This window comes from Parambassis ranga, chromosome 3 (genome assembly GCF_900634625.1).
Source record: "Parambassis ranga chromosome 3, fParRan2.1, whole genome shotgun sequence".
NCBI lineage: Eukaryota > Metazoa > Chordata > Actinopteri > Ambassidae > Parambassis > Parambassis ranga.
In genome coordinates, this window is record NC_041024.1 from 17,824,868 (window position 1) to 17,968,598 (window position 143,731).

The 143,731-nt window shown below is 40.6% G+C and overlaps 10 protein-coding genes and 2 pseudogenes across 16 annotated transcripts in view; 4 read left to right on the forward strand and 8 right to left on the reverse strand.

The window, feature by feature from the left end:
* Positions 1-6,348: 6,348 nt before the first annotated feature.
* hcn4 (hyperpolarization activated cyclic nucleotide-gated potassium channel 4) lies at positions 6,349-53,633 on the reverse strand. Its single transcript, XM_028401999.1, has 9 exons — positions 53,620-53,633; positions 52,725-53,396; positions 37,393-37,816; positions 28,772-28,933; positions 25,937-26,155; positions 17,523-17,669; positions 16,999-17,239; positions 10,211-10,375; positions 6,349-8,636 (listed from the first exon to the last, which is right to left on the reverse strand). Exons 1-9 carry the CDS (start codon positions 53,631-53,633, stop codon positions 6,349-6,351), a joined length of 4,332 nt encoding a protein of 1,443 aa, XP_028257800.1.
* Positions 53,634-56,198: 2,565 nt separating this feature from the next.
* On the forward strand, positions 56,199-61,244 carry rec114 (REC114 meiotic recombination protein). The gene is made up of 6 exons (XM_028402284.1): positions 56,199-56,282; positions 57,814-57,900; positions 59,228-59,311; positions 59,622-59,795; positions 60,817-60,891; positions 61,080-61,244. The coding sequence occupies exons 1-6, from the start codon at positions 56,199-56,201 to the stop codon at positions 61,242-61,244; spliced, it is 669 nt and encodes a 222-aa protein (XP_028258085.1).
* A 175-nt stretch (positions 61,245-61,419) lies between these two features.
* On the reverse strand, positions 61,420-85,632 carry nptnb (neuroplastin b). Of its 3 annotated transcripts, XM_028402564.1 has the most exons (9): positions 85,037-85,632; positions 75,138-75,485; positions 71,128-71,299; positions 70,156-70,250; positions 67,128-67,261; positions 66,608-66,881; positions 62,822-62,843; positions 62,648-62,721; positions 61,420-62,555 (listed from the first exon to the last, which is right to left on the reverse strand). In XM_028402564.1, exons 1-8 carry the CDS (start codon positions 85,110-85,112, stop codon positions 62,661-62,663), a joined length of 1,182 nt encoding a protein of 393 aa, XP_028258365.1. In that variant the 5' UTR covers positions 85,113-85,632; the 3' UTR covers positions 61,420-62,555; positions 62,648-62,660. The 3 variants fall into 3 exon arrangements, with proteins under 3 accessions (XP_028258365.1, XP_028258364.1, XP_028258363.1); XM_028402563.1 differs by lacking the exon at positions 75,138-75,485 and having other exon boundaries at positions 62,822-62,831; positions 85,037-85,626; XM_028402562.1 differs by lacking the exon at positions 75,138-75,485 and having other exon boundaries at positions 85,037-85,621.
* Positions 85,633-89,798: 4,166 nt separating this feature from the next.
* On the reverse strand, positions 89,799-94,404 carry LOC114433085 (UDP-glucuronosyltransferase 2A2 pseudogene; annotated as a pseudogene).
* A 138-nt stretch (positions 94,405-94,542) lies between these two features.
* On the reverse strand, positions 94,543-97,687 carry LOC114433083 (UDP-glucuronosyltransferase 2C1-like). Its single transcript, XM_028401389.1, has 2 exons — positions 97,244-97,687; positions 94,543-96,324 (listed from the first exon to the last, which is right to left on the reverse strand). The coding sequence occupies exons 1-2, from the start codon at positions 97,244-97,246 to the stop codon at positions 94,744-94,746; spliced, it is 1,584 nt and encodes a 527-aa protein (XP_028257190.1). The 5' UTR covers positions 97,247-97,687; the 3' UTR covers positions 94,543-94,743.
* Positions 97,688-97,817: 130 nt separating this feature from the next.
* On the reverse strand, positions 97,818-100,092 carry LOC114433084 (UDP-glucuronosyltransferase 2C1-like). Its single transcript, XM_028401391.1, has 2 exons — positions 99,972-100,092; positions 97,818-99,615 (listed from the first exon to the last, which is right to left on the reverse strand). Exons 1-2 carry the CDS (start codon positions 99,972-99,974, stop codon positions 98,035-98,037), a joined length of 1,584 nt encoding a protein of 527 aa, XP_028257192.1. The 5' UTR covers positions 99,975-100,092; the 3' UTR covers positions 97,818-98,034.
* Positions 98,064-107,689, forward strand: chrna5 (cholinergic receptor, nicotinic, alpha 5). Of its 3 annotated transcripts, XM_028401394.1 has the most exons (12): positions 98,064-98,193; positions 100,356-100,475; positions 101,129-101,207; positions 101,436-101,596; positions 101,857-101,997; positions 103,363-103,514; positions 103,668-103,712; positions 104,413-104,522; positions 104,788-104,965; positions 105,035-105,730; positions 105,807-105,961; positions 107,614-107,689. In XM_028401394.1, the coding sequence occupies exons 5-12, from the start codon at positions 101,907-101,909 to the stop codon at positions 107,621-107,623; spliced, it is 1,437 nt and encodes a 478-aa protein (XP_028257195.1). In that variant the 5' UTR covers positions 98,064-98,193; positions 100,356-100,475; positions 101,129-101,207; positions 101,436-101,596; positions 101,857-101,906; the 3' UTR covers positions 107,624-107,689. The 3 variants fall into 3 exon arrangements, with proteins under 3 accessions (XP_028257195.1, XP_028257193.1, XP_028257194.1); XM_028401392.1 differs by lacking the exons at positions 98,064-98,193; positions 100,356-100,475; positions 101,129-101,207; positions 101,436-101,596 and having other exon boundaries at positions 101,824-101,997; XM_028401393.1 differs by lacking the exons at positions 98,064-98,193; positions 100,356-100,475; positions 101,129-101,207; positions 101,436-101,596; positions 107,614-107,689 and having other exon boundaries at positions 101,824-101,997; positions 105,807-106,287.
* LOC114433642 (UDP-glucuronosyltransferase 2A1 pseudogene) lies at positions 107,656-109,452 on the forward strand (annotated as a pseudogene).
* Positions 109,453-110,316: 864 nt separating this feature from the next.
* Positions 110,317-112,436, reverse strand: LOC114433088 (uncharacterized). Of its 3 annotated transcripts, XM_028401397.1 has the most exons (9): positions 112,303-112,436; positions 112,186-112,221; positions 111,859-112,035; positions 111,466-111,786; positions 111,256-111,351; positions 111,134-111,158; positions 110,930-111,003; positions 110,661-110,697; positions 110,317-110,409 (listed from the first exon to the last, which is right to left on the reverse strand). In XM_028401397.1, exons 1-9 carry the CDS (start codon positions 112,328-112,330, stop codon positions 110,349-110,351), a joined length of 855 nt encoding a protein of 284 aa, XP_028257198.1. In that variant the 5' UTR covers positions 112,331-112,436; the 3' UTR covers positions 110,317-110,348. The 3 variants fall into 3 exon arrangements, with proteins under 3 accessions (XP_028257198.1, XP_028257197.1, XP_028257196.1); XM_028401396.1 differs by having other exon boundaries at positions 111,466-111,768; positions 111,859-112,221; XM_028401395.1 differs by having other exon boundaries at positions 111,859-112,221.
* Positions 112,437-114,334: 1,898 nt separating this feature from the next.
* chrna3 (cholinergic receptor, nicotinic, alpha 3) lies at positions 114,335-119,789 on the reverse strand. Its single transcript, XM_028401388.1, has 6 exons — positions 119,682-119,789; positions 119,230-119,369; positions 117,466-117,510; positions 116,177-116,286; positions 114,759-115,962; positions 114,335-114,660 (listed from the first exon to the last, which is right to left on the reverse strand). Exons 1-6 carry the CDS (start codon positions 119,731-119,733, stop codon positions 114,532-114,534), a joined length of 1,680 nt encoding a protein of 559 aa, XP_028257189.1. The 5' UTR covers positions 119,734-119,789; the 3' UTR covers positions 114,335-114,531.
* Positions 119,790-121,640: 1,851 nt separating this feature from the next.
* Positions 121,641-127,651, reverse strand: chrnb4 (cholinergic receptor, nicotinic, beta 4 (neuronal)). Its single transcript, XM_028401353.1, has 6 exons — positions 127,553-127,651; positions 125,312-125,457; positions 124,591-124,635; positions 124,305-124,414; positions 122,955-124,008; positions 121,641-122,112 (listed from the first exon to the last, which is right to left on the reverse strand). Exons 1-6 carry the CDS (start codon positions 127,599-127,601, stop codon positions 121,948-121,950), a joined length of 1,569 nt encoding a protein of 522 aa, XP_028257154.1. The 5' UTR covers positions 127,602-127,651; the 3' UTR covers positions 121,641-121,947.
* A 14,412-nt stretch (positions 127,652-142,063) lies between these two features.
* Positions 142,064-143,731, forward strand: part of ube2q1 (ubiquitin-conjugating enzyme E2Q family member 1) — an 8,181-nt gene continuing 6,513 nt past the window's right edge. Inside the window, exons 1-2 of the mRNA XM_028402056.1 lie at positions 142,064-142,776; positions 143,170-143,274. Of these exons, the coding sequence (XP_028257857.1) occupies positions 142,618-142,776; positions 143,170-143,274 (264 nt within the window). The 5' untranslated portion in view covers positions 142,064-142,617. The remainder of the gene's footprint in view (positions 142,777-143,169; positions 143,275-143,731) is intronic.

The window sequence follows — 143,731 nt, forward strand, 5'->3', positions numbered from 1 at the left end:
CACGTGGCAGCGGAGGCCATGCGTCGCTTACACCACACTCCTGTGTGCAGTTTTTTTTGTCACCGTCAAGATGCCAAGCAGGCGGCTGTAAGCCAGCTCCTCTCCTCTCTGCAGGCAGGCATGAGAGGAGGAGAATAATGTGTAATTACAATAGACAATCTAAAACAAAGCCCTTCACTTTCAATGAGTTCCTCTCGGAGAAGAGAAGGTTACCTCAAGGGGGAATTCTAATGAAGCAGATGGCTGAGTGCTCACAGGGGCAGACACAGACTGTCCTCTTTTTTACAGTCTGCCAACATTTCCAGCATTCTGAGGAGCTTCACCTGCCTCTTGACTGCAATTTGTGTGCATCTGATGAATGTGTGTTTGTGTGTGTGAAAGACATGCGTTTAAAAGCTGTAAGGGATAAGTAACAAGGGTAATCTCACACATTTGCCATTTCCTTCTAATAAATGTTCCAATGAGGAGTCCATATTGCATTATGCCCTCTCTTTGAGTCTACGATCATGCAGGTGGGGGAAACAGACACAAAAATACACTGCAGGCAGGTGTTCCTTATATTTTATTCTATACCGTTTTATTTCATCCAGTATGTGTGCTTATCGACAATTCACTCCTCTCAGTGCCACACAAACTATGAGCCACAGTTACAGGGTGTGTGTTGTCGTGTGGTTCAGCGTCTCTTATGGGTCACACCGTAAAGTCACACCATACTTGTACAGTTCCCTTATTGCTTTTTTTGCCCATAGTTCTTATGTTAAATGCAGAAAAAATAGATATCCATTGATCAATAGCAAAGCGGTCAAAATATTGTCCTCCTCAAAAGGTTGTGAGTCCTCATAAGAAGTGTTGAACCAGTCAGTGCCTTCATGAAACACAAAAAGTTGAAACCTTCAGGTATAAAGTCTTCATCTGTAGCATCATGTAATGAAAATGTCCAGCTCTGGCACCGCAGCAAAAGTTAGAGAGATTATACAATGCAAATGACAAAGTTTCCTTAAAAATCATGGACATGTTATGAACTCTGTACATACACACAGTTTTGTGAACATTGCTTATCATTATCTGGCATGGTGCACTTAATTAGACTCTAAAATAAATACAGAAATATAAATAGGTCCTATGGAAATATATAAATCTGTATAAGTACCATGTCCACATTATGTTCCCAACATCAGATTAAATGGAATTATAGTACGTACTTCAGCAAATGAAAGATAGCTTCGAGAGGCAGGATTTTTTTTATTTTATTTTTTTATGTAAACCCTCATCTCTCCAAATAGAGTATAAATGTGCCCCTCCTACCCCCCCCCACATTAATCCAGTGAAGAGCATCCCCACCTTTGGCTTCAACACAGCGGTTTCTCATCATCTGCAACCAACAGAGAATGTAACATCGGTTTTCAAAAGCAGATCTAATTTGTTAATTTGTTTAATTACAGTACCAAGGAAAAATTCTGCAAAGTAGCAAGGATTAGTGACTTTTTACATTGACAGCTACAAAGAGAGCCTCCTGCCAGATAGCTGTACAGTGCTGTTACCCTGAAGAATGTGTAGGAGTGAACTTAAATGCACTCTACTGTTGCATGGTATTTCTTAACTGGGTCATATTCAGGTTACACTGCCCAACAGCCCACTTTGTGGTCAAAATAATATTACTGTCATGTTATTCCATCTCACTGGAGCAGCAGCAAAAGAGGTCACTTTTATTATATGCTACAATAAACAGCTTTCCACCAGAGATAGCAATCTTCATATCAAATTCAATCACTCTGAGGTACACTGTCACACCAAACACCTGATTCTGGTGCTTGAGTGTGAAATAAGTTAAGCGTTTGTGGTGGGGTAAGAGGAATCTGTGATCATGAATGAGTAACAAGGGTCTTAAAAAATAAAAATAATAAACACACACACACACACACACACATTTCTCTCCTCCAAGAAATTGCAGGTTCGAGTCTGCTGCTGCTACATCTAATCCTCAATCATAGTAAATGATTTCATTAGTGTGCATCGCTGATTCACCAACCCATATTCATGGACGAGTAGGGCAGCACAAAGGCAGAGGGAGGCTAAGATTAGGCAGAGAAATTGGAAGTGCACCAAACAGAATCTGAGAATGCTGCATTACAGAAACAAGTATGAACTGGAAATGGTACAGAGGTGCCATGTGGGGCTGCACTGAAGCAAGTTACAAACCTGCTGGCTGAGTTACAATATCTCCAGCTAGCATGGGCCAAGAGCAGGGCCAGGTATGTCCTCAGGCAGGAAACGATTTGCCAGACAGTGTTAATTTAGATGATTTTTTTTCACACTGACCTAGATCTGTTTGTTAAAATAGAGCAACAAAATTTAAACTAATGCACAATGTTAACATGAAACAAGGCGCTTTCCCCCCCAAAAAAACAAGGGTGTGTTTGGACAAATTGCTGGCAGCTGTCATGATCTTTAAACTGCCCTTTGTGCTGTTTCCTGCTATCCAACAACCATTTCCCTTCCCGTGCTTAGATTGGTGACACAGGAAGACATCATGAAAATAGTTCTCTGCATGAGCAAGTGAGTCACCGTTGTTTTTCTTTATTCGCCTCTCTCCAAAGACACAAAGTTTCAAAGCCTCCTTATCTTATTCCCAGCTGATTCCTCTAAAAACACTGCCTCTACTCTACATTACGCTACAGATGTGGCTGCAGCAAATAGTCTAGAAAGATAGAAATAGCAAATCCCCTTGAAGAATAAACATCGCTGTCAGGTGAAAATCTTGTTCCTCCGATTTCAGCTATTTTCATGTCTTTACTTGGAATGAAGGATTACATGGTCTTCTATGAGTTGAAAATATTTTATGACCCTAAGGGATTATAGACTCTTTTCTCATTTCCATTACATAATTTCAGCTGCATGGTCACCAATCAAAAACTGCTTCTCATAATTTCATAAACATTGATAGTTTCCTTACATAAAAAGACAGGAGATTCAGCCAAGAGGCTGGCTGACATGAAATCAACTGGACATCATGCAGATCGTGTCAGATCTCTAACTCACACTGACAGATTCAGCTGATTCTAAGCGCTCACTCACCCACACTAAATCACTTATCTGTGATAATGGACCGGAATAAGTTCAGGCAAACTAATCAATCCCTGTCCAATGTCAATCTCTCCCTAAGCTCTGACCTTTGCCTCCCAGTCGCTCCCTCCTTCAACAGTGCCCAGCCTCAGGCATCAACCCTGCCAGGTAACACACACACGCACAAGCTACATGACAGCGCTCAAAGCTTTCTCTCGCATCCTCCTACAATCAATAACATGCTGCAAAACATCCACTAGCACTCAGAAGCAATCATAAGGAAGGGGGCAACATGCCAAAAGTATCCCATCAGCATCGGCACCCCATGGGGCGCTTGCCTTTCTTCCTGTCTTCCCCAGAGCCAACTGTCCAGCTACATCGGGCCCTCAGTGCATTAAAGTCTCCTTACATTTCCACCTTTGCCTCAGAGCCTGGCTGCAAAATGTTTTCCAGCCCATCCTGTAGTAAGGTCATATTATGAGGAAAAGAAGTGGGATTTTCTCTTGGTATCCAAGGCACAGCAGGGTGCCTGCAGTGTATCAAGTAAAGGTCAGCTGAGGTTTAAATCCCTGCACTGTGTGCAGATGATATTCCACATGTGAAACAATTAATCTTGCAGAGTTCCGTCCCTTGGTCATAGAGTTACTTCCTGCAAATTTAGCTTACTGCAGCATATAAAATAGGACTGCTGAATGGTCAGTGTGTGGTCTAGATGGTTGTGTGCATGTCGGCATATTTAAGCATTCCTGCTACTATGTGTCATGTCATGAGTATTGCTATATCTTATTACAAGGACTTAAGGGAACTGGAATGAGGGAAGAGCATAGTTACTGCACACCTCTGTGTGTGATAGCTTGTGGGGGTCAAGGGATTACAGACATGTCTTGTTAAATTAGGCTTCTGTGGCTGAGTGCTGTGACTGAACTTGGGACTCAGCTGTCTGAGTGGGACCTAGGTCTGTCGTGGTGATGAGTTACAGACAAACATGTAGAAGTATATCACTGCTCCTGTCCTTTGGGAGACTAGTAATACCTTCCTCTACTGTGTATACAGTGTTCTTGGCCATGGTAAGGCTCTCTCCATGTGTCAATATGTTCTAAAAGGATTTTATTTTGAGGGGCTTTTCTCATCTTTGTTTGGAAATATCTAAATGTCCTCTGTCCTGTACAGGTATGTAATATAAGAAGGTGCACCCGATGACAATTGGTGACGTTTTCAACATATTTGAGCAAGCAGTCTTTGAAACAGAGCCTGTTAAGAAAGGTCTTATTAAAGATCATGACACATATTTTTTTAGTTTCATTAATTTAGAATCAATTTAGAAAAGTAAAAGTCTAATAACAAAATTATCATTTATCCATTTTTGTATCAATACAATTAGCATTTATATCCACAGAACCAGCAGTTTAAGATGCTGACAATCAGATCCTTCTTAGGAACTTGTCTAAATCATGCCTCTGACAATGAGGTCTGGTGCTCTCTAGCGTCTGAAGCCAGGTGTGTAGTTACTTATTGAATAAGTAATTTTTAAAAATAATGTGCTTAGGTATATCACTTTAAATTGCAGGCACTGTATCAAAGAGGGTAAAACGTTTTCCAAATATGTTAAAAAATCCAACCATTTTCATGGAATGTATTTTATTTTTGCTGTATTTTCTTGGTGCATATGGTGTATATCACATTGAGCTGTTCTTCTTTTCTGAAAGAATTACTCCCAGGGCTACAGCGGCATAACAGTTTTACACCAGTACTTTAAGATACATAAATAGTCACGATTGGGCTGGTTCAGGAAGCAGAGTCACTTACCTAGAATGCCTCACACATATATTAGCTAGTAGTTATTCTGTGTCTTGCTAAAGGACACTTTGGCAGTAGAAATGGCTGCTGATGAAAATGTCTGTCAAAGATTCAATCAATGACCTTTTCAGTTATGCAACAGTCTCTTAAACACTTGCAGCAACAAGCTTTCAGTGCATCTATCATCACTACAGTACTTTAAGCAACAAATGACATACATTCAACATCTCAAACTCAACACAAGCCTTCAATGAGGAGACATACTGTATCTATGTTGACCATATCGAAGCTACAATAGGAGAAGTAAAGCACAAATTAATTATCATGTGGCATATTTCAGTTTCCAGCACTCTTGACAGTTCAGTTTGTGTAGTGAATATATTTGGACTGAAAGTAGGGTTGTCATGTAGTATCTTTGATTCTAAATGGTCTGAGTGCTACACAATGCATCATACAAGCTGTGGTTAATGGAAGTCCTAGTTTTTTTGTGTAAAAAAAAAGGCAAACCTCCTTTTGATCAGTCTAGGGAAAAGTCTTGCCTTGCATCTGACTGTCCCGCTGATTCACACTTATTCTCACTAACACTCACACATTAACAGTTGCACACAGTCAGGAAGAAAAAAAACAACACATGCTTTCTACACACATTAGCGGCATGAGCTTGGAAGACAAAGTGAGCTTGTCAGGACATGGTTGAGGACTCCGCAAAAAGCCAGTCGCTCACATACTGTTATGTCTCAGTACTGAGATGGAGGGTAGCACACCGAACCCCTTTTCCACCTGCTTCAAAAGAACAGTATTACTACGAAAAAGTGGTATAAAACAAGGATCGACGGGCTGAGAAGAGGTGAATTATTATCCCCCAGAAAAGTCTTTTTGGTTTCCTAAAATCTCTTCCCCACCTCTCAAGGTTTTTGAAAAGTTGACACAGAGAATAAATAAGTACAATCTAATAGATACATTTAAGGATCAACAATATGTGATCCCAAATGACATGGTACCAGAGTCAGCCTGTCTCGAAGCATGTTGTTGTAGCTAAAAATTGTATATATTTATTTAAACACACAAAAAAAACTTTATACATGCAGGTATTAGTGCATAGGTTCCTGCAGAAAAGGAGTATTATTCTGTTGTAAATTGAATCATCTTCCCAAAAACAACAAATGAATTTGGCATAGTTATAAAGGAAATGACTGTCCTTTGAATGGAGATCATTTTCACACCCTCCTACTGCCTTGATTAACTTACCATTTAAATATATTTCTATCTATATACAGTATGTATGAATAAAAAAGGACAAAACATAAAACAAATATAGTGTATTCTAGAGCTCTGAGTCACCCGGTAAAGTGTCTTTTAAATCACAGTAAATTTAAAATCTTGGTAAAATGAGAGGTGGAACACAGTGAAGTCTGAAGACAAGAAGAAAAAAATGCCACGAATGGAAGAGTTTCATTTCAGAAGAGCAGAGGAGGGTGTGATTGATCCTCACAAATTGGAAGGGAGTTTAGAGCGGACAGTTTGAGGTTCTAGATCTGAATATGCAGCAGAGCCCCTCCGTAGAGGCAAGGCCGGGGAGGTCCCAGGGGACTTAGTCTGATGAGGGTGCCCTGGAGACATCTGGGTTGGGGGAGTCATGTGCCCTGGCACTGAGCTACAGGGTTTGGGCACAAGAGTAGGTGAGGAAAATGGTGAAGGGTAATATCCAGTTTCTACAGAGGGGCGGGGTGTTTGGTGGCCTAATGCCTGGGCCACCTCCTGGGGCAGAGTAGGGTGTGAGCTGGATAAAAGCTTTAGGTCCTCAGAAAACCGTCCCAGGGGAGAATCTCTCCCTGTTGTGTGTGGCTGGCTGGGAAGCTGAGATGAGAAAGAAGACTGTGGCATGAGTAAAGAACTGTGGGATCCTGTGGCACTGGATGGGTCACTGTAGTAGAAAGTCCTGCCTGTCACTGGACTTTGAATAGTGGGACTGGGTGCCACTGGAGTAAGGCAGGGGGAGGCGTTTGCTGAACCATACTGGGCCAAGGAAGCCAAGGCAGACCTCTCCAATGACATCTGGTGGGGCAAGCAGCCAGACTGGAGGCCTGCCAGGCTAAAATGGCTAAGGGAAGATGGGGAGCCCTCAGCAGGCTGCTGACTGTGCTGTCCCCTACTAGAGGATGGGGAGCCTTGAGGGGCTGGCTGGAAAATGTTCAAGTCTGTTGTAGTCCTTCCTCCCCCAGCAAACTGCTGCAGGGGTGCCACCTGAGGGGGCTTGGGAGGTGGCTGGTTATGGAGAAGCGGACCAGGCATAGGGCTGGATGAACCAGCAGATATAGGGCTCTGACAACGGGAAGAACTAATAAAACCAGCTGTAATTCCCCCAGAAGCTCCACCACCAGGACAAGCTGAAGACCCTGCTATGTGGCTCCCTGCTGCACCTCCTACTGCTCTGCCAATTTGTCCTCCAATCACCCCTCCCCCTAGCCCATTTGAACCTCCTCCTATATGGCTAGTTATTGATCCACCAGGAGCTCGTCCCAATGATGCTTCAGGATTTCCTACTGTTAAATCACCAGAAACTCCTCCAAATAGACCCCCAGAGGCCCCACCAGAAACCCCTCCCACTGAGCAATCAGAAGTCCTACTTAATGAACCTGCAGTAGTTGTCACCACAAGTGATCCTCTAGAAGTCCCTCCCATTAATGCCCCAGAAACGCTTACAATTGATTTTCTTGATGTCCCTTCTATTGATCTCCTGGCGGTATCTGGAATTGTCCCACATGTAACACCCAACCCTGACCCGCCTGATGCCCCACCTGCTAACCTGCCACAAGCAGCACCCATTGATCCCTCAGATACCCCCCCTACAGTGTCCCCTGAGACCCCTCCTATCAATCCTCCGGTAGCTCCTCCCAACCCAAAGTGTATCGCAGGAGTTACTTCTGTCACCCCAGTCGTAAAGTCCTCTCCAGCCCAAGCAGTATCTCCTCCAGTGGCTCCTTCCAAAGAACCTCCACCTGAAGACCACCCAGGACCACCACCACAGGCTCCAACTGCTCCTCCACTTAGTCCTGACCCAGTGCTTCCACTTATAGATCCTTGGTGGAAGAGGTTTGAGAGAGGTGGGGTGCTGGGGCGAATAGATTGCTGATGTTGTGGTTGTGGGTGTAGTTGTGCCATACTAGATGAAGGTGAACCAGAAGATGAGTATGGACCAAATGGAAAGACAGAGGGCCCTCCTCCACTGGACCCAGACACAGCTCCACTGGGTCCACGCTGGCTTCCACTACCTGAGGCATGTTGACTAGAGCCAGTTGCCCCCGAACCTGATGTTATCTGCTGCGCCCGAAAAGAAGCCAGCAATGGCATGTCCACCCCAGTTCGGATTTTAGAAGGTGTGCTAGAGGGAGAGTCTCCAGCAGAGCCAGGTGCTGTGGATGGAGGTACAAATGTGTGGAACTTCTTAAGTCGGTTGGGAGGGTCTTTTAGGGAACCCAGGACAGAAACTGGAGGTCTGAAGAGTGTTGGTGGGAGGTGGGGATGGTGTGTTAAGGCGATGGCTACAGAGGTTGTGGCGGCTGCTGCCTGAAGAGGGGCCTGGATGAGGGGGGCCCAGATGACAGGGGTGGGTGAAGGAGGTGTTTGGGGTGGGGCGTTCTGCATGAATTGGGCGCAGTGGGCCATGTCTCTGTCATGCTGCACAATCTGCTGGATGATCTCATTCTCCTGGTAGTTGAGTACACCGGAGCTGAGGTCATGTTGTACCTTGTGCTGCAGGATGGAGTTTTTCTTGCCTTTAACAGCACAAACACAAAAAAAGATACATAGAGAGAGTGAAAAGTGGGAGAAAGAGCATAAATGTTACAGATAGAACAGAAACTAGCATGAAAGATCTATGAATGAAGAGAATAAAGTGTACCTAAAAATGACATGTGGAAAAAGGGAGGAAAATAGAGACAGAGACAGGGGATGGAGCAGAAAAGGGAAAGACAGAGCATAAAAGGACACAGAATAAGAAAAACAAATACCCAGAGACAGAGGCTCAGAATGCATGACAGCCTAAGGTGTAGGGAGTGTTTGTTTGACTGTCTTCTATCTATCAGTTATTCCCCAGGAAACAGGGACAAAATGTACAGCAAATATTGTAATACAAGGCGCAGGTTCAGCTTGGGACAGACTGTGGGCTGCTCTGAGCTCCAGGCTACAACAACTCCTAGTGTCAAATTGTGTCTGTTATGTCTCACAAACCTCTGATGAGCCTGGAACTATAGCTGTAAAATGCTACATTGAGGGGATAGGCTATAATGAGGAAATAGCATTAATAAAATATGAGATTTAATTTAGCAAAAGACTGTGCTTGTGCTCTGTCACTTTCCACTGAAGGAGTGTTTGCGCCCTGCAAGGCGTGCACAAGGTCAAAGAGACAAGTTAGAATCACGTCACTAACCACTGGCCCAGCCCCCTAAAGAAATATGTGCAACTGCGACCCCTGAGTCCATTAATCATTGTTGAATGTCCACACTAGCAATGACAGGGTTAATTCACATGAGTGCCATTTTCAATCTGGTGTTTAACAAAAGGCTGTGGATATCGACAGATATTGTAAATGCAATTATGCTCAAGCTCTCAGTTTTCTATTATGACTGGTGGCAGATTAGTTGAGGTGTTTCTGTGAGGTAATGTATCTCTCCATCCAGCCTGACCCAGCACCACCTGATCCTTTATCACCTGAACACCTCCAATCAGATTGTGCAAAGTCCATCAAGGCAGTAATTAATTTGTGGATCAGTGCTGTATGAGTTACTTTATTAGGGAAGAAGGGCGTGCATGAGCATCAAGCTGAGGAGAAAGTACGTACGCAGGAGACCATTTCACAGACACATGGCTATCAACCCACCACATCTTTTCAAAGCAGCCATTTTCTACAAAGAGACCCCCTAAAGCAATTTCTCTATCTTCCATTCCAAACATAGCTGAGGATAAAACAGAGCATGCAGTGATAGCTAGTGATGATACAGGCGTGCCTTTCATTGTGAATTTTTCATCTGCCCAAGCTGAGCCTGGGAACAGGGATGGATATGGAAAGAATATCAATTGTAGTCATAAGGGAAGTCACACAGGGATTTCAAAACCAGAGCTTTGTCTGCATGTTTATATGCAGATGACTTAAAATAATTTCAGTCCTTGAGTATCTGTGAGAACATTTTTCTAGCATCTAAGTTTAGTCTGAGTGCTCTAGATCTGGAGTGAGTTTAATTTCTCCTGGTGCCATATACAGCCCACAGGCTGCACACATGACAGCATCACTGTCATTTTGTAATATTTGCACAAGAACTTTATGGTTTTAACTTTGTTGTAAGTTTCTCACCAATACGGTCCAGCCTGTCCAGGGCAACAGTCTCAAAGGCCCTTCGCATCATAGGATATTCCTCCAGCACCTCGTTGAAGTTGTCAACAGACAGTGAGTACAATCGGCAGTACGTGTCAGCTCGAACACTGGCTGTCCTCCTGCCTCGTGTCAGCAAACAAATCTCTGCAAAAAAAACAGCAGATAAGACACAGTTATATAAGAAAGTTAAACCCTGGAGCTCAGCTGCATTTTCATTTTAAATGTATATTTAAATTTATATTAGGTGTAATACTATTGATTTATATATGTGGGGCAGAAAATCAGTCATAACAGCAGTCACAGGCATAAAAGTACCAGCAGGTACTGTTCGCTACTAAAGGCTATCCCAGTTTAGCAGGAGCAGAGCCAGATCCATAATCACTATAAATCTCTGAAATGTAGAAACATGTCCTGGTTTTAACTCCCCTCCACACAAAACACTGAGATTTCATAAGCAATGGTTTAATCATTTTGCATACACATGCCCCAGGATCTGCACAGAATAAACATGTATGTGGACACAGTACAGGGTCAGTTCTTTTTCATGTACATTGTAATAAAGTTGCAAAAAGAAAAACGCCAGTGTGTTTTTTTTTCTTAAATACAGGTAAATGGCATTTTTCAAAGCTTTGGTGTTTGCCAGCACTCATCTGCCATTCCTGCTCAGCTGCACTGCTGTAGAGCTCTGGCACACAGGAGGTGCGTGTGGGGTTAAGTGCGTGACAGCTCTCTCAGAACGCACTTCTTCTCCCTCCTCAGCCTACATCAAATCAAATGTTTAATGAATTCTTTATCTAACTTATGCATGGTGCTTTTCTTACAGATGTTTCATTCTCTGTTTAAACACATCATGAGCCTTCCTGCACAGTATGAGGGAACTTCAGACTTACACACGTTTAGGAACGTTTTGTGTATGATGTTTGTGTGGGTATGGTGACAGTGAGATGTGTGAGTGGGTATGTGATAAAAAAAGTGATGACGTCAATAATCTGCAGTTTGTTAGGGGCTAGTACCAATCACAGCTAATCACATCAGCTTCTCCTCTCCCTTTAAAATCAGGCCTTTTATTAACATACTAATAACTGCCCTATTGTGCACTGAGGTTTTGTTGAAGTATAGAAGTATAATGTATGTTAAACAAAAAAAGATATAACTGGAAGGTTTGCTAGCAGAAGGTTAACAGTGAGTAGCCTGGATTTAATTCCTATCAATGAGAATTTGACAGTGCAGATTACTCAGTTTGAGAACTGTTTGTGATGCAACACTGTTCCTCTCCCACTGGCAAGGGGAATAATCAATATACATGGCTGACAAAGTGTAATGAGAGCAAATTCTATTTTCTGTTATTGCTGTGACTATCAGCAAAAAAGCTTCTTATTTTACAGCTCTTGACATGTTACTTGCAACACTTATCTATATAAAGTGTAGTAGTAGTAAAGGATAGTATTGACTGCATGACTACATTTCCTTGCATTAGACTGACTGCATTCTTCTGGTCAGTGAGTGTAACATGGTTATGATTATGTGCAATGGTTTGAAAAATGACACAGGGGAACTGATAAAGGGAAAAGGCCTGATTTGACAGGTCAGAGAATGAGGAATACATCCTGTATATGAAGCATCAGACCATGTGTTACTGTGTGTGCGAGAGAGAGCACAACTCAATGGGTAAAGTTAGCAGCAAAGCTGTGTGAATAAAAATACCATGCGCTTGTGTGTGTGTGAGTGTGTGAGGTTACACGTGTCACTGTGATCGTGTAGCCTACTGGAAGTGTGTGCTGGCATGGCAGCCCTGGATGTAGCTGTGCTGGGGGTCCATTTCCCGCAGCACTGCTCCAGTAATCCCCTCTGGAGAGGAGCATCGCAGCTCTGTATTAAATCCTCTTGTCCCGTGGCTTTCTGGATGAAGCCAACACTGCCAGGATGAGGTAGTGAGGTGCAGAGCCCTCTGGCCTCAGCTAACTGTCTTCTGCAAAAAGCAAGAAGACAGTTTTCGATTTCCTCTGAATCGAAAACTGTTCGTTTTCCTAACAAAAAATTTAAGAAGACAAGAACAGCACTAGGTTTTTTTTGTAATTGCACCTAATTTTCTGAACATTTCCTAAACAAACCTAATTTTTTAATGATTTTATTAATCATAAAAAAAAATTATAGCCATTATTTTTTTGTCTTTTTATTGAGCTGTTGGACTTCTTCCATTGTAAATTTTGTGCATCATTTTACAATGTATGGTTTCCATATTTATATTTAACTCTCAAATGGCTCCACAGTAGTCTATACATAAAACATGTAATACTGCTGGGCGACAAGTGAACTTTTGTACTGCGCTGTTTAACATGAGAGTTCTTTTGTGGATGGTTCACATTCAACTTATTTATGAATGCTCTACTCCCACTGCTTACATCTGTGACTCAAAGCTATAGTCTGCAAATCCTGCATAATATCACCGAACAAGCTTAAGTTGACAAGTCCCATTTCTAGTGGTCCTTCCTAACAATGAGTTCACTCAACTGAGGGCTTTGTTAGCTCAAATTAGCAAACACTATATAATATATATACATAAATTGTAAAGAAAATGACAGTGTGTAAAAACTGTCCTAACATTTTTAGAAGAATTATTATTATAATTGAAACAAAAGACCCAAGAACATGAAACAAAGCTGAAACAATTCTTTCACCTGATAATCCACCCTTTTCCCCCGCTGCTTTGTTTTAGCTTTGATTTTAATATTTGTAATATATATATTTTAACATTAGACTACAATTGTAGACACCTTTCTACTACTGCCATGGTATATTCCATTTTCACACTTGCACGACAATGCAGTCATTAAAATTGAATGACACCAATTAAAATTGGATGTTGCTCTGGGAAAGAAGGACTAAGACATCATATGTTGTGACCTTGATGAGAACACACATGACTGGTCCTCTGCCGAGTGGTGCAGCCCACATGTTCTTAAAAATGCATCCCCCGAGTCCCTGCACAGGCTCTCAAAGTGAGGAATGATTTGTATGTGTGCATGTGTGTTTATATGTGTGTATGTTGGGGGGTTTGGCTCTCTACCTCTGAATGAGAGGCATCACTTTTTTGACATGCTTGTGCATATGTCTGTTTGTTCACAGTGAAAAAGTGGGGGAAAGTAAGACAATCCAGTACAGTGGTGTGAGCACAAGTAAAGCTACATATATTCTGCATGTTTTAAATGTAGTTTGTTTTTCATAGCAAACGTGTGAAAAGTCACATCACAAATGATTATTAGTTATTAATAATAATTATTATTATTTTAAGCTCCAGGCTCTAAAACAAATAATCTAGTCATGAAAAGAAAGGCAAAACTGGAACAAATGCTCATTCACACATCCTTTTGTTTCACTAAAAATGAGCCATTCATCATTTTCTTTCTTGATATCCCAATGTGTGGTGTGAACTGTGCAGACTGCACAGGCTGCATGCATGAATGTTCACATGGGGTTCATGAAAACCAATGTGCATGAATGTTAGTGAATGCAGATGCTGGCCTTTGAACGGTAAGTGAAAGTCTGTGTGTGCATCTATCTGCATGTGATTTTATGCATGCACGATTTCACCTGCCTTCCTCTGTGCTTACAAGTGTGCGTGGATGTGAATTAATGAATATGAGCAGGGCTGCTTGGTCGGTGATGAAGTATTTGTGTCCCGCAGCCTGGTCTGGCAAAGCTCACCTGGACTCTGAGTCCTGCTGTCAGCTCCCATCTCCCTTCCCAGTACAGCCCCCCCAGCCCACGGAGCGGACACTCTCTAACCTTTCAAACATCCGCAGTGGGCTGCCTGATTCCCCGTGACATGCCATGCTCACTCCCTCGCAGCATTATCATACCTGCACAAACACCTAGCACGCGCAGACAGGTGGGGGATACGTGGTGTTTTTCCAGTTCATGGTTTGCGCTGAGGCGTCTCACATCCTGAACTGAAGCTGATATTTATGATATTAAAGGACCATGATATAAAATAATCAGAACGCAACTGACAAAGGAAACATTATGGGCCTAAAACAATCTTAGTATGAGGGAGCTGATGAAAGTAATTACACCTGTAAAATGATTTGATTGCCTTCGCTTTTAAATAAAAACATATTGTGTGTACACCATCATATAGCATCACAGCATTATATTCCAAACCAGCCTGTCATGTTATACAAGACAACTCTATATCTCATCAAATCCCCCATTCTGTCACTCAGTCAGCTGAAGCACCTCCAGAATAAGAGATGCAGAGGTGTTAACTGGGTTAAGGACTGGGAGGATTACCTGGGCCTTTGCAGCTGCCAGCCTCTCTCACTGACTCACTCAGTCAGGGTGGCCATTTGGCAGCACTATTGCACAGCGAGTCTGAGCAGAGAAAGGGGGGGAAATGGCGAAAAAAGTAAAAAAGACAGCAGAGATGGTAGGAGTATTAACTCCCAAACCTAGGATTTCACAAGACTACGGATTAAGAGAGCACCATTCAGTGTGAGAACCAGTCTGAGAGTGAGTAAAGCCAAAAAGATGACACAGGAGATTGTGAACTGTGCAACCAACTCCCCTCCTCAATCTGCTCAATCTGCTCCCTCTCTCTGACTCTGTCTTGCTTTTCTCCCTGCTTGCAGAGCTACGACAACGCATGCACTCAAGAGGCAAAGTGAGCCATCTTAAAGGTGCAATCAAAGGCAGCTTTTGATAAGCACCACTGACGGACATGCAGGGCCACCACAAGGTCACTAAGGTCTACTCCAACCAAGAGAGAGCCACCGTTTGCAACTGGCAACACATCAATTATTGCAGCCAACAAAGGATGAACTCTAGCAACACAATAACCTCCTCAGTCTGCACACCGAGAGCGTAGCGGAGATGCTGTTCAGATAAGTGTTTCAGTACTGAACTATAAGGAGAGAAAGAGGCAAGTGGAGGGCGGGGAACGGAGGGTGCATGTTTTCTTTCTGAGCCCAGAATGGCGTCCAGAGAGCAGCCTTGGCAGGGATCCATGTGTCCCTTGGCGTTAGTGCTGCAGTCACATTACATTTCCCCTCTTCACTGGATCGCTGTGTGCCCAGCCGACGCTCCCATCCAGGACATGTCGTGTCCACTTTAGACTTTAGACTCACTGGCTAGAGCTGATCCAACAGCTAACAAAATGGAGCAGACTGCTGAGTATATAATTGTGTAAATAATTCAGGTCGTCCATGAATGAGTGCGTTGGGAGTTTGCTGAGATGTTGATGAGTAAATACACATGCCATTTGCTGTACTGTAAACCAGAACCCACTGACATGAGAGCATTTGACACGATCAATAAACATCAACATGGAGCAGATTTTCATATTTCTGTACAGTTGTAAAGAAATACTCATTTTATTTTGCACGCTGAGCCTGATGGTCACACTGTGCCACACACTCCCTGTGCTGATCCTGCACCAATTAATTTCATGAATGACTAACTCATGTTTGGTAACAAACTCCCAGTGGCTTCAGGCTTACCTCACCAACCCCCACCCTTACACCCCCAGAGGAGTGGCACTGCCAGTAATAGTCACAGCATAATGGAGTCAAAAGCTACGCGTCTTTACTGCGTAAGAGGGGAAATAATTACAGATCCACAGCTTAAGATTAAGACCGTTTTCTGTTGCAGGAAAAGAGTTTTTTTCACATGTGGGTTAGACTGCTCATGTTTACTTGAAGGAAAATAAGTGGATTCACTCTAATGCATTTCCATGACATTGTCATTTAGAGTACATTCGCTTCAGTGTCTTTGAGTGGCACAGTTTCCAAGCTGCTACACAAACTGTGCCATTACAAGGATGCATGTGCTAGAAACAAGCCTCTGAGCACATTGAACATTTCTCAGAGTCTGAAGTCTGCCCTGCTGAAGAGGGGCCGAACGGAAGGAACATTTTGGACAACATTCGAGCCAAAATGGCCCTAGAGAGAGCTGGGGTCATGTTGTCTAAAATGTTGATTAGTTTTGGCATGTGTAGAGATAGATTGCCTGCCATCTTTTCATTATTTCTCTCAAACCCCCGGAGAGAGGGCATGAAGATGGACTTGAGCAGGCAAGGCGTAATTAAACTTCCACAGGCAGGTCATGTGCTGTTAAATGCTTTGCCACCACTTCTAATTACTTAACAGTGTAGTCAAAATGATACGCTGTCAGTGGGCAAATTAATTGGTATTTGGTGAGGGCAGTATGGCAGCATTGTCTCTTACATGTGTCAAAGGCTCTGTGGGACCATGAGAAGACTATGCATTATCTGACCCTGATTAAGAACACAACATGAGTTAAGTACATAACAACTCTGGGTTATCGCACAAGCCTTAAGCATTCATATAGTACGTCATTCCACAGCTTCCTGACCTCTTTGACATTTGAATGCATATGTTGTAACTCGTGCTAGAGCCAAGTGCTTTTTTTTGTAATTTTGCATTGCCCTACATTTATCAAGACAGCTCATGATGTGAATTAATAGAAAAGTCCTGCATAAACCATGAAGCTGAATTTTAAGTGAGGTGACAAGCAGTGCACAAGCCACCACTTCTGAGCTCACAATGAGCTAATATCAGTGCCAGAATAGCTCCCCCTAAACTGTTGTTTCCTCGCAAATCAAAATTCAAACTCCAGCCAACATCTTAAGGTGCTAAAAGACAGCATTATTAATATTAAAACAGCACAGAGCTGAGCTATGCAGACAGATGTGCGTGACTGTATGTGACCTTTGAGTTTGTGAGCTTGGTGCCAGCAATAGCTCATCTTACCCCCGAAGTAGGAGCCGTCCGAGAGCTTGGTCTCTTTATTGCCTTTGGTTAGTACACTGACAACCCCATGTTGTATAAAGTACATTTTCTTGCCAATGGTGCCCTCTCGGATGATGTAATCCCCAGGCTGGAACACCTCAAACTTCAGTTTGGTAAGCATGGAGGTGACAAAGTTGGGATCTGCATTGGCAAACAAAGGCATGGACGCCACCAGCTTTCGACAGTTGAAGTTGATGATTTCCTGTTTGAAGAGACAGAAAACAGCAGGTAAAGAGGAACAGCTGTACAGGGCTGGAGTATATTAGAGTAACAACAGGTAAGTCAGCTGAGCAGGCATTTTTTTGCTCTTAAGTCTGACCTGAAGAAACAAAGTAAAAAAATAAAATGTTCCTCACTTGGTCTTTGTGTGATGGTAAAATGTCAGAGAATGTGAACTGAACTGATGAATAATGTCGAGCAGTGCAAGTGACGAGAGTCGCGTGTGTGCGAGCCATTTTGACCCTAAGACACAAACAATGTCCCACCTCTCGAAGTGGCTCGTTCAGCTCTCCCAGGATGCTCTCCTCATCAAACATCTTCCCCTGATAACGATGCTCGTAGTAGTCATGGATTCTCTGCCTCATATCTGCAGGCAGCTTGTGGAAGGACATGTACTGCTCCACCTGTTTGTACTGCAGGGACACAGATGGCACAAAACAATCAGGTTACTCAAAGGCCATAGTGCTGTAGCACAGATACACAGTCACAGGGAGCATTTGGCTCTGAGGTCAGACACACAAGGAAGTGCAGATGGATACAAGTTACACCAGCCTTTTTAACACCCTTCCATAATGAACACAAATATTTTGCAGTGGATTCTACATTATTGAGCCCTAATGTCAGTCCCTGGTCAGGTCAGCACACCAAAACTAGTTGGACTAGACTCTTTGATAACATCAAACATTAGTTAAGAAGCAGAAATGTTTCATTTGCAACAACCTTTTTAACAAGCTGACCTTTAAAAATGCAGCACACTAGCATTCAGTATGCTAAGAGCGTTTTAAATGTGTCCCTCCACGAGTTCTCAAAAAGTTATTAAATTATTGCGCAGCCAAAAGTTTCTCTTTGAAAGGTCTGCAGACTGCAACTCCCTCACACGAAGGCTACAATATTTTAGAGAAAGTGAAAAAATGAAAGAGGTTGAACATCATTAATAGCTAAAAGAATATAGATTACATTAAAATATTCATGTATGTGCAGTGTTTCAATAAATGAGAAACACCATGGAGACCATGACTCTTGTTTTCAATATGTTTTACAGCACAGACTGTGTGGGTCTGTGTCTTCCAGTCTTTATGCTGTTTGTGAAATAAAGCTATTAGTTTCAGATGGCCTTTCATTGATTGTAAGGTTTCAGAGGCAAAGATGCAGATCAAAGCACACTGAGAGCAGCTTGGGAATAATAACACTGAGAATCATTGACCTGCAGTGAAAGAAAACAAGGATGAAGAAAAAAAAGGAAAAAGAAATTAACCATTCATAGGGCGATGCTAGAGGTGCGCTTTGATCACCTTTTCTACGCTGCCAACAGCCTTACTGCTGAATGACACGGCTGACCTCAGATGTCTCCCTCTTTGTTATGTGACACTACTACACTAGTCACTGCTAATCTTAGAGGAAATCATCAAAAGGGCAGCCTGCTGGAAATGCAGCACAGTAAATAAAAAGCGCTGTCTCACCCAAGTCAGAATGTTCTTGTGAGAGTAGCTTTCTAAAAACACAAAAAGTCCAAAAAATGTTGATCCTGTAAAATAAAACGCCAGCGATTATGGAGTCAACAGGTGTATGAGGGTCTATGGGTAACACTGTAAGTATTTGACCAGAGCCCCTGGGACCCTCATGAACATGGAGTGGCTGTGTGTATATTTGATGATCCAGCTCCCTCCACTGTGACCTGTTAGCTTCCAAGTGTTGTGTATTCCTGTATGTATTGTTAGTTAAGAACAAAGGCATCAGGAGATAAGCCAAACTGGTATGTTTAACACAGATAAATTGCTTGTGTTATTTATTCAAATCCCTATCTTTTAAGAATGTCAAGCAAAGTATTCAACTACTTCTGAGAGTTGGAACGGTGTAAGTGACCTGGAAAATTAAATACTTGCACAAGCAAGAATGAGATGTGGAAAGAAGCTTTCAGATATCCAGCCTCTGTGGGGAGATGAATGAGTTCTGTCATGGGGTAAGGGTTTGAGTCTTTATCCCCCACAATCCCCTCGGCATAAAATTGAGCATTTACTGATCTGATGATGAAACTGAATCCTTCCACAGAGAAGGACTGTGAGTGCTCTCTCTTTCCAAGAGAGGAAAAGCACTCTCAGACATCTCCAGGTGGACATCTGCAGTCCCGCTGGCAGAGGAGTGCAGCTTGAAAAGGCTTGTCTACATGTGATTTCAGGGTGAAGATGACAGGTGTAACCCACATTCGGAATGTCTAATGTCTTTATGCCTCCTGCATTAGACATGGCACAGCACGGCGCTCTGTTTCAAAGGCATGGATTATCATCGAATGCGTCCCAACCTTTTTGATTCTACTTTCATAAAAAAGAAAAAAAACTACTGTCAACATTTAATGCATTCATTTATCCTCAGCTTTGCAGCACATTACACTTTGATTCTCCCAGCATGAAAGGGTATTAGTCAAATGAACAAATGTAAGATAATGTTCCATTTCTTTCACTGTTTCGATGAGTCCAACATTACTACATAACAGTATCACACTCAAGGGCCTTTCATATTTACTAAACACTGCTGGGTGTCAGTGGAGAAGCTGACAGTGATGCAAAGATGTCGACTATCAGGGTGGGGGTGGGGTGGTGATGGGGGGGTTGCTGGTTGACACCCCCCCCCCCTCCCCATGGTTACAGGGAATTATCTTTTTGCTGCACAGCCGCCATCACACTGCCACCAGGAAGATCCCTGCGTCCCTGCTCTACTTGGCCAAATCTAATCATAGGCAGCATTAAGGAGGTAATCATTTCACCATCACATTTCCCCGCTGCTCTCTAAAAAAACCAGGACGCTCTTTAGAATTTAAGAGCAGCCATTGAACTTTTTTTTCTTTATTTCTTTATTCTGATATTTTAAGAAACATGCAGATGCATGTTACAGAAATCAGAAATCCTTTTTCACATGGCCATTCTTCAGTCTGTATTTTTTATTTATTTATTTATTTACTGTCATGCTTCACATTTTTCCCCAATTCCCTTCTCTCTCATACAGCTCTCCAAGCTGATGTGAATTTTTACCAAATAAAACATGAATAATTCATTTCCCAAAACAGATGTCAGACACTTAATTATACTTTCTAAACATTTGTTTTTTCCCCAATCTTCTCTCTCTCCTTATCCTTCTCTCATAACCCCTACCTTGTGTTGTATGGACAGAAAATATTGGTCATATAATAATTCCTGCACCTACAACTGTATGTATTAAGGTGGGTGACAGAGAAATCAGTTAATCACCAAGGAGAAGCTCTTTTGTCTCAGAGATTCAAAATCCTACTACATCTTATTTACGTATATATCATTTTCTTTATGAAAATAAACATTTAAAAAATGACAAGTGTGAAAGAGATTTTAGGAGTATATGGATGTGCCTGGTGGCATGGTGGTGCAGTTGTTATCTAGTCGCCTTTCTAAAAAAGTCACCAACAGAGCTGACGTGCTCTAAACGACGTGCGTAACAAGACAGACAGACAGACACAGTTTGCACCATGTCGAATTGGTCCTACACTCACCCACTGATCATCTCCTTCAAATGTGGCACATGGTGAATCTCTGAAAGGGCCAAGTAATTAATAAATAGAGCGCTTCAGAGTACCTCTGAGGCATGTCAACAGTCCTTGACTCAGCAGTAAAAGTTGTGTGGCAGACAGAGAGGAAAGGGGAATGTAACAGGGTTTAGATTAATGTCATCAGTCAGGTCCTGACTAATGAGAACAGCTCTTACTGTAAGGCAGAATCAGACTTAAGCTCCTCAACTGGTTGACAGCTGTGTCCTTGGGTTGATTGTGTGGTGAAATCATGACTTAACCTCAACAGGACACCACTGTCTTTCTGTATGATAATATATACATTTTTCCATACAAGGTCTTTAAGATCAACCAAAATAGCAAACACTTAGTCAAATATTTAAAACAATACATATAACCTCTATGCTACACAGCTTCTCTGACAGCATTACACTCCTCCTCCCTCTTTGTAAAGCAGGAGACAGCTCTATCATGTACATACACATTGTCACACTGATGGCAGTTTACTTCTGTTTACTGTATTTCCAAAGGTCTTGATTGGGGATTGAAGTAGGGAACAAATGATCTCCAGAGCCTCTTCACCCTTAAATAATCAGCTTTGGGCGTCTTATTAACTATTCCCTAAAGAGCCATGTTTAATTGCCAAGTGTTAATTAGAGATTTAAAAGGAGGGGCTGCAGCACCCCATTGCCATTTGCCTCTAAATCCATTTGGGACTGGCATGTCACAACATGCTGACTCCTGGGTATTCTTGATTTCATCACCAACTGCCAGAAACAAACAGAAGATCCCTCAGTTATCCCACTCAAAATAATACAGAGAGGAAAAATGCTCATAATGATCAGAAGAACTCTGTTCGGTGAATAAACAGCAAAAATCACCAGTCACCTACAAATGAATGAGATTAGTTCCTTTGTCTGGAGTCCCCATCTCCATCTCTGTGTACTGTATAAATTACCACAGCAGAGAGCCACAGTGACAGATAAGCAGCAGCTTACAGGCAGCTGAAGTGGCAGGCGTGCATACCCTGTATGCACAGTCACATGTGCAGCCATCTTGTGCCCCCAATCTGCAGAGATGTAATTCTCTTTGTGTGATAATGGTTCTCAACATGCCAAAGACAAGACGGAAGAATTCTTTGGGGAATTCGGCGCATGATTAACCCATTCTGACTCACAATGTTTCATAGTCCAGTGTAATAGAGTTTGTCCAGTGTGTACGAATGGCACAGTGCTGTGCTCTTCTACAGCATAATCCTACATGAGTAACATGCTACTGCACAGACACATATAATGGATTATAGTATTTGTGTAGAAAGACAATGAAGTAAGAGAGAGAGAGAAAAAAAATAGATCAAAGAGAAATGGCCTCTACAAAGAAATACAACAAAACATTGCTCCATGTTAATAATAAAAATAGGATTTTAGACCAGAATTCAGCCAATATGTCAACACATACCAAAAGCCCAATCACAGCACAACAGTTTTGGCAGATTTTTTAAAGTGACTGAAAAAACGTGTGTTTACAGATGCATGTGCATGTAAAGTCCTGAGCAGGACCCATCACCATGGTATCCATCAGAGCAGGGACGCTTAGTGCAAACAGGGGGAAGTTCGCCTCAAGCAAAATCTTCGCTGCCAACACAGTTTTAGTGCATACACGGAAAAGAATTAAAATATTATTCATTATTTATTTTAGGTGTCATTGGCAATTAACACAATCACATGTATTCTAATTCTGTATATATTCTGTATGTATATATAAGATGTTACTTTGTCAAAAGAAATAATAATTATTTTAGCTTGGGCAGTTTTCTATCATCAATTATTGGTTATAGGTAATAAAATCTCCAATGAAAATCTCTGTGATGACCAAGAAACAAACTGGAAGAGAAGGATGGAGGGATGCTGAATGGAGATGATGGAGCTAAAGCATACATTGGCTCCAGTCTGTTTTTTTTTTCAGTTCAGATCTGATATAGACTCCATTAAATGTGTGCTGTCAGATACATCAGCAACAAATTGAGTTGCAAACAGGTATGCCACATGTATTCTTAACCTGCATCCACAGGCTCTGACAGCAATATGAGCAAAGTGGAAATGAATCCAATAAAGATATTTTTCATCTCAGTGGGGGCCACACTTCAACCCTCTAAATATTTAGTGTGATTGCTGGGCTCTGTACTTTGTGTAACAGTTAACATGCTGCCTGATTCCTAGGAGTTCATTTAAGTCTGCTTGCTAGCTTCTGACAGCCCAGGCATTTATCACATGCAGGCACATTGTAATAGAATTCTATTCAGAAAAGATTATACCCCCGCTTTCTGATGATAATTTTCACCATATCTGAGAGCAGAGCTTTTTCCCCCCTCTTTTCTGCTTTCCCATCTGTACACTTCTGAGAATCTTTTATAGGCTGCTTTTCTTTATCGTTGTCCCTCTGAGGGGTTTCACTGATTTGTTTCCTATCTAATGTGAAAGCTACCTGGATATCACCTCTGGCTGCCAACTGGACAGATGGCCTCTCATCTTTGCCATAAAGCCATGTGTTTGGGATGCATGCTCTATTTTTCACAGCTCATTTAAGGTGGATGTATGTAGGGCAAGTGTCACATCAAAACCAGCATGGGGCAACTAAATGTGGCGGTGCTGCTTGGCTCAACACTGATCCTCCATCGCACTTCTATCGCTGTTTCAAGTTTTAAGATTCCATCTTTTCTGCCACTGTGACAGTAGTGAGAGTTGGTTTATGTTGTTATTTGCTGGATGCTTCAGGTCCAGTGCCAAATAACTGTAATTCATCTTGCATGTATTGATACAGTTTTGTGGTTTTGCTGACAGCATTTCTGGAGCCCCACCATGGACACATTTGGCTTCCAAAAACAAAATATGTGAAACTGCAGACTGAAGAGATCCTTTTCATTCTGCAAACAGAGTCAATAGAGGAAAACTTGTGGTCTTTCTTATGACTGTCAACACATCAAAAAGACTCAGTTGTTACATTATGCAGTCTATAATCTGAAAAATTATGAAACAACATTGCTGTGATGTAACAATTATGTGTTAAGACTTTTATTAGTCTTGACATCGAAGATGTTTGATACAGCTAGACATATAATAATCCGATAAAAGCTTTTAGTAGGAAAAGTTGAGTTGAGTTGAGTGCTGACGTTCAAAGAATCTGAGAAATGTTTCATATTGGGGATCTAAATAGAATAAAATTATGAAAAGTATAAAAGATGAACAAACACAAATAAATAAAAAATATCTAAATATAAATTATATATGCTTTTTTACTTTTAATTTAATTCCTCTTAATTTTGATGACAAACTGTAAACACAAACAGCCACTTTATGTGATCTTGTTTATTAGCACATTACTACAGATATGCTTTGGATGAGGATTAAAGCTGTGGGTACTAAGAATAGCCGCCAGAAGTGAGTGCATGTTTTATCATGTTGAATCCAACAACTAATGACTTAACTGGGTGACTTCTAATGTTTGTTGTCCTCAGCCAGTGATATCTAGCACACCATTTTTTTGCCTTGTCATTGCTCAATTTGTAGTATTCCCACACAACTTCGATATGCACCATGTTGTCGTCCTTAATAAAACACACCCTGGCCTGACTGTTTACAGATATCCCACTAAGATGATGAGAAAGCACAGACTTTATGTATGTGCATAATAATAACATATGATGGTAAGTGGGTTGTTAGCGTGGTGTGGTAGTGTGTCACTCAGATTTCTCTGCGGTCTGAGTCCCAGCAGACAAGGACAGCTGTCCCTGTCATGGCCATCTGAATACAGCCACCTGTCCAAAAAAAACCAAGACTCCAGGGATTGACTGATGGATTGTCCATCTCTTGAGTGTGTGGATTAAGGTATTAATCTAACATGGAAAAGCAAAAAGAAATCTCCAAGAATCAGATCCCATTGTCACACAGCTAATGCAAGGCAAAAGCTTTATGTCTTTGAAAAACACTAACCCTGCTAAGCAGAAAGGAGGAGGAGTGCAGGCTTGTAGAACTGACTACTATCTGGCTCCTCCAGCCACATGAGCACACAGTGACAGTGCACCCTGAGTGTGTCTTATCACTAAAGGAAGATAAATGAGAGACTCCACACTCTTAAAAATTAATTGCAATCTGCAGTAATAACCTTTCTGCAGGCAGGCGCTGGGGATGCTGAGGGAACACAGGGGAGCCTTTTCAGCTGTCTCTGGGAATTTTAAGGCGCCTTAGGGGGTGATCCCAGAAATGGCAGCCAATAGCTTCAGTAACACATGCTGACTGGTGCTGAGACGGGCCAGCTGTTCAGTCTACTTGGCAGCAAAGCATCTCTAAAGCACAACAGCAGACATGTGGAGGATGTTGATCTGGGAGCTGGTTTGCTCCCTTTCCATTAAACAGCTACTAAGATCAGGAGTATTACAGTCGCAAACCTTGCAGGCTTTACTTTGGAAAATGTGTTAAAACTCTCTTTACATTTATGAAGTGTTAATTTACCCGGTGTGCTTTGTTCCTTTTGAAGATGGAGCACCACATACCCATTACGTCAGCTGGCTCTTTTTCTCTGGCCTCTTTCGCTCTCCCTCTTTCATTTAGGTGTGATCTCTCAAGCCTTTGCCTCCATTCCCTGGAGGTCATCCTCTCCTGTCTTTTCCTCGCTACAGACAGTGGGCAATGTGGCAGCCTAGCAGCTCAGCTCATTATCGCCCACGCTGGGCCCACAGAGGGCATGGCAGTGTGGAACACGTCTCGGCCTTCACAGCCTGCCATCGGGGCTTTCCTCTCCCTCAACTGGGGAGGCTGGGGATCCTGTCTCTATACACAGCAAAAACCCTTTCCATAAAAGACTGGCTTGGAGGATCTGAGCTCAGTTTTAGCCATTTTGCTTTATGTGATGTCTGCTGTCCAGAGAAAAAGGTCAAAAGGTCTAAAAAATAAAGAACTAGTAAGCTGTCAGACAAACAGGATTTTTTTCTCATTGTCATTGTGAGATTTTGTGTTTTTATAGGATCCACCAGTCACTGGATGACAACCCAGCAAACCCCCCACCCCACGACTGCATAAATTCCATAAAATACCACTCCATAAAAATAAATCAAGACAGCACAGCCATCAGTAACATGTCATTTAGACTTACCTTCTCCTGGTACTGCCGTCGAGATGAGTCCAGTGATTGGATTAGCGCTGTGGCGTGACCCACGAACATGGCGTAGCAGGTAGCACCCACAATCATGCTGAGAATGGTCAGCCACACGTCTGTCATGCCCACCGGGGGGTACATGCCATACCCGATACACAACATGTGGCTCATAGCTTTGAAAAGTGCGTAGGAGTACTGCTGTCCCCATGTGTCATTCTGGATGAAACAGAGGAGATGGGGTGAGTTAGGGTGAGCACATTGAAATACTTTCTGGCTTGCTCACTTTCGCTCTGTCTCAAATAAGGGTGTTGATGGCACATAAAAGGTCACTGCGCACACTGGCACACACACATCCAATTATTTTTAGACAGAACTAATGGCGGATGTTCAAACTGTTTTAGTTCAATGCAGATCAGCTGGCAGGGTGAAATATACTTCCCAATATGCAAACATTTGGAATGAGCAGACATTTGGGCGGGAGCCTAAAAACAGAGCCCTGAGAATGGCTGGAAAAAGCGTGAGACACTGGAGGCTCGCACGACAGAAAGTAGGTCAGCTATTTAGAAAAATGTGATTTCTCTGTGAGTTTTCTCATTTGTAGATAAATTGCCCCCTTTCCTTTAGATCCCGGTGGTGGTTCATGGTAAATCAATACTAACTCTCTCCTGGGGGTGACATGTCCAAATTGCTTTCAAACTCATTTCCACAGCGGAAAAGCCAAGACAGATAGCAATTTTATTAGTGCCCTCCTGAAAAGGTAAGGAGCGATGACCAAGGAAGATAATGGGACAGCTACTGTAAAAGAAGCAGAAAAAATGCCTTCTAATGATTCTAATCAAAGTCAGTCCAACTGTGACTCCGTCTATCATCCTACCTATCTATACCAAAACACAAGGAGCATCAGAGAGGTGCCTGCCCTCCAGGCTTGAATTAATTCAGAAAGATATATTTGTTATTCTGCCACATTGAGAACCATTCTTCTAAGTAATGCAATTAATTAGACAGTGTTTACTGTGTGAAACAAAACAAACTCCATTTTGATGTTAATGAGAGGCTACATCCTTCACACTGGAATTTAAAGTACATTGTGAATGTTCTCCCTGCACCCCTAGATGTAAAAAGTTGTTTTCAGGATACTGCAGTAGAAGGAAACAGCCAGTGGAAGTTACACAGATAAGCTGCAACCCCATAAATTGTGTCTTGATGCATCGTGCTGCATTATTTCACACCCTGCGATGTGCATAAGGTTCAAATATGTTTTCTAGAATAAAACAAAGAGGTTAGCAAAGCAATCAAATCCTTTTTTCCACTGCTGCAAAGTAAGACATTAAATCCAATCCTAATCCATGCATACTTTGCTGTACCATCACACAGTTTACATTATGTTCCCTGACAGCTCAGCCTTATGTAACTTAAGATAATCCCCTTGCAAGCTGGCTTAATGCATATCATATCAAGATGCATGTTTTACTGTGGCGAAGGGAATAGAAACATCACTCTGAAAGAAGATAAGTCTTCTTGTTTTTAATCAAACTGTAATTTTGGTCTAAGAAGCTGTTTGTCCCGAAACTGGACCCCCATCACCTGAGTGACTATCTCTGCACAGAAACAGGTGAAAAACTGGATAAAATTAGCAAAACTGTGAAACATCTCTGGGGATAGTGGTTTGCAACATCTGCCTTTTCTTTTGTCTACATTTAAGAGAGGCAGATTCAGTGAAACAAGTGAGCACGTCAAGGAGGCAGTGAGGCACGATGAACCAAACACATCATACCTTGAGCTATGTAGCTACTCATGTGACATTTGTTCTGGCACAGAAAGATGAACCTACAGCTGACTAGATGCAGGTTTATGTATCTTTCAAAGCAGGGTTCATTCACAGTGTTGTCAGTGTTGCATTATAGGCTCCTAATCAGCCATATTTCTGCTCACTAGTCCCCCCTCAACAGAATTGACTTATTAAATGGCATCAATAAAGTGGTTTTATTCTGTCTATAAGAATTAAATTATGAGGACAAAGAGAATAATGACAGCAAGTGGGGGTGGACAGTGAGTGAAAGCAATAAGCTAAAACAGGTTGGTTAGTTAAAATGTTACACATGAACCTATTCATCTGGCACTTTTATGCTGTCACACAAAAACCCTAACATTGCTGTATTGACACTTACATTGATGTGTGTATAGATCGGCCATCAGTTAGAGAACCACTTTCCCCAGCTGCATTGTCTAAGGGTTAAATAGATTTATTGGTGTGTTTCACTGAAGTCACTGCATTCATTGATGCCAGATCAATTCCCACCTTGAAACCTGACAATAACTCAGATTCCTCTGGAGTCAAGCTCTTTTATAACACGGTGGGTTAACACGAGGCCATCAGCTGCGGGTGAATCAGGTGTGACGCAGTCCGCTCCCATAAGCTAATAAAAGGGAGCTCTGTAATGAGTCAGGTTCTATGCCAGCAGCTGTTTTAACAATAAAAGACAATTAAAGCTCAGCATGAGTGCACACTGGAAACTGTCAATATTCAACCAATATGGGATAAGGGCTCTCTGTCCTCCTCCGAAAATCAATGTTCCATGCACAACCTCCTTTTACAATAAGGACAGATGTCAAGAGCTTCGAATAAATATAAATAAATAATTAGCAAATTGAATAAATGTGGACAGATGCAACACATAAATATATTTGATTTAATGTTCGCATGCCTAGCCAATCTTTCCCAGGACGCTAAATGGTTTCAGTACAGTAATTACTGAAGCTGATGGATGAGATAAGATTGAGTATAATCTGATTCGAACACGCAGGAGGACTTTGTGCAGGAGAAGCACTTACCACCATCTTATTTTTGGACACCCAACAGTCAGCGGGGAAGTCCTGCAGCATCGGCACCAGGAACTGCAGGCAGCCATCCCAGTGACACAGCAGCAGCATCATGCCGATCAGGTTGACTATCCTCACCATGGCGCTGGCGAGATCATAGGTCATGTGGAAGATCTGAGGGGTGAGACAGGAGGGAGGCAGGAAATTAGTTAGTGTGTGATGACTCAACATGCTGATAGTCAAATCCCTGTAATCTCTGCAGATTGCAAAGTGTCTGTGCACACACACACACACACACGCACAGACATATATATGTTCCAAGAAGAGATTTTCCCCCCTGTTCAGTAACTCTTTTACGTCACAGATTTATGGTGGTGGAAGTAGATAACAATGTACTTAGGCAGTGGAAAGCCACAGCTTTTTATTTTACACACAGATGAGCTGGTGGATGCAGATGTTGCTGTCGTGACAGCAATCCACTGAGAATGGTCAGCTGGCTGCAGGCAGAGCTTTACCTCCTGTACTGCTTATCATCAGCCACTCAGCCAAACACAATAATGGTACAAGGGTAGAGGTGGCTGTGCTCCTGGGGTGAGAGTGTTCGCAGGCAGGGTTTGTTAATCCTAATGATAAATATACTCATAAGGCGCTCCAGGACTTCTGGGCTGGTGTAGATTTTAATGGCCTCAACCATTCAAAGCTTCTTAATCCCATTGAAGACCATGGTGTGCGCTGCTAAAGGCTCCGCTCCTTATTAAAATCCACTCAGTGCCTTTAAAGGGCTTGTGACTGAGAGGGGATATTCCATCTTCACTTTGTTGTTTAGCAGCAGGTGATGATGAGGATAGAAGATAAACGTTGTCACCCAGAGTTTAATCTTTGTCATTTCTGCTAAAGCACTGAATGTATTTATTTATTCAGTTTTTATTTGAATCCATACAGAGGTGAGCATGCACTTTTTTTCTAAGAAGGATGCTGGTAGGGGCTGGTGGGTGCTGCTGCAACATCAAATCACATCAATTTAGTTTTGTCAACAAGCTAACATGAAGCCAGAGGTATGCCCAGGAAAATGTGACTCGCTTAGTGGATGGAAACATCCTCACTCACACCGTTTCTATACACTGAAAGTCAGTGTGCATCTTTCCAACACTGTCCCTTCCCTCTTTGGGCTCTTTTTAAAATGTTTATACACACATCATCTAAGCAGGATCATTTACCCATATGCACACACTAAACTTACCAAATAATCTTTACATCTTTACTGTACAACTACGAACATCTCTCCTTACAGTAAATTAATATAGTCTTTTGGCCACCTCTGCTCTTTGCAGACTCAGCAGTATATCTTTGAAGCAGGATAAGTTCTTTTCTGTATCTTGAGAAGAAGCTGGAATGAGTATTTACTGTTCAACAATAACTCCTGCTACATTTCTTCTCTAGACGTGCCCTCAAAAAACCTCTGGCACTTAACCACTGTGTAGAGAATAAAGCCTATGAGGCCTGTGATGGGTAATGCCATGCAAATCTGCAGTTCGTCACCCAAAGTGTACTGTCAGTAAAGAAAGGTGATTCCCCTATCTCCCTTCACAGCTGCAGTCGATTCAAAAACACCCGTGCCAACGTAGGAAGAGACTTTCGGGTTACAAAAAATGATCTCTAAAAAGGTAGTTTAGGAGTCATTACTCTGAAGCAAAGCCTATGTGTGTCTGCTCGCTAATAAATAAAAAAAAATGCTCTGTGTAATTTAACAACAGCAAAAACATGTACTGTAAACATTAACACATAACAGTGCTTATCATAGCCACACAAATGTGCGCATACACACAGTATGGCATGTTACATGGTGGATGATGGATTGCTGACCACTTCTTCTTAATTGATGGGAACACAGAGTGAGCCTGGCAGTATTAGCATCAGCATAAACAAGAGGGCTTTGATTGATGAGGGCGCAGGGATGCAACACAACAGTTTCTTATGGGGGCTTGTTCTTATTTTCACATAATCACATGTCTGGATCATGTAACTTGTAGTAAATTAATCTCTGTGTAGCAGTTTAATGAACACAACTTATACAGAGGCAATTATATGAAACAGAGGATGCAAAGCTACTTTAAATGATGTGTTACTAACAGATTATGTTACACTAAAATCTACAAGAATCTTGCTGATTTCTGCTATTGTACAGCAGAACTACTGATTACTCTAATACTGAAAAAAGACAATAAATAAATTCTAGATGTCAAAACTGGAGTTACAGTTATAGACAGTGGTGCTAAAAGCTCAAACTAAGCTGTGAACCAGCCATCAGGCCCAGGCAGGCAGTGAGCGGATGAAGGCAGCTGCAGAGTCATCTCAAACAGATGGAGTGAGAAGAGCGTGATCCAGGTGAGAGAATAGATGCATATGTCCCATGATGCTGATGGTGGCTGCCCAGACACAGGCAATGTAGCACTATACAGAGGCATCTGGTGTTTGCTGCTCGCGCTGCTAATGATGATGAATGTTTGTCATGAGAGTGTCTCGACGCATAAACGAAAACAAACTCTTCACTCATATTGTTGTTTTTTATGATATTTTGTCCATTGAACTTCAGTAAACATCTTACCTCACAAACCTCCATCTAAAAGCTGGAAACCTGTTTGGTTTTGCACAGTTTACCTCATTTTATATACTTTATACGCAGCGTGAGCTACACTTCAGCTGCTTCTTAAGTATGTTTATTATAGCTTTGGGTATTCAGAGTAATCACAATTTTGTTAATACAATTCTGTTGTCAATGCACTTAGGGACCATTTTTAATTCAGTGTTTTTTTTCAGTGACAAATCAGTGCAGCTCAGAAGTGTTACTTTTCATTTTACTCTCCAAACTTCTTGGCCCATAAACATTATGGTACTAACAGATGCGTCACTTCCTTCAGCTCCTCTTCTTGAAGGTTACAAGGCATCCCAAGAGATATAAACCCTCAGATATAAACCCAGTCTTGGGTCCCAGGAGCAACAGAACCCTGTGCTTCAAAGGAGAGGAGCTCCGAATCAGACCTAATTCTTGTATGTTATCCATGGATCTGAAAACAAGAGCTGAAACTATTGATCAGTATAAAATTCTTACAAATAAAAATGGCTACATACAGTATACACCATAGAAAACAAATGTATTGCAGATCTTGCACGGTACTTTATGTAATCTTGGCTCTGTAAATGGTGCTAATTATAAACAAGCACTGGAAGCTTTGAGTTCAGTGTATTTATTGTCTTAATTGTAACATGCTGCATCTCCCCATGGCTTAGCAGGACTTCATTTGCCTGTGATGAGCAATGAAGTTTATCAACTAAATCAACCCATGCATGCCTCTGTGTTATTTTTAATCATCCAGCAGGATGGCAGATCCATGGAGCAGGCTGTATGCAGGGGTTAGATTTCTCACTGTAAATGTCTCGACCAAAATGTCATGCTCATGCATGCTGTCATGCCTGGACAAAGCACACGTGGAGAATGAGAAGTAGGCATGGGAGTGGACCACAGGGAACACCCTTCCATCATCTGTCTAAACAAACCTGAAGGGCTTAGATCACAAAAACCACCCTGACTCTGCTCCCTACCAGGATGTGCCATTGGGTTTGCGCTGGATTACACATTTCAGTGTAATAGTTTTTCAAACAAATCCACTCTGGGTATTCATATCACACAAGGCTCATTCAGACTGTTGAGGACCTGTCACTATTGCTGGCAAGCTTTATTGTGCACTCTATAATAGCCCATTAAATCTATTCTTCCTGCTTTTCTTATCTCTAAAAGACCAGTCCTTGGCTAAGGTAATGGGTCAGTGAGTGGGGAGCTGATTAGTTGATTTACCTTATTTAAATATTTTTGTATAGATTTACTGGGTGGAAATAAAAGGCACTACGCTCCCTCTCTAGGCCCACAGGGCTGACTTCTATCACAGCACCTGACGTATATGGGTATCCATAACTACAGCACAAAACCACCTCGGCAGAAAGGCCTGTAAATCCTAAATATTCAAGATGCAATTATTTTAGGAAATAGACATTGTGTCATACCTATAACTGTAAGATATAATCTGCTGCAGTTGTCTATTAAATAGCTTTGACTTACTGAAGCCAATTTATTTCATGATGCACTATGCTACAATTAATAACTGTCAGTGAGTCATAATGATCATAATGACATTGCTTTCATTTCTTCACATGCTGTATATGTGTAATATTCATTTATTACATTCAAGTCGAAAAACACACAGTACATAAAAATACACAAGTGCTACAAGCTGTTTTATTGTTTTGTTTGTTTGTTTTGTTTTAGCCATGTGTTTATACGCAGTACTGCACACCTCCAAAGTAAATTTGAAGATATTAATGAACTTAACCTGTCCATAAAAAAAAGATCTCAGCTCTTGTCTCACAAACTCGTCCACAGTTCTAAAGGCAACATTTACTGGGTCGGCCAGTCGAGACAGTTGTGTTGTAGGCATCAGGCACCACAAGAGGAAGCCCTCAGAGCTTAGTCATTAGTGCACTGCCTTGTATCTGATTTAACAGGATGACTAATCTCATCCAAGTCACTGGTTCGTCAACAGGAGACAACTCCAATGAGGAGAATATCCGGTCACAGTCTTATTTTTATCCCGATGAAAAGTGACAAGAGGAAGCTGAGAAGAGGGAGACAGGGGAAACACATAACGACAGTCTGCTCTGCATGTGTATCCGAGAGAGTGTGTGTGTGATGGATATATGCTCACCATGCTGAACATCATTATGCATGACAGAGTCATCATTGGCATGTAACCACCACCAAAAAGTTCTTATTTGTAAACAAAAGTTTACAAATAAAAACAAAAACAAAATTTTTATATGTTATCGGATGGAAATAAAGCGGTCAGAGGTCATTTGTTACAGCTGTGATAGGAAGGATGCATAAGGAGGTTGAGGAGCTTCAGATGGGGCCAATTTATGACCAGTATATTTGCAAGTAGAACAGAAGCCTACAAACAACTGCCAAGATATGATCTTGTCAATTCCTCTATGATGGCAAGGACAGAATACTTATCGCTTAGCTGACAATACTGATATTTGAGTATTTTTTAACAATCTAAATGTACATCAGGCCTATTCTGTAAAGGGCTTCCTCCTCTGTTGCTTGCCCAGAAGACCTATTTTTGTTCTGTTAAAAGGTTTTTTCAGAGTAGGATCTGCGGACAGAGGATGTCATGGTTTACAGATTGTGAAGCCCCTTGAGGCAAATTGGCTTCACTTGATTTCCAGCTGCTCCACCCTAAAAGTGGAAAAGTAGGGAAAACTACTCATACTCTATAATCATCACCATATCTGCGGAGCTGCAGTATGACAGTGCAGCTCTGATCTGAACACATGCACGGTCCCTTTTGCTGTCTTTTCTGGAAAGGCCCAATAAAGCAGTTTAGAGGTCATGAATCATGCTCAAGGACACTTCAACAGTCTACGGTTGTGTGGCAATATGTCTGAGCTTCGGGGTACAAGAGCAGTATATTCTCCAGGGGACATGCAATTAGAGTTCATGTCAACAAAGCCAGCAAACACGCAGAGAAACTATCACGCAAACATGCATTACGATGAAAGTATGTATACTGACTGCAGCGTAGGCTGTAATTATAAAGGCCAGATTCACCTGTCTAGCAATGTCATGAAACCAAATATATGTTTTTTTTTCCTGCGTTAAACTGGCTCTGTGGCTGAGGACATCACTATGTGTGGGACTTAGCTAACTGTCTCCACAGGATTATAAAACAGATTTATGACGCAGTGGCCCAGTCTACTGCTGAGAGTGTGCAGGTCACACTGTTGCAATTTGTTTTTGAGTGAGGATGGGTAGCTGCGAACAATTAGCTTATTCGCCTTGTGAACGCTTTTTTTTATTAGAATTTGTCCAGACGTAATTCAGCAAACTAAATAAAAAATGATTTTATCCATTTATCATTTTATCCATTCTATTCAGTGCATTGAATGTGATTCTATTATTTTTCTCTTATCTTGAATTCCTAAAAAAGCTTAAATCACTGCAGTTGCATTTGGGAAGATATGCTAATTTTACAAATGTGTTCCCAACAGTATCTCCCTAAGCAACATAGAGTTCACCAAGCTGTATTCAACACTTCCCAGAAGAAATGTCCTCTGTGCGACTTCTTACAGACACTCACACAATAACACAGCAGATGAAATCGGGCAGGACTATTTATAGCCACAGATACTTGCAAAATATGAGTAAAATAAATCTGTTTTGTCTTTTGGAGGATATCGGGACATCACAGGTCTGCAGCACCTGTCATGTCATAGGAATATAATTCTCATCACACGACCAAATTTAGAGTACAACAGTCGTAGTATTTTACTAATATGTTGCTTTGCTTTCACTGTGTATTTATCCATGGGAGAGTATTAAAGACATTATCAGTGACTCTTCAAAGCTCAGCATAAAAAAACTGGTCAGGTCAGTGCGAAGTGTGTCAAAATATTAAATTGGTGATGAAATACATGTCATCTGAAGTGTAGCTGCCAATAGGAAAAGTCAAAAAGTCAGTCAGGTGGTCAGATCTTGGCGACAAGTTATTCTGCAGTGACAGATGACATTTCTAAGAGGTTGCATCTGGAGTACTCTGGCGCTGAGGCAAAGCTGGCCTTTCACTCTGTCCGCCTAACTAGCATTCATCAGCAGACCCTCACACACACACACACACGTACACACATGATCCACTCAGGGGCTGAACATGTAAATGGCAGGTGGCCTGTCTTATATGTTGATACTGTATAGTACTGTATTATATTATATATAATACAGTATTGGTCCTTGACCACATCTAAACTATATGACTGTAACTTCAGTGTTTTTCTTTATTTATCCACTCTCCTTTTGTTGCCATGATGAATACACTCTATTCTTATTACACAGGCTGAACATGTGACTTGTGAGCTTGCTGTTAGTAAGTGAACTCTGTTGCAAAAGAAGTTTGGCCTAAACCATTTGTATCCCTGCTTTAATTTAGGGCTCAAATGTTACAGCAGCAGGTATGCATGGAGGCAGAGGGTGGCAGAGGGATTCTCCCCCAGTGATTTATTTGAACTTTTCCTCTCTTTGAAATGGCATCACAGAAGCTCTGCATGATTAATGTCACCACACTCATATACACAGTTCTACCCAGAGTGCCAGCTGAATATTTGAAAAGTAGGAACTTTACTGAATGCCAGTGGGCAGGTCTGGGTGTACTGTGGTTTGATTGGCAATCAGTTAGCTATTCAACCTTTCCAATTGTCCATGTAATGTTGTGCACTCAGGTGAAAACACCCACCAACTAGCAGAATAGCAGTGCATTTTGATTTTAGTATGTGGTGGTTGGGATGTCAGTTCAATGTGAAAAAAAGTAAATAAAAAGGACCTCAGTGATGCTGCAAAGAGAGACATGTAATCACAGCTTCATGTTTATTATTGAATTGTTGGCTGTGGTTATTTAGATGAAGACCACCATCCACTTCCACAAATCACGAACATTAATAGAACAAAACGGCCATTCCATAATAGATAATATGAAAAAGTAATTTTTGTGATAGGGTTTCGGGAAGCTTGTGACACATCTGGTTCTGAGCCTGAGGATATACAATCTGACTAACTGGAGATATTGCTTGAAAAAGCATGCACTTAAAAGCTGCAGACGTGCTGCTTTATCGTCTGTGTAATGACCATTCTATGGGGCAAAAACAGTGACAGCGAAGAAAGAAGAAAAAAAACATAGGCACTGAAATTCCTTGAAAATAGTTCATTAAAGTGTGTTTCTGAAAACATTTGAGACTATTCTACCAATTCTGAATCTGCCTACATTGCACTACTTTAACAAGTGCAGGGATGGCATTCTATGACATACATGACCAAGCTCGGCTTTGGCCAAACCCCATAATTATTTATTCCCTTAAATCCTGAGAATATTTCCTACCCTGTGCATTCTGTGGCGGTCTTGACATCCCCACATTATCCTCCAGTGGAGGGTCTTCTTGTTGACTCCATGCTGAGATTCTGATACTTCACTTTGCACCTTTTACCCCTGAGACTAAACAACAAGACCCATCCAGCGAGAGCAATAGGAACTTTTCTAATTATTGCTGTAATTATAATCATGCTTGTGCTGCAGCAATCCCTCTCTGGGCTCTGTCGTCCCACTGCTTGCTGGATGGGCACACAGAGAGAAAATGCTAATCAACATCCCAGCTTCATCAACTTATTGGTGACTGGCATACGCTAAAAGAGCCTCTTTACTCCTTTCAAGGGTAGATGCAATCAGACACAGCATCTATCCACATTTTTTCCTAGGGAAAGCGAGGCAGTAACAGATCTGTAAACATACTTGCTAGTGCTTCCCTCAATGGGAATACGGTTTGGATTATAATTGGACTTAGGAAGTGAAACTCTAGGTCTTAGTAGCATCATCAGATAGTATGCCTTTATGAGTGCCAAGCATTTGATTTACATGTTTTCTCTGCGTGTGAGTCCACTGTTAAACATCCAGGACATCCAGTTTCCCCAGAACAACTGTACACACCTCCATCACCAAAGTATGGTAACATTCAGCACAATTTGAATAGCAGCATCTTACCTCTTCCCACTGATGGATGTAGCGAATGAGTCTAGACAGCCGCAGGAGCCGCAGCAAACTGAGGATCTTGGTGAAGCGAACTATCCGCAGGGCACGGGCCGTCTTGTAGAAATCTGAGTCAATGCGCGTCTCCACGATGAGGAAGATGTAGTCCACAGGGATGGAGGATATGAAGTCCACCACAAACCAGCTCCGCAAGTACTTGATCTTGATCTGCTGCGGATCCAGGATGATTTCTGTATTGTCCTCTTTGACAATCCCCGTTCTGAAGTTGAGGACCAGGTCCATGAGGAAGAAGGTGTCAGAGACCACGTTGAACACGATCCAAGGGGGAGTGTGTTCATCCTTGAAGAACGTGATGCCCACAGGGATGATGATGAGGTTGCCTACCATCAGCAGCAGCATGGTCAAATCCCAGTAAAACCTTATCAGAGAGAGACATACATAATGATTACAATAATTATAACACAGCACAATAGTTTAACTATACGTAGCAATCCTACATTCTTTTAGTTCTGTACAGCAAAGTCTTTTGTTGATTAATCGTGATAGAGATTATGGACATTGAATCTATTTTGTCTAGAAATCATAGGAGATACACAGAACAGCTGGTGTACTGTATTTGTATCATTTATCTAATGATTTTTACTAACAATCTTCTTGGGTGTGGGCTGGACCTGGAATCATTTGTGTTTGGACTGTATATCACAACTCAAAGGTCAGTGAGGGTTAACTGTTAATTAGAAACTGTACTGTGACCTCGTCCATCTCCCATGCCTGAGAGTTTAGATATAAACTGCAATCTCTGCCGGCTTGGTAATTGAATCCAGATTGGCTCTTTTGTGATATATTCTGGATACTCCACAGATTGCCATATATGGGCAGTTCTGCATTGTGCAGTGGCTCAGTGATCCTCTGTGATTTACCCAACTGGGCAGAAAAGATCTGTCTCTGTGCAAAACTAATACCAAGAGCAGGGCCATAAGAAATGAGGAGGAAGCGAGGCTACATACATAACAGAGATAGGAAATACATTTTTACTGCAGGCCAGACAGACAACAGCAAGTAATTACTGCTGTTTCGCTTCTTTGTTGCAGATGATGTCTTTTGATTTCATGGTTCATTCACGGAGTGTTGAAGTAAATAAGTCAGGGCTTTACGCTGAACTGCTGCTGTACAGAATCACACTGATCTAAAAAGACTGCTAGTCCAAGTTTTTATACACAGTTTGATATAAGTTGCTGGTTTGCTCATGAAGCAAATCAGGTATCTATTTATCCTTGTTTTTTCCTTTGCTTTCTTCCAGATAGTGTGCAGTGAACCGTGATGTGAAATTGCTTTTTGACACATGCATCCAATGACACACTATACTACTACTTTTTATACCTACTACTGTATAACAACGCAATGTATTTGCATAACATTGGACAACAATGTGGGCTGCATTGCAGTCCCCCATTTCCTACTGTTTGTGCTGTTGCCTCTCAGTAAATGTGTGGACAGACTTTACATCACTTCCAATAAAAATGTCTCAGCAAAGACTACAGAGTCTGCTATCTGGCAAACGCTGGAATTATAATGTGTTTGGATTACAGTTTACAAGGGAAGCTCACACTTACACATGCATACATAAATATACATTACACTCAGTCACACTTTCAGTTTCATGTATATTGCACGCACAGACACTGAGGCAACAGTGACAGTAATTGGAATTCTTCAAAGTGAAAGGGTATCTTCTGTTCCAGCTTGTTGTGAAGTGGAGTTATATTTAGACAGAACTTGCCACCACTGTGTCTCCTCACATTAAGACAGAAAGCCCAGGAGGACAAGTAAAACTTCAAAGGATGAAATGCAAACATAGGTAATGACATTTGTTCTTTCTATTGCCACGTTTCCTAATATTATGAATTCTAGATAGTCATGTGCATTTGTAGACGCTGCTCCTAGCGCTTGAGAGAGCCTCATACTGATCTGTGATTATCTGTGCCTCACTGTCAAACATCTGCAACAGCTGCACATCCTTGCCTTTGTTTTGTCGTTAGTTTTAGTCCTAATGACTAGAAGCCACTTGTAAAAGTTGTTATCCATGTAAAGAAAACAGATACTCTTTAAGAAACAAACTAAAAGAAATACATCATAAATACTAGCTGTTTTCCAAAATAAGATATGACAGCCTCACAGAAATGTGTGCCCTCCTGTGGTGAATAAATGCACCCCCAGGCAAGGATATCATAGTAACCAGGAAAATGATGTTAAAGCTTTATCCACAGCAGTCATACAGTCTTCTGGTTAATGAATACATCAACACGCTATAGATGCAATGACAATGTAAAGGAGGCAAACCAGAGGCTGATGGGAATATCATTAGTCTGACAGGTATTTTGTCATATAACGAAAAAAAAAACCTAAACTCTGACCAGATAAAATGGACATCCAGCAAACCATAGAGGTGTCAACTTCACTGAGACATCTGGCTTGAGAAAATGCCAGCAGTCATATGATTCTGCATGAATGACAGTGAGAAATCAGTGTGAGAATAGTGCCAAAGAAGAGAAAATAGAACAAAAAGAACGAATGCTGTTCAAGACCTGTGGTCAGCACTCTGGCACAGACCTGTCTGAACAAGCCTCGTATTATAAAAATAGGGGGATTGATAAGATTATTAACAGCTGCATGAAGCTCGTTATGCAAATTCATCTTCAACTCTGAAGGGAAATAAATGACATGTGTTCCAAAAAGCCAGATAAAAGCAGTAGCACTGTTTTTAATTATATTAACAGACCAACTATTCACACAATGATTAGTCAGAAAAATTACCCAATTACTGTGATCGACCCAGTGCAAATTTTCTGGTATACAGAAATCACCCAGTATGCTGAATTTCTAAAAGCAGAGAAGGATCCCTGTGCGTGACGTGTGTTCCTTTTTGTGTATCTGTAGAATGGGGTTTTACATGCATGCATGTGTGTGCGTGTGCATGTGAGTTTGTGCATGTGTAAAGTAACTGCTCATGATTTCTCCCTTTCGCTCTTGTGGTTGCCTCCTAATGGAGGTCAGGCCACCTAAACATAGAAGAGATCCATTTACTGCGTTTTATTATGCAGCGGGACCCTGACATAGAAGAACTTTGTTCTATAAATACAGTTGGCCGAGTGTGGGATGCTAGGTCGGAGATTTTTTTAAAGGCATTAAACAATCCCATCATTTCTCTGTGCATCCCAAATCACAGGGTCATGTTCTGTGGTGGGATATGTCCTGTCTTGATATAAAATGTAAGCAAACTGCAGTGATCAGGCAGTGGAGAAATTCAGGTGATATCCCCAAGGTGTGGGCGAGAGAAATACTGCTTTTGAAATAAAAATGTATCGATTAATTTATCCTTTTTCTAAGTTTATAGTTTAGATTACTTTTGCTGTTTATCAATAAGCTTTGGTTTTGAACGTGAAAACAACATTTACATGAAAGTATGTACATGAATGAGTATGCGCTGCCCTACAAACAAGCAGAGAAGCATTGAGGAAGAGAAACAGTGTAACAATTCACACCTAACCTGTTATGATCCTTGAGAGTTCACTGTACTGATGAAGGGAGTCCTGACATTTCACTGTCTGGCGGTACAGAGCCACAGCCCATTCTACTCTCCAGTGGGTTGACCAGGGACAACAGGAACATGTTGTCACCCTCAGAGTGCCTTTGACTACACGATAAGCCTCTCTCATTCTCCTCACCCTGCCAACCAGGTTACCTGAAAGGGGCCGTGAGACCTACTGCAAACACCCCAGTGAAGAACACGCTTACCTTTCAGAGAAAACTATATTTAAACTGAGGAGGCAGATGGGATTGTACATATGAAGATCTGCATGTACAGAAAGCACATGTTTGTATTTTTACATTCAAGTGTGTGTGCACTTGTTTACATTCCCCTTGTAGAGATGTCTATCTGTTGGCTTCCATGCTGGGAGACTGATGGAATAGCATGCAAGCAGATCATCTGTCATTTCAGGCACAAGTGGCAGACAGCGTTCAACAGTGCCTACCTTTATTCTGCACCACAGTGACTGAATGGGAACAGGACAAGAGCAGTGGGTGCCTTGATACTATACATCCATAAGGGCACCAGTAAGTGTAAGTGTGATTTGAGGTTGATTAAATGATTGAACTTTGTGCATAACAAACAGATTCCCTGTTGAATAATTCATCTGCTATGTGTGTAAGTGTGTGTGTGTGAGAGAGAGACAGAGAAATAGAGAGAGAAGACCCATACTTGCACCCATTTTCTCTTTGAAGATTTGGTTTTGTTATCATGGGTTCTGCTTAGAAGTACTGACTCACCATGTGTTTGAGAATTCTGGTTATAAAAGGGTGTTATTTTACTAACAAGCTGCTATTATGAGGTGGTCCAAAAACCATGGTGGCAGAGAAATTTGTTTTTTTTTGTGTTGTAAGTTGCAGTTGACAGTTTTCTTCATTTGCTTTCATTACATGGCATGCACTGTATGAATGGAATAAATGAGTCATGTTTTTAAACAGTCTCTAGGTTAAACATGGACAGGCTCCACTGGAAAAAAGACCTACCGGTAATCGTAAATTTCTGCTAAGAGATCCTCCTCCCACAGGTTAGTTGAGGGATCACATCTGCCTTAATAAATCATTTAAATTATATATTTACATTCAAAAACACCTGGTTGGAGCTAACCTCTGGTGTGGCTTCATTTTAGGTGTGAACAGCTGTCATCATTTTCACTGAACTAGCTCTAAATTGCAGTTAAACTCATAACCATCAGAGCAACAGCTTAATTAAGTCCATTGCCATTTCTGAATGAATGAATAAGGAGGACTGACTGGAAATTAGGCATGAAAGGCTCTTGTGAAAAACAGACACTTAATCTTGCATAAACTACACTTAGCCACAGGGAGAGGGAGTCTATGATAAAGCCTGTCACACTTAACAGAAGAACAACATCTGTAACCACAAAAAATGCATTAACCATAAAAGAGCAGCTCATTACGGTTTTAAAGAAGATTGTTGGCAAACACAGTGAGATTTAAGTGTCTAAGGGAAAAAAAATCAGGTTAAAAGGGTTAATCCTGTTTTTGTTGTCACCTGCTCCAATGAACTGTCATAGCGTCGCTGTCTTTGGTAAGCACAGCCAGCAGGCACACTGCAAGCACATCACTGACACTGGCGCTGTGCAGTCGCAGGTGGCTATATTTAGGTGAGGTGCGCAGTTTTATCAAACCTAGGCTAAGAAGATTTCATCAGAGGTAGAGGCAAATCTCCCCTACCTTAGGCTAAGAGAAAACAGAGGGATTTACTAAATACCTACAGAGGGGAGAGGAGACACAAAATCAACTGAAAGGAGTCAACCTTACCTAACACTGCTAAAAGAGATCATAAATAAGATTACAAGTAGTTCTGCTGGTAGGACATCAAGGTAAGAGTGCATGGTATGATTTTTCATTCACCTCTAAAACTCTGTCTGGGACTGTTATTCAACACAGGCAAGAGAAAGACAATGCTAAAGACAATGTCATGACTGCTGTGGTAGAAAACAGCTTTACCTGTAAGCACTGGCTGTGAGCAAAGAAGCTGCCTGAACTCCAAAAGTCTAAACACAGAAATGAGGTCTGCTCCCACTTTTCCTTTCTTTGGTCACAGTCAAAGCCTGTATATAGAGATAGACAACATGACAGTGTTGCCGAAATATCTTGCTTGCCCCCTAGTGGCATGCTGCATGGACCCAACCAAAAACTGAAAATACTCCTCAAATAATCTTTTCCCAGAGATGGATTATGGATTGTTAGCCATCTTTACATACAGAATGTGATTCAAATCTGGTTAAGTCTGTAGAGAGTAAAGCTTTTTAAGACTCTCCTTTGGTCTTACCTCTTGTTATTTTTGTTATTTTTTATTCTTTTGAGAAGGGATGCATCTGCTAGTCTGGCCATCTATCCTAATTCTTTTCTGTTCTATACAAAGAATTAGTCTGGTCTCTGGGATTTGAGTTGGATTTCCATGGGGCAGTATCAACTTAACTGCTTCTGGATGCAGTTGGATAGACACACAAACAATCTGAGAAATGAAGTGTGTGATGTGGGCAGACCGACACCCAGGCCAGTATCAACTACAGACATCCACAGTGGCGTGCAGTGGGATAGGTGCGCTCGTGGATTACCGTACTATTGTCATTTTTGCTATAGGCTACCAACTTGAAAATCTATTATGTTAGCAATTCAGCAAATATTTTTGAATGAGGCATGCAGCAAGATCTCCAGGTCCAGGTCCAGTCTATTTTTTGTCTGATGTTGGAATAGCTCAGAAATTTGCACTTGAAAGCTCTGACTAAATCACACAATCACCAGAGCCACTTTGCAAACTGACCACATGTAATCGGGAAGCCCACTGAGAATACTCCGAAGTAGCAACGTCTGTGTTTCCTGTTCCTGTCCCTATAGTGACTATACAGATCCTTCTTTCTAAAAAGGATCTATGTCGAATCCTTTGCAACTTTCCAGAGCACAACCCACTACCTATTCACTGGACAGAAGAAAAACGACACATCTAGTGTGCTGTCATACCTTCAGTTGGAAAAAGGTAGAGAGACTATGAAACACAGCGCAGTTGGAGATACAGACAAGACTGAAAGCACTCTAGCCGGTGCCATGAGCATGCACTTATCCCGCTAGTATGTGCCAGTATCTCCTGTCTTTCTGCCATTAATTGCATCTGTTTTATCACAATGCCTTGTTATCTGCCTCAAAGTCCTTAGGGTCATGCCAAAGGAGTCCCCTGACAGCAGACACAGAGTGTGGCAAAAGAAACACTGGCCCAATGAACTCGTCCATCCGCCCCCACACAGACAACTGCTAAGATAATATACGGTCTATAATTGATGATATTGGTCACAGTGTACACCATCATGGTTTTTTGTTTTGTGTTAAATGCTTTATAGAATATTTATGTCCCAGCCTCCTAATTCATCCCTCACCAGCAGCACTGCTGGCTTCATTTCTCAACTCGTTATAGCTTCACTTCTGACTTAATGTCATCATGGTTGACTTCTTGCTTAAATGAATATAGAAATGAGGGTATCTTATAATCTTATAAATGTTGTCAATGGGCTCCCTGGGAAAAATTTAGGTAAATAGGACAAAAGGTTAAAAAGAAAGGAAAATCTCTATGAAGCCTCTGCATAAAATGAAATGAGATCAGTGAAGATGCCATTTGTTTTTTATTTCTTGTGAGTAAACAAAAGTGGGGTGCAGGATTTATCATATTTATTTGTTAGTTCTATAATTTCTCAATTATAATTCTGGACATGGTCAGGATTTCGATTAATGCCTACAAACTGCAGACTCACTGTTCAATTAACAATCAGCGTGGCTTGTTATGACCAAAAGTGGTATGGAGAAAAGAAGACATGCTATCGACCATGGAGATGGTGCAGATAAATCAGGAATGCCCCCTCCCCACCCTTAGCAGAGGAGAGTGAACAATCTGTCTCTCACTACAGCATGTCTCATAATCCAGCCATTTGTCTGAGTCTTCTCGACACCCAGCGTGTGGCGGGGCCAGGCCAAACACATTGATCCAGGGAAGTATTTCCTGCGAATCACGGCAACCACACACAGAGTTCTTCATTCAACACACTGGTTTCTGGGTCTCTTGGAGTGGAAGCCCTACTGTTACCAAAGCACTTTGGCTTTCTATACTTTTGTATACTGTGGAGAGAGAGATCCCCTAAAGAAAATACCACCCTGTAGCATGAATGACTTAAGATGGAAATATTAGCAATGGGATAATGGCATTAACAGGTAAATTACAAGCAGTCTATGTAAAGTATATGCAGATATCAAGATAAAAAAAAACCTATGTCAGCCAAAATTATTTCTGCACCTCTGCAACCAAAATCCATCCAATGTGGCCTAAATACAGGTATTAGATCTGAGCTGGCGGCATATAGCTTACTGTGGCTTCATCTCTAGTCAGAGTCCTGTAGTTCCAGTTCTGTAGTGTGTGCCACAAGCCATAAGCTAAATGACAGTATTTTATACTGAGAGATTTATCTAGCAAAACAATGAATTGTGAATACAGCAAGGCTGTTGTTTTAGGGGCAGGAATCTTAAAAGAGTCTAACAAAGCATCATGTGAAAGAACACACATTCTTCACTCAGGCAAAGGACAGCCAGAAGCAGCAGTGGCCTTCTTGAAAATAAATATTTCTTGTTAGTAATTTTTTCTTCGGAGAAAAAAAATGGTACGCCAACATTACTGTGAACAAGGTAGCTTCATCTGAAACATTCTAATGTCGTTTACCATGGTGACACACTTACAAGGAAGACATGCCTTTCAACATGCACTGAAAGTCTTGGCCTATTGTATACTGTTTTTGGACATTTTGGTAAATGGCTCTGACCTAAATTACCTGTGTACCACTGGGCTTGATTGGTGCCTTGCATTAAATGTAAACAGGTTTTAATATGAAGTGTCTTGAAGTATATCCAACCTATTGAAGCTCTGTATTGGTTCCAGTTTCACAACTTGGCCATTTCCTATCTAGGCTGCTAGGAAAAAAAGCAATCCAATTTCAGAAAGACAAGGGGTGTGAGAATACAGCTGGGACACAGGCAGGGCTGAAAAGGTCAACCTGGATGTACTAGATATAGCAGAATCTCTGTGAGGGGGAATGACTGGCTTGAGGCAGCAGAGGTCAACACACACAGGAAGTCATGTGTTTGTCACTATATTATAAAATCAATGCATAAAATCAAACAGTCAAGGACAAACTAGGGCCACGTCACATCTTAACGTCACTATTGGTGTTAAAGGTAGGGTAGGAGATTTCATTCTGATGCACTTTTTGTTAAATTGGTGTAACTTCTCTTTACAATCCGATAGCAACTAATTTGGCAGTTTCGCATTAAAACGAAGAATATTAATCATATGTGGAAGCTATAAAACACTAAAAACATTAGCCAATCCTACGAGGCGCACCTGCACGGAGTATTGGTTGGTTGTCACTCTCTTCCTGCTCTGTGCACACCAGAGAGGTACGTGCATGATGACCGAAGTCACAGACTGGTCGGGAGGCGTGGCTTCGGGGTGAACTCCGAGAGAAAGGGGCGTGTGTTTACTTTCAAAATCTGGCTGACTCTCACTGAGTTTTCAAAATCTCCTACCCTACCTTTAAATAACTGCTTTTTTTGGGTTGTCAGTATAGCATGCCTGGACGCTGAATAAGACACATCAGAGAGAAGTATAGCCTGCAGGAGGTATTTTAACCCAAGCAGTCTTAATTATTCATTCCAGCCATGCTGACATTTCCCATAAAATGCACAGTGCTGTGCTTTCCTGATTGCTGGAAACTAAGTCATTTCTTGTGTTTTCCAAGTTTTTCTTTTCTTTTTTGTTTTGTTTATGTATGAGTAAATACACTCATTACCCCTGGGTAAATAAAACCACACACCAAGAACAATATCTGGTTATCAGTTAGGAGGATGAATCACTACAGTACCCATAATAAAAATAAAGAATGTCCTCTTTGGCATCATTATTGATTGCTTCCATTGATTGATTCCATGATGAATATCAGATTGAAATTAACACTAAATGTGGTAAATGGGATTTATACCAGCTACTACTTGTCACGGTGCCACAGCCCAACCCATCACTGTCGAATCCAGAGTTACAATTACTTCCCTAACTGACAGTTGCAGACCCTTTTACACAATTCATAGGTTATTTGTCACAAGGTTGACAAATGCTGTTGCTTCCCCTCTTCTGTTACTTCTTGCATGAGCCAGGTGATAGGTGAAGCCAACAAGAGATGATTTCACCTACATAAGGGAAAAAGATGGCATTTCTAATGTATTTGTTGATGTAATGTTAAAATAATGCTCTGACATAGCCAGAAGCAGAATGTGCCAGCAGGATACAGAAAGGTCTGCAGAGGTTTTGGTCACACATACTTCAAATGTGACTTGACTACAAGGTGTAACAGATAAATAAATACATGCTTTCTCTGACCTCTGTCTTGAAATGAGTGAGGCTGACAAATTTACCTCTGGTCAGTCGTACAATACTTGCCTCTGGCATGTGGACAGAAAAATAAATATGACACTGGAACATGTTAAAAGAGGGAAAACTTGAGAATAGCTAGTGTTGTGTATCCACATGGAGAGATTACAAAATGATGTTGCAATGCAGAGGATGGTGGAGTGGGTAGGACACACATCAGATTTGTCAGGTGACCAAAATACCAGCTGAGTGACATGCAGCACCTAACAGAAAATGTATCCAGGAGGCTTTCCCATTTTCAAAATGTATACAAAGTCCAATCAATAAATACAATCTCACTTCGAGATTACCATCACTTTGCCAAGGTTAAACTCAGCTTTCTGGCTAATACATAAAGCTGAATTAAATTACATATCAGGCAGGGAAACAAAATTACTGTCATGCAAAAAAGGGACATTCTTTTACTGCTGTGATCGCATGTCCTGGTTTCCCACTCCCACACTAGCGTGCCCTGTGAGGTCACACGATACTGTTCAATCATTCTGCCACTGTGACAGGCAAACCTTCCACCCACCGGCCACACACATTCTCCCTGGGCTCTCTCCATTAAATAAATTGTGCTGTAATAATCTCTTGGCTCCTAATATTGGTGGATGAGCACAGCGGCCTATTTTGATTACCCCACTTTCAAGCCCAGCCAGAACCATCTGTAATCCCCATGTTTTACCGACACTACATTAAAGAAGGAATTACTTAATGGAGACTGAAAGGAAAGGAGTGTCATTTATCCTATGTCATCTCAAGCAGCTGTTTTCCTTGCCTTTCCTTGTAGATTAGCATGGTGAGACAAGCAGAGATGGATCATAAGGGAACATAAAAATGCTCCCTTTATTTTACTCAGGTTTGATGGAATATTAATTGTTAAACTATGAAGAAACACTGTCAAAATCATTTTAGATGTTGCTTCAAATATGCCAGCTTCACATTCCCCCTCACATTCCCGCCTCTCCAGGACCTCATGTTGACCTTTCAGTAACTCTCACCCACACCATGACTCCTGCCACCACGGCAAGACGAGGAATCACCCTCGTTCCAACCACGTAGGTTGTTCAATCTCATTTTTCAATAAATGCAATGATGGAGAGCTGGAATCCCCCACGAGACACAAACAAATCAATAGCACAACATACTCTCAAATCAACTGTAATCAACCTGCCTGAAATAGAGAATGTTGTTATTTAATCTCATACTGTAGCTTGCACTGGCAAACACAATACACAGAGGTACGCAGCAGTATAAACAAACTGCGCCATCACAAAATTCCAGTTAGTGGCTGTTAATGCTTGATAAGGCTGTAAGGTATTTAAATAAACAAATATTAATTAATTAATTAATAATTTTTTTATTGTTTATTTTTAAAGAAGCTAAACTACTACTGTGAGAACTGTCCGAAAACATTTTTTTGTGTTTTTGGGTTAATGTTAAATTATAATCCAGGTAAATCGTTAGGTATAATCCCAGCCTTCAGGTCTTTAGTCATCACTTTGCCTACGATTTGCCTCCCTTTAACTATATCACAGTCTTAATGTGAACATCGGTGACTACATCTGCCCTACTTTTTCTTTAATGTATTCTCTGCAAAAAAAAAGAAAAGAAAAAAATAACAGAAGCCAAATTGTAAGATGTCTGTTCAGAGGATTTATTTTTGCCACTGTCTAGGTAAGTGTCTTTTGGGAAACAGGATGTGCAGGAAAAAATAAAAGGCGCTTGCAAAAAGTGGACTTTGCAGAGGGGGTAGAAGCATTCGCCTGAATGTTGCAAAGGGATTTAACTGATTGACAGAAACTGCAGGACAGCCGCCCCCCCCCCCTTTGATAGTGCTGGCAACACGGTTCTAAAGCTTAATAGAGCCTTCACTGCAAAAAAAAAGTTCTAATGTGTAACATCTTCTTTTCTATCTCTCCAGGGAAATGTGAAAGACTTTCCAACAGATGTGTCCTCTGCGGCTCTGAATCACTAGATAATTAAAAGCCTCTTCACGATCAGAGGGCTGCATCCTAATATTGTGCCTCATCATTCGTCTAGAAGTCTGCACAATGCTCCTGCATTGACAAAATCAACTCAATGGGCTCTATACAAACATGTAAGAAAATAATGATTCCTGGATTTTAGCATACAAAATAGGGGATCTTCTCTGTCAATCAAGCACTGAAATAATACCTCTTCTCTGACTTTTATCAGTCTCTGCTTGTGAGCAAGGATTGACAGGTCTCAGCATGGCACAACAGCTTCTAAAAACAGAGAAGTCACATTTGTGTGTGTGAGATGAGGAAACCTGCAGAGCAGATATCTAATTTAAGTATATAATGTGAAAAAGGCCGACTGGGCAGTAATCCCTCAATCCTATCAAACTCTCCACAGATATTTCACAGTCATGTGATGCATCTGGACCCTGAGATTTGTAATTATTTAAAAGAATCTATATCAGTGCATCAGCTATTTTGTACCTGTCTCCTTTAGTGTGAAAAGGGTTGAGGATGTTAGCCTCTGGTTAACTGACCACATCTGCTCACTGCTTGTTCAGAATGAGAGGATGCTGTTCAGCTTTAGATCTGGAAACGAGGCTTTAGATTGGATTATGATGCCATTTTTAATCTGCCTTTTTCCCTTGCAAGATATTGCTCCTCCCCCGCTTCTTAGCGTTATACAAAAACTTGACAAGAGGAGATTTTGTTGAATTTCGTCGCAGTGATGACTATGTGATTTCTTGTGACACTCTAATTTGAGCTTATACTGCCAAAGCTTTGATGCAGACATGGGAATAAAACTTTGAGTCACAGAGACCCCTCTTTTCTCTGGACCCATTAAAAGGTCCCACTCATCTCCTTGTGTACTTTAATTACGGTCAGCACGTCCTGACTGATCCTGATTTTGGAGGATGTAGGCGGCCAAGTATCATGTTCCTCCTTCACTTTGTCAAAAATAAAACACTAGCAGTGGGTTGCGTTACCTCACTGACATGATGTACTAAATTTCATTTACTTTGTGTGACATATGAGAAATGCTTAATATCCCATTCTCCCCTGATTGAGTGCCACATCTGTGCTTTTAATTGTAGCATTGTACAATTACAAAATCATAGTGTTGAGTGCTCGTACCACACGCAAACACTTTTTAGATTTCCAAACTGTTTAATTATGGTAATATACAGTATCCGCCCTCAGACACCAAAGAAGTGGGTGGACAACCTCATTTTATACATCACCTCTCTGCCCATTACATTTATGTTTATTTTTGTACTCTGCTGCTCACTGAGAGATTCAGTGTATATATTTCACTGAATGCAAAGTGCAACAAAGTCCCTGTTCCAGTGTCTTGCTCAAAGACACTTCAAATCCGATGGCTGGTGCCAAATCTCTGACCTTTCAGTATCAGGACAGTCTCCCCAAGCCCCAAATCACCCTTCCTCCTGACATTTAACACAGTGAGTAAGAGAGTAAACAGGTCACAGAAAACACAACCAGCTGGGAGGAGCATAACAAAAATGGCAAACTGTCTAATACATTTCTAACTTTCTTCACCATGGCCAATACAAAGCATGTGTGGATTTGGAAGAAGTACTCACATAATAATTTGATTGTTTTAGAGAAAAAAAAATGTAGGTTGATGGGTGTTGACTGAGACGACAAAAACCTAAGAGATCATATGATCATTCAGAATAACCTAATTTCATAGATAGATAGAACCTCAAATGTGTAGTTTTCTGAATAAATGTAAAAGTTGTGAAAAATGTATTTTTTGTTCATATCAGCCACTCCAAGCAAACACACACACACACAGTATAAATTAATAAAATAAAAATTCATAATATTTTTAATGCTGACCTTACAGTCACCCACACACACATGGCAGGACACATCCTGTGATGTCAGATAAATGTGTCTATTCTATTCCAGGGATAGTCGTTTCAGCCTTTTCCACAGACACCTTGGGCCTGTGAGCATTTCACACCCTAACTCGTGTCAAAGTCAGAAATACTGGAATAAGCACACTTTTAATAGCAACTTGCTACCTCATGTGCACCATTGCCACCAATCGGCAAACGTAAGAAACAGGGACAATGTTACAATCCTTATAACAACGGGAACCTGGCTCTATATCGTTTTACAGCAACTCCAGTGTCTGCATGACTTAAATGATTTGTGAACACTGTAGAACTAAATGCCAAGGCTGACGCCGCTTGTACTGAAACTGTTTTGCCTGAATTATTAAACTAGAGGATTCAATTAAAAATGATAAGGTTCATTACCTATTTACATTACATACTTTGAACCAGAATAGATGTAAACTGAGGAGGTTGAAAGAAGCAGATTATCGCTCTTCAGTCAAATCGATAGCATTTTTAATGGCCAGTCCAATTATAGCAGATACACACTGCATAGCAGTTAACAGTGTAGTATGTAGAGTACAAAATGTAGTTCTGTTTAACAACTAGTGCAAAATCTAAGTGAGGATGAAGACAGTCCTGCTTGTCATTTAAGAGCTGCCATGTGACCATCAATCAGAGACATATAGCCAATAAACTCAAGGGCACAAACAATAAATAAGGAAAGGGTGCTTTCTTCCACTTATTTGATTCAGGATAGCTGTTTTTACTTTTACTAGAGCAGATTAAACACATAAGAGCTTAAGATATGCTAATCATTTCAAAACAGCTCTGGGAATATTAAATTTAATTCAAATGAAATGATGTAATCCTGTTTTTTAATGTAATGTATAAAAGAAGAGAATAATAATGAAATAAATACACTGGTTTGTTAAGGATTATGTAGAGTGAAGGCCTCATCACACACTCTTCATTATGAAAGGAGGGCCCCTGTTCACAGATCTTGGAGAATACACCATTCAAAAGATTCAATTACCCATGTGCCCAGGAAAGGTAAATAGCCCTAATTAGCAAATGCTGTGTCATGTGTGTATTGTGCCATGACAACACAGAGAGGCCTCCTGAGTAACATGTGCTACTCTGAAACAGATGAATTGTTCTACTGTTGCTGCACTGAATAAAATGTACCAATGTAAAGCTGTTTAAAATAATAAAGTAGATTGATTATTATACATATGTTTAATTAACATATAAGATAAGTGATGGAGGTGATTTCAAATGACTAAAACTATAAATAAAATGCTTCTCCACAGCATTCTGGGGTCCTGATATCTGGGCCTGTGCAAGGCACTGACGTTACGTGACAGTTCATCCTAAACCTTTTGTTTTTTTGCAGAGGGGCAAAAGTAACGTGTCTAAATTTACCTGAAATCACTGTAGGGATGAATTATCCAAAATCCGGCGGATTTAACCCGCTCTTGTTCCCGTTCGACCGCCTTCTCACTTCCAAACATCCTCAGGGAGAACTTGTTGACCCCTGGTTGAAGCATTGCCCCAAACTGTCTGTGTATGAATCCAGCCTGATATAATCTCTCGTCGTCCGGCAGAATTTGATCAATGCCATCCAACTTTATAAAACCTGACTGCTGGTCTGGAGAGTCATTCTGTGCAGCACCGCCACCGCTGGCCCCCTGCGCACCTTGATCCGGCTGGACATCACCGATGGCTCCAGGAGGGCTCTCTTCACTCGGGGTGACTTCCCCCTCTGTGATGAGGCGCCTTTCCTCCGCCGAGTCCGAGTCGTGCACATGCCGACTTGTGATGGAAGAAAGGCTGCCTCGAAACCTCCGACAATCTCCATTTGAGCTGGTCTTCAATGGTCTCCCTATGTCCGTCTCCATGATCACAGACTCCCCACTTTTGGTCTCGCCGATGCCTTTGCAGCTTCCCCCGGAGGTCGGCGACGGCAGAGGCTTCATCCTAATACTCTTCCTCCGGGTGTCCTTGTCTGCGTCTTCTCCTTCGCCCATTATAGACGTTTTCTGTCCAATGTGCTGTGGCAAACTGTAGAGCCTTTTACGCATGGAGGAGTGCAACCTGTCCATTATGACATTGAGACACAGTGGAAAAAAATTAAATAAAAAGAGACGGTTAGGCTGTATTGTAACGATTATTGCCACCAGCCCAGCGCTCCCTATCTGTTTGTGAGAGAGATCAGTCTGGAGCTAATCTGAGTCCCTGAATGCCTGCTACACATGACACGAACCGCCGTGGCTGTACTGAAACAAATGAGAGAGACTCTTGTTCACAGTTAGACTACCTGACAGATTGCATATGTCCTCACGTACAGCCTGCTCGGTCCGCTTGGCCACGGCGTCCCCGATGTACATCTTTGTGCCATTCAGACATTGTGCGCAAAAAGTGGAAAAAACTGCTTGAAAGTCACCTTAGCGTGACATGTGAGAGACGTGCCGACGGACGGTGATATGGAGACAAGGGAAAGGTCACGCACGACGAAGGATGCTCTTTTCACCAGATGCCTTCCCAGCTGCCATCAAACAACGCGACACAATCATGAAAAATACAGTAGAGCATTCCAGGGAACGCTGACATCACTGATCCATAGTCAGGGTGCGTTTTGGTGAATTGTGAATATTCATGATGCTGATCTATTGGGTTGCCATAGGAGCGAGAACTGCAAATAAGCTCAGCCCACCTTGTTTAAAGGGGACTGCTCTTCCCATTCTTAAAATGCTCTCTCGCTCCCGTAAGTTAAGGCTACAGGTAGCGATGCGAGCCCGTTGTTACACCCTGCTGTGGGCTGCACTTGGAGACGCCAAGGAGCATGTTTTCTATCCCTGCATCGCTCTGATCCACTGCGTAATTTGCGCACGCAAATGCAGCTACAATAGGTTTATATACAATTTGGCAACATGCTCTGATTAAACACATGTTCGACATTAACGTATAATGGATCATTTTGCAGCTGACGCCACATTTTACAATAGGACAAACTGATTTAAATAAGACGAGTAAACCTTATTTGCAAATATTTGCGCCTCCTTGTCATTTTTTACGGTCTATCTAATACTGTGGCTTCAATCAATCCAGTCTCACTCAAGTGCGTACGAATCACACGACATTTTACATTCAAATAACATGCAATGTGCACGCTAAACTCACTGGTACCCTCATTTTGAATGAGAGGTTAGCCTGAATTCTGAGTACTGATGTCATTCATTCACAATATTCGCAGCTGTGTGTAGGAGCATGGCAGGTAAAACAGGCTGGGTTCATACACAGGAGTGGGACTTCACGTCTAAGCCTATAGATAAGCTGCAATTTAGTATAGAATCAAAACCCAGTATCAGTTATGAAATAATCATCAGTCTCACATAACATACAAAGAAAAAGAAACATAGTGTGACATGTTTTAAGTTAAGTCTTTAAGTCTGGCTAAGTTAACCCAAGCTGTCAATGTAATATAAAGAAGCAAACCTAGTCAGACATGTTTACAGAAAACAAACATTTAGAATATTCTGTCTGTACTGCTGAGAATGTGTGATGAGCATACATATATATAATCTCAGCCATACATCGTTATGTTTTACCAAAGCAGCAGAATTTCAAAAATGTACATTTAAACACCTTCTGCACAATATCAGACTAATTTTGCCTTGTGCCATTCAACTGATGTCTGCAAAATAATTGCATATTACATAGTACATGAGAATAGTGCAAGTAAACAATGCATGTTTTAAAGGTCCATATATGAAATATATAGACATATCAAATAAAGACATGTAGGTGCATATTAGCTACAATCTCTTAAAAACGGGAACAAATTATGATACTGACATATATATCTAGACTATATGCATCACATGTAGAAATGAGCTTATGTTGCGGTGGTGCATGGTGCCATATGTAACCTCATGCCTCTTTCTGGAGTCAGTTTTTGTAAATAAAGCCCAAAAAAAGCTCACCAGATTGCCTGATTACCAAAATTCAAATCATAAAATTAAAAAAAAACACTTCTGGTTCTGGAATATAAGAAGTATGGTCATGACCTAAACGTGCCACCTTTACCATACCAGTACATCACTATATAAGTAACACATATGTGGCAATATGACTGAGGATGTAGGGGGATATAGGGGGAGAAGCAGTCACATGCACATTGGCCAACATGCATGGCATGACTTGAGCTTGACGATGTATGTGAACAACAACAGGGAGCTAGCAATTAACAATGCCGTAGCTCTTGCACACCTACATGGAGTGCAACTATTAATTATGCACCATTATGTTGCAATTAGTAACACCGGAACATCTCAGCAGCACAGTAAACCAGGTCAGAATAAGGCAGTAGTTTTCACAAATCTAACACCGTAATATTTATGCGAGGTTAAATTTAAAAGATCAGACCCCATGACAAGGAGGACAACTCAGGGGTCATCAGCCTGGTGTCCATTAATGGACATCAGGCATCAGTGATTGTACAGAATATAAGATGACCTTTTCACCCACTTAAGACAAACTGATAATTATGTTGTCAAACTTACTGGGACACAAAGCATGTTGTAGCATGAGCAGGTTCTTCATTTGCTAAGGCATTGCTTCCTAACAGCTCTTTCAATGGCGACATGTAGCCTACTGTGCCATACATGCACATGCAGTACCAGTGTGCAGACCAAGAAGGAGACGAGCAAGAAGCAGAAGAAGTAGAAGAAGAAGATGGAGCAGCAGAAGCAGCAGCAGCAGCAGAAGAAGTAGAAGCAGAAGAAGAAGAAGAAGAAGCAGACGAAAAAGAAGACGAAGAAGAAGACGAAGAAGAAGACGACGAAGAAGAAGCAGCGTTAGTTAGTTTGCTCATAACTACGAACGTGTCTCTTGGAAATGGCCTCCGGTCAAACGTGGAGATTAAAACGCTATGGACGTTTCGTCCCAGGCTCTAACGTGACAGGTGGAAATTCTTGGAAGGTAACTGTCGCTCAAGTTGTTAAGTGTTTTTTTTTTCATTGGGTTATGCTAGCTAGCTAAACTTTGTTTTATGAAGCTAAATTAGCTGCACTTAGCTTTGCATAGTCCTAGATTTTAGCTGCACACCTAACAGCTACCGTCATTGCCTGTGTATTGGTTGATTATTCTATTGATGCGTGCATGCATATGTATATAGGTCAGGTGGTAAATTGTATTGTTTATTGCGGTGGTCGGTCTTACCTGCTTGCTAGGACACTTAGCGCCCTCACCTGGGGCAAGCTGACAAAATCCCGGAACCACTTATCGATGGCCAAAACGCAGAACCTCCTATCTGAAACATGTACTTTCGTGAGAAAAAGTAAAACCTTGTTCTGTTTTGCAGAATGCTAAATGTTTAGTATACCCAATATATAATACACTATTTTTTTGGATTATATCATATATTAACACAAGGTTCCTTAGGAAATAAACTGCAGATAGGAGGTTTTGCTCTTTTGTCCTCATTATGCATTTCTGCAACCTATTTTAGTTTGTACCCTACACACAATTAAAAGATTAAAACACTGGAAACACTTTTATGTTCACAGCAGCTGTTATTGTATGAAAGTCTGTGGTTGAGTGAATGTAAAGTCAACGAAGCTACTGGTTTTTGATATTATTCTGTAAATATGATACTGTAGGCTATGCTTTTATTGGGGAATATATAATAAGACAGATGTAGGGAAGTCAGTTGATAGTTAAGACCGTTGGAACGTCAACACTAGATCAATTAAAATAATGTGCAAAGGCAAAATATGTGCAACACATTGAAAGAAAAGCTGATATACAGCTGGAGGTATGAAAAAGAATGGGCTTGAGGAAGTCATGAAGATAATTGTTGTAATAAGGCAGTATTTTAAAATAGTTACATAGTTTCAGTTCCAGACAGTTTGTGCTGTAAAAAGAGTGGCAGCTGAAGCTGTGTGTTTACTGTGAGGAGGGGAAAGGATGGCTAAGAAACCCAATTTGCACTTGCATTACACAATCTACTGCATGACAACTCTGTAAATATTAGACAGGAATTCAGAACAATTTAAAATGAGGTTAGGTGCATTGTGAATTAACCCATAGGGCTGTACCACATTCTCTGCTGTAATATATAGTTGGGGCAATTTAGGAGCATGGGATTACAAGATTGTATCTTACTAACCTTATAATAAAACATAATTATTGCAGATACTCATAACCTGCAGGGACAGTGTAAAATTTCACATTTCAGTAAATGGAATCACTAACTAAAGTTTTTTTCCCCAAAAATTTTTTTAACTATTTTTTGACACTCACTCACACCGAGCTGCTCTAAAGCTAATGAAGAGCATAGTAATGCTAAACTACTATACTGTCAATTTGCCTTAATTTGTAAAGATTAACCATGTTATAATTTTTGAACAGCAGCCATCCAACTTTACAATGAAAAACAAGTCAAGTCAATGCAAAAAACAAAGAAAATAAAATGAATTATGAATTTATTGATGTTCTTTTTCTTCACCAGATATTTGAGGCAACGTGCAGTGAACCAATTGTTTTCACAATTGTGGAAGCTGGATACATGATGGTATTGCAAGGACAAGAATGTTTGGTAAGAAGACCATGTGGCCCATTAACTATTTGTGTATGTTTGCCTGTTTCTTTTCTGTTTTATTTCAAATTTTTTATTTTAAATTTTATTCAGTACATTGCACATCGCTTTAGTAGACAAAAATCTGACTTCCAGATAAAGGGCTTTGATGAAGGCCATGAAATTTCTGCTTTCATTTCTACTTAAGTTCTGAAGGGCTATGGCTTGGATGGGTAATTCCAAGAATTCTTAAGAACTTCTTTGCTACACATTCAGCAGTTTTTAGATTCATGCCCAGGACACACTCCAGGCTTCCTTAGCAATTTGGTGGAAATGTGTAACTTGGTCTCATAGTAGAGTCGTGAATAAAAAGTTACCTCTACTGGGCAGACAACGGGAATCTGAGTGACTGCTCAATGTCTTATTAATGGTGTTCTGGCAGGAGACACAACTATCTTGCTGTGCCAGGTTGCAGAGCCAGACAGATATTCAGGTCAGACTGCGGAGAGCTTTCACCAAAGATGATAGACTGGTCTATTATAGATTGGTGCAGTGAATGTTCAGGAACATTCAATACAGAGAGCTGAGACCTGTATGCTTTGATAAGGTCTAAAGGAAACTTTTCGAATTGTCTTTGAACATAACTGCTGTGTTACAGACCAGACAATAAAGGACTTACTGAGGATCTCAAGTGCATTTCAAACATGGATTCTCCTGTCAAATCAGGCATTACCTAGCAAAGTATTTAATGCCTTAAAACACTAAAACCATTAGTGGTCTAAAATCTTCACATATCTTGCTTTATGTTGAACCTGATGACTGTCAAAGCCAAATAAAAATTATTTTAAACATTTTTAAACATCGCAGCATATTGTAACCATGCATGTCCCTCATGGAAGATTGTTTAGTAATAATGGTATCACCTAAAAATATGTATCAATGTTAGATGTAAAATGATGGCGTAATAGTATAGCAGAGACCTTTGATGTTATGCACATATTGTTATAAAAGTCATTTAATTGAAGTTAGAGTTCTAAGCAGTGTTTACTTGTTGCTTATTTAACTTCTGGTTTTTTTTTTAAAAAAAGCTTATCATAGGCTCAAAGCTGAAGCTCTGATGTTACTGAGTAAATAGAGACCCCTGCAGACAGTGTTGGGTAACAGTTTTTCTACCGGCAAAGATTTTTTTTTTGTACACCATTGGGATAATGTTTTAGGAGCGAATGGGTATTAATTGGCACAGTATAAAAGAAGTCTTCATATCTTTGTATGTTTTTGCATGTCATTTGTGTAGAACCTAATAGAGTCCATGTGGCTGCTATAGATTTATTCTCTTGTCTTTTCTCAGGATACAATCCCTTTGCTCTGTGGCCCCGGTTCTCTTAAAATGCACCAGAAATCTGATAACCTGATATTTCGATACACTGTGAAGGTCAGTCATGAGAAATGTTTTAGCACCACAATGAGTTGTCCCTATCTCAAGGTACATCATTGCCCCTCAAAAGGTCCAGACTATCTTTTAGTAGGATGGCATGTTATTTGAATGATTAAATTAATGTTTTTGTGACAAATAATTGCCTTATAAATCTGTGTCTGAATATTCTGCTAAGGTCTTCCTGTATACCCTTTTTCTTTCTGAGGCCCTGATTTTACAAAGGAAACAAACAAACCACAGATTGTGTTTTTATTGGCACAGCTTAGATTGACAGAAACAGACTGAGTGTATTTGGGGATTTCTGCAGGGAGAGAGCCGCATGATGAGAATGCAGTTTGATGGAAGTAGCAGGGCAGAGGCCATAAATGAGTGTTCAAGTGCTGTGGAAAAACTGATGCAGTACGTGCCTGTCACCACTCAGGATGACGCCCCACTGCACCCTAATCAGCCCCCCAGTGAGGCTCCTGCACCAGCAACACAGGTTGCCCACTTTACATTTCAGTAAATAGAATGTCTATATTAGAGTTAGCACTGATGGACAGGTCGGTTTGTGAAATGTGCTGCCACAAAACAGGTCAGTGACAAAAGTGTCTCATACATGTATGTGACTGTACAATATGACAAGGGACTTTTCTTCATTTATTTCCTGTGTGTCCAGTTAGTGTACACTGTTTTGTAAATTTAAAAACCATATTAATTTAATGTAAGCTGAGGTTAACATAATTAACAGTAATCACTGCTTCATCAAGAATAATTGAAGTAATTGTATCATAATAAAGTGGTCGGTATAATCAACAGTGGCCATGTTATCCCACTAGATGGTGCTATTTGCAGCACATTTCTAATATTAGAGCTGACACTACAGCTACAGTAGGTGGAGTGAAATGGACTATATAATTAACTCGAGTCATTAGCCAATCACTGCTGAAATTATGGTGTCTACTGTAAAAGGGTCCACACTCATTCACAGACAAATGTAAAACAACACTTTATGAGTGCAACAGTAAAAGTGGCATAACTCTTAAGCCATTGACAGAATAGGTCTTAATATTTCAAATTACAAACAATAACATAACATACAATCAAAGAATTTACGCAGTTTATATTTATGCTTTGTTTATTCATGCACTGTAGGGATAAGATCGTTGATGCTTAATTCTTCTTTATGGTGGTGGTCACCTTTTATTTATTGTCAACCCAAATGCAGCAGAGCATATGACTGATTCAAAATTGGATTGTGGGTAAAACTTTCATCCGGCTTTTCTATCTTCTTAGCATTAAACATAAAGGACTGAGAAAGGAATGAACTCCAGCATGGGGTAGAAGGTGACCTTTAGTGAACAGACACACTGAAGGAGTTCACAGTGAAGATGAAAGGGCTTTGAGGGGTAGATATCTTTCAATTAGTAATGAAGCCATTGATTGGTCTTTTAACCCTGTGGTTACTTGTCTTGTTTGTCAGATCTTTTTTAAGTCTTTTATGTGTGATGTTGTGTCAGCAGACTTGTCAGGATAAGGCTGAGAGAGTTGAGCTTGAGGTACTCCAAGGATCTGTGTCCATCAGGCATCTCACCCAGGTATTGATTTTGAAAAGAGAGTCAGTTATCATCAGGCTGTCTGAAGCCAACAAAATAAATGTCCACTGTGGAATGTGTAGATTTTGTGTGGAGCTTAACGTCACAAAATGTATTTAGCTGGTCAAGGCATTAGTTAATATGTATTTGAATTATGACTAGCGCTGAAATATTCTCTGGGCCTCACACAGCACTTCTTGGGAGAGACTACTGTGATTCTGCCTGAGATATATCGTCACAGTTGTTTGACACCAGATGACTTGGAGCCCATCCTGCGTGTTTTTCTGCTGGATCCTAGCTTCCCGTCATTTGTAGAGAAAGTAGAGGAGGGGCTCAAGAAAATGCTTCAAGAGTAAAGAATCTCAGCAGCAGCAGAATACAAAGGTCAAGTGAGTGCAGTGAATGCTTTTGTTCTCTTACACAGTTTATGTAGGAAGTCCCTGTTGGTGGAGTGTTTCTTGCTGTACTAGCTGGCTGTTGTTAAGTATTGGTTGTTATGGTATATAAAATAGAAAAAAAAAAGATGTGAACTCATTTTTCGATTTTTTTATTCAGAAAAAAAATATTGGTCTCACTCATATGTTTAATCGTGGCTATATGCTCTGGTCCCTCTGTTCCCACCTTAATGCAGGTCCATTCCCACCGCAACACACATGGATACATTGTATTAAAAGAGGAGTCATGCAGCTACAGCAGTGAATTTTGCTATGCCAACTTCCAAGTGATCCCACAATATTAAAGCTTCACTGAGTAAAACAAACTGCCCTCCATATATCTATTTAAGAATACATATTGCATAGGATTATAGCCATGCTATACAGTTTAAGAGAGGAAAATAAAAAATAAAAATCAATTAATGAAATTGGGAAATATAAAAAAAATATTTTTTTACAGATTTCCTATCATTTGAACACGCATACTTCAACATATACAAGACACCTAAGTTACTCTAGAAAGAAAATAAAAATAATACACGTATCATTTTTAAGATAAACACACAGTAGTCATTTTCTGTAAGCACTCTCAATTAAATTTAAATACTGCCAGTCACTGAAGCCCTTGCTTCACAATAAAACTTCTGTTTAAAAGTAGACGTTCTGTCACAAAATCAAATAGTTAAATGACCATGATATGCTGTACAAATGTCCAAGAATAATAATTCAGTAATCCAATAATAAAACTATATATATATATATATATATATATATATATATATATATATATTTTATTTAGACTCCATAAAAAACTCAGGTCATTTGGATGCAAAAAAAAAGAAAATAAAAGCCACAGGAGGGATAACAACAGAAAATGTCTATTCTGAGTATCCTATTGCGTAATTATCTTGCATGCATTGTACATGATATGTAATACAAAAGGGATCACCTCATTTGAGGACATGATAAAATGAATAAAGGAGACATCAACAGCACATTAAAAATGTGTACACCTTTGTGGTGGTTTTAGTCATTATTTCTCATCCTGAAATCTCCACGTAAGACTGAATAAGGCATGCTTAAGACAGCCATTATGTTCTTTATGTTGCCAGTGTTATGCTGATTTTGTTTCTCATAAAATGAGACAAGATATGCTTTTTTTAAAAACTGCCCGGAGATCTATCCACCTCTGATGCCTTCATGTAGTCAAAAAATGTAGTTTAGCCATCTCATCTGTGAAGAGAAAATCAAGAGAAGGCGTGACTATGGATAATCCTCACAGTGAGTTCTATATTTAGCCCACATCCCCTACAACAGTGTCTTACTTGAGTAAATTGCTTATTTTGTATTCCTCTGGCGAATGTTTTTGTCCTTGTGGTTGTTTGTTGAATTTGTTTTCCTAGGAAAGAAAAAGTTATGATTTAGTGACCTCACAGTTACAGACATTTGAATCATAGTGCGTAGTACATGTGCCGCATTATAAATATTGATATGCTTACATGGGTCCAGCTGGTTCATCATCTTTGACACAGGGAGAGAACAGGACAAAAATAGAACAGAGGCCATGTTAGATAAAGATAACAGAAAAAAAGTCTTGCAAATATTATGAACATTGCTGTGCTGTTTTCACAGCGTTTATTTTACCCCAGGCGACTATTGGTTTAGTAAAATTATACTGTGGTGTTAAAATCTACTTAACTGACTAAACATGGTGTTTGTACAGATTAGAATATGCTCTCAACAAGGAACTTTTATATTTTTACTACAATGCAAGTGAATGAAGAGCTGCACTAAATACATAAATATGGCAGTCAGCTCATAAATGCATGCATGCATGTATACATTTGTGTCTCATAAATAGAATCAGAAGGGTATCACCAAGCCATGGCAAGATATTTAGATATGAAACCTTTATTTATTTATTTATTTATTTATTAAAAGCAACTGTTTGCTTTTGGAAAATGGACAGTAGTGACATATTTTGAGCAGAAGGGGTGAAGTTTCCAAGGAAACTGTGTTGTGGACCCTTAAAGAACAGCTTTCACACCAAACATTGTAAACTTAACATTACATGGCTTCTGAATCTCATAGGGATCCTGTTCATATCAGGCTGAGCATATGTGTAGGAGGGTTACAGATGGCTCACTTAAAGCCATCTTTTAATTACACTCAGTGATTTCATAGTAAAAAAGCCGGTACATAAGTCTGACAGCACAACTGACTTGGCAGAAAAACACGGCTGTCTTTTAAAGCTCTTTTAGCACATAGAGGTGATATCTATACCTTACAATGGTACACAAAAGTTCATAAAAATTGGAAAAAACAATTGTATTATTTCTTGCTGTAGGGTAGCGCAATAAATATTACACATCACAATGTTACAGTTAGAAATACTGCAGGAAGAGGAGCCAGTGAATAGTGAGTACTGTTGCACAGGGTGATAAGTTAGTTTCAGACTTCACAGCCTTGGGATTGACAAGGTGGTGGGTGTTTTGCATACAAATGAAATGTGTCAACAGGTAAGTAACCAGTCACAGTGAGATATTTTCCATGCAGTTATAAGTCTGAGTTAAGCAGCATTCCATGGCATTAAAATGGAGCAGATTATGGCAGAACAGTGTTGGATAAATACATGGTTCTCTGATCACATAGAGGAGGAACATCTGTCAGCATATAGCACTGTTCTCACACCTCATATACACCACAACAGCTATGTTTACTGTTCTGGCTTCGCAAGTACAGCCACAAATAGCAAATTTTTACTGTGTGAGATTTAGAGAGTTAAACATTCATAAGAATTATTGTACTGCATTAAGCCTGTATTTTCACATTTTAACTTTGCAACATGCAGTATGTGGGTGGAAGCTTCATAGCTGAACAGTTGTCTTATTACATAAAGTGAGCTGTTGTTTAGCAAATCATCACACAGCAAAATCTATAAATTTAGCAACTGGTTTTGATAGGCAGGATAGAAATGTCAGCCTCTGCATCAGAGCCTTTGGCTGTGGAGTATAAAAGTGTTCAAACACAGCTAAGCCATCAAGAGACCAGAATTCATAATGCGCACAGACAGGGGCCAAAACCTCCGGGAATACGGGATGCTAAAAGGAGATTTTAGAGGGGCTGTGCATCATGAGCTGGGAGTCCTCATTCCTGATTTGAATGGCATAAACATGGCAGATATAATCTACCTTAATCGCTTCATTTTTCCGGTAGATGAAACCAAATGAGAGGCCATGCAAGGAGCTTACCAAGAGCGGCACACTTTGTTTTTGAGTATGTGAATGTATTTCATGCAAATATTATAGTAAAATATTTATTTGCTTCTCATTTATTTTCTCTTCCATAATTACCAAGTTATTAAAAATTAGTCCAAAACACTTATTTGATGTAATTTTAAATAAAAAAATGAAACCGATATATTCTAGTATATGTACAGGATCACATCTGTAGAACAGCTTAAGACACAAAGCCTTAAATGGGTTTATTTACCTAATATTCCCTGCACATTTTACTTGCTAATCTTATTTTGACTAAGTATATGAAAGACAGAATGTACCCAGAAGCTGTCTGTGTTTGGTCTGTATTAGAGTGTTGTGTACTAACTAACTGTCGGCCAGCTGGAGAGATCCACATTAGCAGGGTGACTGTTGTGGCTTTGTGTTCATGTTGCATTTGAAAATGAAAAGAAGACAAAGCTGCATGAGTAGAGGTCAGACGAAACCTTTGGTGACTGGATTTGCCTTTAGGCCTTTGAGACATCTTGTCACATTCTAATCATGCATTTCTGTCTGCCTGCTAAAGCAGAGGCAACGTCTCTTCTGTACAGAGCATTGGATTTGACAAAACTACAATAAATGTACGGAAATCAATACTTGTATCTAATATTAAAGGACTGTAATGAAATGGAGCCAGTATGATTGCAGTGCAGTGCACTTGTTGGTATAGGCGAGTATTACATGTGGTTGGAGTGTTAATATTGCAAGCCCATACAGGTTTGTTTGGCTTATAAATGCAGTTTGTTGAGACAAAAGGTTTTCAAGTGCTACTGAGGGAGTCACCAAAATGAATATTGGTGTATCCCAAATAATGATTTTGCTTAATAGCGTTTGCTTTAATGATTGGGCCAGAGCAGGCAGCACTATGACCTCCTGTATTACTGCACGTTGTTGTATGAGTGTGATGGATGGGTCATTCTTACTCACACAACTGAAAGATATAGAAAGTGCTTAATACGTGTAAATGTCACAAGTACATCCAAACAATGTGTTTGATCTGGTTGTTTATACTTGTGAGGCCTCTATTTTAAATGTTTGGTTAAATAAATAATATGCCTATCATATGTAACTAAATTCTATCTGGTATCTAGATACAATGTGTATTGTAGAGTTGAAAAAACTCTGTTCCCATGCTGTTCTTTAAAGGATTTGTTGTAAACTGGTTCTATACTTATCAATCAATCTGGGGGTCAGTCTAATGGAAGAGGAAATCCACTCATTTCATAATCTCTAAAATAAACCTAACTCACAGTGTTAGTATCTTATAAATAATGCTTGAATGGACTGTAGTCCTTGTAATTAAAAAAAGGGGAACAAAATCTCTGACACCATGCAGGATCTCTCACTTACCACCCATTTAGATTATGTTGCCATTTGAAAAGAAGGAAGAAGGGGAAAGAATAGTGACCAATAAAGTTATATAGAGAGACTAGTGTTTTAAAGCTACATGTATTGGTATCACAATCAAATGTTCCCTCTACAGTACACAAATAGCCAACTCGTTGAAGGCTGAGCTGTGTGCCTCTGATGTTTATCTAATGTGCATTTATAAAGGTCATATTTGCATGTGTCTAATTCTGAATGTAGCTTTCATGTGACAATATCCTTTTGTCACATCAGTCAAGCACAAGGAGGCAAATCCTTGGATAGTCAGTTGGCCACTACAGATTTCTCTTGACAACGGATGCAAGCGCATGGTTCATCTGCAAGTGATCCTGTAGCTTAATGGCATTTTGGAAAATGAAGTCATTGGATGGTAATCCCCTTACCTTCTGAAATGTGTTGTCTGACATAAAAGAAATCCTTTACTGATCTTTTAAAATACTTTTCACAAGAAGATCAAACACCAGGCACAAAAAACAGGCTTCTGAATCGGTCTACTGTACTTTTAACAGACAATAAAAACAGAATAGAAGACAACAGAAAAGCCACTTTACAGTCTGTCATTTACTTAACGACTTCCTACTATAAGTAACCAAAAAAAGAGAGAAGAAAAAAATTTCTTACCATCAAGAATGTCATCTGGCCTTTTGCGCTTCTCGTACACGACGATGATGACTACTAGGATTATGATTTCTGCCAGCACACCCAGAAAAGGCCAAAGCGGTGCAAGATTGCTGCGCACTCGTAGTATAGTGGTCTGAGCAGTGTTCCCAATCGCATTAGTAGCATTGCATTCGTATACTCCAGGATCTGTGTTTATATCCAGGTTTACTATGTTGAGCTCTGTGTAGTTGTCTCTGTTAGTGATGAAGACACGTCCAGTGGAGTTGTCGATTTCCTGGAACATAATGACCGTTTGTTAAACTTGGATACAGTGTACCCTGCTTTCAGTCTATTCGCTGTTTCTTGAATTGTCTCTAGTGTTTATTATAATACTGTATGTGTGTGTGTGTGTGTATATATATGTATATATGAATATATGTATATACACACACACACACACACACACACACACACATATATATATATATATATATATATATATATATATATATATATATATATATACAGTGAACATATATACCGTGTAGGATGTTCCATCCACTTTACGCCATGTCCAGGTGGGATGTGGGTAACCAACAGACTTGCAGTATAGCATTGCATTTTCCCCCTCGTTTTTGTTTTCACTCCTCTTGTGGCCAGTGATAGCAGGTGTTGCTGGAGAGGTGAAATAATGATAAAAAGAAAACACTCATTAGCTGAGATCATTAGTCGGGTTGGCAGAAGAACAGTCGAAGGAACATTTAAACTACTACCACATGGAATGGGTGAGGAAAGCATGATTGGCTATGGTAATGATGTGTTCATCAGATGCCTTGGTAAAGGCACATACAGTAGGATTGATTCACAGATGTGGTTCAGTTTATTTTGAAATTTTAGGAGCTACAGCCCCCATGAGCATTTGACATAAATAATATGTCAAAACCTTAGAGGGACAATTCACCCCCATAATCATTGATTGTGTTGTGACTGCACAGAAGGCAGTGTGCATATACAGCATGACTGAGTGTGAACATTAATGACAGGCGTAACGTTCATCAAAATTGCTATAGAATTTTTTCTATTGTATTTTTGAGCGCAACACACTGAGTGCCATCTAGTTCCACTATACTGGTGACGAAAATATTCATGAGGTGACTGTACATGCTTATAAACTACCAGATTAGTTGTAGATGTGAGCAGTACTTGGCAGATATTCATTTAAGGTAAATATATTGATGAAATAACTTATCCCAGCTTATCGCACAGAGATATGAGACTTTCATTAAAAATGACTATTTTGTCTGTGCAGTCATTCTGTGAGAATGTACAACACACCCACACCCCAACGCTTGCAATAGGGAATATCACTGTAGAAGAGATAAAAAGGATTTCAATACAATTCATAATGAGGTCACAGAAGAGGAGTATCGGCAGTGTGATATGAGAGCCTCCAGATGTTCCTATTGAAAATAATTCTATAGTGAATTCCACAGAAGAGATTTGGAGCCAAAGAATAATGGTGAAAATTAGCTCTGGTTAATGAACACACTGATAATGCAAATGACACACAGAGAAAGCGAATTGAAGAAATGAAGGCATAAGTTATCAAGCACTGCAGCACATGCCTCATCGTACTGATCTATCAACAGAAGAGAATCTCATAGGTGAGATACAAAGTCTCTCTTTAACTGTGCATGGCATCAAGAAGATAACTGTTCCTGTTTTTCCACTAATCCTTAAAAATTACAATAATTCCTTCCATGCAATTAAGCAGGATAAGGGAGAGGCCTGGAGTGAGCATTTTTCAGCTGTGCATGGATAATAGAACAGGAGGGGTCTGAGCTCTCCGGTGACATCATCCCACTCTAATTATGGTGCACACGTGCTCTCTGAGCAGGGGAGTGGCCAAGCTCATTTGTGCCTTATCCCGACTGTATTATGCCAGTGACTGACAGCACAGAGACAGCCCTCTAAGTGGCGCTAACACAGGCAGAAACCTCCATTTCACACTCCTGACTGTGATTATTAATCTCTCTGTGCCAGACGGCAGTGAAGTGACATATGAATGCAAGAGGGATGTGAGAGAATGAACAAGGTCATAGCTGTAAAAAAGAACAAAAAAGGGACTTTAACATTATACAGGATGGTAAAGAGTTAAATCTTTCTTTAGTGGCTTTTCACATTTTATCAGTGTTCATGTAATTCAAGCACTTTTTTGGATTTTAACAATTGAAATATTGTAACTTGTTAAGAAAGTGAATATGAAGTCATCAGGATGCACATAACATTTTCATGAAAAACTGTGTGCTAAGCATTTATTAAAATCTGGAAAAAATTAGATACCAAATATGTATCTGTAGAAAGCTTAGTATCACAGACAATAAACTCCTCTCCTGCTTTAGAGATGGCTGGGACCGGATTCAGAGCCTTAATCCTGCAACATCACAGAACCCTCCATCTGTTGCCTCTGAGCTGAGTCCTGCAAGGATGAGTGTGCCAAGGACACTGTAGGCGAGGGATCTCAGTGAACTGCTGCCAGAAGCGCAGTGCAAAGCTGGCTTGCTTAACAGTGGGCTTGCTACCTGGGTCACAAAAGATCTCAAACACCTCTAGAAAATCACAAAAGCATTTAAGAACTGAATAAAATGCTTTGTTTAGATCCAGCAATCGTACACACTCTAAGCATCCAAACAAGGTTATTTTAAACATTTTAGACTTAAAGGACAAATGATGCATCATCAGTTCACTTACTGCCTTTTTTCCAGGGGCAGATAGCAAGCCTCAGCAGTCACAGGCCTGCAGCCCAGTGATAGCTAGGACACTTCAGTTTGAATGGCGACAAGTCCTGTCATCTCACAATCCAATGAAAACAGAACACACACGGTCATCACCCATGTTACGCAATCAGGCGGTGCTTTAAGACAGCCACAGAGAAAGAGCCAGGGCATGCTCAGTATGCGCCACAGCCATGCCACAGCAAATTGGCTTAAGCACTACACACAGGCAAGCTTCTCTTCAAGAGGGTTTCCACTTGCCCTTTCTCAGAGAAGATTCCTTATTCAAGTTGATGGCTTCACTGTCAGCTTGAATGAGACCAACACAGTAGTTCTTCAGTTAGCTTTCCTGCTGTGACATTGTCTGCCCTAGCAGACTAACATAGCTCCTTAAAACACTATTAAATCTAAGAAATAAAAAAGCCATTTATAACATGTAAGCTATTAGTATTTTATTTTTTTTATAGTATGGCTGCTCTATCTCGCTGTTTTGCACATTTTGGAGAGTGTGTGCAATGCCTGTCCATTTTGCTAGACTCAGTGAAAGCCAAGAGTGACAACAGCCTCAGGAGTGCTCCCTGTCATCAGCATTGCACTGGATGAATGCAAACATCTTTTTCAACAAGGTCTCTCTTCACGCAGCATTAAGTGGTTAACTTTTCTAGGGCATCTCTCAAAAAAGAAGAAAAAAAAGACATCCTTGGCATGTGTTTTCAGAATATAAATACACTAGAGAGGGAATCAACTGACATTTGTTAGTGTCATTTTGTTAAATGTCTCTTATATAATTCTTACCTTTCACTTCAATTGTGGCGTTGGCATTTGGTGCTGTCTCAAATGTGTAAACACACATGTATTCTCCAGAATCGTCTGCCCGTGGTTTATTGATCCTGCAGGAATATAAAGCAACAAATGGCTCCATAACTTTAATTTCCAGTCACTTACACTGTGAGTAGTCACTAATTTCAGTTCTAATGCTAGTAGTCAGCTGAACTACAGCAGTGAAAGCCTGGAGGACTTACAAGGCCGTGAGAGACAAAATGTTGGCATTATGCTGTTATGTTACGGAACAGCAGCTCGGGATTCTGCGGGGAAGGGCACCACAGGCATTTTAGCTGTTATCTACAGAGTATCACTGATGTAATGTGACAAGGAAGTGACCAATTGGTCTTATCTTGTGGCTAGAGAGAGTCTGTGGTATGTCTATGGGGGCGACAGTAGCTTTGTGCTCCAATGGTTATACTGTATGATAGCAGGGACTAACTGTTAGTTGGTACTAGGCTGTATATTTTACTTTTTTTCAAAACAGATGCACAGGTGTGGTTGAAGGTTTAGTTAGAGGATATGTTGTTAAATATTTAAAGGATGTCACAGATTTTTCAAAACATACAGTACTATGACTTAATGTGTTCCATTATTCCACTATTATACTGATTAACAGCTGCATCTATTAATTGACTTTGTGAAGATGATTGTATGTACACGCTAGCTTTGGTAAATTGTTGCTGAGGCTTGTGGTAACTGAATAAAAATAGGCATGCTGAAAGAAAGATGAAATGCCAGCTATACTGTAGCTAGTGTTCTCTTGACCGAGAAGCAGCTACCTGCAATTAGCTAGCCCAGCAGAAGAACAAGCCTGAGATACTAAATGCACAGAATTCTTCAGATACAGTATGTAAGCACTATTCCGTTTGCACACTCATTGAATCCATTTCCATTTCTGAGAGCACTTATTGTTTACAATGTGAAGGCATAGCTGTGTGTCACCTGTATGCTGTGTTCGCATGCTCTGTCCTTGTGTTGCTGATCTCCTGTCCATTCTTCATCCAGAAGCTTTCCTTGTGGGGTGTGTGGGCAGTGGTGAGGTTACACACCAGTGTAACTGGTTTAGGTGAGTCCACTGACAGGATGATCTGATCAGAGGCATTGATCTTTGGTTCTGGAAGACAGAGACAATCAAACCTTATCCCAGAACTAGAGCTCAAAGCTGTTTTATTGCTTCCTTCCATGCTGTAGTAGCTGTAGGCTGTATGCTGTTTTTATATGATCTGCGTAGGAGGGTGTCTATGAAGTGTAGTTCACACAACAAACAACTACAAGGCATAATAAATACATGAAACCCCTAGAATGCTTTGTACCGGAGTAATTATGTAATATTTTTGAATGAAGTCAATGCTTCATTTGTGTGATGCGCTGCTGTCATACACACCGATGCTCATGTCACCTGTCCACAGTAATTCTAATGTTTCTAACATGATCAGAAAACTGGACGATGCCCAACCTTTAAGTTGCATTTAAGTGAGAGACTATAGAGGTGACGTAAGACATGAACTATAGTTTTAAATACATCACCATGTTTGCATCAACCATTTCTAGTTAATTGTGGGAATGTAGTGGGTGGATTATGAAGCTCACACTTGCCAGATTTACATACATTATTATGAATGAGGCCCCTAGGCTAACCACTGATATATAACTACCCAGATATTTGACGTTTTTTATTGCTGATTAAGCACCTAAACCTCAAAAGTGCTAACCACACCGGTTACTAAGCAGTACCAGGGTCCCTTTTTCAAGGACGTTCAGGGAAGCAGGAGGTGTCATCTGAGAGCGAGGTGCCCTTTTCTCTGCCTTGAGTTGTGAGCAGGAAGCCTCCTCCGCGCTGCCCCTCCTCCTCCTCCAGGGCGGGCCAACCATGGCAACGATGGAGCCCCCGAGGGGAGGAGCAGAGAGGAGGAGCATCATAATCCTACTACTGGCTGCTGCTGTTATAGGCCACTATAGCAAGGCAAAAGGGGAGAGAGGGGCCAGAGCAGCTACTGAGACATGCAATTGACTTCTATTAGCATTCACAACACTCCTTTCTGTAATTCCGTATAGTCGCTAGCTAAGGGGATATCTCCCCCCTCCCCCCCTTACAGCGCTCCCTCGCTCTCTCCCCCACCAAGCAGCGCCACAATGTACTATTAATAGTATCTTAGAGACATGCGTATACACACACAACATGAGGTACATAAATTAACATTTAGCAAACACGGCACAGTGGTCCACAGGCAATTTAACCAAAAGGTTGTTTGTAGGACACCTTCTCCCAACTTAAAGTGTGGTAACTGCTGAATAATGTATCACTATATCACAATGTAACCAAATACAGAATGTTGCTCTAAATGAATCAAGATTGACATGAAACCTGATTCCCATGTTCCTCCTGCTGGTACCCTAATACTCTGATACTGCCTTGAGATTGTTGCTGTGTCTAATTAGCTGATTACAACTTGACAGTTTTGTTAGGATGTCAAGTTTAGCTGTATTTACATTTTCCCAAAATGTATAAATTAAGTTAAACAGCCAACATACTAACAACTGGGTAAGGTCTATATGTAGGCTAATAGTATGTCTTTGTAAAAGGCATGGCAGGCCACAAATCAGAATTTTGTTGCACAGTAAGTGCTGCATGACAGAAAGGTGCCAGGTACCGTCCTTCTACAAAGAGAACAGTGGGACTTCTGTGCACATGGTTGAGCTAAATGATTTGAACCACTCATTCTTAACAAAGATATGTGCAGATATAAATACATTTTCTAATTTGCACACATTTGTGTCTGCAATACATCAAACATAACTTCACAAAGCGTTATGACATGCATTTTAAACATTGCTTTACTTGTCTGCTTTTAAGTCTACGGTTTGACTGAACTCTAAAAATCCATTGACATCTATTGTGTGCAATTAGTTCAAGTGATACTCCACTCAAAATCTACATTTGATTATGAAACACTCACCCCTCAAAGGGAGTGTAAAAAAGACGTGTACTTTTTCACAGAGAAACCAGCTGTGTTCCGCCTGTATTCATGTGGGTCACAATGAATTCTAATACTGAAAGGTATTACTCCCTCAAACCCCTCCTGCACCATAATCTGCTGTTATTTGTGTGGATGTGTTTGGCTACATTTTGGTTTAACAGTCAGCAATGATGCAGGAGTGGATAGAGAAATCCAATTTTTCCAGTAAAAAAAACATTGGCAGAAGTGAATTAAAGCTGATCACAGCTGCAACTGAAGTAATAGAGTAATATTTTGGGAAATATGCTTATGTACATTCTTCTTAAGAATCAATAGTAAAACCAAAAATGGTATCAGATGCCTTTGTTTGTTTGTTTTTAAAGCATGAAAGAAAATGACCTATTAACCCATACTGATGCCTATTTTTATTTATTATTTTCTTTTTTTGTATGGGTTTAGCAAGCACACTTTACTGGTGAAATTCAGATATATTCATTTTATGCATCGTCAAATGAAGCTGTTCCCAGCTAAGCTAAACTACCCATTTGTAGGCAGAAGCAATGTTTCCCAAAATATCTGACTACTCCTTTAATATTTGGAGAATTTCATAGTTTTGGGTAAAGTATCACTTTCAGTTGGCATATATAATACACATTTCTTTTCATCAGTAAAATTGCTTTTGCTGAAAGATCCTAATGCCAATTCAGAGTAGTATCTAAGAAAAGGGTATAGAGTGATTCACATTCACAAACTAAACTGAGCAAAGCCAGAAGGCCAACACAAGACTTCAGCATGTTCCCCAAGCTACAAACTATACATTCATATTAAAGGGCTATTATATATAGCCCATAATATACATGTAATAATGTGTTTATTACATGTATATGCAAAGAACATTTACTCTTCAGTAATGACAGAATATTTTCAATAGGAATTTAATGTATTTTTGCTTGGAACGTAATGACAGCTGCTGCCTGCTTACAGAGGTATACATTTCTATATTTAATTTAGAATTTGTCCAATCAGAAGAGCCAGCAGAAGCGCAATGGAAGCACAGATTACAATAATCTGGTTCAAATTCACTTTGTTTGACTGTTTATATGCTAAGAGCAGAGGGTTAAAGGATATAATGTCATTACTGATTTAGAATCACACACTTAATGGCTGAGAAGGCACAAGGTAAACACAATGCACAGGCAGGTTCACAGACATCTCTGTCTCATCTGAGCAAGAAATGAGACACTCAAGGCCCCCACGTGGTCTCATCCTTTATTGGATTACCACACGTAAATCTGAAAGCAGGAAAATGTTTGCTTTTATCAGAAAGTAGTTGACAGAGGGAATCACTGTTTTACACCTTAACGGATTCCTCCTTGTGTCTTCTTACAGTTCCATTTACACTGTGCCCAGAGTGAGAAAGCCAAATCAAAAGCACTGTTACTTCAAAGCACCACCAGGTTTCCACTGCATTTAGCAGGCAGGGCTTTGAAGTAAATAAAACAATTCACGCAATGCAAGAGACACAACGTAATGTTAAAGGAAGGAGTACCACAAAAATATCTAAGAATAGGAAATGGCGATACAGAGAAAAGATAATGATCAGGATATTTTTAAAGGACACATGAGACAGAACAAAAGTTTGGTGTGGGAGGAAAGAGAAAAATGTAGATAGAGACTGGGTAAAGTTCCTGGGTTTGTGGTCATTTACAAGATGCTCAAGGGATTTGGGGGGGGACAGGAAATTTCAGTGGAGGAAAACAAATACCAAACTAAATTTAATATTAATCAAAACAAAAAAGGCAATCACTGGCATAAGGGATATAGAGAACTGCAATAACTGAATCAAATAAATTTAAATAAAAATAAAACATGACTAGTGTTTGTTTTGTTTTTTTGCATTGCTCTTGAGAGGTTTTTAAAAAAAGGTGGAGCGGTTGGGAGAGGGGTTTTGTAGGTCGTTCACCATCTAGGTTCTACAGGACATAGACCACTCACTCTGTAGCACCGAAATGGTAGCCTGGGCACGGATCCAGGTGATGGCAGGATTTTGTCGGAGGTCATTGCGCCGGGGGTCGTTGCTCGCCCGGCACTCATAGGTCCCAGAGTCCTCCAGTGTGAGGCGTGTGATGCCGAGCACACTGACTCCATTGGTGCCGTAAGCCGTGTTGATGGATACCCGACGCTTGCGGGCTCCGTCCCACAGCTGCTTGAAAGAGTCGGCTCGGTTGACCTCAGCATACCACCACTGGATCTCTGGAACGGGGTTACCGACCACCTCGCAGTACAGCTCAAAGGTGTCCCCCGTAAGCTTAGTCTCAGACAGTGGCGACTTCACAAACCCAGCTGGAGAGGAAAAGTGTACCGGGGTGGCAGGGAAGGAAAGGGTAGAAGAGGGTTAGAGTAGTAGGAAGGCATGGAAAGGCCAAGGGATAGAGAAAGGAAAATAAAATAGAATCAGAGTACATACAACAGAAAGGATGATTAGAGGCAAATCAAAGAGAAGCAAGCCTGAAAATCATTGATAGGTGGAAAAAGAAAAGGTTAATGATCGCCCAGATCCAGTCCGTTCAACATCAAGGTCCCTTGGCCCACTTAAGGCCAACTGTCAGACAAAGTCAAAGTCAACAAGTCCCAGATACATCCAAACAAGTTGTGCTAGTACTTTTCCTTTTCTTTTTTCTCCCTTTTTTCTCATGACAAACAGGAGCGCCAACATTTTTGTACCTCTTGTGCTTGAGCAAACAAAGAAAACATTAGATACAGTAGATCAAAAGCAGAACATGTACACAAGTAAATACATTCAATCATGAAATAGAGCATTCTCATTGTTTAGTTAGTCATAACTGGTTTTCTAACAGTTTGTTTAATCAAGCAAGTGAACGATGGCCCAACCCTTTTCTACACCTGCTGTCACAAAGGTCTGTGACGACACTGCTTTTTACTGCACTGGCAGGAAAAATGAAACCGCTGTTCTTTGTCACTGACATATCAAAACACTGCATAACTGATTTGTCACCCTGTCAGAGGGCTGAATGTCACTTAAGAATTGAAAGTTAAAATTAAAAGATAGATGATGAGAATTATTTCTAATCATACACGTTTCTTTACTTACTTATCCGGTTGAGGATCACAGGATTGCTGGAGTCAATCCCAGCACACGTTGGGTCAGAGAGGGGAGCTACAGTCTGGACATGTTGCCAGTCTGTCACACGGCTAACACTTTCAGACGGACAAACACATTCACACTTGCTTTCACACCTACGGGCAATTTAGAGTTACCGGTTCACAAAACACGCATGTCATTGTACTGTGGGAGGAAAAGGATATGCTGACGGAAACCCCTGCAGACACAGATTTATGTCCTGGGCCTTCTTGCCCCCACCCACTGTTTTACTATAATCTGTAGAAAGATTCTGTTAAATATGTTTTTTTCAATTATACTAGTGATTTCGATTCATGAATCATACAGACATACACAAAATAAAGAAATGTATGCATGTACCATAATCTCTTTTTATCCATATCAGCCATTGCTGGTAAGGCCAGAAATTAGGTCAACCAGCTTACATTTTGGATAAGCTTTAGAATTTAAGAGCAGGTTTTGAATATTTACATATGGTCACAGTGGTACCGGATAATCAAGTTCAACCAGCTTTTTCATAGCCAACGTATGAATGAATTTTTATTAAAATAATTTTGGAATTAAACACCCATTATGTCACTATTGCAGGAGACTGGTAGCATTTAAACCCCCTTGTGTTCCTCCTTGTGTGGAGTATCTTACTGCATTAATTTCCTGACCTGAAATAGGATCAATTTCATAATAAATCAATAATCCATTCATGTGATCCATAGGCATTATTACCTCCACTGTGTGACTGAACCTTGCTGCGTCTGTGCCTGATTCATGACCCTGTTCCACATCAGTGGTTAGCCCAACAATACACTGCCAGCCTTAATGAACCTCATCTAATGACAAATCACCTGGACCACAGACACTGCTCTCTCCTGGCTCTGCAGCCTGTCAGCTGTAAACCACATGTGCTTAAGCAAATCAGTAAAATGCTCTGTCCTGGATTGTTGTACAGGAAAAGGGAACAAAGAGGCTGTGGTCTCCTGAGTGTGTGACTGCGTGTTGCGTCTAAATTCAACAGCTTACAGGCCCTCCTAGATCTGTCTGCCCTGCTGAAACTAATGTATCATAAGCACGGATTAGTTGGCCTGAGGAAGGAGTGAAGCGCTTTAGCTCACCCCTACAATGAAGCTACTTAAATTTCATTTAAATTATTTAATATAATATCTGATCTGATCTCACAATGAACATTTTACATGTGATTACTTAATACTTCCTTCATCATTAGTTAAGGAATGTTTATCCATGGTTAAATATATTTTAAAGTCATATTTCTCCTTTTTTAAACAGTACATGCATTCTTTAGTCTGCTTCTCAAGACAGTTTGCCAAAATTGTAAAGACAATTTAAAAAGGAAAAAAAGAAGGAAAATCTGTAGGAGATGTGTCTGAGGATATTAGGTACTTACAACTAGCATTTCTGTGTGCGATGCCTAGAGATATGCACAGTAATTAGCATTTGTTTCTTTTCTCTGGGAACATCTGGGCCCATCAAGCTCCACCACAGAATCCCAGAGGGTGAATCTAAGCCTATCTGCCTACATGGTTAAAGCAATATTCTGATATGACAGTATGACTACTCTTGTACTATGATTACATTTACATAGGAAAATGGCATGGTGCGTGGCACGGATAACTATGTTATCCATGCATAAGAGCTCATAATCACAGTCTTGCAGCTACTTAAAAAAAGGTAATGAAAGTCCTCCAAGGTGACAGAAAATTAAATCAGAAAAAGGAACAGATGACTTAATTTAAATTCAGGCTCGGGGAGACTCTGTGGAGAAACGCACACAGAACAAAGCACAGACAACACCAGCCCAATGAGCAGACCAATTTTTGAGTTGTTTAAACAAGGAGCTTACACTGGCAGTGAAAACAAAACACAAAGCAGCCAGCCGGTGCTCATTCATTTCAAAGTCGTATAGGGAGACAAAAAGTGACAGAAAATGGTGCTGTGGATGTGGAACAGATCTCAGCAACTTTGTGATAAAACTGTAATGAGCTTAGTCTACCTTTGAGAGAGACATGGTCAAGGGAACAGCAGATGTGTTGACTTAAGGTTTAATTGATTAGTTCTAAGCACAGAAGGTGTTTCTGCAAAGATGAATAAACATTCACTGCAGAGTAGAATGTTGTATATTGATGAGAAGGCCCACTGAGCTTGAGGAAAGAATTTCAATGCATATTTCTGACTAATAGTCTAAAAATATTGTGAATTTGTTACAATATTACAGCTGATATATGCTTCTTTTAGAGGCTGGTATAATTCCTCAGAATGCACAGTACTGACACTGAGGCCAGCTGCAAGAGACTTGTACTGACTTGCAACTCAGGAGAAAGAAGAAGAATAGCATAAAAATAGCCAAGAGAACAAGAAACTATCAAGGATGTGTCTGTGTTGTGAATATCGTGGCTGCCGGTGATGATGGTGCTCTATAACTAGTGAGTAAAAGTTCTTAGGTTTCAGTCCTTGATTGCTGCAGAAATGTAGATCAGGCTTCTGTCCTCTCTATACTCCGAGTCCAAAGATCAATCTTATATGTATCACTTACATGCTAGAATCCCTTCATGGTACATAAATACACAAGCTGCTTTCTCATTCTTGGTTGTACTTTCAAGCTGCAACATTATGTGTCTTAGTTTCCACTGTTCTATGTAATTCCTAATGGAGAGCAAGTCTGGTGGCTCAGCTCAATTCTGCTATAGATAATAGTCGGTGGGCCTTTTTTTTGGCCATTAAAATACATTTTACTGCTGACCCAATCCACAGCAGTTTATTATGACTGACTATGAATTAATAACACTGACTATGAATAGGTAATTCATACAACCCGACTTCAAAGAAACCACACTATTTCTTCAACCAAGCACACATGCATAAAGATCAGTGTCAAAGTAAACTCTTGGTGTCGGCTCACTAAATGCAATATCCTCAGAAAACAGTAAAGGAGCTTAAACATATGAGCTCTTTGCTGTAAATCAGGGCTAATACACTGGTAGGTAGTTGCTATGATGGGCTGTATGTAATCTTACAAAGGAAGTCAAACATTATTCTTGCAGAATAATGAGATCCATCACAGTGTAGTGGCTAACAACCTGTTTTAGCTCTTTAGCTCCATTTGCATGCACAATAGTATCACAGCACAAGCTGTATTTTTCTGTGACAGCTTCTGTTTAAAGCTGTACTGAAGTCACAGCCATTACAGCCTACATAGTCCCCTTTTGTAGGTAGAGAGGAGAGCTCCCCTGAGGACTGACAACGAGCCACACACCACCACCATGCAGCCTGAGAGTGAGTCAGCTGCCTGCTTACAACCTGGATCCCCATCCGCAGTCCCACAGCACAGACAGAGAGAGCAGAGGGTAGGAAACCCCCAAGGGCCAATGAACTTGTTATATGCAAAGCACAGTGTGTATGAGTGAGTGTGCATGAGTTTAGGTGCATCTTTGTTGCTCCTGTATGATGCTTTGACATACATTTGTGCCTTTGTTAGTCATTTGCTGTGCATTTCGCTTATATTTATTATTTGTATTTACCTATCCTAGGAACATGTAAAGTTCACAAATACCCAAACAATCTTTAAGGTGTGACTGCATTGGTGCCACAAAACAAACAGGCTAAGTCAGGGAGACAGCAGTCAAGCATAATCTACAAGCAGCCACATGGCTCGTATATGAGTGCACTATGGGTGGGGCAAGTCCACATTTATAATAAAGGTAACAACTGGTATTTTCAATTATTCCCTATCTATGGGGTGGTTTGGTTATGTTTTGGAACAAATGTCTTAACAATTAGGTTTGCAATACAAAAGTATTATTTGAAAATAATTTGATATAGAACTTATGAAACCACTCAGGGGAGTGGAGTGGTGAGAGGCCTTTAGAAAACTATACCATGAGGACTTGACCTGAATGAATGAGTCTTCCAGACAACTAATAGATGGTAGTGTAACAGTGAGGTCCTGCACAGTTCAATTCTTCCACTGAGTCTGGTGAAGCAAAGTTGGCTTATTTTAAAAGCCTGATAGTCTTCCTTAGTTTGAACGTGCAGAGTGTTATTCACTGCTACAGCCGTATCTTCCAAACTCTGTCTCATTTTACTGATTAGTATTAAATGTTATTTTGTTATTAATTATTATCAGATTAATTTCCTACCCATGAAACATCTAGTGCTGAATGAAGACAATTCTCAAGTATGTTTAACACAGCAATAACAAATTAGCACTGTTTATGAAATGCAGAGGAAGTCGATTGCCTGTCAGTTATACTGGTTATAACAGTATTTGCATATTATAGAGAAACAAATATTAATAGATTAATAGCAACTGAGATCCTAATAGTCTGATTTGCCAATATTAGGCTTAATATTTTAATGCTAAATTACTGTTAATGTGTACAAAAAGCCAAAACATACAGACATTTCTCTCTGACATTCCCGCTGACATTGCTGACAGCCATGTGACTACATATTGCTGTTTGCAAAAATGAGTTTTCTGAAAAATGAAGCGCACCATTTCCATTTTACTGGTAATACTTAAGTCTGTCATCCAGATCACAGAAGAGAGGCAACAGTTTAATGAGATTTAAATCCCAATAACCCCTGTGCAGGGTAGAAATGCTATAATCCCATGCTTTAATCACAACCACCAAACACTTCCTGTTTCTGTTGCAGAGGTCAAAACAAGGGAATTCAAATGATTTGGCATAAAACCTGAGAGGTGCAGAGGTGTGGCTAAAGTCCCCAATGACCTTGGTGTTTTTTTTTCCACATGTGTTTGTAATAGTCATGAAATAATGAATCTGCTTTTGTGCTACAAACACCAACATCATCAGCCTCATCGCTGACATCACCGTGTGGGTCTTTGTTCAGTTAGGAAGTTTGTTGATTATGCAAATAGTTTGCACAGGTAGCTGGATTAGAGTATTTTATTGGAGGAATAATTGTAATTCCATGCCATCCATTACAAAACAAATCATTTGACAAACAGCTCCTGTGTGGCCCTGCTCTGTTAAACACTGCCCATCAATCACATTTCATTTGATGGAATTTGTTAGCTGGCCAACTAACACAATTTTTTACCATCTTGTGTTAGACAATAAAATTTAAACCAGAATATTTTACCTTTGAATCAGTTTGTGTTAAATGCCCTCTGTTCCACTGACCTGAGATTCAACACACTTTCACACACAATTGTCCTGATATAATGCTTCTCTATGTAATAATATGCAATATTATTTTGTATAATGTTTCTCTGTCTATGTAATGAAGGAGCAACTGCCGGGACTGCAACTTGGGTTTAAAGTAGTTTTCTCTGAGATATTTATTCATCCAACAGTTGAACAGGCATAGTGTGGTTCTACTAAAAGCATACAAAAGTCAAAACACCCACAACTCAGTGCTGCATAAAAGATGACTCTGAGACGCTTAATTTCATAAAGCTTCATCCAGTAAATTCATATACGTAATGCCAAATATATGTCAAATATATATCTCTGCCTCTACATACAGTATTTGTAGACATAATCACAGCATTTGTCAAATTCAGTGAGCTGTATATCTGCTGCCATGGGGATTTAGGTTAAAAAGAAAAGAGAGAGGCCTTCCTCTGTCTGCCATGTCACTAGTTGAAATACTCATGCCCATGGGAAAAATCAGCAGCATATAAATGGAAGTAACCTCTTAAAGGATTCTGTCTTGGAGCCTGAATCCTGGTGCAGCAGCACACTTAACCTGAGTTGTTCTTGCAGAAGAACAGCCAGTATAGTGCAGGGCTGTGGCTGAAATGAGGGACCTCCAGCTGTGAGTGCGTGTAAATGTATGAATGTGAATCCGGAAAAAGCAATATGCATGCTCAGCAAAAAATCCTCCCCATGAAAAATCACTATTAAGAGATAACACTGCTCACCTTACAGCTGAGCATCAGTATACAGTAAGACTCCCTGCAGTGTGTTTTATACAGTGTGATGCTGCTCATAATCAGTGCAGGCCATATCACATTTCACAGTGGGCAAGCATGACTCAGTGTAAGAATTTGGCTTGAGTCCTACAGCATATTTTCCAGACTCACAAATGAACCTTTGTCAAAAGCCTGCATGGAACGTGATAACAGCAGAGCTTCTGCATTATAAGGGTGTATTGACTGCAGCAAGATGCTTACCTAAAATTACCTAAAAATGCCTCTGTTGATAATGTATAGGTGACAAAAAGGGCTAGAGAAATTAACAAAAATTTGCACATTTTATTTCAGGTACATATTAATTATCATGCAGTGTAGCTTTTTCACATAATGTTTATTTCTATTATAGTATTGGCTTATTATTTCAAAGGTTATCCTAGCCTGCAACATGCAACACAAGAATAGGTTTGTGAGGGGGAATTATGTAAGACACAGAGGCGCTTCTTCAAGTCAGATACAGCCACCTTCTCAACAGCTTTTATAGTCTTAACATAAAGATCACATCATGTCTCATCTTAAATAGTTCACAGCCACCTAGTGTATCTTTTGAGGACTGTGCAGCTGTGCACAAGAAGGCCGTCCATTAAGAGTTAATGGATTCACTTTCACAAAAGGACCTTAAAGCCACAGTTCTCGCTGCTGTGTGTCTCGGTGATAAAAATAGAAACGAGGCAGAATGGACGGATGCTATTTACAGTCCTCCAAATATCTGTCGCAGAAACTGGCCACCTATAGTAGGCCTACTTTTTACTGAGCATGAGGAAATAATGGCATCAATTCCCTCAGCTTCCCAGATACAGTGATTACATCTCCTGCACTTATAATTATTATTGTCCCCACGTCACTGTCTGAACTCTGCAATGTCAGGAAAATCTAGGATTGCATAAGAAGCCATGCACCGATTACCCTTAATCTGAACTGTGGGAGAGAAATGGAAAACCTTTTGCATGCAATGTGAGCAAAAATCTGAATACTATTGTACGGTGATATACTACATATAGCTTATCAAACCTGCAACGAATGTAGGGTTACTTGGAATGAACCAGATTTTTGTGACTGGGTGGCACCAGTCTGCCTCTCACAGTATGTGTGTGCGTGTATGTGTGTGTGTCTGCATGCTTCTGTGGTGTGAACTGGGTCTCAGTGAGTGGGCACTAACACTGGGTAAAGACCACAGGAAGTGTTTGGAATGCCTTTGCTTGAGCTGTATCAAACAATAGAAGGTTTATTGAATATTTGATTTTCCAGATAGCAAGATGAAAGAATACCTTGCAGTGTGAGCACATACACGATGGCCATTCTAGTCAAATTGACAACAAAGAAAGAAAAGAATACAAGCAATAATATTTTGCTATATAATTTCTGGTATTTTGGTTTGTTTTGTCTCGTCACAAGCTGAAGACGTAGATTGCTTCTTGCATACTGTTACTGTGTGAAAGCAGAACAAACTGCCACACTTAAACTGAGATAATATTTTGCAAAAGGAACAGTACAGGAGCAGGATTGTTCACAGCCTTCTCAACCTATTGTCCAAATGCCTTATTAGGTCTTGCATTGTGGGTGTTTGATTATCCCCCCACAGCAGTGACGAGGTGGACATTAGGCATTAAGGTTATGAGTATGCAGAGTAATTCTCTGATTTTTCTGTGAAAAGGGATTAGACCATGCCAGTGACTCTGGGTTGTCAGCACGTGGGCCTTGACTTTGTGGATGTAGCTGCCTTTAATCATATTAGCAAAAACCTGAAATACTTTGATTCCAGATGCAAATCAAGGTGCAACTTTTCTCAAAATCATATCAGACAGGCTTGCCTCTAATGTGTTTAAAACACAAAGATTTACTTTTATTTCATGAATGGCTGCTGATTTGTGTGGCCCGCCGGCTGATGTGATTCAACAGAATCTGATGTCAGGACATGCTGTATCATGGGGTCAGCCTGGAACACCCAGCAGCATGTTGCTGACATTTACTTAAACAAAATCAAGCCATATGTATTATGATTAATAGACAGTGAACCTTTGAAATTAGCACATGAATGTCCTTTACATCTCTGAGTCTGTCAACTAAAACTCTTATTTCACCTGACTGTTTTTGGGGCAAGAAACATCTGCTGGTCAGAAATGATCATTAGAGAAGGGGATAAGGTGGTTGCCTGTGTTTTTATGTAGTATTATAATAACACAGACTGAACCAGTGGGGCATGAAAGGCCCACTGATGCTAGAAGTGTGCTGCTTTTAGCCCAGCAGCTACAATACAGACAGTATTTTTAGTATTTACAACACAAAAGCAGGCCAGTCTCCAGTCTGTTTGGTGTTCATAGCATGTTACTTGATCAGTATCAGGAGCAGATAGTTAGTCTAGCTTGACCACCCATGCCCATTGGACCAAATAATCTACAGCCTACCCCAGGCTACTGCCTCAGTGTGAACATATAGGTGCAAAACTTCCCAGTTTAGGCTCCAGCAATAGCTTACTTAACAAATGTGGCAACACACTGCCTGAGAAGTAACAGTTAGGTTAGTTCCTCTTCCAGACACACCTACACCCTGAATAAATATTAACCTTGCACAAATGTGAAAAGGCGGCCAGTTCTCTCTGTCACACCGTGCTGTCAGTTTTTAAATCAACAGTCTAACTCTGGACTCGTTGTCAAGGTGCGTGAAACTGTATTAGTGGCTCTCTGACATTCAGTCTCAAGATCCTCTTTAGAAACATCTCTCTCGGGCGTCCGCTCACAAGTCAAGTCACTTTCCTTTCACGCGATGTTTACAATTATGCCATGGTCACATCTGCTTTCTTACCGTTCTGAGCCGTGGTGAAAGGCAGCATCAAGTTCCCCAAAAGGACCACCGCCAGCATCACTGTGTTAGGATGCATCGCTGGGGCTCGATATCACTAGCAGGGTCTCGGTCGGACGAATGTGGGAGGAGAGATCGTGCAGGATATTGATCACAAGATCTAGAGAGATGGGCCCTGCATAGCACCGGGTTCTTTAAAAAAATAGTCAGCCGAGGAATATTAAAAAAAAATTAGAAATGTCTCTCTGAAGCAAAGACCTTGCGAGGACAGCGATGGGTGAAAGGTCCGGGACGAGGCCAGCGGCTTAGGGATGCCGATGTGCGGCCATAGGCAGTGAAGAAGCCTCGTCGGATTGCGGAGGAGAGGTCTTTGGATGTCAGGGAGATTGTCCACAGTGTGGTTCTGAAGATTCAAAGATGCGCAGAGCGATGCGCATTTGCGCTCTCGCGGTCACGGTTCGGTGAATAAAATGAAAGTAGCGCACAAATGATTCCCGACGGGAAGTGATGTAGCCGAAACACAGGTCTGTTATCAGCACCCGTCTATTTTTAATACCAAAGGAGGAACAGATGCTGGTAGGACACCGACGGCAGCAACGACAAGCTGCGCGTGCCCAATGCGCTCACGACCGTGGATGAATACACGCTGCACAAACACACACCACGTAGCCCGTGTGACTGATGTTGTTTGTGAACTCAGGCAGTTATTATGTGCCTGTAAAGCCTTCATTTCCCGGCCCAGCGATATGTGTGGTTTTCAGTGAGGTGACAGGTGCACGGCGCTTTCACCATCAGACCATTTATTCTGGAAACGTGTCCTTATACGCTCGTATTTTCTGAGCAGCTTGTAACCCCCTAACCCATTATCAGGTCACTCATCCCAGGCAGTGAAGTTACTCACAAACTACAAACAGCGTGTGGAAAACACGTCTAAAAGCACTGAATAATAACAATAATAATTAGCCTATTATTATTATTATTATTATTATATGCAAGGATTATGCAGAGCACTCAGCTGCAGTTGTCACCAGTCATATCTTTGCAGCCTCTATGTCACTGTGCCTAAATACTTTCTCCCGTCAGGTTTTAATATGAGGAGATTATGGTGATGCTTTGGAGCTCACTGAGGTCATTTATAAATTATGTCATCACATCAGTGGCCTGGGTGTTCTCAAGCTGTATGTACCACATCCCCTTGGAAGTTCAACATGGCCTCCTGTAATCCTCTTCTATCCTTTATCTGCACTGCTGCATGGGCGCCCTCATGTGGCCAGTTGTGGGAACTTGAAAACAGCCAACATGCCTCTCATTTTTTTAATTTGCAAACAATTGCCAATATCTGAAGCAAAACACCTGAGGATTTGATATGATTGTAACTTGGCTGGTAGTTTTTGAGGTGATTGCTTGTGGCCTGTCTGTGGTGCAGCTGAAACATTTCCTGCTTTTGGTAGGTTGTGGTTTAAGTGGGATTTGTAATTGGATTCCTCATGGTGAGGGCAGGGCCTTTCATGTATGACTACGCCTCTGTGTTTTTGCAGGACAGTTGCAAAGGGTCAGTCTGTGCTTAACTGCAGGACAAACTTCCCTCCACTTTACAGCCCTCCCTCCAGTTTGTCCATGGGAGACCACATTTAAAATGTAACCCCACCTGAAACCTCACACAGGCCAATGAGATAGAGATATGTCAGAGCAGACGGCACACCCTCTTTTGTTCAAAACCAATCAGAGTGGAAGTGTGGCATTTTGCCTGAGGGGAAAACTTACCCCTGGATGAGTTAATTACGCATCACTTAGCTGTTGCCAATGTGTTCACAACGGTGGACCGTCTTTTGGGCTTTTTACAACGATTGTCTTCATTCTTCGGTCAATCTAGTATGGAAAGTAGACAACAATGGCTTACCAGGCTGAAAAATGAACTTAGCAACAGTCCTCTGGTATCAAATGTGGCTTTTGGCTTTATCCTCATGGGACTAGAGAAGCTGGTGGAGCTGGAGTTTGAGTGTCCTTGCAGCCCTACGTGGAACGGCATGTTTTCCTCAGCTTTCTTCATCATTCCTGCTGTCATGGCCTTCACTTTGATGCTGATCATTCAAGGATGCAGATGTGATACGTGGAGCAGGAAAACTGTTTCCCTCTCCAGTTTTGTTCCTGCTATCGTGTGGCTGATTTTGTTGTTCCTGGATGGCCAGTACTTTGCTTGTGCTATGACAGACTGGGAGGGTAGATTTGTACTAGTTGACAAGGCAGCTCCACAGAAATGGTGTGAGCCAATTAGTGAGGGAGATGTCACCACACAAGAACTAATGCTCCGCTCACAACAGCTGTTTGTCTTTTCTCAGGTGAGTGTGATATTTTCTAGTTTACAGAAGGTTATGAGGGAGAACACCTCACGCTCAGAGTATGTAGCACTTCCTTTGTCTGTACACTTTGAAATGTATCTACATTGCTCTGCTAATATGGTCAAAAATATGCCTTTAATGTTGTTATTTACTAAACAAAGCCTTACTTTCACTCCCCCTGTACCCCAGGTTATAGGCATAGTCCTCCTCATTTTCATCTGTGTGGGTCTCGTAGTGTATGTAATCAGAGAAAGCTGCCAACAGGAGGTGGAGATGCAGGATGCAGATGTAGCCGAGCTCACCGTGCTCAGGATGAGCTCTCTACGAACCAGAACATCATGAGGAGACTTACACCGCCCACCACACCTGCCCTGCTGGCACGGAAACCTTGTAAATACCCCGGACAGACTTTTGCTATAACTTTTTTGTAACTGTTGTGACGTTTGAAAGTATTTAGAAAATGGACACACAGCATATCTTGATTGGTCATTGAAACTTCTATAAATATGGATATCCTAGAGAACAGGTGGTGTTTTCTCAGTATGATCGGTGTTGTTCCCCATGTTCAGCTGAAACTTCAGCTTCAGTTTTTAAAAACTTTAAAGGAGTAGTTTGACATTTTTGGAAACATCAACTTTTTGTTGTAAAAGATACAGACAATAACAGATTAGTTTAGCTTAGCTTAGCATAAATGCTGGATGCAGAGAGAACTACCAGCTCTGTTTAATGTTAACAAAGTCTATCTACTGGGGGTGTCTAATAATAACATCTTATGTTAAACTTCTGCTTGGCTTGACTAAGTACAGTATTCAGGCAACAAGTGGGCACTCCATATAAGGTCAATGCAAGAAACAGTAAAGCACACAAATCACCATAAAACTGTGAATAACATGTTTCCTCTTTTTTCTTCCAGCCATTGTCCATAGGGAAAATAATTAGCTTTAGATCTTGGCCTCATTTTAATTGAAGAAAGAAGAAACTTTTATCAATATTATGTTTCTTCAAAATGTCAAACTCTTTCCTTAAAGTAATGTATTGTATAATGTGATGTGAATTATCAGCCCACATGTCAGAGTAAATCAGCTTGTACTGCTATTTTGCAATTTTTTTATATCTTGAAAATGTGGTTTTGTTTATTTTTAACCTGGATTTGTTTGTGTCTTTTATATTAGTTATATTGATAAAAGTGGAATCCACCAGGCAGCTAATATTGATCTGACTGATATTAGTTGACTTGTACTGTTGTTTGATGTGTGCGTGACAAAAATGAAAATATTCCAACAAAGTGAAATTTTACCTTTTGTTTTCCCTCCTGGGTAGCAGATAGCTTCAAAGCCTCTTCGTGCCTACTAGTCCTGGCTAACAGTGATTTTCTTTCAGAAATCTGCTTGATCTGAAATTCCTAATGTTTGCCTGTTTGGCAGCTAGAGATGTAAAACCATGTGCATGATGATTTGTATCATGGCTACCAAAAGTAGGATGTAGTCACAAATTCTACAACAATACATGCAGTATGATTTTTTTTCTATTGTTTTATAATAAAAGACATTATTTATTTATTCTGTACAGTCATGTTCGTTTCCACCTTCAGTCTTGAATTGTCTGAAAGTGTGATCAACGCTTTTGTGAAACTCTCTAGAAAGCAGCTTTTAAAAACAATAATCAGAACCATTTAAATTATGGGTAAAGTTGTTTCGATATTCTTTGAAGAGTACAGTAACACTGCTTGTATCCCGAAGACACTGCTTTATCAGCTGACCCCAGGCCTCTTTGAAGTTTAGTTTTTGCTTGTATTTCTTGTTATTTATAACATTACCCGCATGCCAGTTAAACCTATTAAGTGTTGAAATTAGGGCAAGGTCTGCATGTACCTCCTGTGGGAGGGCTTACTTAGTATGCCCTGTTTAGCCCTGAGGAAGTTGTCTTCAACTACTCCACACTGTTATCCACAGCAGGAACAGTCTATGGTAAACAAATGTAGACTGAGAGCTGGGCCCATGAGCTCTGATTTTCTTTATTTCTTTCAATAAGAAGTTTTCTCAACAGCAATGGCTGGTCTGTCTGTCTCTTCCATATGGCTTTCAGAGGTAAACTAGCAAATGACTCGGGTATCTTAACTTTATTATGGAAATTTCCCCCCTAAAAATCTTATCTGTAAATCTATATGTGATTAAATAAGAAGCAGCTTGAGACTATGGAGAGACTTAAAATGTATTTACAGCCACACATACAGTACAAAGCTTCAGATTCTTCACAGACAACATGCAATAAGTGAATGAAAGACGTATTTTCCTTTAAGCTTTATGAAGTACAAAAACATTAAAACGTCACAACACATCATAACAACATAACAAACCTAGTCATAAGTCATAAGTTAATGATAAAAACAGCTTCACAACAACAATGTTTTTATATGTATAAAAACCACAAACTAGATGTGTCAAAATAAAGCCTGCAATACAAAATAACACTCATTATGTCTTATATAAAGCATGGATTTTAGCATATAAGGGCCTAGCATCACAGCCGGTATGTCACTCTAATCTGTGTGTGTGAAATTTGATATGTTTAAATCCTCACAAGACTACACTTGTGTTGGGTGAGATAAGAAGACGAATCCATAATGCTAAGCAAAAATAGTGTTGCCATTTTAAGAATCCTTATTTTAAGGATTTGATCAAAGCACAATTTATCATCTTTGTCTATATTTCTAAAACTCTTAGATTATATGTTGTTAATATTTCTGCTGTAATTAGTGTCACTGATTTATTATTATTATTATTGATATATAATTAAAATTAAATACTGTATGTCCACAAACGGTGTCACTTGCTGACTAGTAAATAAAATATATATATTTTTGCATTAATTTACCCATTAATTTGGTACAACTTAACAGGCACTGTAAAGTAAATCCAAGTTTTAGGAAGCCTACAGTGTTTTTTGTTGACTTAGTTTCAGGCAGAATTGGTCCTTTTGGTTGGTGAAGTTGGTGGATTAATAAAGGGAAAGTAAATAGCAGGACATTGCATGTAATGCAATATGTTAACCTGGAGGATAAACAAACAGAAAAAGAGTTTAAGAGTATCTTCACTCACTTAGTGTTTCCATCCACATACTGTTTTCTTTTGTTTTGAAGCAATGTTAAATAATAAATGTAGGCTACACATGAACATGGCATACATTTCGTCAACTCTTCAAACAAAGCAAACAGACCTCCCTCTTGCAAACTAGTGGGGGCATTTCTTTCTTTGTTTAGGAATAGTTACTATATTTCTAGGATATGCAAAGTAAAAAATGCAGGGATCTAACAAGAATGTATCTTTGAAACATCTTTTCAATATTCAACTTATCACAGCCACATAGAGTAACAATATATTGACTTTAATGTAACAGTGAGTGCATTCACCGGCTCACTGGCCTTAATATGGATTTGATCATATCTAGGATATTTACATATGGAACTGCTGAAAGTCTGTGGGTCCAAAACACTAAAAATCTCAAGCATAACCAGAACATAGAACCCATGTTATCACTCCTTCTTGGTCAGTTTTTCTTTTCTTTTAAAACACAGTCTAAAGCAGAAGCATATTAACCCAGCAGAAAATATCAATAAAAGTAGAGCAACTGTTATTAAAAATAGTATTACATCCACAGAGTGGTAGGAATACCAGGGCATCCTGTAGGATTCAGTTCTAAGGTGAGCTGCTCCTTTGTGTCTCATGACAAACTCTATCCAGAAGAGGGCGTTATCCAGCGACTTCAAGGGCTTGTCTCTGTGCAGCCTGGAGAGCCTCTGCATGTTCGTCCTGTAGGAGGGCTCAGTCAGCACTTCCTGTAAGGCCTCCTGAAATATCTTTCTATCCACATCAGAAACATCTAAAACCTTTGCAACACCTTTCGCTCTCAGTCTGGAGAGGTTGTCTGCTTGATCAAACACAAATGGAATGCCAACAATTGGAACTCCATGATATATGGCCTCATAAATTCCATTCGTCCCCCCGTGACTTACAAACAGTTTTGTACTTGGATGTCCTAGGAGGTCATTCTGTGGCATCCAGTCAATCAGTAAAGTGTTGTTACCCAGAGTAGATGGTCTGTCACCTTTATACCTCCAGATGACTTTCTGAGGCAATTTAGCAAACGCAGCAGCAATCTGGTCAGCCAAGTCATGGGGGAGCTCTCCAATCAGACTTCCCAGAGACATGATGATGACTCCATGCTCTGCAGAACTCTGCACAAACTCCTCCAAGTGTTGAGGCAGAGGCTTTGCAGGTTTACACTGGAACCCCCCCATGTACACAACATTAGGCATTGTGGGACGAGGGAACTCAAACACAAAGTCCACTCTCATCAGCCAGATGTCAGCAGCCTGGAACAGGGAGAAGTACTCTACATCTGAGCCAAAGTAGCGTCTGGTCAATGCAGAATAATGTGGCCCTACTATCTGCTTGTACAGATGCATCCTCATGGTGTAAAATACCATGTTTCGGACCCTCTCAAAGAACGTCATTTGATCTGTTAATTCTGAAGGTGGAAGTGGGACGTAGGAAAGAGGAGACGGTGCAACTGCAAAATGGGCTTCACCATGAACAGTCCATCGAGCATTAAACACTAACGGCAAGCCAAGGTAATGAGCCAGCAGTACTCCTCCACCGTTAGCAGGGTCCGTCAACACCATGTCATAGTTGGCTTCTTGAAAGGACTTCATTAGCTCTTTATTTTCAAACATGTACACGACCACTTCACAGATTTTTTTGTGCAATTCGAAGAACTTGTCTTTTAACTCCATGTCTAAAGCAAACTGGGACCATGCAGACCCCTTGCTCCGTTTAATTCTAATAACCTCAGAAACAAAAAGACGAAAGAATTCTTCATTTCCACCAGCAGCAGCATCCACTGTGACTGTGTTGTAATGTGGAGACGTTTCACTAATGTACCAGCTATCTGCTGCTCGGATGACCATCACAGTGTGTCCTCTCAAATGCAGCTCCTCAACAAGTACCCTCATGTTCACCCAGTGGCTGCCGTCGTGAGGAAAAACCAGAACCTTCCCACTGCGGGCAGCTGGAATGATGACCAAAAAGACGAGGAAAGTCATCAACAAAGACATCTTCAATCTTCTTATATGGTGCTGCCTGAAACAGAGAGGACAGAAAACAGCAAACACAGAAAGTTGTTACTTCAGTATCCACTGAAATGTGTGCACAAAGGTGCCTCAAACAGAGAGCTGTAGTTATGCTCTCTACAACAGTCTCTTTATTTGGAAAATTCCTTCTTCCCTCACGTGTATCTGGCACATGGAGCCTTTGTCAGGAAATGTCATTGCTGATTGGTGCAAACAGCTCTGTGAGCATTGTGTCAGGCCCCTGTCTCCCCGAGCAGAAAAGATTTCATAACAAGAACTATACTCATTCTTCATAAAAATCAAGTGTCCCTTTAACCAAATACATAATCCATTCAAATCCCACACCCCTATTTGTGCCAAGAGTCCGTCCCACTTTATAGCACCCCCAAAGACAACATCTGCCTTTCATGTCAGCAAACTCAACCAAAACCCAAAGCAACACTAAGCAGGCAGTGAAGAACTGAAATTAGATATGTGTGACAGAGAACCACTTCCTGGTGTAAGCTGTGCTCCCTGCAGACAGGGAAGCTTAGCAACAACCGGGCGATGAGCCAGAACTGGAGTGTCATAAACAGAAAAGATTAATGTGGAAGTATTTATACAGACACACACTACAAGCAGGGAGTAACAATGCTAGAATAACACTGGATGCATATCACATTAGGATGCCTCACACAGTAGAGTGCTGAGGCTTTAGTAATGCACAGTAAGGAATATCACATGCAGTACACATGCAAGGACAAACAGATACAAGAACAGTTTTTTTCAACAGCAGTCTCCAAACTTAATGCTTGTCAGGGTTTCTGCGCTGAGCCAGGACTTTTGTTTTGTAGTAGTGTGTTCGTGTTTACATTATTTCCTGTTTTATTTTGAAATCACTTAATCTCCCTCTCGTTTCAGGTGTCTTGTCTTCCCATTCCTTGTGTGCTCCCTTCTCCTGGTGATTTTATTTTGTGCCTAATGTGCCTGAGGAGTATCAGGCTGAGGCGCAGTCACAAGCAGGCTGGATTTAAAACACAGTTAGTCACAAAGCAGTGGTACAAAAAGGGCTAGGCTACAGAGAAGTCAAAAAACAAGCTGTGGGTCTAACCACACGGAAGTAAAGTGACAGTCAAGTGTTTTTTGACTTCCCTGTAGTCTAGCCCTTTTTGTACCACTGCTTTGTGACTTACCGTGTTTTAAATCCAGCCTGCTTGTGACTGCACCTCAGCCTGATACTTCTGTGCTTTTGCCTGTTTGGACTGAAGCTCTGTACAACGAACCAGACCAAATAAAGGACTGTTTTTTGTATTCAACCCCTGCCTCCTGTTTTGCACGTGTCCACACGTCCTGACAATGCTGCAAAAACATAACTTCTTAAGAGACTTGCGCAATTACTGGTGCCTGTCTGTTATAACTTACTGTAGCATTCTTTTATAGGTCTATTAGTATGAATGACGCACAATTGGACAGCACTTCAATGTACAAGCTTGATTAATACAATGAAAATAAAGATTACATTCTATATTCTGCAAGACAGAACACTTAGCAGTAAGACAGAAAAAATGAAGCACTTACAGTGAAAGCTTCAGCAGGACTGCACAGAACAGGTTGCCTGAACAAACCACTTCCTGATTTCTTCACTCCTGCCTCACCCTGCTAATGTTGTGACAATAAAGTGGTTTCTCTTTAGGGCAAGCCCGTTCAAGTTCAATGTGGGGAAAAAAGTCCTATGACACATCTGACACATCATATCCAGGATATCTATATATGGAACTACTGAAAGTCTGTGGGTCCAACACACTAAAAAAAATCAAGCATAACCGGAACACAGAATGCATGTTATCTGTATATGTATACTGGATATCCCAGAGGGGCAGAGCTAAACCACTGTTTAGAGTGCACTGTAACCCTGTGAGTCCTGAATAAAAAAAAGTTTGTAGATAAACAATGAAGAACCTTCAATAACGCTACATCTCTTACAGCTATGTAGCATTAATGATCTGTTTTCTTTTTTCAGCATCAGTCATCTGAAAAGACACAAAAACAAAAAGACAAATATGCAGAATTTCAAATGTTTTCAACATGTATAATTAAAGGTCTGTATGCAGAGGTTCAAAACATCAGTTTTTTAAAAGGACATATCAAACAAATTTAAAAAACAACATGAACAGCATCTTCGTAATTAAACAATTCTATTGTTTAGTAATTCATTCTCTTACAATATTCTAAGATAAAACAATCCCTGTGTATCCTTAAATTCATCAGTCATTTTTCACTTTACGTTTACAGAGTGCAGTGCACAAACACCTGATGAAGATGAAAATAATGAAAAGCAGGAAGAGCACAACTCCTGTGAGGAACAGAACTACATCCACAGAGTGGTAGGAATACCAGGGCATCCTGTAGGACTCTGATTTCAGGTGAGCTGCTCCTTTGTGTCTCATGACAAACTCTATCCAGAAGAGGGCGTTATCCAGCGGTGTTAGTGGCTGATCTCTGTGCAGCCTGGAGAGCCTCTGCATGTTCGTCCTGTAGGAGGGCTCGGTCAGCACTTCCTGTAAGGCCTTCAGGAAGTTGTCCTCTTTGTCTACTGTGGCTAATGTAAGAATCTTAGCGGCTCCTCTCACTTGCAGGCGGAGCAGGTTGTCGTATTGGTCAAAGAACACCGGGAGACCCACAACTGGGACTCCATGATAGATGGCTTCTTGGACTCCATTTGTTCCTCCATGAGCCACAAACAGTTTGATCTTAGAATGTCCTAAAAGGTCATTCTGTGGCATCCAGTCAATCAGTAAAGTGTTGTTACCCAGAGCGGCTGGTTTGTCTCCTTTGTACCTCCAGATGACTTTTTGAGGCAATTTAGCAAAAGCTGCAGCGATCTGATTCGCCATGTCAACAGGAAGTTCACTGACATAAGTCCCCAGAGACATGATGATGACTCCATGCTCTGCAGAACTCTGCACAAACTCCTCCAAGTGTTGAGGCAGAGGCTTTGCAGGTTTACACTGGAACCCCCCAATGTACACAGCATTAGGCATTGTGGGACGAGGATAATCAAACACAAAGTCCACTCTCATCAGCCAGATGTCTGCATCAAGCACTAACTGGTAAAAATCATTTTCAGGCCCAAGATATTTGTCACATATTTTCTGGTATACTTGTGTAACCAGCAGGCTCTTTTGTGTTTGTGTTACAAGATGTAAAATCATGTTTTTAACTCTCTGCAGAAAGCTCATCTTATCACTGTTGCCAGATCCTGTTATAGGAATATAGGATATGGGTGAAGGGGCGATGGCAAAATGGGCCTCTTCAGGTATGAGCCAGCGAACATTATAAACCAAAGGAAGGTTCAAATATTTGGCCAAAATGACTCCACCTCCCCAGCAGGGGTCAGTGAGCACCAGGTCAAACTTGCTGTCCTTGAGGTCTCTCATCAACTCTTTGTCATCCAGCATTGCTGATACAAATGTACCAACACCATTGTGAGCTTCAATAAATTTGTCAAACATGCCTACAGCCATGTGGAGAAAACTTGTCAAGGGAACAGCCCCTCGTTCAAACTCAATGAGTTCAGATACAGCTTTTGTGACAAATTCCTGATCTAGGCCCCCCTCTACCTTAACTGTAATGGTTTTGTAATTAGGGTAGTTTTCCTTGATATACCAGCTTGTACTGGGGCGGACAATACTTATATTGTGTCCTCTGGAGTGCAAAGCTGCAAGCAGAATGTCCATGTTTATCCAGTGGCTGCCTTCAGTAGGAAAGACCAAGATGTTTCCCCCTTGACAGGCTGTGGGAATGAGAATGAGCAGCAAAGCACTGCAGCAGCAGGTCAGCCTCATCTGAAATGAAAACAAGTGAAAATCAGCTGACTGAATGAACCCTGATAGCACATTGGTAAATGTGCTGCAATCATTGTACTTTTTAAACTTTGGCCACTCTTAATTCAACAATGACAGCCTGTCTAAATATGACGTAATACAGGTCAACATAAAGGATTTTTCGAATTCATTCTGACACAATTTACCGTCAACCTGGCCGTTTAAATCAATTTATCAAAGAATTATATAACATAAAATTACCCTGTGTCTCTGTCTCTTCTGTCAACATGATAGTGTTTTTACTTTAATGTTTGTAAAGGATCACAAAAATGCACGGTTATATACGTTTATGCCTTTATTTTGACACTTCCGGCCAGACCGGAAGTTTGTTTTTAGCGTTGCGCAAAGACAACACACAGAAAGGTGATTAGTAAAAATGCTAACTACAAGGACACGGAGAGACGGTAACTAAAGTTAGAAGAGAGCAATACAAGAAATATAGCTTCAGTTGAAAGTTATAGTCACGGTTTAAAGAATGTTTTGTCAAATTGATGCATACTAAGAAAAATAGTATTTTTACGTGAATCTTTGAGTTAGCGTAACACGTTATTATTGTTATTCTGTAGCCAGCTCTTACGTTTGTTTATGGACCGCGAGGAACTCATTAAAAGAGTGACTCAACCATCAGTTCTGGCTGACTTCTTTCGACTGGATGCTACAAAGTTTCCTGCTGTCAGGTTAGAGTGCTCCTTCACAAACACACATGCTTTGACCAATAATCCACTCTCAGAAAAATCACTGCTTTTCTAAAACAGAAAGAGTTAATTGGAATTACTAACGTCTGCTGCACTCCGAGCACACATGTTCTGCTAACATAGATGACTTTAATATTCATTATATTATTGACATATATCCAGACAAACTGCTCCATCTTTCTTACCATAGTCTCTGTTGTTTCTCCAAACAGTAAAAATCACATGTTAGTAGAAGGTTGCTGTGCAGCGTTGGGACACAAGTCTGGCATTTATACTGTATATCTCAGAGGGGCGGAGCTAAGCCACTGTTCAGAGTGCATTGTAACCCTGTGACTCCTGAATAGTGAAAGGTAATACCTTGATCAAGTGTTCAAGGAACAATGCTTTTGAAATCCTCTCTGAGCAACATCAACAACATGTCCTTGACATACTGACAAACTTGGTAATGTTCCTGCTGTAGAATTTTGAATAGAGAGTTGGTGAATCAGACTTATGAGTTTGCATGTTGTGGTTCTCTGATTATGTAGTCTAATCTTAACTCAAATAGCAATCCAAGTGAACTGACTTTTGTACTTTACCTGCAGAGTGGGGCAGAGTTACACCAAGTAGTTTGCTTAAAGTATACATGTTGCATCAGACTCTGCTCCTGCTGTTACAATTCTATGTAAACATCTCTTACAGCTATGTAGCCTTAATGATCTGTTTTCTTATGTCAGCATCAGTCGTCTGAAAAGACACAAAAACACAAAGACAAATATGCAGAATTTCAAATGTTTTCATCATGTATAAATAAAGGTCTGTATGCAGAGATTCAAAACATCTGTTTTTAAAAAGTGAATATCGAACAAAAAAACAAACTGCACACTATTTTCTTAATAAAACAATTCCATCATTTACTAACATTGATGTTTTTGCAATAACTATCATATCTTGTAATATTCTAAGATAAAACAATCCCTGTGTATCCTTAAATTCATCAGTCATTTTTCACTTTACGTTTACAGAGTGCAGTGCACAAACACCTGATGAAGATGAAAATAATGAAAAGCAGGAAGAGCACAACTCCTGTGAGGAACAGAACTACATCCACAGAGTGGTAGGAATACCAGGGCATCCTGTAGGACTCTGATTTCAGGTGAGGTGCTCCTTTGTGTCTCATGACAAACTCTATCCAGAAGAGGGCGTTATCCAGCGGTGTTAGTGGCTGATCTCTGTGCAGCCTGGAGAGCCTCTGCATGTTCGTCCTGTAGGAGGGCTCGGTCAGCACTTCCTGTAAGGCCTTCAGGAAGTTGTCCTCTTTGTCTACTGTGGCTAATGTAAGAATCTTAGCGGCTCCTCTCACTTGCAGGCGGAGCAGGTTGTCGTATTGGTCAAAGAACACCGGGAGACCCACAACTGGGACTCCATGATAGATGGCTTCTTGGACTCCGTTTGTTCCTCCATGAGCCACAAACAGTTTGATCTTAGAATGTCCTAACAGGTCATTCTGTGGCATCCAGTCAATCAGTAAAGTGTTGTTACCCAGAGCGGCTGGTTTGTCTCCTTTGTACCTCCAGATGACTTTTTGAGGCAATTTAGCAAAAGCTGCAGCGATCTCATTTACAATGTCAACAGGAAGTTCACCGATAAAAGTCCCCAGAGACATGATGATGACTCCATGCTCTGCAGAACTTTGCACAAACTCCTCCAAGTGTTGAGGCAGAGGCTTTGCAGGTTTACACTGGAACCCCCCCATGTACACAGCATTAGGCATTGTGGGACGAGGATAATCAAACACAAAGTCCACTCTCATCAGCCAGATGTCTGCATCAAGCACTAACTGGTAAAAATCATTTTCAGGCCCAAGATATTTGTCACATATTTTCTGGTATACTTGTGTAACCAGCAGGCTCTTTTGTGTTTGTGTTACAAGATGTAAAATCATGTTTTTAACTCTCTGCAGAAAGCTCATCTTATCACTGTTGCCAGATCCTGTTATAGGAATATAGGATATGGGTGAAGGGGCGATGGCAAAATGGGCCTCTTCAGGTATGAGCCAGCGAACATTATAAACCAAAGGAAGGTTCAAATATTTGGCCAAAATGACTCCACCTCCCCAGCAGGGGTCAGTGAGCACCAGGTCAAACTTGCTGTCCTTGAGGTCTCTCATCAACTCTTTGTCATCCAGCATCGCTGATACAAATTTACCCACACTGCTGTGAGCTTCAATAAATTTGTCAAACATGCCTACAGCCATGTAAAGAAAACTTGTCAAGGGAACAGCCCCTCGTTCAAATTCTATGAGCTCATGTACAGCTTTTGTAATAAATTCTTGATCTAGGGTCTTCTCTGTCTGTACTGTAATGGTTTTGTAATTAGGGTAGTTTTCCTTGATATACCAGCTTGTATTGGAGCGGACAATACTTATATTGTGTCCTCTGGAGTGCAAAGCTGCAAGCAGAATGTCCATGTTTATCCAGTGGCTGCCTTCAGTAGGAAAGACCAAGATGTTTCCCCCTTGACAGGCTGTGGGAATGAGAATGAGCAGCAAAGCACTGCAGCAGCAGGTCAGCCTCATCTGAAATGAAAACAAGTGAAAATCAGCTGACTGAATGAACCCTGATTCTTCAAAGAATTATGTAACATAAAATTACCCTGTGTCTCTGTCTCTTCTGTCAACATGATAGTGTTTTTGCATTATTGTTAATGTTTGTAAAGGATCACAAAAATGCACGATTATATACGTTTATGCTTTTATTTTGACACTTCCTGCCAGACTGGAACTTTGTTTTTAACGGTGCGCAAAGACAACACACAAAAAGGTGATTAGTATAAATGCTAACTACAAGGACACGGAGAGACTAACTAAAGTTAGAGAGAGAGAACAATACAAGAAATATAGCTTCAGTTGAAAGTTATATCCATCTTTCTTACCATAGTCTCTGTTGTTTCGCCAAACAGTAAAAATCACATGTTAGTAGAAGGTTGCTGTGCAGCATTGGGACACAAGTCTGGGATTTATACTGTATATCTCAGAGGGGCGGAGCTAAGCCACTGTTCAGAGTGCACTGTAACCCTGTGAGTCCTGAATAGTGAAAGGTAATACCTTGATCAAGTGTTCAAGCAACAATGCTTTTGAAATCCTCTCTGAGCAACATCAACAACATGTCCTTGACATTACTGACAAACTTGGTAACGTTCCTGCTGTAGAATTGATCAGCCTTATCTGAAGCTGATGACTAGTGATAAATGTGCATATTCTACTGGTAAACAGTCAGGTCTCCTTTCTACTCACTGTATGTGTCTTTCTTCATACAGGAAGTGCTGGTGACAGAGAGGCATTTTGTAGAGCACAGGTGCACCATGTTTGCAGTCCAGAAGGGCGGGGCTGAAGCACTACCATGAATGCACTTTAGCCCATTGGACATGAGATAAAAGGTTAGAAGTGGCTCAACATGTAAGCAGAGTTAATAAGAGTAAATAATTGATTAAAACTTGAGTTTGCATTGACAGCAAGCAATGATGAATGTCTACTTACTAATTCGGGATAACTGTAGTGAGTCCTTTTTTGACTGGTCTTTGTGATCCAGCACCATTAAGACATTTATATGATGACACACAAATTGTGAATTTAAATTGGGCTATGACAGCTGTGTGTTGGCTGCATCACATACAGTTGTTCATCTTTCCTGTCTACACTCACTGCTGCCTGTTTTTACTCTTGTAGTTACAATTTTTAATTTATAGTGTTTTTAGATCAGCAAATTTCTTATGAGGACAGACTGCTGTTAAGATTGAATTTGACATAAATTATAATACTGTTTTATCTTTGCAATATTCAAAAAAGCTCGATAAATAATTGGTTGTACACACACTCAGTTTCCACAATTCTTTAGTGGTGTAGTACCATACAATTGTGCTTTGTAACACTTTGTAATATGCATTTCTTATTAGAAAATGCATTTTAGTAACGAAGTGTAAGCCTGACATAGTAACAAATAAATACATTTGCTGAATTGACTGTAGAAATTGATTTTTTTTCCCTCCCACATAACACCTATTGATCCTACAATATGCTGTTGCCATGGAAGCACACCGATTCACACATCAGAGGTGCTGGGAGGAACTAGTGATACAAAATGCTGTATCACATGTGCCTGCGGACACCAGGTAACAAAGCTGTTATGGAAATGCGAGGCAACATATCAGTGACAGAGCTGCTGTGCAGAGGCAGTGAGTGAGGTGGCTCCACAGCATAGACTAGTCCTGCCTGTGATTAGTGTCCAGAAGAATGTTAGGGGAAGGGGAGGGACAGATGGTGACGGCGGTGGGGGCTGGGGTGGACTCTGAAGAAGGAAGAGGAGGAGGGGATGAGGATGCTTTGCCTGTTCACAATAGGAGGCAGCGGGGAGTGAAGCAGCATCTGTATGAGGCGAGAGAAAGAACCTGCATGGAATGGAGGAGCGCTAGAGCAGCACAGTCGCTGTTGTCAAGACTCTCACCGCCTCAGTAACCCCAGCCACTCTGGATTGAGTGTTAATGGGAAAGACCCAGAGCAGGTATGTCTATAGAATTTCCATGCTCATATGTGAAATCTCATTTTTACCTTAAGAGCAGGTCATGTTAGCAAGGTGAGTCCATGCTTAGTGTGTGTAGGGTGTGTTCTGTATTAATTTGTTCAATGAATGTTGTTTAGTAAGCTCTTGTGTCCTTTGAACAAAAACCTGAAAGCCGTGATTATAGCTTGTTCAGGTTTTCCCTGGTCTACACAGATGCTGCTCTTTTTAATAACCACTGGGTTTAATGTTTTGTTATCCAGCTCTGGGATGCCCAAGGGACCCGCTTTGTGGATCTGGTGCCACCTCTGATATGATGCTGAGAGCAGGGGGGATAGCTACCTTTATTCCACTGCTGCTGCTGTTACCACTGCTGTGCTGGTGCCACCTGTGCCACACGCTGCGTGAGTATTTTAAGGACTGGGAATATCTCATGGTATTCCCATACTGGAATGAACAGGTTCTGCGTAAGAGGTATCATAGCTGTAGCATATTAGTAAAAACAGAAAGAGAACATGTTCATTTATTTATTAATGTATACGAGTTTACAGGTATAGGGTTACTGGGTTACTAGATGAAACAGAGGGGAGGAACATCTGGTTTGACACACAGGTGCAGGGAGGTATGTCAAAATAAGAGTTGGACTGTCAAGTGTGCCTGTTGGACACATTTGGCTATTTGTTAAGTTTCTCTTACACATTTCAGTAGTTGTAAGTAATGTGGAGCAATAAACAGATGGCTGGATCATGTAATAAGCTGAGGGAGTAAACGTAGTAGTGACAACTGACCGGCATCTGAGGAACAGCAGAAGAGGAGGGATAATATTAATCTCATGAAGCAGCTTATAATCATTGTATTTTTTAAAGTACTCGTATTATATTGTACATGTCTGCTTTAAGTTTATTTCGCTTCACTGTTTGCAGACACCAGCTAACATAAATAGCTAGAATATCATTTGATTTTAAATGAGCTCATTATTTGCATCATGACACGTGCTTCATTTAAAATACTTTTACATTTCTGGCTACCTGCAGTGATGAACGTGAACTCTGGCAGATACTGTCGCCTGCTTTTCAACCAAGCAGGATGATGGTGACAAGTGGAGGAGAAGCTGAAGAGATGATGAATTTGCTGAGCACAGAGTTATTGATTGAGGGTGTTGCAGCTTTGTCTTTATTGATCCACACACCCTGAGGGAATGACACCATATATTTGTGGTCAGTCTTGTGGTATATTTCCACCCTCATTCTTTAACCATAAATTGGGTTTATAACTAGGCTGGTAAAGATTTAAAGAGCAGAGTGGATGGTTTTGTGTGCAGAGAGGAGTTTTGCGATGTAGCAGCTTGAATGAATTACTGACACTGTAGCTATGCAAAAAACAGCATATTGTGCACATCATGTATGTAAAGCAAGAAGTGTCCACGTCGTAGACAAAACGTGCAGATCACGCAAAGTATGTGTGTTTTGTTTTTGTGAAATTTAATACACTGTCCCATTCAATATTTCAAACAGTTTAGGTTGATACACACCACCACCCAGTGCACAAATCAACACTGTAGTACTCTTACATATGATGTACGCAGTGTTTCTGTCATAAGATCAGAACAAAAAGTTCAGACAGGAGTCAATGTCAGTGTCATCTCATATGACGAGGTTCTTACAACCTGTATACATATGACTACAGCAGTTTGGTAGTATTCAGTGAGACACAGATCCCTCAGTGTTTGCTGAATGTACTGAATTTTTACTGTTCTTCACACTTTGTAGGGGTTCCGAAGCTCTCTTCCTATGCAAAAGCAGAGGACAAACTGTTCAGATATCTCTTTGGAAACTACCAGAAATGGGTTCGTCCAGTGGAATACTTAAACCAGACGATCCATGTGAAGTTTGGACTGGCCATCTCCCAGCTAGTTGATGTGGTGAGGATAAAGCAGGGGTGATTGTTGATAATGTTCATGAATGTGTTAAGGTTAATGTCAAGAAGGGTGTTGGGTTCAAAGACTGAATGCTCTTACAAACTGCACAGTTCATCTACATCTTTACACTGGAATGTATTGTTTTCACCATTTTAGGATGAGAAAAACCAGCTCATCACCACCAATGTTTGGATGAAACAGGTAAGTACAAGTTATGTGGAATTGATTCACCAACAGTTAACATGCAGGTTAACATAGAGGTTTGTTAGCGCCACTTTATGGCTGGGGACATATTCTAAAACAACCTCTGACATTTAGTAGCAGTCAGACCCCCCACCCCCACCCTCCGCTCTCTTCTTTAATCTGGTCTGGTGGCATTTCACTGACACATCTATGTGTCTTTTCGGCCCTGTGCCCACGCACCTGCCTACACAAGCCGTTTCCCCCCCTGCTCCTGCTCCTGTCAGCTTTATTCATGGTCTTGGGTGTCCTGTCTGTCATGCATTTTATGAATTATTCCCACAGGGCAGGCTGCACCATTCAGGTCAGTCATTCCCTCTCATAGTGATGAATTACACCATGCAAAAAAAAGGGAAATGGAAGGGCAGTGACCTCATCACTGATGTGTATCCATCATAGATGCCACTGGTTAAGTGAAAAGAATGTCAAATTTTGTAATTGTATCTTTTCACCTTCAGCAATCACCTTTCTGAGTTAATTAAAAAAATCATCTAAGCTAAATCTAATTATTTTTTGACTTTTTATGTCAATGGGCTATTTTCTCCATATAGATTAGAAAAGGAAAAATTTGCTGTATTGGAAAATACTGTATGTTTTTTACTTTGTTACTAAAAGTTAAATGAGAATATAAGAATTACATTTCCCATTTTTCTGTATGTAGGAGTGGGTAGACATGAAACTCAGATGGAACCCAGATGACTACATGGGCATCACAACTATCCGAGTTCCCTCTGACAGGATCTGGCGCCCAGATGTTGTGCTGTACGATAAGTATGTAAGAAGGGAAATTATGTGTGATGATTATGGTATAAAATCACTTTAAATAATTTATTACATTAGGATGTGCATACACACTGATCAATGGACAGCTTGATAACATGATTCCTCTGACCACAGCTGTCACTGGAATGGAGGCATAAGGATTAAGTCATGCTAAAAAATGTGTAGCGCCACATAAAGCAGAGGTTTCTGTATAATAATAATAATAATAGTGTTTGAAATAAAATGGGATAAAACTTTTTTTCCCTCCCGACAGCTCAGATGGGCGTTTTGAGGGAACTGTCACCAAGGCTGTTGTTAAGTATGATGGGACCATATCATGGACGCCTCCAGCCAATTACAAGTCAGCCTGCACCATCGATGTGACTTTTTTCCCTTTTGACCTCCAGAACTGTTCGATGAAGTTTGGCTCCTGGACCTATGATGGCTCCCAGGTGAGTCACAGCCCACAGTAGGTACTCAGTTTTAGAAATAGCAGTTATTGACATGAGGTTTTATTTCAGGTGGACATAACTCTGGAGGACTTTCATGTGGACAAGCAGGACTATTTTGACAACGGTGAATGGGAGATAGTAAAGGCCACAGGCAGCCGTGGCCTGAGGACTGATAGCAGCGCTTCCTATCCGACCATCACCTACTTCTTTATTATCCGCAGGTTGCCTCTTTTCTACACCCTCTTCCTTATCATCCCCTGCATTGGCCTGTCCTTTCTCACCATCTTTGTCTTCTATCTGCCCTCAAACGCTGGTGAGAAGATCTCTTTGTGCACCTCAGTGCTTGTGTCACTCACAGTCTTCCTCCTGGTTATTGAAGAGATCATCCCCTCCTCTTCGAAGGCAATCCCTCTTATCGGGGAGTACCTGGTTTTCACCATGATCTTTGTCACTCTCTCCATCGTCATCACTGTCTTTGCTATCAACATTCACCACCGATCTTCTTCTACACATCACGGCATGGCACCCTGGGTGAGGAAGATTTTTCTGCATCTATTACCTAAACTGCTGTGCATGCGCAGCCATGTGGACCGTTACGCTGTTGCTGGAGTAGGAAGGGTGGGAGGAGCTGCTGGACTGGGTGGGATGACGGGCTCAACACCTGAGCTCACTCCTCTCCTCCACACCCGTCACAACCTACAGGCAGCTTTGGAGTCTATTCGTTACATAACCATGCATGTGGTGAAAGAAAATGAGGTCAGAGAGGTGAGTAAGATTATAATATATATTATAAGTTAAACAAAATAGACTATACCCACTAATATACTCTGTTTCACAACAGGTGGTACAAGACTGGAAGTTTGTAGCCCAGGTTCTGGATCGAATGTTTTTGTGGGCCTTTCTGCTGGTGTCAGTCCTCGGCTCAGCTCTCCTATTCATCCCAGTTATTTACAAATGGGCCAACATCATTGTTCCTACTCATGCTGGAAGTACCTTGTAAGAACCAGTTCTACAACCTACAAAAGGAATCAAAGCACATTTACAACTCTTTATACTGTAGCATTAAGTATTTAAACGTAGCTGGCAGAAACAATGAGATTACCATTCAAAAAGCTGCACCAGAGATGAAGCTGCAGCTTCGGAGGACTTTGAGTGTTGCAACTCTATACTACATACTGATTCTATACGGCTTGGTGGAACATATATGAATAAAAAATACTAAAAGAGACAACGTGGATACGAAATATTGTCAGTGTGTGAATGTGCTGTTGATGCACTGTACTCTCCCATTATGCAATGCACAAATTGGGCTGGGAGAAAAAACAAAATAGAAAATAATTTGGACTCTATTATACGTGACAATATGGAGAATGTTATTTAACAGAATTAGTGTGGAGTATCGAATTAGATTAAGGACTGTTGAGTCTGTTTAGATGATCATCTTTATTTCTGCCCATATTTCATACATAAATAAATGATAGTATTACAGCTTGTCCTTGTTTGTACTCGTTGGGTCTAGTGGTAGATGAACAAAACAAAAAACAAGGAAAAGTTTACACCTTATATATGGAAATGACTTGTTTTCATGCAGATGTTTCATGTGCATTTTCATGCCCATTTATATTTATATATATGATAAAGTCACTCGTACATAATTCATCCATATATGTCCTTAAAAAAATCAGTATATTTTTTAACTCTGTTGCACATTTAAAAGGGACAATTACATGGACATAATCTACACTTGTTCATGCTCCCTAAGAAAGAGAGACTTGAAATTCCCACCACTTTGCACGAGCCTGAGGATAAGTCCTGCATTCCTGAGGTGGGCTGAAAACAATCCATGGTAACGTGAGTTCCAGGGATGGTGCTTTTTTTCAGCACAAGAGGAATGAAAAAAAAAGCTTCACCATAAAGCAAGGTCTATGTCCTATATGTCCTAAACCTTTGGTTGCACTGCCCCTGCATGGTCACATGATCACATTGCAGTTAAAAAAAACTGCATGAACGAGTTAGAGACAGTACTCATAAAAGGAACTGCTCTACTACAGGGAGTACTGTGGAGGGATAGCTCAGACAGAAGAGAAGCATTTAGCAAATTAGCAAATTTAGCATAGGAGGGATCTAAAGAAATGGAGGGGGGAAATCTATTATCGTGGCCCTAACCATAAAACTTAACACTATACAAATGTTATTACAAAAATGATAATAACAAGTGTAACAAGACAGTGAATAAAGACTCCCCAAAAAAACAAAACATAAAAAGCTGAAAAGTTAAAAAAACCCTGTCTTTCATGTGAGACCATGGGAAGATTAATGCCTGTCAACCCCCACTCACTAGTGATTCAGTGCTTCATGAGTGGTTTAATTTAAAGCCATTTAGTTTAAAGACACAAAGCTACAATTTAGCTAAACATGCTCTATAATGACAGAAACAAACAGAAATAAATGATTAAACAGTAGCCTCAGCAACCACTAACTGCAGTGTGCTTCATGAAATTAACCCACAAAAAAACATCTCAAATAGAATTTATAGCAGGCTGCAAAAACATTTGCAGCATTTTAACATAGTGACTGCAGTGTTCTTCATTCCTGAAGAAAAGCCTGAAGAAAATCTGATCCATAATCTACTTATGTTTGCTTTCTAGGAATACGTAGCTGTGTATTCAGTGGTAATTTCACAGTATTTTGTGCTGATGTCTGAGGGAACAACACATTCTGACCGTGTCTCATTCATGTAATACAGGTATGTTTCAATTTAGTCTTGATAATGTTTTTTAAAAGCTAGAAAAATGTGCTTTTATGTTATTTAGAGTCATGTTTTGAGTCAAAAATTGTTTTTTTATTTCTCTTTCAGGTTAAAAATGACCCCCAGTGGAAATCTCCCAGCATTTCTTCTCTTATTATCTGCAGCATGCCTCTCATGGAGACTGACTCTCGGAGGGAATATTTTGATTGTTCCTTTCGAGGGAAGCCACTGGGTGAACATGGACGCCATAATCAAATCCCTTCACTCTCTGGGACACTCTATTGATGTGTTAAGGGCCAATGAAAGTTGGTACATCAAGGATGACTCTCCACACTACAAGACCATTACTGTTCCTGTCACTGAAGCCTTCAATCAGGATTTTATGAACCCCATTCTGAAAAAGGTAATTAGTATAGAAAGAGGAGAGAGCTCTGTTATGAGTTTTGTGAGTTTGCAGCTTGAAATGTTTAAGGCTATGTATAACATGCACAGAATCATCTGCACAATGGCAGCCAACATGTTCAAAAATCAAGACCTAATGAATAGTTTAAAGGCACGCAAGTATGACCTAGTCCTTACTGACCCAGCATGGGGCGCAGGGATAATGTTGGCTCATGCTCTTAAGCTACCTCTGGTGTACAATGTTCGCTGGGCAACTAGTGGGGAGGGACACTTGGCAATTGCACCATCTCCATTATCTTATATTCCCATGACTGGCTCAGGGTTATCTGACAGGATGACTTTTATTCAGAGAGTCCAAAATTTCATCTTCTTTCTCATCTGGCGAGCTCAGGATCAGATTTTAGTCACTCCACAGTATCAAGCTGTTTGTGATCAATTTTTTGGCACAGAAATAAGATACAGTCACTTATTACATGGAGCAGACATCTGGCTGATGAGAGTGGACTTTGTGTTTGAGTTCCCTCGTCCCACAATGCCTAATGTTGTATACACGGGGGGGTTCCAGTGTAAACCTGCAAAGCCTCTGCCTCAACACTTGGAGGAGTTTGTGCAGAGTTCTGCAGAGCATGGAGTCATTATCATGTCTCTGGGGACTTTTATCGGTGAACTTCCTGTTGACATGGCGAATCAGATCGCTGCAGCTTTTGCTAAATTGCCTCAAAAAGTCATCTGGATGTACAAAGGAAACAAACCAGCCGCTCTGGGTAACAACACTTTACTGACTGACTGGATGCCACAGAATGACCTTTTAGGACATTCTAAGATCAAACTGTTTGTGGCTCATGGAGGAACAAACGGAGTCCAAGAAGCCATCTATCATGGAGTCCCAGTTGTGGGTCTCCCGGTGTTCTTTGACCAATACGACAACCTGCTCCGCCTGCAAGTGAGAGGAGCCGCTAAGATTCTTACATTAGCCACAGTAGACAAAGAGGACAACTTCCTGAAGGCCTTACAGGAAGTGCTGACCGAGCCCTCCTACAGGACGAACATGCAGAGGCTCTCCAGGCTGCACAGAGATCAGCCACTAACACCGCTGGATAACGCCCTCTTCTGGATAGAATTTGTCATGAGACACAAAGGAGCAGCTCACCTGAAATCAGAGTCCTACAGGATGCCCTGGTATTCCTACCACTCTGTGGATGTAGTTCTGTTCTCTTTGGCTGCTGTTGTAGTTACTATGTTTCTGTGTTTTGTATTTTTCAGGTTTGTTTGTCTTGACAAATGCCTGAAAGGAAAAATTAATCAAACTAATAAAAAGATGAAACATGATAATTAATTGCATTTAATGTAAAGCAGAGGCAGTAGGATGTCTACCACATTTGTAATTTGGTTATAAATAACATACAAAATCAAACAAATATGAACAGTTTGAGGTAAATACTTACAGAATCTAAATGCATTCACAGCTTCACTGTAGAAATTCAATCCAAAAGTGAGATCTAATATTATGTTTGTGTCAGCCATTTACATTCTAATCAAGTGTCTGTAATGTAAAATCAAATCAATCTAAATACTTATGGCATCAACATCCTTGGTTGAAAGCTTGCTTGTAATAAACATAGGTGAAACATGGTGTGCATATATTTGTTTAACTTGCAGTCAAATTCACTGAGCATTGAACCTGACATGTGTTTCTTGATGTTTGAAGGACACAGCATATACAACGGTAGGATCTGGTCTTGCTGGGAAATCATCTGTGGTTGGAAAGTTGACAGTTAAATAGCAGACGTGGTTGTCTCACTATAGGCACTTGTTTATTCGTTTAATGTGACTAAATTAGATCCGGTGAGTCAGAAGGCGAGTGACCAAAGCACGTTTCTTACCCCATAAACATACGGATTTCCTGTGCGATACACATAACAACCAAGTAAAATGTACATGTAAGTTTCATCACTTAAAAATGCCAATTATAAGAACGACTAGTGACTAGTATTGCCAATTACCAATGTATGGGACTGTTTTTGTTTTACAGTACTCATAATTTTAAGTTGGAATAAACCGCATCAGTGTCATCATATTAAACATTTCCCCCATCTGCATGGTAGAAATTAAAGTAATTTACATGGCTTTCAAAAGGCAATAAAACTACTTCTGTAATAGCCAATCACAGCTGAACCCTGTGTTTGTTGTTATTGTTGTTGTTGTTGTTGTCTGTGTTATGTGTTAACATTATCACATACCTGCCAAACTGTAGACTACTTCAAAATCAGAGCCATCAGCCCCCTGATTATACCTGAGGATAAACATATACATACAGACATACTACTAATGATAACCATCATCATTATCATAATCAGATCACAAAATCTAATAAGACTATTTATGAACTACAAGAAAAAATATGAGTGTGCATTTTTATTCATATTTGAATTTCCTGAGAATTTAGTCAACAGTCAAACGGACATTAAGACATTACTATTACTATTCTTAGTACTTGAAATGTGCTTGAATGTAAAGCTAAAGCAGCTGGGCTTATATTCTTACATTTCTTCGTCCTCCAAGCTGAAAGAGTCTTCTTCTTCTGATGTTCATAAAGAGTGTTGAATGTATAAAAGGAAAAGGAGAAAAACATCACTTTACACAGGGTTGTGTGCTGATCAGTAATTAACTATAAATGAAGTCAAAATATTTCAGTCATGATGTGTTATCCTTTGTTTTGAAAAACAGAACTCTCACAGATTATGTTTCTTTCCAAGTCTCCATAGATAATTTATACATTCCACAGAGTGTGTGTTTACAGTGATTCACCGTACCATCCTGAGCTTCCAGATCCTCTCTGTCTGGCTCATCCTGTTCCCCTAACGTGTTTGTCTCCTGACTCATTAACCTGCAGACACACACACACACTTTTAATCACTGTGCATTCACACATAACATAATTCAGCAGTCAGAAACAATAACTTTTCTGCTTCATAATGTCTTCAGACACATTTAGAGCACTCTGAATCAAAGCTCACCCCGAAGTGCACATAGCAGGACAGTCTGTCGAAATAAAAAAAAATCCAGCAGTTAAAAATAGAACACACATTTCATGTAATGTAAAGTTGAGACATTTGATTATTTATTTTGCTTGTCTTACCTGGTTTGTTTGAGATCCACCAAAGACACAGACCAAGGAATATCGTAATTATCACTCCAGCAGATATAATCAGTCGTGAGGCCAAATCCATTTTTTCTAAAACAGGCATGATGACAGAAAGAAGAAGAGAAATATTACGGAAAATATCACCTCTAAAACACATTAAAAAACTAAACATGATGTATTGAATTTTCTAAACTTGATCCTCACCTTTGACCTCAAGAAGTACAGTGTTTTTTCCATGGACCACATGCTCCTGCTCTTGAATGCACATCGTTGGCAGCACCACACAGCTGTAATGACCCGAATCTCTCATAACTGCACCTTTGATGGAGAAAGTCGCCTTCATCTGACTGACATTAAACGCCTGCACCAGCAGGACAGTCCCATTTTTCCTCAAGTAAGAGTAGACGAGTGGACATTCTCCAAGCGTGTGAAGGGAGGAAGGAACCGTACACCTGAATTCAATATTGTCTCCCTCATGAACAGCTGATGGCCCCACTACTGCAATGTCTGCTGGGAGAAAGTTGGCTGGATGGCAGTAGGAGAAAATGAGTGGAAAGAAATAACACTGACATACATACTGTGATAGAAAATACTTACGTATAACCAGAATCTGAATGGTGTTGTCCCCTCTCTGTGTTACATCAGACAGTGTGTAACTTTTGTTGGAATAAACACAGCTGTAATTTCCACTGTGATGAAGGTCAACTCTGGATATGTGGAAGGTGATGTCATTTTTATCGGGCTTCAGTGTCATTCTTCGAATTCCCAGTGAATCTTTACATAAATAAACAAAAATCATGGAGGTAATGTTTCTTCCGTATGTGCTGCAGGTCACATAAAAGTCACTGTTCTCACTTATAGTCCTGTGAGGGGCCAGGACTGTCGCAGAAGACAGCACAGGCATGGCTTTTGTACTTTGGGTACCTTTAGTTTGGCCTATGGCCTGATGTAGCAGAACACCTTAAAGAAAAAGTACACACATTTAATCCTGTCATCTTAAATGAATAAATGAAAAAAGTAAGCAGCTGTCAATGAACTTACACAGAAGAACAGCAAAAACAGTCATCATTATAGGCGACGTGGCTTGATCTCCTCAGAATACCTTGTGAAACAGACACAGCTACTCCGTCTCATCTACACGCTTAAGGAGTAAAAGTGCACCACTTCCTGTGCAGTCATTGCGGGTTGTGACATTGTAACATTTGTTCTAAAATTAAAAATGAGCTGTTAAAGATGATCTGTATCATATATCACTTATCATATTTGCTTTTTATAGAGATGTAGTGTGACCCACAGCTTCCATTTACAGCCTCCCTACAACACTTTGAAAATATTCTCACCTTCGGAGGCTCATTTTTTACAAAAGTCATACTCTATCTGTTTGGGAGATCTCCTGCAGACCAGCCACCACTTAATTAAATCCATTAGCCTGAGGTTTCTAATCAGATGTGACCTACACTGTATTGGTCTGTGCTTCCCTGCAAGCACTCAGTTAATGTTGTCACACGCCATCTGCTCAGCTTTTCTGGGAGTTTAATAAGTCACTGAAACTAGACCCTGCACTGTCTTACATTATGCATAATTACAAAATCACTTTTTACATCATCATTTCCTGCATTTATGTTTTTTTCGCTTTACATCAGGAGATGTTTTGTAGCTTATCTTCAGACAGACTCAGGACGTTTTCCAGTAAATTGCTACCAGAACAACATCAAAATGAAAGGCAACAGATGGCAATATATTTATTCATTTTTAAAGTACAATTTGTTTTTTGTTTTCATTAGTTTCCAGTCTACAATACTTGACATGTCAAGGAAAACTTCACTGATAATTTACATCAAAAGTAAAAACAATCAACATATTTATCTACATGTATGTGTCAATAAGCCCACAATTCACATAAAACTGAACTCAATACTTGTAAGAGCAAAACCTTTCCACATGGTGTCACTGTTTGAGCATCACCGCTTGGTTCTCTGTACACACATGAATGACACAATCTGCTTTTCATTCAAGTTGGAGGTCATAGGCTGAAAATTGTGAGACTGAAGGGTTTAATGACATCACATCAAGACATCAAGTCTTCTTCTGTGTGGCCTTATACAAATATGCAACTGTAATGTGTTATGTTGTGAACATCTATAGAAGAATTCTCTATTGACTGAAACATAAACTTATTTTGTAACAGTATTTAACAGGTACTCCCCGTTACATACTGCTGATGTCGGCAGTATATAAGGTTTCATGTTAAGGTTAGACACTTCCCTGAAATGTGAAATGCTAGAAGTTAGCACAATTGCTGTATTTAATTTTCAATTGTACTTGAATCACATCTGATGGTTCTACTTCCTTAAACAGAGGATAATCTCTGTGAATAACTGCATTACTATGTGTGTAGACCAGAGAATAAAGTGTTGAGAACACAACACATGATCAGACACACCACATGTCAGCAGAGCTTAAAACATCAACAAAACAGAGAAAGATAAAAATTGTATTTTATCATTTTCAATTTTCTTTCTTATACATTAATAATACGTCCTATTCATGTTCACTTCTGTGGATGCTGCTGCAAGTCTGAATGATCAGAGCATCAGATTCTCTGTGAAGTCAGAGTGCATGAAGTGTCTCTTCCAAGCTCCGAGTGTGACTCAGTATTCTGTCATACTTTGGTAGTAGTAGGCTAGTACAATTTGGAGGTCTCAGTTGTTTGTTAAAGGTAGGGTAGGAGATTTCATTCTGATGCACTTTTTGTTAAATTAGTGTAACTTCTCTTTACAATCTGATAGCAACCCATTAGTTTGGCAGTTTCACATTAAAACGAAGAATATTAATCATCTGTGGAAGCTATAAAACGCTAAAAACATCAGCCAATCCTCCGGGACGACCCTGCGCGGCGTATTGGTTGGTTGTCACTCTCTTCCTGCTCTGCGCGCACCAGAGAGGTACGTGCATGATGGCCGAAGTCACAGACCGCAGCTTGTCTTCAGGTAAAGAGCGTCCATGTGATTGGGAGGCGTGGCTTCGGGGTGAGCTCCGAGAGAAAGGGGCGTGTGTTTACTTTCGGAATCTGTCTGACTCTCACTGAGTTTTCAAAATCTCCTACCCTACCTTTAAGAATCATTTTGACAATTTCACAAAACAAACAAACAAAAGGTCCGTTCTGCTTGACGTTAGATCCACCATGCTCTACAAGCCATGGCCAGAACCTTACAGGTAACAAATGCTGTGCAGTTCAGCAATCTGCAGTATTTGTTTTGTCAAACTGAATCAAATGTCCTCCCCAAGTAATAGAGGCTGGAGGAAGAGGCCAGCTGTTCCCAGGATACACACAAGGACAAACACCCACAAGAAGATCCTGTCGATAACCATGGCAACGTACTTCCAGTCATCCTGTACCTGTGGGAGAAACATTTTGAATGATATGATGACATTGTCATAGTATATTTGAAAGTTAATATCCTAATAAATGCTACAAAAAATGCACTTCGACCCACCTCCTTTGCTTCATTCTGTAGTCTCATGTTCTCTGCTATGTATTTAACACTCTCAATGGCCTCCCTGACCTCAGGGGAAAGTGGCAACAAGGACATTATTCCTCCATCCAGAGACTCTGAGCTGGAGCACTGACTCCCACCTCCAACTCCAACAGCACTGCCTCCAGTCAGAGCTCCCAGGCTGCCCAGTCCTCCGCTCCCTCCTCCTGAATCTGCAGGCAGTTTGACAGATCTCTTTTGCCAGCAGCAGTTGCAGCGACCCTCACAGCACATGAGACCAGAGACAGCACATTTGTTTGAGTCGCCGCTCAGATTATTTAAGTCAGAGAGCTCTGTGTTGTTGAAAAGCCTGTGTCGGTTCGTCAGAGTAGACACCACGCTGGAGGCCAGGGCCTGAGGTTTGTGCTGCTTTTGCAGAGTACCTGATGATGAATGAATGGCACATGGTCTTGAATGCATTGAATGAACACTGCCAGCAACAGTCACCTTCTCTGGGTCCCTCTCTGGCCTAGTCATGAACATCACCCTGGGCAGCAGGCCCAGGAACACAGTCCGCACCCAACAGGGCATGGTGTGTGTCTTTGGTGTGCGGTAGTGGACATTCAACACAAAAACAGTAATGACAATAGAGAGGGTGACAAAAATCATGGTGAAGAGGAGGTACTCGCCGATTAAGGGTATGACTAGTGAGGTAGAGGGGATAGTCTCCGTAATGACGAGGAGGAAGACAGTCAACGACAGCAGGACAGAGATGCACAGCGTGACCTTCTCGCCACAGTCAGAGGGCAGGTAGAAGACCAGCACAGTGAGGAAGGAGATGAGGAGGCACGGGATGATCATATTGATAGTGTAGAAAAGAGGCAGACGGCGGATGTACAAAGAGTATGTGATATCTGTGTAGATCTCCTCACAGCAGTTGTACTTAATGTCGTGTTTGTAACCGGGAGCATCAATGATCATCCACTCGCCACTCTCCCAGAAGTCCTTCAGGTTGATAGTTGACCCAATCAGCACCAGGTCTATTTTCGCCTTGTCGTAGGTCCAGGAGCCAAACTTCATTGTACAGTTTTGATAGTCAAAAGGAAAGTAGGTGACGTCAATTTTGCAGGAGCTTTTGAATATTGCTGGAGGGATCCAAGTAACATCGCCATTGTAGCGAAGAAGCGCCTTTGTTTTGTCATCAACCTGGAAATCCCCAACTGCACTGAAGAAACAAAAAGGTAGACATGAAAGTTAGCTAGAGACAGCGACGTCAGTGACATTAAAAACAGGACATGCTGTGTGGTGCACACTGCATTTGTCTCCTAATAATACTCAAAACTGACCCACACTAAATGGGCAATGGCCATTGATGTAGCTTGCCATTGTGCAACAGCCCTTTCTAGTACATACATGATTAAAATGGGTTTTGGGCTCACTTGTTGTACAGCACAATATCTGGCTTCCATATCCTATTGGATGGTACTCGGATAAATTCTACACCTCCAAAATCTTTTGGGTTCCATTTGAGTTTATAGTCATTCCAGATCTGGAAAAAATAGAAGAATTATTAGAATGATCAGGACTGTACATCAATTCAGTGACAAATATAACAATTCAATACATACAAGAACAAAATTATAACAAAAAACAGCCTCTGCCATGTGATGCTGTTGTCTCAAATGTCAACATACATACTGTGATATCTGTTATGGCAATACCTATTAATGCTGCTGAGGATGATGGGTATGCAATTTGTGTTGGATGAACTAAAAATATGACCTAATGATAGTTAAAGAGTTACAAGATGTACAAAGTTAAATCAAAACACTGTTCAGATTCAGTCAGTACCAGTGTTCACCTTATGGTGGTGCTAAAGGAAAACTTTTCACTTCACACACCAACACTTTGACCAGCACATTCTGGTGTAAAGCAGAAATCCACCCACTAAGTAAGACTGACCTCTAGAGTGAGGCCTGTTTTATAATGTTATAAAACACATCAAAACACAATGACAGCCTCAGAGGAAATATCATTCATTAAACAATCAAAGCCATCATCTCTAAATGTGGTGTATAAACAGGGCTCATATTGCGTGAGGAGACCATTTGGATCACCGATTACAGTGTGTTTATGTACCTTTTGACCTCTGCTTTTGATCCCAATGATCCTCACAAGACTAATAAAGCCACAACAATGAAGCAACGTCAGAGATATATTATATATATATATATATATATATATAATGTCTTCAAACAGGATCGGCAGCAAGGGGCCTGAGCCACAAAACCCTAAAGATGGCAGGAATCTCGCCAGCCTTGCCTCATATGAATTAAACGTATTTTAATGAGCTATGCATTATGGGTACAGAGGCACCATGTAAAGAACAAACTATCAAATATTTGTGGACACTTGTTGGTTGCAGTCTGTCTGACACTGAAATACAAAAGGCTCTGGGTTAAGCTTTCAGTTTACTCACAGTATATGAGCATCATGGACTTTCTAGACTAATAATTTTAAAAACTTTGTAAAATTGACTATGAAATCTAAGTGGATTTGGTTTTTTAGGGAAAATAGGATTACAAGGATCAATGTGTTTAAAACGCTTCCTCCCAGGAATAATTCAACCTGTCAGTCCAGTGCCAAAGAATCATGTATGACAGAGAGCTGGATCCATACTTGATGTCCTTGCTCAAGGACTGTTTGCAGTCATGGACCATAAACTTACATGTCTCAGCCACAGATTGGTCTCCATGATCTGATTGACTTCATCCTGAAAATGAGGCAGAAGTTACAATGAAGACATTAAAGCAGAGAAAAAAACACAGTTAAAAACAGGAAGAGCACTGTTGAAGGTAATCATCCAGATTTCAGGACTGATTGTGCAGCTTTCTGCTGGATCGTGCCTCTGCAAACAAGACAAGAGGTTTCAAAGAGGCACACCTGCGTCCTCCATGCCTGGAGCATAACACACATGACAGGCTGGAGCCGGTCACAGCGCAGCCGCAACGTTTGTTTTAACAAATCAGTGGTAAAGCTAGAGTGCAGGGACTACAAAGGGGGGGAGGAAACGGTGCAGGCAGGTTTATGTGTATGTTCGAGCGTAAATGAACTAATCTCATGACCTAGTGCATAACATTAACCATTCCTGTGATTATTTGGTATCCAGCAGTGCTCTCCGGTTCTTTAATAAGCACAGGTGGAAGGCCACAATCGTCCAATAAACAAACAGTGTTTATTGATTATCTCTGGATGAATCATCATCATAGCCGAAAGGCAGATGCAACAGGAGTGTATTTCAGTTTAAATCCAATGAATCATTAACTTATTTATTTATCCTACATGTACATAAGGTACAAGAATAGTCTAACTTATAGGAATATCACTGTTTTCTTTAACACAACAGCCTCTGCTACCAAAATACATGCTGCCACTGCCCAGCGACCCTCTGGTACAATCTTCAACTGTGACACGATAACTAAAGCAGCTGAGCAGATGAGCTATCGATGCTCGAAATGAGCTCACACAGCCATGTTGTAATTGGTGTACACACACAAATACCAATTGCATCTGGGTTAGGAGAACCAGGTGTGCAGATGGAGTAATAGTCATCCATCAGCACTGGAGGCTCTGTGTCCTGCAACATTAAGTGAGTTAAGGAGACTATAACAATCTCACTATGTCTTCATCATGTCTAGATCCAAACAGGTCTTCAATACTTATCCAAGTCCTATGTGGCAAAAAATGAAGATTGCTTATGCACACAGGTAAGGAAAACAGATTGAGATGGGCTGTGAGGTGTCAGATCCCACATTACCCACTGAGACTGTCTAATAGAAACATTGTGGGTGTATAGTCAAATTCTGTTGTAGCATTATCTGATGTGTGAAACTGTTTAATCCTGAAAGCAATTAGCATTTCATAAAATGTTGATGCAATATATTTTTAATATCAAGCTGGAATCCATGTCAGACACAATCCTCTTTACTTAATTATCAGTGTCTGACCTGGACCTGTCTGAGCCCGGCGAGGCTGTCGTCTGTCTGGCCTGCCGGGCTGCATTTAACAAACTCCAGCAAAACCCTGGGGTGCTCATCAGAAGTGGCAGCGGCTGAGTGATAGAGGCTGCCTAAACTGAGAGGTACTCAGACAGCTGACATTTCCCATCTTGTCTTGGTCAGACAAACAACCACACTGCCCCTCTTTTCATCCAGTTCCCTCCTCAAGATTATAAACTAGGGGATAACGTGGTATATCTCGGAGCTCTTAGATTGCATCCCATGTCCCCCTATCTAAAACTTGGTTACAAATCAACACATGGGGTATTTTCTTTGAGGTGTTGAAGCCTTATTCTCAGATCTTATGTATTCTTCATGCTCTGTGTGTTGTTCCTCTAGGTGAACAGAGTGATGAATGCTAGACTGTGGTGAAGCTATACCCCATAAATCACAGAAACTATAGAAACAGAGGAAAAGCCTTATAGGCTACTTACCACTTTGACCAGTTGTGACATGGACACCTCAAACTGCACAATGACTGGATCAGACACATTTTCCACTGGGCGTATGTACTGGTTGTAGTTGGAGAATATCACAGAGAAGAGCCTATGCTCTGCCTCTGAACATGTGCCTCCTGAGCCAGAAGAGAATATCATGAATAGACTGTATAATTTAAGGATGCGTTATAATATTCTGTTTCCTTTTATGCTCTTTACCTCCCATACTTATAGGCAGAACTTCATTTTTTATTTTAAGTTTTTAAGTTTGCCCTATGTGCTATCAAAAATATCTGGCACCGTTACCAATGCAAGCAGGTTCAATAGAAGCCAACGCCATTATTTATTGTTGTTAATTGTTAAATAATGTTAAATGCATTTTAACAGATCTGCATAATGCAACAAGTACTGTAAGTAAGACATGGTGGAAAATAGAGCTTTTTACTCACCGGATAAAAGACACAGAAGCACTAAACATACGAGGCAAAAACCAGCTTTCATCCTGTTTCAGTGAATAAGTGTATGCTGAATCCAGGGTCACTCGCAGCGGCACTCTGCGGAGAAAGTGAGAGGAGTGAATACTCGACCGCGGCTGCAGACGGAATCAGAGCGCACAGGGAGGGGGAGAGGGAGGGAGCGCCGCACGGAGGCGCACAGCCAGCCACTGACAGGAGCCATACAGCGCAAAGAAATGTGCAACCTATTGCGACTTAGTCAAATAAAACAAGGGAAAGGGGTCAGCGGCGTCAATTGCACCCGATTCATAATTCAACTATGAACGTAAAACAGCAATGAAGATTTTTATAATTCCGATCGACCCCCCCCCCCCCCCCCCCCCCCCCCATTTGAAGTGGCTATGGTGCACCAATCAGAAAAAGAAACCTACCTGGCTGTTTGAGAAAAAAAAAACTTTTGTTTTGCTGAGGAAACATTTTTGGTGGTGCTCACACATATTTTCCTTTCACAGACTTTCATATTAAATTAAATGAAAAGCCTCTGTGTCCCTGAGGTGGCCCTCAGTAAACCTTTACTGTTCATCTCTCTCTCCCATAAACAGCTGGCATCAATGTGGCTCAAGGGTCATTTTTAAGTCCAGTTTGGTGTCTGTCCGAGTCTTTGAACTGCTCGAAGAGGGGCATATAAGGAGAGATCTGTGGGGCCACGTGGGGGTTCAATAAAGAGAGAATTTAGTGAAAAACTGCTAACTTGACCTTCAGAAGGTTTTTATTCCCCCAGACAGGAGAGGATAGACAGTCTGGTAGTTTATACGCCTACTCACAGAAAACTTTAGCTGAGACTCGCCTCATTTAACAAAGCTGCCTTCAGTGACAAAGTGCTCACGTATCATGATAAAGAAATTCAAGTTTGATGAAATTGTGTTGAATCTGTGTTGAAGACAATAACATGCTTGTGTGGTGCTAAGATCCAGTGATGTCTCATTAGTGCCTAATGACAAAGTGCTGCTGACATGCAGCATGTGATTAATGATTGGATTGTGACAGAGGACATTACCTACGTGTGGGCTACCATAGCATCCCACCTTCAATAATTGTGGGAGGTTAACAGGTGAATAAACAAAACAGTGGAGGATATTTAAACTGTAAAGTGAGATTAAAGTGAAGCCAGAATGTCCATTAACACAACCACTGATTGCTATCTGCTGATTCAAATGAAGGTCTCACAAAAGAACCAACAGTCTGCAGAATGTCTAACGAGCCCACTCAGCACTGTTTATTGAGCAGTAAATGTTGTGTGTGTATGTGTGTGTAGCTTCATTTATGTGTGCACCGATTCCAACCTTGCCGATCCGTGCAAACAGGATCCAAGATCTGCTTAATGTTCATAAGATTGCAATATTTTGAATTGTCTTCCTCATAATTTCATTTATGTACTTTGCTAAAGACATGTCAAAACTATACAATAAAAAATACTGGACCTCCAAAATCAATATGAGCTCTAACAGTTTTGTTGTATCAACATTATTTTTTTTTTTGCCTGCTCACACAGTTTCACATTAGAAGCGAACAGCTGTCTTAGCCTTATGATAAAGTATCTGGACTGGCTCATCTTCATTGAACATTTTGGCTCTGAGGACAAACTTTATCACCTGCAAACAGATTAACTAAGCACTTTGGCAAGACCCTGACAATTTCAAGACTTTATTGGGCATATTAGACATTTAATCAAACTAAAAGAGTACACATGTTTTTCTTTATTATATTTTAGTGACGTGGTAACATAAATAAGGAGTTAAACACCTCCTGACAGTAGACATACAGTTATCTCTGTCATTTCTGAAACACTTCAGCACGTCTGCAGTGAAAATTACACACTGTCCAGCTCTGCAGCTGTCCCTAACAGATGTAACAACCTTTGTAAAATGACCTCAGTGCAACAATGCTGCATTAGCTGCTTCATATTGTCCCCTCAATGTACACATTATTGCTGCAGGCCACATGCTTTTGCACAGCAGGAGGTGTTCTATCCATTTGCTGTCACACACAAACATCCTGTCTGCCGTGATAGACATGTTTGAATTTTTTTGTCTGATTTTACCGTCCATGTTGGTAGGTTCTGGCGCAGTGTTTCAGATCTCTGCCAAAGCAAACACTTTGGAGACATCCAAATTACTACTGGCCTGTATCCCTGTATAAATATGTTTATTCTAATAGCTCAGTTGCTAATGAAAACCCTGAAGTTGCACAGTCTCCTTCGTCATATGCGAGGGGTCTCTGAACTGGGCTGCTGGCTGGGAACAATCTGACTCTGGAAGAGAGGCTGAAGAAACAGGCCCAGTGTGCCCACCACACACACTATCACGAAGATCCACAGGAACATACGATCCACCACCATCGCCACATACTTCCAGTCCTCTATCACCTGCAACAACAAAGACATTTAAATCAGTCAGTATGGATGGTTTAACAGCAGCCATACAGGGTGTAGTGAGATCAATTATGTATAAGGATGGGTGGAGAAATAAGTGGACGAGAGCTTATTGGAAATAAGAGATACACAGTAATTATACTCTATCATATGTGTTCCATCCATTTATACCAATAACCTCTCCAGGGAAACAGGGAAAGGTACATTTACTCTCTAGGCTAACAGTTGAACACACGTTTTATGTATATATATCCCTATTAGAGCCTGTCTCCATTTTGCTGAGCCCTACACTGAAATGGCTATTGACCCTTTCACCCCATTGTCAATGCTGTCCTTGGTAGTTTCTGAAACTAGTAATTTCTCATTCTTGGTTCCCTCCCTATTTTATTGATTTGTCTGCCTTCAATTTGCTGGGTCACAGCCGCTACTTTACGTTATTCCTTCCTGCACCTCAAGGGCCACTGAGTGTACAGTAAATGTTAACACGTCAATACAAACACATTTCACCCAATATATTGAAACCAGGGCAGACAGCAGGGTTGCAGCTGGGGTGTTAAAAATTACCAAAATGTAATTAGATTTAGAAAACAACTCTGCTTATCTTATTAGCTTTGATTTCAAAGGTTAGATTAATGATACTAAAAATGGTCAAATGTCAAAAATCTGCAGCAGTCTTTTGAACCTCTCTGAACGGGGATGCAGGCAGTGTGTGACATTGTTAGTCAGAAGATCCTGTCTGGGTGCTGGAACATGATTTAATGAAATAAAAAGTCAAATAAATGTAACATTACATAAAAAGATTCAGTAAAACGTGTATATAATATGTATATACATACGCTCTGATCATCATCATCTCCCATCATGTGCTCAGCCACAAAGCACACGCCGTTCACAGCTTCCTGGACGTCAGCAACCCTCTCTGAGTTGCTTCTCTGCTGGAGGTCCTTAATGGAAGTGTAACCACTGGGCAGGTAATCTGTGGAGCGCAGGTCCCCTTTCCTGTTGGAGTTGCTGTAACCCATTGGAGGTATTACAGTTTTGTTCCCTGGAGTGGAGAAGGCAGAGTCAGACGACAGCAGAGCAGAAGAAGATATGTTGATTGCTGGTTTAGATGCTGCTGGGTAACCCAAACCCCAGATGGCTCTCCTGGCCCGTAGGCACCGTTGTTGGCGCAGTCTCTGGCGTGCAGAATTGTTGTGAGGCCGTCTCATGAAAAGTAAGGCAGGCAATTTCTCAAGAAATATCAGCTTTACCCAGGAAGGCATGGTATGGGTGCTGGGGGAGCGGTGGTGCACATTGAGCACACATACACTGGTGATGATGGAGAAGGTCACCAAGACCATGGTGAACATCAGGTACTTGCCAATCAGGGGCACGTCCAGTGAAGTGGGAGGGACGATTTTAGAGATTAAAAGCAAGAACACAGTGAGAGCCAGGAGGACAGAAATGCAGAGTGTCATCTTCTCTCCACAGTCTGAAGGCAAGTAGAAGACCAGAATGGCGAGTGAGGTGATCAGAACACATGGAATAATGAGATTTATGGTGTAGAAAAGAGGCTTCCGCTTAATGATAAAATCATACGTGAGATCTACATAGGTGGGATCCAGAGGATTGACTGTCCGTCTGCCTGGCAGAGCCAAAATATCCCACTCCCCACTGGGAGTGAAATCATCCATACTAGCCACCTCAGACTTCAATATCAGGTCTATCTCTGTGTGGTCATACGTCCAAGAACGGAACTTGAGGGTGCAGTTCTGCTGGTCAAAGGGAAAATGTTTGACCTCAATCTTACAAGCACTTTTGTAGATTGCAGGAGGAAGCCAGTTGATGCTGCCATTGAAGAGGACAATAGCATTGGTAAAGACAGTAACTTCATAGGTTCCATCAGCACTGTGAGAAAAGGAAAACAGAAAGGCTGTGGATTGATTTGCCAAGCTTACATCATCATTACATTTACAGTGAAGGTAAGAGAAAGCATATAATCTGTATTGTTGTTTTGTAAAACTAACAATAGTTTATTCAATCAAATGAAAATGCACACACAAAAGACTAACTGTTCATTGCACCCTTAAAAGTGGTCTTTGCCGAGCAATTAAACCTTGATAGATATAGACAAATATTGACTCTTTGTACAATACTACAAAACAGACAAAAATGATTTGAAATAAAACATCAGTGAAGCTTACTTATTGTACAGGACAATATCTGGGAGCCAGATGTGTCTGGAGGGAATGCGGAGCTTGTCGATGCCTTCATACTTTGCAGGATCCCATGACAACCTGTAGTCCACCCAGTGCTGCGGAGACAGTTCTGATTTCAGTGCACTTTCTCAATGCCAGCTCATTTCTAATTACATGCTTCATTATCATAGAAGCACAATTACAGGAGCAGTTTGTTCCACATTGAAAAAATGGGAATGGGTATGGTTTAATTTATATTCAGGAAGAAGGTTACATGTTGTGTATGTCTTACCTGAGTGAGCCAGACATTCGTGGTCATGATCTGTTCTCTTTCATTCTGAAAATATACATATTTTGTCATGTTACTTTTATGTACTTAAAGAAGTTTACTATTATTTATATTGTTTTATTGTACTTGTGTATCAGCTTTCCCCAACCTGTAACTCTCCTCACAGTTGGAATTTATCCCTGCTATCTTTAATTGCATGCGATTGGATGTGAGGTTAAAATAATTTCACATAAGCCCTCCTCTCATTTCAGATATCTTCTTTACATGTTTGTTGATTGCATTGTCATCACACTGACATGTACTTTTCAATAAAATGATACCAAATGGCAATCACTCAAGGGGTTCAATGCAAACTCATAAACTGTGGCTTTGAATGAGGATGAGGCAAGCCGGTCTGCAGCAGTGAGGAGCCTCCACTGTAAATCAGAGCAGAGCCTCTATCACTGTGGCTAAAACAGCTTTATGGCCCCTTTTAATCCAATGTGCTGAAGTTTCAATCTGGATATGACAGAGGCAGAGATCACAGCTGACCAGATCTATCCTCCACTTCATCCATCTGTTTGAAGCCAGGGTCCCTCAGTGGAGGCCACTAATTAACAGCTTTCTCTGCATCTTTTTGGCTTTTCTTTTATTCTTTATCTCTGTCTCTTTGTCTCTATAGCCTATACAGAAATCTATCCCTCTATCAAACACAGATTCACATTCACAGTGTTTGGTCTCTTACCACACTGATGAGCTGTGCCAGAGACACTTGTAGCTTTACTGTAACTCTCTCTGTCCTGTTGACAGCCGGGCGAATGAGTGGATTGTAGCGATCTTGTCCCAGCAGCCAGTTCATGAGACGCTCCTCTGAGTCAGCACTGCTGCTACCTGGTGACACAATTGTGGTTAAACAATTATTTTTATGTGCATGTAGCATTTACACATCCAGCACCTAACCTAGTGTTCCTGACAAAATGTGGATTCATAAACTCAAGGTCTAATGTTGTAAGATTCATCAACAAAATAATAGTAACATGCTGCAGAGCTCTACCATGTAATATATAAAAAGATGGATGAACCTTCTACAAAATCCCCCCCCATGTTTCCTAAAGAGCTGTCTACAGCTCAGTGGGGTGGCTCTGACAGTCAGCATCATAATTGTGCTTGAATTCACCTAAACTAAATGGAACATGAGTGGAGCCACACCAACCAAAACTGTTTCTTTTCCTCCTTTTCCTGCAAAGAAATGGAATTTGGGAATTTTAACATAGAGATGAGGATTTACTTGTCCCTGAATGGAACAAGCCTCAAGTTTATGTATTTCTCTGCACATCAGTTCATCTTAGCCTTTGCAAGAAATTAATTGAAATGAAAATCATCAGAATGCACCAGGATCGCTTCATATGAGCTGCATGTCTAATTTTCCGAAAACCTATGGGATTTAAGCAGCTGTCAATTAAGAAAGCCAGGGGTTACTGTGTTGGAGACATTAAACTGAAATGTTATGAAAGCCCTCAAGTTATTTTCAAATGAGCAATTACATTTGGGATACGAGCAGATATTTTCACAGCATGTTAATAAGTTTGCTTCTGTCTTTTAAATGGGAATAAGCCATGAATACCAACACATGAACTCCAGCCTCCATGCCTGATAAATGATGCCTTGTCAGGGTGAAGGTAACCCTGATTGAAAATGATGATGATTGGCTAGTCTCATCGGGAGTACAATGGATATATGTAGCACCACCTCTTTCATTTTCCTCACATGCAGATATTAATCATGTCCCCTCACATAGTGAAGAGTGGCTGAGTCAACTTACTCATCGGACCCCTCCCTGACGACCCCACTGAAGAATAGATGTAACTTTGATTACATACTCATGGTATGAGCAATATTCATGGTTACATTACAGAGATTCATCATTCATGAACTGCATGTCATCATCACACATATAGACTCCTGAGTTGTCCCTGCATGTGATGATAGTATGTAGTTTTAGTCAAAGTCCCCACACGGTCAGAGTCAAGCTGTGCATGTCATTATCAGCCCACAGACTCCTGCAGCTTTGCAGGGTGTGGCACAGTCCCCACAGGGACATGACTGTGCCTTTGTCAGTCACATGGCTGGAGTGCCATCCTACACAGCAGGACTTTCACGGCACCATTCAGCAGATGGTGTGTGATGTCAAAGCTCCTGGAAGTCAGATTCAAACAAGCTCTCTCGTCCCCAGATGAAAAGGCCACTTGCAAGTTGTGGTCAACTGCTGTGAACAGACCCTAATGTGTGTGTGTGCAGGTTTAATGTGTAAAATAATACAACCAGCCTATACTGCAAGTGTTTCTTAGACATTACACTGATTGAGAGTGAGGTCAAGCGTGTTAATACAATGCAGGAGAAAGCTGTTTGGAGTTGATAAGGTCATTCTGTACAGCACATTGAGAAATTATTCCACAGAAATGTAATAGAGTTAGAGACTTAAGTCATAATGAAACATGTCAACGTGTCATTGAACCAAACCAGGGGACAAAGGTTAAATCTGCTGTTTTATATACTATATAAAATGTATATGTGTATGGGGGGAAGTCTAATGTATCTAGTAGCAAAACACATTTTCATGACTTAGATCTACCCCAATACGAAAAAAAACATTATAAAGAAATAATTGCACAAAGTCAGTTTCAAAAGTTGTAAACTTGCTGGTAGAAACCTCCTCGTTTGATACTGATGCTGATTTGACCACATTTTATAGCAGAGGAGAGTCCTCAAACTGCACTTGAATAAGACAATGTTTAAATAACAAGCCATAGATCGTCTGTACTGCAACTTCAAGCTCACATTAATCTCCGATACGGGACGCTAAAGGAACAGAAAATCTTTTCGGAACCATCTGAGACATTTTCATTCACCTAAATCTGGAGCTGACGCACAGCGCACTGCTGCTTTCATCAGTTTGGTGACAGAATGAAAAGAAAGACACACTTACAGTAAATCAAAGAGACGAAGTAAGCCAGGATGGAGAGAGCCCGAGTCATTTTTCTGCTCCGCGGGAGCCTCAAAGCTGTGGTGTAGAGCGCGCTTCCCCTCGGACATGCCGGGATTGGCCACCGCACCAGCCCTGTACGGCACCGTGCTGATGCCTGCTGGCCCGTCCTGGGGTTACTTCACAGCAATCCCACCCTATGAAATTCACCTACTGAGAAGACGGGTCTTTGCGCTCCGCCAACGCGCAGCACCCTGCCCTGGCGCGCTGCTCCCTGTGTCCTCTGCAGGTCCTGCAGGTCCTGCAGCCGGTCTGTGATCAGCTGCTGCAAGTTTACAGTAGCTCAGCAGCCCCTTTAGATGATGGGCTTCTAATACTGTCTTCACCACGAAAGATGTTGCCCACAGTATTTTGGCAAAGCAAATGGAAAAGATGAAGTATCCAGTTTATGACCTCTGCTGTCCCCACACACCAGTTCTGTAGAAAAGTATTTTATTTAATTTGATGTTATGTAAATGACTTGAACACAACATAATGACATGCCAACAATAGCCAGCTCCTCCCAGCTCTAATCAAGAGGAATACTCAGTGAGATTATCAACCATCCAGACACAGATGTGGTTAAACACACCGAGGCCTGATTCACCTTCAACCAGCCAACAGAAGTTGACAATCTTGGTGACTTGTGATCATTTGCTGACTTGCTTTGCCGAATGTGCTCAGCTAGGAGAAGACTATAAATTACTCTCTGGTCCTGGATGTGAGATTTAGTGAGCTGAGGTCCAGTCAGACCTGGAGCAGTGCAATCTTAGCGTAGCAGATTTATAGTCAGTGAGATGCTTAAAGCCTCATTATACTGACCAGTAAAGGAACTGTATCAGACATGAAGAACAGTCCCAAGGACTCTCCCGGGCTCATAAATTTGAACTCCAAAGACTTCTGGATCATTGCAGGCAGATCAATGGGGGCTGATTAGGTTTTGACCCTCTCTTGTTTTTATCAGGTTGAAGAGGACAGGGCCACAGACACAGTTTGTTTATTTGTTTGTCAGACACATTGTTGATATGGAAAACAAATGTTAGCTGAAATATCACACAGCAGATGTAATAAAAAAGCTGAATATTGTTAGGATTGTTAAAATGATTTTTTTTTCTCTATCGTATACTTACTGGTCAGCCAGTGGTATTCAGTGAATGACTGTATGAAATACTTATTCTCAGCAGTATTAGAACCTCAAGTACATGATTTAAGAAAAATGGAAATCATAATGTTCTCTGTGACAGAATAGAAACTAAAGCACCAGCTATTTTCAATGAATGAAAAGAAAGGGCAGGTTCTTTTACATTATTTCATACTGCACAATAGTAGCATTTATGTTGCGTAAAATATGTTTTCATGTATTTTGTTACAATTCCTTTTGTATAAAATGTTCTTTGTCCTGAATGTTGCTATCACGTGTGAATAATTTAGGGGACAAATAACTAAATAAACATGTAATTGGGATTTTTTGTGTGAGTTTCACGTGAGAATTGATAGTGAGAATTGAACTGATGTAACAAGATTTGAAAGTAGACTTAGCACAGTCATGACTGCTGAATAAGAAATAAAACCATGAGCCAGTTCATATTGTACATTTTTGACTACTTCATCATAATACACAGTGATGGCAGTATGGGACACATTTTCTAAAATAGTCAGTATTAACAGAATAATCCTGATTGGAGAGCAGGAATGCTGTAAGGACATATATAATTAAAGCCAAGGAACCCACAGATAGACAAATAGTGTGTAAATTATTAATTTACTTATAATTAGTGTTGAACTGAATCTGTGGTGCATAATAACTGTTCATCATGTTTAGAGATGCCATAAATTTGATAAAACCACATACAAGGAAATGTAAAGAGAAAAGTGGACCATAGTTTGTTAATGTTTCTAAATGATCATGTATGCATATATTACATTTTATGCTAAATATTCTGAAAGACTATTTGAGGGATTCAAAGATTTGGCAGCTGTCAGCAGCTCTGAACCCCTGTGATGAGGCCCTGGGGAAGAATTCACTCTGGCCTGTCAGAGGTGGAGGGTGGAAGCTTTGCCTTTTCACGAGGAAGGTGCATAATTTATTGTCTTTTAAAACGGCAGTGAGTGAAAGCCTGTATATTTTAGTTAAAGACAAGATAATGCATAAGATTCAGTGGGACAACAATTCCACATTTTTATGTTCTTGACTGAATTCTTGAATGATGTAAAAGGCCCTTTACAACATGATACAGAGCTATAAGCTCCACCAACAGCTGCATAGTTGAAATGGTATGTTTTGTAACCAGCTATGTTGGAATGGATTTATTATATCAGAATATGTAATGCATGTTGTTTAAGGGGCAAATGATCTGTGCTGCAATAAAGTAACTTTCCGTACTTGCATAGAAAATATTATTACATCCTTATAACCCAGGCAGCATCAAAATCTTTCTTGACACTACAGCCCATGTTTATAATAAATGAAACAGTAAATCATTGGAGCAGTAAAATGGAAAGCAGCCAAATGAAGTTCAAGGGTCACAGTATTAATTATAGCCTGTATTGTTTGGATGTCCAGTAGAGTGTCTGCAGAAACCCTGCTGTGGATGTGAGGTGCTGTTAGACAACAGCACAAACAGTTGTCTGCTCATATCTCCAAATCATCTTAATACAGTTCAGTGTAGCGGGAAGTCGGCATGTATGGATTCTCAGGGGAAGAGAATAAAACAACTCAGAAACCAGGATCCATATCTGCACATGTGGCAGCTTCTAAGTGCTTTTCAATTCAATCCACTTCAAGAGAGATTAGTAAAACAAACTTTAACAAACTTATTTAACTGTCTGTTGAATATTCATGGTTAAGAGAGCCATTCGCCTGCTAATGTGTCACTTGGGCTTTTGGTTGCAAATTATCTGTGTCCATGTAAAAAGAAGAGGAAGCCCTTAAACTCTCAGTTGTGTTCCAGACAGTGATTAAAAAGAGAAAGATATTTGACCAGATTAAAGATGTAAAAGCTAAAGATATAGATATATATATATGATATACTTGATACTGTTTTTATGTAGCTGTCTCTGCCCTTTAAATGAGGTATGAGCTCTTCAAGAACGTGAGAAGCACATGGCAGGGTGACAGCAGATATGTTGACACATGGTCAGGCAGTCGGTGTATGTGTGTAAGAGATTTCTCCGTGTGCCTGAGAAGTGTGATGGAAGAGATGGCTAATCAAAGAATTGCTGCTGTTGCAGTACCATGTTGCACCACTGCAATCCCAGCCTCAGAGGGAAATATATCAAGCAGGCAGTTCATTACCTGGAGTGCTTGGCTCCTGCAACAGAGAGTCTCAGTCATCCTCGTGTAGAGATATCGATTACCCCACCGCCCTGAATGCAAGGGGATCAGCCCATCTCGCCAGTTCATGTAAGATGTTTCAGTGTTAGGATAATCTGTTAATACAGCTGTGACTCTTTCACTTGTCTCTGTGTGAGAGTTTGAAGCTGTTAAAGGCTTTGACTGTGTATGGGTATATGTGATTCACTGTAACAAGTTCTTTTATTCAAAACTAAAAGTCTGAAGCTATACCCACAAAAACTGAGCAAATAAAATGATTTAACTACAGGATGGACTAGTTCAAGATTTTATTGCAATTTATATGGTATAATTGAAGAGCTGGAGTGAACATTAATGACACTTAATTAAAAGAGTTCATCTGCAGTTAGTCTGTCAAAAAAAGACACGTAACATTTGCTTGTGTCTGTATTATACATAAGGTGGTAGATCAAATTGATTTGCCTTGTCACATTGTGATGGGAGTTGATCGGCTGAATGCAGACAGGGGTCTAGTAGAAATACGGAGGGGACAATTAAAACTTAGGGAGTCTTCTGACTACATATAATCTTCTTTTGCAGGTATTGCTTCTATATTTAGACAAATTGCAGTTTGGACTGATGCCTCAAGCTTTAAAATGTATTACAGAATTACTGATTCTTATGATAGTTTGTGATGTGTCAGTTACTGGAACTGTCACTGGCAAACACCTGAAGTTTAGCACTTACACTTGGCCTGATCCCCTAAAACAAACACCAGCTGGCTACATAACTAGATTATACACTGACTACAAAATAATTCCTGTAAGCGTTCTTTTAAAGCAAGTGGGTATTTGGAGGTGAAACTATACATTCCTACAACAAAACCACACCACATAACATTTAACTCTAGGAAGTGGCTGCATTTTCCACATGCCTTATGGTTAAACCACAAATAAATAATAAAATGGTAGGAGGGAATCTAAGTGGTCAGACTAAGTGGACTGTAATGATGGTCACTGCACAAGACAGATTAGCCTGTTCATGAATGTATACTGCTTCTCAGTGGCAGACAGGAAGGTGAGACCACTCCACAGTGCATTGCCCAATATGTCATACAGCAAGGAAGATAGATGATTTTATTTGATACCTGCAGATAGAGCAGGACTTAATGTGACCCCGTCAATGTACTCTGCAGTGCCAATTTTTTACAGTTTGTGGAGTGGTATTAAACCACACCTGTCCTGAAGTGCAACCCTACAAATCCTTAGTAAATCAATTGTTGTGGGCCTTCTCTGACCCCCCAGCAGCTGATTTAGAGGGAGCCTTCTCCTCATGACCACAGTCACAGCTTGTCTGGACAGACCAGGAACTGGAATAAAATGCTGCCATATTTTGCTGGTTGTTGTAGTGAAAAAGAAAATTACAGCTTTTTAATTGTAGCTTCAGCAACATAATAAACATGAAAAGCATTGACAGGGTTATACAGAACTCATTGGTCTGAGAACATACATGTCTGACTGCACCAGTTCACGTGTGTCTGCTTCTGTATTATATAAATGTCAAAACATCTCGACGGCCCTCCTGTGTTAAGAGAGCTGTAAAATTGATCCCATTTGTCACTGTGAGGCCGTTTACATAGGCACTACTTACTGACATGCAACCCCACAATCACAGCTGACTGGAATCAATTCTTTCTGCTTGGATGAGATCCTAATGTGCTCAGAAAGGTGTGTCTGAGCACTCCTCGACAAGAGCTCAGTCGAAGCAAAGCCACGCAAATTATGTCTATCTGTAAATCTTTTCTGACTGCTAACTTCAGCACAAGGAGAGTTAGATTTTCAAAATGCATAGTGGCAAAAAAAAGAAAAAGGGAAAAGTCAAAACAGGTTGACAGTCATGGCAGATGTAGGTATTGGTACTGCACATCAACACTGTATAATCTCAACTGTCTGAGCAGCAATGCCATAAAATTCAGGTGATTTACAGTCCTTCTTGTTCTCTGACATTTTCAATACAATTTCAAGGCAATAGACTGTGACTTCTTGAGAAAAAAAAGGGTCATGTCGACCTCATAACTTACATATAACACACATAGAAAATATATACAACAGTGTAAAAATGTTAAGGACGTCAGGACAATTCTGCAGCCTTCTCGTCTACAGAAATGTAGTGAGTGGTAAAAACATGTGATTACAATTCTGATTACTTTTTCATAAAAATAGACAAAGTATAAGTAAAATACTCAAACGATATAGATACACTCAGCTAACAGGATAGATCAAATGTCTAGGAATAGCAGAACCAAAATGCCTTTGCTTCTCACAATGAGAACAGACAACTCCCCAAAGGATCTACGTCTCCAAAAGAACACTTTTCATCATAAAATATCTTTGTCATCATGTGTAGTCCTGTATTGCTCACAACAGTTGTTTATTATGTTCTGTTTTGACAATAGAATTTCCTGTCTGCTGTTGATATTACAACATGAAAGTCTTAATGCAAAATTCAATTCCCACAACTCATCTGTGTAGAACAGGAAGACCAGGAGACATTGGTCCTGGCCAGACACAATTATCATGAAGCAGGACTGACTGAGCAACTCTGCTGTTATGGACCTTGGAGGCGGAAGCCTTCTCCTGGGGCTCAGAGTAGGGTCAGAGCTGTGCAGATTCAATAAATGCCTATCAATGCTGAACGTGGAAATGACCAGAGGATGCATATTTTGGAGTACTAGATTGAGTCTAGCGCCAATGAGGGTGAAATGTATTATTCAATGTATGAGTATGAACATGAATCTGACCACTATATCACACAACAGCCATTTTACCAACCTGGACGTAACTGTAACTTTCATGACACAAGTTTGTCCTTTTAGCCCACTCAGTGGATATGTTAAGGATAATGACTTCTCTATGTTGGACTTATGTCTCTGGGATTCAATTCAGTGTCAGTGTGACCATCAAACCAACTCTCCAGGGAGACAGATTGAGAAGATGAAGCCTCTCTGTCATCCATGGTACCCAGGAGACCACAGAGGCCCTCATCATCATCACAGGGATCTCATCCTAGGAGGAGGGGGTTCACATGGTGAAGTGACTGATTGCTGCATGTCTGTCTGGATTGGCTGCTAATGATGCAGGGCAGAGATAATCAACTAACCACAGGCAGCATAGCTGGTAGTTAGTCCAAAAATAAGTGAAACAGATTGGACGTGAAGCTGCATTTCCCACTTGGAAATCCGACTATCCATCAATTAGCTGAAAGCAAATACCCGCAGGGCGAAGAGGGTAGTTTCTTATCGGTGGTGCAGTTCTAAAGAGCAGCAAGATACCAGATGCTTTGCATCCTCTGTCCGTCTGCTATATCACATGAGAGATTGTGATGTTGAATCATGGGATAATGTAATTTCTGCCAAAAACTGGGGTTGCACTGTACAAATGGAAATCTAGTTGTCGCTACAAATGATGCATGCACTGGTTGGGCAGCCTGCAACAAGTAAATATCGAAATATTATTGCATTTTCTCACCAGAACACACTCCACATACAATCTAACCATTATTAAAAATGAAAGATCTGAGAAATACAAGATTTTATGTTCCTGAATTCCCTCCATATTGTCCCAATATTACAAATATCCACCCTATGAGACCACTTTATTTTGTGAGCATACCAATAAATGAATGAGTAAAAATGAGTTTGCCATTTTAGGAAATATGCTAACTCACATCTTGGCAGAGAGATTGCATCTGTCTGTTAAATTCAAAGCCAGCACTCACAGCAAAAAAAACTGTGCTGTGTCTCATTTCAGATTCCAACCAGCTGCTGCCTGGGTTGATGCACATTTACTTTATGGACATGAAAAAGCAATAGCATCAAATGTCTTGTCTAACTCTCCACCAGTAAGCCAATAAGCATGTTTACCAAAGTCTCACACAACCAATGGTTGTTTGGAGAGGATACATTCACCTGCTGCTGCTGGAAGTACCATAGAAAAGATCTGTCTTGTGTCCTTGAGTTGGAAATTGGAAATTTGAGACATCTACTGTAATTTGAAAATGATTAATTTCTTGGCACGTTATTGGTTTGTTTGCTTAATATCAAGACATTTTGACATTTGACAAGAAAGCTTTAATTTATTAGATACAAATCTTTCTCAATAAATGTGACTGATGAATTATTATTCCTAGGTTAATTATGAAATCCTGTGTTGGTGTGAATTAGTGTGACTTTTGTTGGCATTTAACCACAGACTGAAGTCTGAGCATTGACCTTTGTTTTACAAATGTATGAATGAATGTCAAATGTATCATATATCCCTGTTGCAAATAATTAAGTCCTGGATACTGATGCCTAGTACCTTTCTATAGGATTCCTACAATCATAGCTTTCCTCAGTCAAAGCTGTGAGTTTTTATTTAATCATATCCCTCCCTCAATGAGTAGACTGGACGCACATTCAGGTGTAATTAGCCTCTCAACAAAATTTGATCTAATGAACTGGTAGAATTATAAATGGGAATGGACGGACGGACGGACTGATGTATGGATGAATGGACGGATGGATGGATGGATGGATGGATGGATGGATTTGTAAATGGTGCTGCCTGGTGGTAAATTGATATAGATATTTGAACTTCTGTCCAAATAGGGGCTTAATAAGTCATTGATTATTAAAAGATTATGTAACCTTCTTGTGGGTGCCAAGTTATGAAAGGGGAATATAATTCTGAGAAATAATAAAAAATGTAAATTCTAGCTGCAATTGCTTTTGGACTACATTGACCTGGATCTAAAAAGTGTCTTGTCAGGTCTTACTTGATGTAATCACTTTGGCTGTTGCCCTTGTCCTGGTGTGCAGTACAGAGAGGTTACTGACTGGTCCACAGGTAGAGGTAAATTGGATGTGTCACAGCTTGTAAGATTCCAGATGGTGTGTTGCTCCCCTTGAGACCCTCTCCTTCTTGAAGTCTCCACTGTGATCAGAATCATTTGTGGAAAATGTTATCTGCCACATACAGCTTCTCAGCACAGCCACCATATGTCCCCCCCTGCCTGTTCTCCACACCCTGGGAGGCCCACAGGTAGACACGCACATGACAACCTCAGAAACTTTTTGGATTGTCTGTAGTCACACTCAGACAGTCTGTGACACTGGGTAGAGAAATATACCAGATACAATAATTAAAAACCAAAACAGGCTTTCTCCTTTGCGTAGAGCTTTAGAAGAACTGGGGTGTAACAATCAGGGTGTGTATTTACTTGCCATAAATCATTTAGTGTGGCTTTAGTGGCTCATGGCAGTCTCTCTCTCTCTCTCTCTCTCTCTCTCTCCGTAGGTAAATGCTGCTGGCAGCTGTGACCAGAGGTTGCTGAGCTCAGCACTCTACACAAATGTAAGTGTAATGTGTTGCTTAAATAGGCAATTGTAGTGGAATATAGCTGAGCTCAGTGCCATCAAGTTACAGTAGCCAAGCACTGGATGAACGAGCCACTGACAGTAAAGCATGAATGAAGCGGGCAATGCCAATCTGCTCTGCCAAAGCTTGTTGTGTCTAAAGTTCAGATCATTGAAATGCACATGAGAGGACAAAAGGACAGGGTACATAATGTGTATAGACTTGAAGGCAATCGCTATGCTGCGTTTGGTTGTGCACAAGAAGTGTGACAAATAAAAAAGTCCTTGAGAGAGAAGTCAAAGCCTGTAAACTGTGCTTTCACAGTCCTTCACACCTGCACAGTACACTAAAATGGCCATCTGATTCCCTTAAGAGTTACAGAAACGGATAGAACCAATAAGAAAAAGGATGTGTGCACAGTATAAAGGGTGCAAACATGAACCACATTCATCTTCAGTAGTTGAATGTTGCCTTGATTTATGAAAACTATGATTTATTGGAAGTTAGATCCCTGATTTGGCTTTTGGTGCCTGCTCCATTCAGTGCTATAGTTGAAACAGTACGTGTATGCTTAACTGTCAGCACCTCAATCATAGCTCTGGCCAGGACTGAGTAAGTGCTACAATCTGCCTGCATGAGCCTTCCATTTCGGGCTTTTTGCCCACGGCCAGGCAGGGTATGATTTAGATGATATTTGTCCTCTTAGCTAATTGATTTAAGCCTGGCCTCCTTCCCCCATTGTCAGTGTGTCAGGGTCTCTCACTGGCCCCGTAAACTATATTAGCATTAGGATGGATAGATTGGCAATGGTGCACTCATTTATGAGACCCCCTCCACCTACCCACTTTGCCTCTTGCCAGAGCAGCAGTGCCCCAGGAAGTAAATAGACTTTGGCTTGAATGTGATTAGGCAGCAGTTTACTTGGTTAGACCACATGAGGAACAACAGATCCGACTGAACAGCAATGTTCCACAGATAACCTTTATCAAATTAGACTGGCACAGCAGAGTCCATTTATCCATTATCCATCGTAAAAGTTATGAAAAATACATGATTTTACAAAATGTTAGGAAAGCCATTATACAATGTTCCTTCACATCTTTACGTTCTATAATAATGCTGTTAGAATGCAGTCTGCTGTATATGTACATCTACTGTGCATCATGGCTGCATAGAGAGAGGTATAAACATCACATTATCCTGCTACTGGAACCAGCATGCAGCACTGCAGAAAACAAGTATATAGGTATATTAATGAGAATGGTGGAGCTGTTTCCTCACATTTCCTCAGCTGAACATCATTTCAGCTCATAATCAATGGATCTGCTACAGTTGATAAATACAATGCTTCTGTTTACCATCATACATGCACATATTATGTGCTGTTCAGTACACAGACATCTACACTTCTCTTTTAATGTTGCCTCCAACCACAGCCCTAACTTTTTTACTGATGAAGTGCTCAGACACTTCCGGTGATAACACTGCAGTTCAAGGTGACATTTGCTCTTTGCTCAGTCCTATTTGAGAGTAATGGCCCTCTGTGGGCTCATTGGAGAGACACTTAAACTGACTAAGACCCGTGGAATTGACAAGTGCCTTTTTAATGTAATTATGTTTTGGAAGACACTGGAATAAAGTTAAGCTACTCTGAATGTGATCTACAAAATACTTTATATTGGAAATCTTTTACGTTTGTTGTCTTTCATTACAGAATAAGATCACAACATCCCCCTCAGGGGATTCCTTGCATTTTACACTTCAACTGAAATGTTAAAGTAAAAAGTTATTTACAGCCATTCATTTGACTTCCTTATAGTGGTCAGCTTTGTACCTCACTGTCTGTCTGCAGTCTCCTCAAAACACTATCACTTCATTTTCTATCCTGAATGCAGAGCTCTTACAGAGTCTATGGGAAACCCCAGTGAAGAGCTGTCATGGCTCTCTGGGGGACAGTTTCCCAAGATGGTTGCCAATATCTGAAAGATACCGTTACTGAGAATAAGCCAGGAGTTATCTGGCCTTTAGTGAACACTGTATATATATATTTCACACTATGTTTTAGCGTTTATGTTTTAGTAGATGGACATTGTAGTATAGCTGGTATAATCATTTTTACTATCATACTTTTCAAGCAGGAGTCTGTGACTCTTTCACACATTTGGTGGCAAAGACATCAGCCAGATACACCACAGGATGGGCTGGATTCATTTTAGATCACCAGTAAACAAAGTGTATGATTAAAAAAAACAGCACTGAAGACAAAGGAAATATTATAGCATGAACTCTGCAGGGATTTCAGCTTTTCTGATAGCCGCAGTATTTTTGTGTGCACAAGCAGGATTCTGTGTTCGCTGAAGGCTATGATACTCAGACATCTGAAATGTACACTGTGTGTCCTGGATATGAACTTCCCTCTCTGCCCCCTGTTTGTATGCTCCCTGTTCCCCAGAGGAAAATTGTATATTGCTTCTCCTTGGAGAGGATGGTGCTGTCTCCTCTGATAAACAGCCCCACCGTATGTGGTGAATCAGCAGTAGACGAGGTTGAGGAATGACTTCAGTTATCCAAAGCTAAACATCTGAACGCCTCCAGATCTCCAAGACATCCTCAGTTTAGCACCATGGTGGCTGAGGTGTGAATGTTAGGTTAAACATGTTGATAGTTTCAGAGGACTGATGGGCTAATGCAATATATACACTGCAACACTCCATGGACAAGGATTCATTCTAGGTTTAACAGTCAGGCCATGCATTTAAAATGTACTCAGAACATTGAGTAGCTCCTCACATATGTCACACATGAAAACAAACATGTCTACTGTTGTGTTTTTACATCTTATAATGAGGTTTAAGGTCAAGATGCAAAAACTGGGTAAGGATCCTACTGCTGCCCTTTGTGATGTCGGCTGTGGTGTTTTCATGAAGAAATAATAAAGGTTGTAAATGGCAGGAGATGATTTGTTCATGCTGTCTGGGATGGAACGGGATGACAAGGCAGGGTTTTAATTAACTTTTGGTCTTGTGCAGATGGAGGACGGAAGAGTGGGATAAATCACAGAGGACAACAGCAATCTGCCTCTTTATTAGTGCGTACACAGGCGCGCTCTGACAAACTGCACGTCCGCTGCTCAATCATAAAATAAGGCTGAGAAGACAATCAGGATTCAGCTGGAGACATTTGTTTTAGTTCCTTCTGACCCTCAGCGAGCTTTGTGCGTGCTTTTTGACACCACTGCAGATATGATCTGCCAAAATTGTTTGATATATATATACTCATCCTAAATGAATGAAACACTGGGGTCTACAGTTTGTCTCCTCCCCTCCATGTGCATGTCCTGTTATTGAGTGAATGGATGCAACCCTGTAGATGCCATCAATAACTATAACTTCTCGCTAGCAGTGCTATCTAATTTAGACCTAAAACAACATGAAATATTGTGATGTTTTCCAATGCATACAATACAACAGCCCTGCACTTTGAATTAATTACTTGTAAATATTTAGCTGGAAGAAAATCTGTCTGTAATTAATCTAAGAGCGTGGAGTCAGCTGATAGCACATGTTTGGCTTAATAGCTTAATTGCTTTTGGCAGGATGTTATACAACTGCTATCTTCTATTACATGATGCCCTGACAGTAGACACATGTAGAGGACAGTCCCTCAACACAATCTCCTCAATAAGCAATCAATGCAGAGTAATTACCAACCAGCCAGAAAGGATACTATTGATTTAACCTCCAAGTGAAATGTCAACCTTGGTAACATACAGGTCAGCAGGCTCAGAATTAACCTGGCAATTCAATGAAGTGATGAGACCAGGTGGAGGTGATGGTTCACAAAAGTAACCCTTAAAACACAACACATAAAGAAACACTGCTCTGTGCAGTTAACCCCTCAGATATATCCCTACACAAGTCATAAACATGACAATGAATGGGAGCTAATTAATCGTAGGTGTTTCCGTTACAGGAAGCTCAAGTAGAATATTATTATTTATGCAGAAAATAGGTTGTGATATAATGATGTCAAACAGAAAGGTTGTCTTCTTACCCTTTTTGTGTTGATTACACAGAGCACCTCCACTCTTGCTGCACAAAAACTTTCAAAATGAATTACAATGATTGCCAGACTGGAACCTTGACCTTTCCTGAGGAACCATCACATTAACAAAGCCTCTGACCTTGCTGCACACTCAGCACATTCAGGTAAATGTTGTGAAAGTCTATTGCACCCAGGTGCAATATTGTACACAGTGGATTAAATAATCTGTCAACACTCACTCATAGATGTTGACATGATGCGGACAGAAGGTGGATTAGACAGTAAAGAGGCCAGCCTGCTCTCATAAGAACTCTGTCATGGGGTCATTTCTGGTCACCACCAGGCCAGATTATGCAGCTGTATGTCTGAGTTCACTCACTTTCTTACACTCCTTTAGAGAAGGCCAAATCAAATATATAAAAAGCTATCCCTGTTGAAAAGGAGACCTTATGATAGTGTAATTAGAAATGACAGCACTGGGCCAGTAAGCTGCTCCCAAATTTCTACTGATAACAGACTTACTCACAAGGAAATGACTTTTAAAGTTTGCTTTTAAGGTTCGATATGCTCCCCGAAACCCACTCTGTCAAGTCTAATTGAATTCAAGGACTAAAAGGACTTCTTCCTGAAGATGGTATTCCATTTTCCTGGCATTGAACCTGTCTAGCTTTCAACCTCAAAGTTTAAAAAAAAAATATTTGTTTTCCTAGGAGGTATTGATTAAAAACTTTAATAAATAAATAATGCACTACTGTCATTTGGTAAACCAGACATATGTGAAAATTTGAGGAAAAAAACGTTTATTTAGCCTGAAACATAGTAGGAATCAGAAAGAAGCATGTCTAGTAATGTGGATATGTTCATGAGATTAAGGTGACCTACTGTTCAAATCTTTAGCCAACGCTGCCCCCTTGTGGACATCATACAATATTACAGCGATCTTAACACACCACAATACATCCAATATTTTTATTTAAAATATTTTTAATTAGAGTAAGAGACAGAGATTATAAAGGGATGGAAATGGTATCACTGTTGCAGCCTAACTTGCACACAGAGAGCCAACAAAAAAAGAACATGACACATTGGGAAATTAGGTAGTTTTTTTGTTGTGTAAACTAGGCCTAAGCAGACTTGTGTGCTTTCCAGAAAATAAAACTAAAAGTCAATAAAACTATATCAATAAATCAATGACACTGAGGGGGTTGTGTGATTGAAGGCTTGTTTTGAGTGTCTGGGTTTTAATGACACCTCCAGTGTGGGTCCATCACATTAACTCACATGCTTGGCACAGTAAGACTTGTCTTTGAGCCATGGACAGTGTGCATGTTGTCATAAATCTGCACATTTGGAATCTCATAGGCATCTGCACTGTAATGACTAATATACGTTTCACATAATTAGCAGAAAGCTGCATGTTATATATTGATATTTTCAACAAATAGATAAAGTTTGGGCAATTTTGATTTTTACATCGAGCATGATGAACATACAAGTTTTAATTGTTAAGTAAAATAATTGCTGCTGAAGTACAATCTAATAATTTCAGGCACTTTGGCACCTTTAATCTGAGGGGTATTTACAGGTCTGCAGCAGCAGCCTAGATTAATATTTTCCTCTGATAAAATAAATCAAACCACTATAGAGCTGACTGACTAAATGATCCGCTGTCATAAACTTTATTTTCTTACTCTGAAATAAATTGAGAACGCGCTGAATGCTGGGATTCTGCGGGAACGGGGAGATTGCAGAACGCCATCTTTAAACCCCACAAGAGGCCAGCTACAGTTGTGTACCGGGGATGAAAAACACTATCCCTATACAGCGGGATTGTAGGTCAGATCGTAGAGATTATATGCGTGTTTTACACTTCAGCAAATAGTAAATGACTGCCCGGTGGGACTGTGAGGAGATTGTCACAGGACACCGCGAGAGCCTTAAATTGTTGTTACCATAGCCAGACAACAACAATAGACGGAAAGACAACAACAACGGACTAGCTTGCTAGCTTGCTCGCCTAGCTGCTTGCCAAGTACTGCGCTGTTTTCAAACGCTAAGTGGATCTAGCTAACGTTAGCTACTTCATTAACAAATCTGTCTGGCTGCGCTGAAATTTGACTGGATGCGATTTATAGCTGGTGCTGGATATTCAGCTACAGCTGCCAAGGCAGTTCGGCGCCTCTTTAGTACTTTTAACTCCCAATTTGTGCTATAGTCTACGGCGTTGCTTTAGCTAGCCAAAAGCTAAGTCCCGACTTCTCCCCCTCCCCAGCGGCCCAGCCGGAGATGCGTGGAAGATGTCGGTGTCGGGGCTAAAGGCCGAACTGAAGTTTTTGGAGTCAATTTTTGATCCTAACCACGAACGATTCAGGATAATTGATTGGAAGCCTGACGAACTGAGTTGCCAGTTTAACGTAACCGGAGAAAAGCTGTTAATAATCCACTGTAACATAACGGTAGGTGCGAACACAAGTCATGGGGTTTCGCTAGTATACACTTTCCTTGTTGGTTAGCCAGCTAAAGTTAGCCGGTTGATATGCTAGCTAGGTAGCACCTCTACAACTGTAACATCTGATACCACGCAGGACAGGTTATTTGGTCTTTGTTTAGCCAAAGACAGTTGGAGGTACGGATTCTTGGAAGATGATCTGTTGACCGGACAGCGTCATTTTAAATTGAATTGATAAGCAATCCTAGCATTTAGCTAAGGATGCAGCCAGAATGCTAATGTCGTCAACTTAGATTTGACGTATTTTGCTAGTCTCTGTTAACTGCTGCGACACTCGGAAAATTTGGGTCAGATGTACTGAAGCAAACGTTTTATTTTTGTCTTGTTTTACTGTCTTTAGGAGTCTTATCCATCTACGCCGCCAATATGGTTTGTGGACTCTGACGACCCCAGCTTGACACAAGTTTTGGAGAGGTTGGATGATGTGAGAAAGGGCAGCACCCTGGTAGGTAACCTTACATGCACGTCACATTCCACTTTTTCAATCTCTTTCTCTCTCTCTCTCTCTCTCTATATATATATATATATATATATATATTATATATATATATATATTTACATATTTACTTGTCAGTGTGAAGGATAACCTTAAACATTGGTCTCTGCAGTGGATATTATGAACTGGAATATGAGTGGTACTCCTGGTTAACGGTGTACTGTAGCCACCATCACACGATGCGGCAGGTGACCTCCAGTAAATAAAAATGAACAATGTGCACATACTTTCATTATGCAGTTGACTCCTACTTAAACTACCCAGGTATACTTAGTCAGAGTTTAAGTGCCCTTTGGTCTCACTGCTTTCATATTATGACTGACATGTGCCACATGATTTATCCTGACTTTGCAGATTTGACCTGACTGCATCTCAGCAGGACAATTTCTGTGAATTATTGGCACAG

Bases quoted from the DNA above. Each gene is read 5' to 3' on its own strand.
- nptnb (XM_028402564.1), bottom strand. From the start codon at position 85,112: ATGCATCCTAACACAGTGATGCTGGCGGTGGTCCTTTTGGGGAACTTG. The intron at 70,251-71,127 runs GTGACACACAGC...ATATTCCTGCAG, and splicing joins CATGCGAACACAGCATACAG to GATCAATAAACCACGGGCAG. The intron at 62,722-62,821 runs GTAAGCATATCA...TTTCTTTCCTAG, and splicing joins GATGAACCAGCTGGACCCAT to GAAAACAAATTCAACAAACA.
- chrna3 (XM_028401388.1), bottom strand. From the start codon at position 119,733: ATGAAAGCTGGTTTTTGCCTCGTATGTTTAGTGCTTCTGTGTCTTTTA. The intron at 117,511-119,229 runs GTAAGTAGCCTA...CCTCATTTTCAG, and splicing joins TGTCACAACTGGTCAAAGTG to GATGAAGTCAATCAGATCAT. The intron at 116,287-117,465 runs GTAAGTTTATGG...TATTTTTTCCAG, and splicing joins CCAATCTGTGGCTGAGACAT to ATCTGGAATGACTATAAACT.
- hcn4 (XM_028401999.1), bottom strand. The intron at 37,817-52,724 runs GTAAATTTAGAC...CTCTCTGATAAG, and splicing joins CATCCCTACAGTGATTTCAG to GTTTTACTGGGATTTGACCA. The intron at 28,934-37,392 runs GTAAGATGCTGC...CTCACCCCTCAG, and splicing joins ACATCCATCAGTGGGAAGAG to ATCTTCCACATGACCTATGA.
- chrnb4 (XM_028401353.1), bottom strand. From the start codon at position 127,601: ATGACTCGGGCTCTCTCCATCCTGGCTTACTTCGTCTCTTTGATTTAC. The intron at 125,458-127,552 runs GTAAGTGTGTCT...TTGTGTCACCAG, and splicing joins CTTCGTCTCTTTGATTTACT to GTAGCAGCAGTGCTGACTCA. The intron at 124,009-124,304 runs GTAAGCTTCACT...CTTTTCTCACAG, and splicing joins GATATTGTCCTGTACAATAA to TGCTGATGGAACCTATGAAG.
- LOC114433088 (XM_028401395.1), bottom strand. From the start codon at position 112,330: ATGATGACTGTTTTTGCTGTTCTTCTGT. The intron at 112,222-112,302 runs GTAAGTTCATTG...TTTTTCTTTAAG, and splicing joins TGTTTTTGCTGTTCTTCTGT to GTGTTCTGCTACATCAGGCC. The intron at 111,004-111,133 runs GTGAGCTTTGAT...GTGTGTCTGCAG, and splicing joins CCTGCTATGTGCACTTCGGG to GTTAATGAGTCAGGAGACAA.
- rec114 (XM_028402284.1), top strand. From the start codon at position 56,199: ATGGCCTCCGGTCAAACGTGGAGATTAAAACGCTATGGACGTTTCGTC. The intron at 57,901-59,227 runs GTAAGAAGACCA...GTCTTTTCTCAG, and splicing joins TGCAAGGACAAGAATGTTTG to GATACAATCCCTTTGCTCTG. The intron at 59,796-60,816 runs GTTGCCCACTTT...TTGTGTCAGCAG, and splicing joins CTCCTGCACCAGCAACACAG to ACTTGTCAGGATAAGGCTGA.
- chrna5 (XM_028401392.1), top strand. From the start codon at position 101,841: ATGTTTTGTTATCCAGCTCTGGGATGCCCAAGGGACCCGCTTTGTGGA. The intron at 103,713-104,412 runs GTAAGTACAAGT...TTCTGTATGTAG, and splicing joins CCAATGTTTGGATGAAACAG to GAGTGGGTAGACATGAAACT. The intron at 104,966-105,034 runs GTGAGTCACAGC...GTTTTATTTCAG, and splicing joins GGACCTATGATGGCTCCCAG to GTGGACATAACTCTGGAGGA.